At 43.5% G+C, this 102477-nt stretch overlaps 1 protein-coding gene across 1 annotated transcript; it reads left to right on the top strand.

Moving 5' to 3' along the window:
* The first annotated feature begins 19578 nt into the window (after positions 1-19578).
* Positions 19579-70595, top strand: NUCKS1 (nuclear casein kinase and cyclin dependent kinase substrate 1). Its single transcript, XM_068269555.1, has 8 exons — positions 19579-20068; positions 37850-37893; positions 42539-42641; positions 47272-47330; positions 53680-53826; positions 56445-56597; positions 66494-66640; positions 69262-70595. The coding sequence occupies exons 1-8, from the start codon at positions 20052-20054 to the stop codon at positions 69495-69497; spliced, it is 906 nt and encodes a 301-aa protein (XP_068125656.1). The 5' UTR covers positions 19579-20051; the 3' UTR covers positions 69498-70595.
* The last annotated feature ends 31882 nt before the right edge of the window (positions 70596-102477 follow it).

Consider the following 102477-nt stretch of genomic DNA (forward strand, 5'->3'; position numbering starts at 1 on the left):
ATCAATTGTTACAGATAGTGTTTGGGGGGGCCTAATGTAAAACTTGTTATAGTTAGTTTTTTTATCTCGGATCCGCTTGATCATTGCTAACCCTCCATCTTCATAGCTCCATCCTCCTCCCTTGGACATACACTCCCCCTTATGTGTCCTTCTCCCCCACCTCTTAGTTTGTAAGCCTATTTAGCAGTGCACTCCCCCCTCCGTATGCTCTTCTCCGATTTGGACTCTGACTCATCTGCTATATTTATGCACACATTACAGGAAAATGTGCAATTGCACCAAAAATTGCATCGCAAAAGCAGAGAAAATAACATTGCATATTTTCCTGAGCATTTGCAGTGGAAATGAGCCATAACTGCTTCATGTACATTTGTTTTAACCCTCCTGGCGGTGGGGTAAGCCGCGCAGGAGGATTTTTCAGGCCCTGCTGGGCCGATTTGCATAATTTTTTTTTTTTTGCTACACGCAGCTAGCTCTTTGCTAGCTGCGTGTGCACACCGATCGCCGCCCTCCCCCCCCCCCCCAGACCCCTTGCGCAGCCTGGCCTATCAGCGCCAGGCAGCACTGAGGGGTGGATCGGGACTCCCGATGACATCACGTCGATGACGTCATCACGACCGTCGCCATGGTGACGGGAAAAGCCCTTCAGCGGCTATCATGTAGCGAGCCCTAGGCTTGCTACATGATTTAAAAAAAAGAAAAAGAAAACTGCTGCGCTGCCCCCTGGCGGTTTTTAATAGACTGCCAGGAGGCTTAATAAGCAAATGGTCTTTTGCTGCTTTTTCAAAACTGAGATACGAGTCTTTCACTGATTATGGCAGAGTGAAATACAGAGAGTGAAAGGAATGCCCTTGTTTAGTACTCCACTTTGAGCATTGAGAGACTCACTGTTCATGTCAACGGGTAATAAATTTACTTGTCCATATGATAAGAAAAAAGGGAAGCTGGCACTTAAAAGATATGAGGCGTAGTTCTTTTTGCAAATCGAAGCTACAGGCATGTAAGAGAGTCCTCATCCCCCCCCCCCCCATTCATGTCCATCCCCCTCTGTTATGGTGTAATAGCCCCTGTAAGTCTCAGCCAGGTCGCGCACTACAGCACAAGCGCTGGCCTGACTGTGTGCGTCCTTGATCGCGCTCACGTGGCCAGGAGTGCTTTGCACATACGCAATACACACGACTAGCAGTGAGCAAGTGCAAAGCACTCCCGCATTGGCGTGACATAGTGCATGACCTGACCAGTATTTACAGGGGCTATTACATCAGAATGGAGGGGGATGGATGTGGATGGGGTGAGCGGTCGGCATGAGGACTCATTTCCATACATGCCTGGAGCCTCCATTTGCAAAAAGGAGTTCACCTCGGGTATCCTTTTAAAGTAAACGTAAGACAGTTGGGAGGAAAGGACTTTTCTTTACCTGGGGCTTCCTCCAGTCCCTTGTAGTCCCATATGCTCCACTCCATTGTGCTACTGTGAAGTCTGTGATCCAGCTGTGTTCTGTGCAACTGTGAATGCATGGTTCTGGCCACACCCAGCATCCCATCACAATCCCATGGATGGGAACATTCTGCCCAAGCTCAGTTACAGTCCTAATGAAATTACCTTACCTTGGGAGGGGGAAACCTTTGGATTCTAATGAGGCTTTCCTCATCCTCCTTTGCAGCCCCATTCCAGCGCTAGGACCCTCAAGAAGTACAAATTTCCACACAAACCTACCACCAAAAACCATGTTCATCTTTCAGTGCTGCTCCCATCCATTCGACATTAACCTTATTACTACTTATCACACCTAAACGATCTATATATTGTTTCTTGATGGAAAGGGGGGGGTGGGGGGGGGGGGGCAGCAAATAAGGCTTTTTGTGGGTGATATTTGTTTTTAGTAATTACTTTATTTTGTATGCTGTTTGTAGGATAAAATGCACTATTTCTCCATTTCCATCACCTAAAGTTTTAAAATAAGCAATGGTACTGTTGGTGAAACACACACATTTTATTTGTCTTGGCTATTGCAACATTTAATTTATGTTCCTAGTATAATGTATAGGAACAATAAATTATTTGTACATAAAGGTATATTTTTTCTGTGTTGTGTTTCTTTGTTTTCATATTGTACTCTATCAATAATTAGAAGCCCGTATTTGTAAAAATAACAGTAGCATACCCTCATAACATACATACAAGTAGCGTTGCTAAGGTAACAAATTGTGTATTCTGTCACAGTGTGTTTTTTTTTTTTTTTTTTAATTTTGGTAAAGAATATATGAAAATAACAAATGTATTGCTTTTGTCACTGAATTCATAAGTCATGGCTGTCAACCCTAAAAACGTGTCACAGTTAAAATATCACATATGTCTCAGTTAACCTCCCTGGTGGTAAGCCCGACACAGTGTCGGGCTACCTGCCGCAGGGGATCACATGGCCCCGGGAGGATTTTTTAAAATAAAAACTTTTATATTGTTAAGCTAGCACTTCGCTAGCTAACTATGTGTGGCAAGTCCCTCCGGTCTCCACCGATCGCTGCCGGTATACGTACCCCCCAGGGTTCCTGCAATGGCGCAGCCTCCCAATCAGCTCCAGGCTTCGCTATAGGGAGGATCGGGACTGCGCATGATGTCATGACGTCGATGACGTTATGTCTGATCATCGCCATAGCGACAGTGAAGCTCATTGCTGAAGCTGCGGCTCTCGCGGGATCGCGGTCGGGTAAATATTGCCGTGGGGGCGGGGGGGGGGGGGGGGTGCTGGAGAATGTCAGAGAGGTGACGGGGGACTTGCCAAACATAGTTAGCTAGCCTAGTGCTAGCTGACAAATAGAAAACATTTTTTATGAAAAAAAAATTCCTCCCGTGGACGCAGCCACTGCATTTGCATACCGCCGGGGAGATTAATAGCTAGCTGGACTTCCCTATTAAAGGGAATGCAAGGTGAGAGCGATCTGGAGCCTGCCATATTTATTTCCTTGTAAACAATGTTAGTTGCCTGGCAGTCCTGTTGATTTTCTGGCATACATAGGGCTTGATTCACAAAGCGGTGCTAACCTACTTAGCACGTCTAAAGTCTTTAGACGTGCTAACGAGGGTGCTAAGTAGGTTAGCACCGGATTTCTCAATTGAGAAAACCGGTGCTAACCTACTTAGCACCCTGGTTAGCACGTCTAAAGACTTTAGACGTGCTAAGTAGGTTAGCACCGCTTTGTGAATCAAGCCCATAGTGTCTTGAGTCAAAACCCTGGAACAAGCATATGGCTAATCCAGTAAAAGCTGAGTCAGAGTAACTGATCTGCATGCATGCATCTTCACCTAAATAATCTATATATTGATATATATACAGGATCTTCTCAAAAAATTTGCATATTGTGATAAAGTTCATTATTTTCTGTAATGTACTGATAAACATTAGACTTTCATATATTTTAGATTCAAATACACACAACTGAAGTAGTTCAAGCCTTTTATTGTTTTAATATTGATGATTTTGGCATACAGCTCATGAAAACCCAAATTTCCGATCTCAAAAAATTAACATATTTCATCCGACCAATAAAAGAAAAGTGTTTTTAAAACAAAAAAAAGTCAACCTTCAAATAATTATGTTCAGTTATGCACTCAATACTTGGTCATGAATCCTTTTGCAGAAATGACTGCTTCAATGCGGCGTAGCATGCAGGCAATCAGCCTGTGGCACTGCTTGGGTGTTATGGAGGCCCAGGATGCTTCAATAGCGGCCTTAAAGAGAGATTTATTCTCGCTTCAGACCTCATAGCTAGCAGGGGCATGCGTGCCCCTGCTAAAACGCCGCTATAGCGCGGCTTAACGGGGGTCCCTGTCCCCCCAAACCCCCTCCGTGCAGCGGGGGAGCGCTTCCTGGTTGGGGCAGGGCTAACCGCCGCAGCCCTGCCCCATGCGCGTCTGTCAGACGCGTATCTCCGCCTCTCCCCCGCCCCTCTCAGTCTTCCTTCACTGAGAGGGGCGGGGGAGAGGCGGCGATGCGCGTCTGATAGACGCGCTGGGAGGCAGGGCTGCAGCCGTTAGCCCTGCCTCCAGAAAGAGACAGCCAGCGACCATTTTACGACCAAGTATTGCGGGGGGTGGGTTGGGGGTGAAGGGACCCCGTTAAGCCGCGGGATAGTGGCGTTTTAGCAGGGGCACACGTGCCCCTGCTATATATGAGAGCTGAAGCGAGATTTAGTCTCGCTTCAGTGTCTCTTTAAGAGTATGTTAATGTGCTAGGCATATGAGGAAGAGATTTTAATAGTTCTGCTCATCCAGAGTGTTGGGTCTTGCGTCTCTCAACTTTCTCTTCACAATATCCCACAGATTCTCTATGGGGTTCAGGTCAGGAGAGTTGGCAGGCCAATTGAGCACAGTAATACCATGGTCAGTTAACCATTTACCAGTGGTTTTGGCACTGTGAGCAGGTGCCAGGTTGTGCTGAAAAATGAAATCTTCAACTCCATAAAGCTTTTCAGCAGATGGAAGCATGAACCCACTTTTGAACCAGAAACAGCGGCAGAAGCGCCTGACCTGGGCTACAGAGAAGCAGCACTGGACTGTTGCTCAGTGGTCCAAAGTACTTTTTTTCGGATGAAAGCAACTTTTACATATCATTCGGAAATCAAGGTGCCAGAGTCTGGAGGAAGACTGGGGAGAGGGAAATGCCAAAATGCCTGAAGTCCAGTGTCAAGTACCCACAGTCAGTGATGGTCTGGGGTGCCATGTCAGCTGCTGGTGTTGGTCCACTGTGTTTTATCAAGGGCAGGGTCAATGCAGCTAGCTATCAGGAGATTTTGGAGCACTTCATGCTTCCATCTGCTGAAAAGCTTTATGGAGATGAAGATTTCGTTTTTCAGCACGACCTGGCACCTGCTCACAGTGCCAAAACCACTGGTAAATGGTTTACTGACCATGGTATTACTGTGCTCAATTGGCCTGGCAACTCTCCTGACCTGAACCCCATGGAGAATCTGTGGGATATTGTGAAGAGAAAGTTGAGAAGCAAGACCCAACACTCTGGATGAGCTTAAGGCCGCTATCGAAGCATCCTGGGCCTACATAACACCAGAGCAGTGCCACAGGCTGATTGCCTCCATGCCACGCCACATTGAAGCAGTCATTTCTGCAAAAGGATTCCCGACCAAGTATTGAGTGCATAACTGAACATAATTATTTGAAGGTTGACTTTTTTTTGTTTTAAAAACACTTTATTTATTTATTGGTCGGATTAAATATGCTAATTTTTTGAGATAGGAATTTTGGGTTTTCATGAGTTGTATGCTAAAATCATCAATATCAAAACAATAAAAGGCTTGAACTACTTCAGTTGTGTGTATTTGAATCTAAAATATATGAAAGTCTAATGTTTATCAGTACATTACAGAAAATAATGAACTTTATCACAATATGCTAATTTTTTTAGAAGATCCTGTAGTTCAGGGTCTATGGCTAAAAGTATTAGAGACACAGGATCAGAACTACCAGGCAACTGGTATTGCTTAAAGAGACTCCGTAACAAAAATTGCATCCTGTTTTTTATCATCCTACAAGTTCCAAAAGCTATTCTAATGTGTTCTGGCTTACTGCAGCACTTTGTACTATCACAGTCTCTGTAATAAATCAACTTATCTCTCTCTTGTCAGACTTGTCAGGCCTGTGTCTGGAAGGCTGCCAAGTTCTTCAGTGTTGTGGTTCTGCTATGAACTCCCCCTTCCAGGCCCCTCTATGCACACTGCCTGTGTGTTATTTAGATTAGAGCAGCTTCTCTCTTCTCTCTTATCTTTTACAAGCTGGATAAATCGTCCTCTGAGCTGGCTGGGCTTTCACATAGTGAGGAATTACAGACAAGGGCAAAGCTGTTCGCCGGAAGAAAAGAGCAGCCTGAAACTTCAGTGCATGAGAGATGCAGGGGGAAAGAAACACACAAATGATCTCTTGAGATTCAAAAGGAAGGGTGTATACAGCCTGCTTGTGTATGGATGTATTTTCTATGTGTGGACATACTGTACATCAACCTACTTCCTGTTTTGGTGGCCATTTTGTTTGTTTATAAACAAACTTTTTAAAACTGTTTTTAACCACTTTTAATGCGGCGAGGAGCGGCGAAATTGTGACAGAGGGTAATAGAAGATGTCCCTTAACGCACTGGTATGTTTACTTTTGTGTGATTTTAACAATACAGATTCTCTTTAAAAGGAAATACATATGGCAGAGTCCATATCCCGCTCACCTCAGGTTCCCTTTAAAGGGGCATTCACAAATTCTGATTTCATAGAAAATATTTACACAATTATTGACCCTTGCAATTTGAGAAGATGTGTACATTTAAAACATAACTTTTAACGTTTTCAGCATGACTCTGCCAGATATGCAGAACTATATAGGTTGAACACATAAACCACGACTGATAAACTGATTACTCTCTAAATCATAATTAAACCCCCCACCAAACCCAACATGTTTCAAGAGTAACTGTCAGGCTGCAGAAGCTAATTTAAACCTCTATTCTCCTGTGTTAAACAGTTTAGAAGGAAGCTCAAAAGCCATTAGTGAAGATAAACATTTCAGTTACCTTTGATGTGTTCTTATCTTAACCTCTGTTATAGACCCATAAAGACGCAAGCCGCAGCTAAACTGCAAAGCATTCTGGGGCCCTCCCCTCGGCTGCTAATGAGACGGTACAGCAGCTTGTGTAATCAGTCCAGAGCGTAGCACTGATAAATCTCGGGGCAGAGTTTCACTGCAGGAGTCAGCTATTGTTCCTAGCCACATGGCTCATTAATATTCACTGCACACCGTGTTGTTCAAGAACGAGTGTATCTGTGATCAGAAGCAGGCAGGACATGACGACACATTTGGCTTCACAAACATGGAGCCTGCCATGAGCTGTCAGGAGGATCTATCTCTGCATATACTATATACAAATTCTGTGAAATCCAAACGTGGACAGTGAAATGCATATGTAATGTGAGTACAGCCAATCTTTAGCTACTGATATATGTGTTTATTTTCTCTGAGACCCTATACCTAACAGCTCCTCTTTCAACCCCTACAATGGGGCCGTCATCAGGGAAAAGTGCTAAGTGCAAAATATAATATTAGCAATCACATCATACAGAAAACAAAAAATGTGAGAGCATCTGCTCTCCAGCAACTGACCTCTTTTCTGAACAGCCCTTATATACTATCTAGGTAGGGCGGGACTGATTGGTCCTGTACCGCCCACCTTTCCATTTTTACCATTGGTCAATAATCCTTTAAATCACCAAATTCAGATAGTCATTGGCTGTTATATCTTACTCCATATTGTTTAAAACATACTTACTGGGCCTTTGCCCGTTACTGTGGTCGATTCATATGGTGCCTCGAACCTCTATTTATCTTAACCTTTAGATATAGAGCATAGAATAAGATGGAACATATAAAACGCCATAAGGATGCTATTTCCCCATAGGGAAGCATTGATCGCTTCCCATTGGTGGGTTAACTAAAATTAACCCACCCCTTCATTTGCCCCACCAATCCGTATTGCGGATCTAATAGGTTTCTGCCCTTTTCCAGACATTTCCGCATCCCATGCGTATTACACACCGCGTTCTCCATAGAAGCCACATCCCCTGCCGCTCATCCAATTAGAATGCTCGTATTCCAACTACATAGGCAGACTTGACTGCCGTCATAGAGATAAGGGGGGCAGGGAGGCCGGCGCTCGTTACCACGGCGTTGCCCATTGTCATGGGGATATATGGGGCAGGTAGTTGATGGTGCTCATCTCCATTGCCATTGGGGGCATTGGCTATCATTCATGAACAGGCTGTCGGTAAACAGAATCAGTGCGGGAAAACACTGCTGGCGGATTTTTAGACTTCTGGGTGGGCATTCATGAAGATGTATCCATGTGCGGAAGCAGTGCGGAGATTCCCCGAACTAAGCTGGCGGTAGGCAGGCTTTAGGCTTGCGGAGACACGGAAGCTGCCGAGTTGATACATTTTTCCGTGTTCCGCTCTGCTGCAGCTGCCTGGGAGGTCTGTGTGTCTCCATTCACTTACATTGGTATCGCCACATCAGAGTGAGCGGTACTTCCCGACCTCACACCGCTTGCGGTGATCTTCATGAATGAACATTTTGCTACATTTGTACCGATAATCACCGCACAAGGCGGTGATTTATCACTCTGCTCGGTAGTGTCATTTTTCCATGCGGAAAGAGGCTTTATGAATGCTGACTTTGCCGAGTGGTCGGTAAAGTCAGCTGTTTTAAGCATTTCCGCATGCGGAAATGCTTTATGAATGATAGCCATTGTCAGTTATGGGGATGAGTGGGGCGGGGAGATATCGGCGCTCATCTCCGTTGCCTTTGAAACCAAATCCTTGGCAGAATGGAAAACTGAGTAACTGTTTGACAGTTTCACAGAGGCGCTATTCGTGACCTTGAGACTATACTGTGTACTCCTATCTGTTTATTGCCTGAGGAAGCGGGAACATACCCGTGAAACGCGTTGCACTGTTTGTTTTGGAGTATATTAATAAACCTGTTGTCATAAAACTGACGGTATCTTGTCTGCCTCGGGGAGGAGAGTCCACCACCACCTCCTGAGGGATTTTAAGCCTTTTAGAACCTTTTATCCTGCTGGCGCCTCTGTTCACTCTTACATTAAGTATCTGTTTATTCACTGTGTCTGCCCATCTCAGCTATATATTATTACTTACGATGGAGTAAATACGTACACAGGAAAGTTTAATATCACACTCTGCTCGATATACTGTCATTGGTATCAATGGATGATCATAGATCTAAACATAGACAGTCCATCAATTTCTCCACAGGATAATCATTCTAAAAGGGCACAAGAGGGGAGGAGGGGAGAGAAGGGAATTATAGATATGGAAATTCACCACAATGCTGGGTAAGCAGCTAATCCTGTAACAAGTTACCTGGAACACTTTGCCGGTGCCTTGTCTCAGCTGGACTGCTCCTACAGCTGGCTTCGCATCAAAAGTGAAAAAAGAGACGGCACACCACTGGCTGCAATCAAGGTGCTGTGTATTGGCGAACAAGTCACACTACATGTTACGGAGGAACCACCTGCAGCCAGTGGTGTACCGTCTCTTTTTTCACTTTTGAAGGGAATTATAGATGCCTGGTAGTGTATATAATTGTCCGGATGATTTATCATTATTACACTCATAACTAATATACTGTATAGTTGGGGATGTGGGTCCTATGGAGAACGCGGCGTGTAATATGCTTGGGATGCGGAAATGTCTGGAAAAGGGCGGACACCTATTAGATCCGCAATACGGATTGGTGGGGCAAATTAAGGGGTGGGTTAATTTTAGTTAACCCACCAATGGGAAGCGATCAATGCTTCCCTATGGGGAAATAGCATCCTTCTGGCGATTTATATGTTCCATCTTATTCTATGCTCTATATCTAAAGGTTAAGATAAATAGAGGTTAGAGGCACCATATGAATCGACCACAGTAACGGGCAAAGGCCCAGTAAGTATGTTTTAAACAATATGGAGTAAGATATAACAGCCAATGACTATCTGAATTTGGTGATTGAAAGGATTATTGACCAATGGTAAGAATGGAAAGGTGGGCAGTACAGGACCAATCAGTCCCGCCCTACCTAGATAGTATATAAGGGCTGTTCAGAAAAGGTCAGTTGATAGCAGACTTTGCTGGAGAACAGATGCTCTCACATTTTTTGTTTTCTATATGATATGACTGCCAATATTATATTTTGCACTTAGTACTTTTCCCCGATGAAGGCCCCACTTTAGGGGTTGAAACATGTTGGTTTGGTGGGGGGTTTAATTATGATCTAGAAAGTAATCAGTTTATTAGTCAAGGTTTATGTGTTCAACCTATATAGTTCTGCATATCTTAGCAGAGTCATATACTTACCAAATAATGAGACCAATCCTTGTCTGTTTTTTTTTTTATAAATGAGTCATGATCAAAACAAGTTTTTATTAGAAACATTAAAAGTGATGTTTTAAACGTACATATCGTCTTCTCAAATTGCAAGGATCAATAATTGTGTATATATTTAGTTTAAAGGGACTCTGAGCACCTCTTATGGGTATGCCTTTAAGCCAGACGACTTCCAACAAAGTCGTGCTATGACTCCTCTGGAGGAGCCTCTTGCAATGGCCATGCGTGTCACTTCCTCTTCCTGCTTCATTCAGTGATGCACTTCTCTAACAGAGAAGACAGGGGTGACCCGGATGTTATAACGGCGATTCAGGCATCAAATGAAAGAGGAGAGCACAAGCTACAGAAAGGTATGCATCTTTAAGTACTTTGCAGTACTGGTCGGAGTCTCTAGGCATACCCATGAGAGGTGCTCGGAGTCCCTTGAACTCCAAAGTGTGCATGTGGCTTTCTACATGCCATTTTCTCACACAAAGTATTTAAGAGCCATTCTTTAATTGCATATCCCCAGAAGAGTCTGAGCAGCAGAAAAAGGCCACAAATGTCACCATTATAGAAAGCTGACAAGTAGGGCTATTTAAAAGTGGGTGTTTTGTAAGTTACCGACTTGTGTAGCTTTGCTGAAACTTTCCCAAGTTTAATTTTGAAAATTATTATTTTTTGAATGTTTGATTGAGTTTGTCCCAGCCTATTTTTTATGTGATATGGGTCCAAGCTTTAAGAGACATCGAGATTTATTCTACAGCTTGTCACAGTTAAAATGACACCACATATACCACACTTGGTAACAAACTAATAGTGTAGCAATCCATTATACTAAAAGGTACAGTTATGGCTTTTTGCATTTCATATTTTGCACTAACTGTTACAGTGCCATTCTTTATTTGCATAGCTCAGAAGAATCCGGAGTTTAGAAAAAGGCCACAAATGTCACCTTTATAAAAAGAGAAAATCTAAGGCTTTTCAAATATGGGTAGTGTGTAAGGTTCCCAAATTTGATCATAATTTTGAAAATGACTTTTTTTAAATAGGGGATTGAGTTTGTCCTTACCTATTTTTTATGTGACATGGGTCCAAGCTATAAGACACATTAAAAAGTATTCTATAACTCATTTTGATTAAAATGAGGTCACATATACCTAATTTGAAAACAAACTGGATGCACAGCAATCTGTTATACTTAAAGCGGAATGAAACCCAGCATTTCTTCTTTGCGCTTAAAAATTATTTACAGCATATTATATACTACCACCATTTTTTTTTTTTACTAGAACAGCATTCAATTAGTTAAACACAGGCCTTGAAAGTTCAGTGCAGAGAAACCTGGATGCATCCGAAGTGAAGATAATGTTATCTTGTGTTTACTTAATTGTATCAAGTGAGGAATGTGACACATTCTTTGACTGTGCAGAAGCTCTTGGACACAGACAGAAACTCAAAGCATTTCTGCCTTCAATCCAAGATGAATAAAACCAGTCATGAATAAAATGCAAAGGCAGCTCTCAAAGCAAAAAAATGTACTTTTGGGAACTTGTAATTTGTAAATGAAAAAAAAATACTTATACACAAATGCAAATATGATAACTGTATGGCATATAAAAAGTAGGAAAACATGTTTTTATTGAATATCATGTCAGGGTTTTATACCACTTTAAGGTACCCCTATAGTTTTTTTCTGCAGTCTATATTTTTTTTGTTTGTTACAGCACCATTCTTTGTCTGTATATCCATTTCAATGAGTCCATCCATTTAAGAACATAGCAGGCACAAGTGCATGGCTTTATGCTACTGCACAGGCATGACCACGCCCATACATGGACAGGAGTGTGGCCGCAAAGAAGAGAATCTCGGTGAGCAGCAGCGGGATGGAGGAGGATCAGAGAAGCCTCTGAATCATCCAGAGACTTGAGTATACAGTATATTGACTCATCCAGAGGTGAGTACATACAGTAGCAATAAAAAGTATGTGGACCCTTTGGAATTATATCGATTTCTGCACAAATTGGTCATAAAATGTGAACTGATCTTCATCACAACAATAGACAATCGCTGTCTGCTTAAACTAATACCACACAAATAATGAAATGTTTCCATGGTTTTATTGAACACACGCACATTCTGAAGTCCATGACACATTATATTTATACACACACACACACTATATCTATCTATCTATCTATCTATATATGGATACAGTCATAATCCTGAAATTAATGTTGAGGTGAGGATGCTGGCTGGGATGAGAATAGGTGAGGGTGTTGGGTAGGGAGAGGCAGGTGTGGATGCTAGCTGGGGTGGGACTAGGTGAGTGTGCTGAGTAGGGAGAGGCAGGTGAGGCTGGCTTAGTATGCTAACTGGAGAAGCCAAAGAGGGAACACAGCAGCGGCACAGTGCGATATGCAGTCACCCAGCAACAGAAACTTCCAACAGCATAGACTTTCAGCCCTGCCTCCCGTGAGCTTGTATGAAATCGCTGAAAAGGATTTCCGGAAAGAGGCGGGACAGCATGTCCCAGGGGACAAATAGGGAAGTACAGGGGGAAGAGGAAGACGCTCCAGTGGAGAAATAGGGCGGCACTTCATGGGTGAAGAGGCGGTCTAAAATGGCCTGCCTGTACTTCTCTGATTTTCCGTGACACATACCCAGAGCTGCTGAATGAATGTGTCGCAACACACTGCCCTAGACTAATGACATCTCCAAGAGCAAGTTGGTGTGAGGTGTTAGCCAGCTGGAGTCCAATCAATGAGATGAGATTGGAAGTGTTGGTTACAGCTGCCCTGCCCTATAAAAAACACATGCCAGTTTTATAATTAAGAATTGTCTTGCATAAAGCTGGAAAGGGTTATAAAAGTATCTCCAAAAGCCTTGCTGTTCATCAGCCCACGGTAGGACAAATTATCTATTAATGGAGAAAGTTCAGCACTGCTGCTACTCTCCTTAGGAGTGGCCATCCTGTAAAGATGACTGCAAGAGCACAGCGCAGAATGCTCAATGAGGTGAAGAAGTATCCTAGTGTGTCAGCTAAACACTTACAAAAGTCTCTGGCATATGCTAACATACATATTAGCGAATCTTTGATATGTAAAACACTAAACAAGAATGGAGTTCTTGGGAGGAAGCCACTGTGGTAAAAACAAAACAAAACATTGCTACATGTTTAAAGTTTGCAAAAGAGCACCTGGATGTTCCACAACAGTACTGGCAAAATATTCTGTGGACACATGAAAGTTGAGTTTTTTGGAAGAAACACACAACACTATGAGTGGAGAAAAAGAGGCACAGCACACCAACATCAAAACGTCATCCCAACTGTGAAGTATGATGGTGGGGGTATCATGGTTTGGGGCTGCTTTGCTGCGTCAGGGCCTGGACGGATTGCTATCATCGAAGGAAAATTAATTCCCAAGTTTAGCAAGACATTTTGCAGGAGAGCTTGAGGCCATCTGTCCACCAGCTAAAGCTCAGCACACGATGGGTGTTGCAACAGGACTACGACTAGGGCTGCAACGGTATGAAAGTCCACGGTATGATAACAGTCTAAAAAAAAAAAATACCACGGTATCATACAATTATTTGGACCTGCCCCTCCTTACATTAAATAATGCTTCCCCCACCCCAGTATGGCGCCCAAATTACTCACTGAGCGCCACTATAGCCGTAATTCCTATTACAGCTTATGGTGGCACTGGCTGCGCCCAAATCTCCAGTGCTGTTTTCACAGAGCTCCACTCCCACACCCCTCCCCCATGTATGGTAGCCAGGTATAGGTGCCTCCAATATAGCTAGTTAGGTATAGGTGCCCTCAGTATAAGTAGCCAGGAATAGGTGTAGTCAGTAATAGGTGGCCAGGATGAGTGCAGCCAGTAGTAGGTGGCCGCAGCATAGGTAGCCGGGAACATGTGACCAGTAATAGGTGGCCGCAGCAAGTGTAGCCAGTAATAGATGACGCAGCATAGGTAGCCAGGGATAGGTGTAGTCAGCAATAGGTGGCCGCAGAATAGGTAGCCAGGGATAGGTGTAGCCAGTAAAAGGTGGCCGCAGCATAGGTAGCCAGGATAGGTACAGCCACTAAAAGGTGGCTGCAGCATAGGTAGCCAGGATAGGTGCAGCCAGTATAGAGAGCCAGGTGAGGGGGGGACACAGCGGCTGGATAAACAAATACTCACTTGCTGGGGATCCTGTACGCATGTATACTTGCTTCTTTCTTCTTCCTGTCCTTGCGTTTCATCTTCTTGTAATATCGCCCAGGGGGCTCTGTTACAGGGAGATGGAATGCAAGAACAGGAAGGAGGAAGGCGTTATTAATACGCGCGCGCAGGCCCCACCGCCAACTGAGTATTTATTTCACCCCGCCACTGTTTGTGCGCTCGCCGCTGTGTCACATTCCCACCACTTCGTCGTCCCTCCTCTGGAAACCAGTAAAACGAGATTGTGCATGGTATGATTACAATGCACAATCAAATTGCAGTATACCGTCATACAGCGGCATCCCTAACTATGACCCAAAGCATAGAAATAAATCAACAGAATGGCTTAAACAGAACAAAATATGCCTCTGGAGTGCCCCAGCCAGAGTCCTGACCTCAACCCGGTTGAGATGATGTGGCATGACCTCAAGAAAGCTATTTACCTCAGACATCCCAAGAATATTGCTGAACTAAAACGGTTCTGTAAAGAGGAATGGTCAAAAATGACTCCTGACCGTTGCGCACGTCTAATCTGCAAATACGGGAAACATTTAGTTGAAGTTATTGCTGCCAAAGGAGGCTCAACCAGTTAATAAATCCAAGGGTTCACATACCTTTTCCACCTGCACTGTCAATGCTCAGATGGTGTGTTCAATAAAAACATGGAAACCATGATTTTTGTAGAATTCGTTTTTAAGCAAAATAAGGGAAAGAGGCGCCCTGATTTGAATAAAAGCTTTTAAAACCAGTTTAAAAAAGAAAAATGAGGTATCTTACCTCAATGACGAAATCTCTGTAAACTTACAAAAGATTTTTATTTGAGCACAGGCAACGCGTTTCGTGGGTCTGAGCCCGCTTCCTCAGGCCAATACAGTGCCAAATGACAGAAATCATGTAGCATAGATAGATAGATGCTACATGATTTCTGTCATTTGGCACTGTATTGGCCTGAGGAAGCGGGCTCAGACCCACGAAACGCGTTGCCTGTGCTCAAATAAAAATCTTTTGTAAGTTTACAGAGATTTCGTCATTGAGGTAAGATACCTCATTTTTCTTTTTTAACCACTTTGAATCCCTTGCTACGCTTATCTACTCCCCACAAAACTTCATCTGAAGCTCAGGGGAGTAGATAGGCGTACTTGTGGTAAACAGTATGCTGTATGCCCAATAAGCTATCTGATTATGTATATAGGGTATCATTTTAACCGTGACAAGTGAGAGAATAGATTTTGTGGTGTTTGACAACTGAGGGCTAAGTCATGTGATTTTTTTTTTACCGGAAAACTGAATGAAAAGCAATAAAACTGTTATTTTCATGTACTCTATACCCCTAAATAAATACTTGCAAAAAAACAAAAGTGACAGCATTGAGAATACATAAATAGTTACCCTAGGGACTTAGCTTTTAAAATATGTATGCCATGAGAGTGTATTACTGTTAATCATGAAGATAAGGGCTTTTAATTACTGATAGAGTACAATGAGAAAACAAAAAACACAAACCAGAAACTAATATATTATCGCCATACCTTGTACTAGGAACATTATTTAAATGTTGAGATAACCAGGACAAATTAGCAAATACAATGTGTGGGTTTTACCTATGGTAACATTGTTTATTTGAAAACTATAGTGGATGGAAATGGAGAAATAGTGTATTTTTTCTTTTTTTTTCTCATTTTTCCCTTTAAAATGCACAGATAATAACATAATTACTAAACGCAAATATCACCCTCACAAAGTATAATTTGTGGCAAAAAAAACAAGATATAGATCATTTACATCTGATAAATAGCAATAAAGTTATTGGTGAATGAATGGGAGGAGCGCTGAAATGTGAAAATTGCTCTGGTTTTTAAGCAAAAAACCCTGTGGTGCTGAAGTGGTTAAACTGGTTTTAAAAGCTTTTATTCAAATCAGGGTGCCCCTTTCCCTTATTGTGCATAGTTATAGCCTCGTACATATTTGTTCGAGGGGTGGTGACAGAACACCCGTTGTTTTACCACAGTTGATGTTTTGTCCATCCTTTTTCATCCAAGAGAGCGACCGCAACCAGGTCCGTCCAGGACCACCCTGAGTGGAGTCGGGTTTATGGTCTCCATCTGCTTCCTGTGGTCGGTTGCCAATTGCAACCCTCCTTTGTGAGTAGCCCTTTCAATCAATTAATTTCTCCACACACCTATTATTGACATACTGCACTATCGGGCTCCCTTTTTTGTCTCCTGTATTTTTTTCCATAGGGTGCCAAGACACCCCAACTACAATAGTTTTTAAGCGGACTGTGATTGTCTATTGTTGTGACTAAAGGTGCATACACACATCAGACCATAGTCTTTGGAAAATAAAAGATCACAGACCAATTTTACCCCCTTCCATGTAGTATGAGAGCCATACCTACAGTCTATTCTATTGAGCTGAACTCCCCATCAGATAGAAATCTTTGCAAGATGCTGTACACATTCAAAAGATCAATATCTGCAAAGATCCGTTCCTGCAAAATGCATTCATAGTGTATGATATCTGCAGATCCTCATACACACCTTGTTTAACAGACATTCATCTGCAGATCAGACAATCATCTGCAGATCTGAAGATCCATCCTGGTGGATCTTATCTGCAGATCAATGTCTGTTAAACAAAGTGTGTATGAGGATCTGCAAATATCATAGACTATGAATGCATTTTGCGGGAATGGATCTTTTGCAGGAACAGATCTTTTGCAGATACTGATCTTTTGAATGTGTACAGCATCTTGCAAAGATTTCTATCTGATGGGGAGTTCAGCTCAATAGAATAGACTGTGTAGGTATGGCTCTCATACTACATGGAAGGGGGTAAAATTGGTCTGTGATCTTTCATTTTCCAAAGACTATGGTCTGATGTGTGTATGCACCCTAATGCCGGGCATACATGGCTCGTTTTATGCGCCGGATCGATTGCCGCTCGTCCCTGCCGGCGCTTACTTATCACCGCTCGATTCCCTGCCATTGTCCGCTGGCGGGAATCGAGCGTGCGCGGGTCGAGCGGCATGATCGGGCCAGCTGAATATTATCAGCTGGTTGATACACGGTACAGAAACATACCGTGTATCCCCAGCATTAAACAGCATGAGAGATAGAGTGAGTGTGTGTTTCTTATGGCACCCTTTTCAACAAACTGGTAGTTAATTGAACATGGTGGACAAAACACCACAGGGTACAGCGGTGCAATGATAATCACTAAAGATACAGCATTTTATCAAATCTTTAGTGATGCCTGACACCCTCAGATTACACTGCTGCATTGTTCTCATCGTTTCCCCAACCCTCCTTCGGTTGTTGTACATGCATGATGTCCCTCTGTCCTCCCATAACAAAATTGTCAATCAGAGGCTGATTACGCATATGTACAACATCTTTAGTGCTCTGTATCCTGCAGTACCCAATCCCTTGGGTGACAGAGATCCAGCAGACAATAGCCAGATATGTAGCTTTTGGTTGCTGTTCTGAACGTTGGAAAATCTATGTGCAGGTTGAAGCTGAAAAGATTATCGTCTCAGTTCTATGGTTCATATTTGGAATTTTCACTTAAAAGTGTTTAGCAAAACAAAAGGTTGCCTTAATCCATGCCATGCACTGATGAGGATCAAACAATCCGAAACCGTCTGTATGCATGTTGGATTATTATGGCTCTGTACATATTAACAAGCTGACACATCATTGCATTCCAGCGGTTCTGGAGGTGTGTTTAGCTTCTAAGGGTACAATGGTTAATTTGCATATATTCAGCAGTGGTGCCTGGGAGATATCTCGAGCTCACTCCAACCTGAATTATCGCAAATTCTTTCTGTTTTAGGAAAGCAAACTTTTGTTGTTCTTCTAAAAATATAAGGTATTTGAAATAATTCAGGTTGAAGTGAGCATATGATGTTTCCCATGATGCATCACTGCTGAATATGCTAATCAATTGTTGTCCCTGTAAACACACCTCCAGAACCGCTGGAATGCAATGATGTAACCAGTGGCGTAACTAAGGGGCTTGGGGCCCCAGTTTTACATGGAGCCCAAAAACCTATCAAAGACAGCTGCAGAGTCAGAGAGGTGTATTTTGAGTAAGGAAACAGCTTGTTAATTACCACTATGGGCTCTATTCATAAAAGGTTACCGCAAGTTTTCCGCTCAAAACAGCGTATTTTCCCGTCCATTTAGCAAAGTGGGCATTCATAAAAGCTGTTCCTGCATGAAAGTCTACAATCCCCCAGCAGAGCGAGAAATTTCCGCCCTCTTCAGTGTTCTTCTAGATTTATCTAGAAAAAAGTAACAAAATGGCCATTCATAAAGTTTAGAGGAAGCGGTATGTGGACGGGAAATACCGCTTCCTCTGATTTTGCGGATTACATACAAGTGAATGGGACAGACCTCCCAGAGAGAGCAGTGCACGGAGGGACTCTGCCGGCTGAAGTGTTACCGCATGCCTTCCGACAGCTTACCGCCAGCCTTCAGCGGGAGATCTCCGCACTTGCATCGCAGCTGGCAACATTTTTTTGAATGACCACCCAGAAGTCTAAAATACCGCTGCGGTATTTTCCCTTCAGGAGTTTTTTCGCCACAACTTTTTTATGAATAGAGCCCTATGCAATGAACATAGGTGTTCATTACCAGCATAGCACCAATGAAAAGATGAATGAAAGAGGGCCCCTCTGGTCCAGGGACCCCAATGCAGTCGCTGCGTCTGCATCCCCTAGTGCTATGCCAAAAGATGTGTCAGCTAGTTAATTGTACAGCTCCACAATAATCTTTCTGACTTTCCATGCAAATTTCCTGTGTTTTTAAAGTGAGCCAATAAAGCCCAGTAAGCTGCTCAGTTAGCAGTTTATTTATAGAGCAGACTGGACCTGATCCCTCGGTGTAAATTTGCATAGAAAGTTGATATTCGAGCTCATCTCTTCATTTTCTTGATGTGCACTTTCTCCCACTATTTGCATCTGTAATCACTGCACACACACATACGATACGCCGAGTAATTTCTCTTTTATTTTACATATTCCTTAGTTATGCTGATAAATGATCATTATCATTTCGTCTCATAAACCGCGTTTGCCTGCCTGTCAGGAAGAAAATCCTGACGAATCTGCATTCAGAACGCTACTATGAACACGACCAGAAAATGTACGTCTGTGTTTACGGCAATCTTCCCTAGATTTTCGAGTCATTACAACACGTCGCCAGCTACATCCATCTCCGTAAAGGCAATAGATTATAATCTTGGCGAATCTGCTGCAGGACCCAGTACAGCTCCGACTCCATCTTCCATTTTCTCTATCACAAGTGACCTCTCACTCGCACTTAGACCTCCCGCAGCCACACCACCTACAGTCCCCCTCGCTGCAAATTATCTCCGAGAGTGATGTTTTGAATAAGCCTATGCGCGTTCAGCACGCTGCACTCTGCCCAATGCGGTGGCAAGGCGTAGTTACAGCAGGTTAGGCTGCTCCTTTGGCTCAGGGGCTCGAGGCGGCAGTAGGGGAGGGGGGACTGGTGGATGTTAGTGGCGATCTAGTGTAGGGTACGCCGTACTGGGCATAGAACAGAGAGGGAACCGCGAGGAGAGCGCGCACGTAGCAGGCGCTCTGAGTAGGCCCGGGCGCTAGAAGCCATAGTCTGAGCTCAAAGCTCCGCCTCCCCCCATTTTCCCGCCTCTTTTAGTGAGACGGCCATTAATGTTAGCTTTTCCCGGGTAAGGAGGGAGAGCTGATTTTTTTTTCTTACACATCTGCTGCTGTGATAGAAGAGCCAGGCCTGGGCCTCCCTGCTCCCAACCCCCATCTTATCACATCCCCCACCCACCAAACAGCGGCCTCCCGGGGGGGTCTTTTACAAAGGAAGCCGCTCGCCCCCCAATTCCCTCCTCTTCCGTCGCTAGTGGCTGCTCGGTGACCGAAGGAACCATGTCCAGGCCCGTGAGGTGAGTGATAGTGCGGGGAGCGGAGGCCGTGTGCTGCTTCCCCGCACACGTGTACAGCAGAGAGCGGGGGGGTAGCGGCTGCTCGCCTGTATGTGGGGAGGCTGCATGGAGGAACAATAGTGTGATGCTGCTGCTGTGTGTGAGGCCGGGCTCTGTCTCCCCGCCGCTATAGCAGGAGAGCGGGAATCCTGTCCTACACGTGCGCTGCTGACCTCTCATCTTCAGTCTCTCCCAGAGGCCGCCCGTGGCTCGGAAGTGTTTCCTCTGCAGCTTCTGCACTAGCTGAACTATGTGTGCTGGTTTATTCATGTATGAATGTATATGTTTTACGTTTCCGCGCGCCTTGTGCATGCTGGAGAGCGCAGCGTGTGTAGGGTTACAGGGGCCGGGTCAGGGCTGCTGCTGGGGATGGGCAAAACGTGTGTACACACTGTCCGCCAAGCATACACACACATATACAAAGCTCCGTGTATGCCTAGGCGCTGAACAAAGGCTGAATGGGGAGCATTACACGGACGGCACTAGGTTTTCTGTGGAAATTCGGGGTCACCCCCATCATTGCGAGTTGCGGCTTTCTTTCATACAAAGCGAAACCTACCAAATTATTGAATTAAAATGAAAATCTACTTGGGTCGCAATTGCCACACACAGAGATGGGTACTGCACAGTCTTTGTATATAGTTGAAAACTGTATGTAAATGACTATTCTTTGTTGCGCTTACTTAGTGTTTTTAGTCTGATGACTCTTGGCTACCACCAACAGGTTTTGAATCAGTTCTTCTCTTCATTGGGTGGTGGGATTTTCTGACAGATTTAATGCCAGATCGATTGTTTCCAACATAACCGATCAATTTTTCCATAGAAGTGAATGGAAAATCGATTGGAAATCAGATCGAACATGTTGCAAATAATCGATCTGGCAGTAAATCTGCCCCCAAAAAATCATCTTGTGTACCAGGCATAAAGGTAGCCATACACTGGTCGATTTGCCATCAGATTCGACCAACAGATAGATCCCTCTCTGATCGAATCCGATCAGAGAGGGATCGTATGGCTAGCTTTGCTGCAAACAGATTGTGAACCGATTTCAGCCTGAAACCGTTCACAATCTGTTGTGGTGGTGCTGCTGCTCCCCCCCCCCGCATATATTACCTGCTCCGTCGGCGCGAGTCCTCCCGGTCACCGCTGCTCTGTCTCCGCTCTGGTCTTCAGGTCCGGCATGCTTTGCTTCTTCCTGCCCGGTAGGAAGTTTACACAGTACAGCGCCCTCTACTGTTTAAACTTCCTGCCGGGCAGGAGGAACTGAAGCATGCCGGAGACCAGCGCGGACACGGAGCAGCGGTGATGGGGGTAGTCGCGCCGGCGGAGCAGGTAATGTATGCGGCTCTATTGCGTCGGTCGCCGGGCAATCGAACGCCGCTAGCGACGCGCTCCCTACCCGCGGGCGATCAACGGTAATTTTCCGCACGGAGCGATCGACGGGATCGGACGAAATGGATTTATATTCGGCGTGTAGCGAGAACGATTGGCAGCAGATTCGATCCCAGTGATCGAATCTGCTGTCGAAACGGCGGCAAATTGGGCCAGTGTATGGTCAGCTTAAAGCGGACCCAAACCAAACATTTTTTTTAATTAAAACTATTTAGTTGCACCACTCTTACACATACAAAGATAAATAAACACTCCTTCAAGCCTGTGAGCATTTCAGTGCATGCTTTTCACCCTTCTCTTTCCATTACTAGGGTTATACTGGGGGCAGCCATTAGCAATTCCTCCATTGCCAGACACCACCTACTCCATCAGTTTGCCGGATTTTGTCCCGGCAATTTGAAAGGAAGGGAGGGGTTCCTCCAATAAATGTAAAATATTTTATATTTGTCATCGTGCAACTAAAAAAAGGCTGCTATTTATTATTATAATTTCGAAAATAGATTTTATTTCTGAAATATTGTATTTTTAATTTGGGTCCACTTTAAGGGCTGGTTCACACGAGTCACTGCAGGTGGCTGTGCAAGTCATTTACTGCAGGGATCTAATGCATCCCACTTTGAGATGAACTGCTGCATTAGAGGGGATCTAATTTAACATGTATAAATACATCAGAGGGCAATATAAAAGCTTGGTGGATGAGCTTTTTGTCCCTAGGCCTTCTCAAAGGACTGGAGGACATGATCTGCGCATGGAGGAAAAAACGTTTTAGCCATTTATTTAGGAAAGGGTTCTTTACAGTAATTAGAGTGATTACAGTGGATCCGAGATGAACTTTTACTGATTGCATAGTTGTGTTCTTTTTCTATTGTTTGTAGGTCATTCCTCAAGTTAAATACTTTTTTTGTTTTAATTCTCTTAATTCCCTATAAACTAAAAGAGCCTCTCCCACAGCTTTTCAGAGAGCCTTGGCATTTTCAGACAGTAGTAAGGGCTCATGGGAGCTCAGTCTGGGCAGGAGGAGGGGGAGGTATTACTAGTCAGAGATTTCGGAGGGGGAGGGGGGTTAGGTTTTTTTTCACAGGCTGAAGATGCATGTAAGCTTGCCTGTTTGCAATGTTTACAAACATGGCTGCTGTCATACTCGTATCACAGGAAAAAATCATATTCTATTGAAGCTGTTTCCAACTACATTTCCTGTGTAAACTATCTAAACCTTCGATAAGATATATAGACAAGTGGTAATAGTTTTTCATCTTGGATCTGCTTTAACCACTTAAGCCCTTGGTCGGTTTTACTTTATGCATCCGAACAATGTTCACCTCCCATTCATTAGCCTATAACTTTATCACAATGAACTGATCTATATCTTGTTTTTTCCGCCACCAATTAGGCTTTCTTTGGGGGGTACATTTTGCTAAGAGCCACTTTACTGTAAATACATTTTAACAATAAGAATAAAAACTGAAAAATTCATTATTTCTCAGTTTACGGCCATTATAGTTTTAAAATACATGCCTCCATAATTAAAACCCACGTATTGTATTTTCCCATTTGTCACGGTTATTTCACCGTTTAAATTATGTTCCTATCACAATGTATGGTGACAATATTTTATTTGGAAATAAAAGAGCATTTTTCCGTTTTGCATCCATCACGATTTACAAGCTTATAAAAAAAAATAGAAATATTTCATCTTTACATAGATATTTAGAAAGTTTAAACCCTTGGGTAAATATTTTTTTTTTTTTATTAACCACTTCCGGGTTTCGGGTGGTTTTGTTGATCTGTGCTGCGGGGGCTCTTCAGCCCGCAGCACAGATCAGATAGCAGGCAGGGCAATCAGACTCCCCCCCCCCCCCCCCCCCCCCCCTTTTTTTCCCCACTAGGGGGATGTCCTGCTGGGGGGGGGTCTGATCGCCGCCGTGCTGCTGTGCCTAGCGGGGAAGGGGCTCCTCAAAGCCCCCCTCCGCAGCGCTATTCCTCCCTCTGCCTCCTTCCCTCCCTCCCCTCTTCATTCTGGGCTGCGCAGGACGGAAATCCGTCCTGCGCCGCCTCAGGCTTCAGCCTATCAGATGCTGGCGATCCCCGGCCAATCAGAGGCCGGGGATCGCCGATCTCCTCTACGGCCGTATGTATGTAAACAGCGGGGAAGATCTTCCCCGCATGTTTACATTTACCCTGCGAGCCGCGATCGGAGGCTCGCAGGGTGTTCACGGAGACACCCTCCGTGAACTGACATGGAACGACCGCTCCCATGGAAACCGCTTCAGGATTCAGGGGCGTACTTAAGCGTACGCAGAATCCTGAAGTGGTTAAACATTTTATGTGAGTATTTTTTGGAGGGTGTGATGTAAATAGTATTTGGGGTAAATATGTTTATTTTATTTTTTTTTTACATTTAGATGTAGTTTTACTTTTGTTTAACCTTGAGTTTGTTTACATGACGTCACTCTAAGCGAACAATATCCGCTTAGAGGGACATAGGAGTCAGAAAAAGCGAAAGCGAGAGAAGCTGTTGCTATTTCTGCGGGGAAGAGGAATCAGTGATCGGGCACCATGGCCCGATTCATTAATTCCTGGGCTATCGATCCGCGGACTGGGAGCATGCGTGCACGCGCGCGATCGGCCGCAGGAGCGCACATGTCCTCCTTGACGTAGTTCTACGTCAAGGAGGGCAAAGTGGTTAAGGTGTGGAATGCAGCTGAAGGCAAATGGAGTGAAACCGGATTTGATCGACCGGTAATCTGAGCCATTTGCCACTTAACGCAAGTGTGAACTGGGCCTAAAGGCTGTACACCAGCAAATCTTGGCTCTACAATTTCTTGAAGCGTCTAAAAGCATCTGTTCTAAGTGTATTCAGTTACTTTATCCTTGTGCTTTCCTGATCTGTCCAGCTGACCGTTTTGGTATCTTTAACCAAAGTAAAAATATATAATATTTACAGTATATATCTGACATGGCAGAGCCCTATAGCAGTGGTTCCCAACCTTTTTGAAGTCGTGACACATCACGCCAAACACTCAAATCTCCATGACACATCAGAGGTGTGGTGCCCTCAGTGTAGGTAGCCAAGCATAAGTGCCCCCAGTATAGGAAGTCAGGTGTAGATGCATCAGTATAGTTAGTTGTAGGGGCCTCAGTATATAATGTGCTCCCAGTATAGGAAGTCAGGTGTAGGGGCATCAGCATAGGTAGCCAAGCATAGTTGCCCTCAGTATAGGAAGTCAGGTGTAGGTGTGTGTATAGGTAGCCAAGCATAAGTGCTCCCACGATAGGAAGTTAGGTGTAGGAGGTGGACCCTGTATAGTAGCCAGGCATAGGTGCCTCAAGTATAGGTAGTCAGGTTTAGGAGCCCTCAGCATGTGCTGGCGGTGGCTGACTCGCCAGCTCCAGAACAGAGCTACACGAAAATGGCTGCCGATGTCCGCATTTGTGGACATTGACGGCCATTTCCTTGTAGTCCTCTAATTATTATTATTATTTAGTATTTATATAGCGCCGATATATCACGCAGCGCTGTACTATATATATATATATATATATATATATATATATATATATATATATATATATATATATATATATATATATATATATATATATCTATATCTATCTCTATATCTATCTCTATCTCTATCTATATATCTATCTCTATCTATATATCTATCTCTATCTATATATCTATCTATATATCTATCTCTATCTATCTATCTCTATCTATATATCTATCTATCTCTATCTATATATCTATCTATCTCTATCTATATATCTATCTATCTCTATCTATATATCTATCTATCTCTATCTATATATCTATCTCTATCTATATATCTATCTCTATCTATATATCTATCTCTATCTATATATCTATCTCTATATATATCTATCTCTATATCTATCTCTATATCTATCTCTATATCTATCTCTATCTCTATCTCTATCTATATATCTATCTCTATCTCTATCTATATATCTATCTCTATCTATATATCTATCTCTATCTCTATCTATATATCTATCTATCCTGTCACTAACTGTCCCTCAAAGGAGCTCACAATCTAATTCCTGCCATTGCCATATGTCTATATTATGTAGTGTAAGTACTGTAGTCTAGGGCCAATTTTTATTTAGTGGGAGCCAATTAACTTATCTGTAAGTTTCTTGGAATGTGGGAGGAAACCGGAGTGCCCGGAGGAAACCCACGCAGACACGGGGAGAACATACAAACTTTGCAGATAGTGCCCTGGATGGGATTCGAACCAGGGACCCAGCGCTGCAAGGCGAGAGAGCTAACCACTACGCCACCGTGCTGCCCAATTACAGTCAGAGCAGACACGGGGGAAGCGGGGAGAGACAGAGCGAGTTGCGACACATACCCAATGCTGCCACAAAACACGGGTTGGGAATAGTTGCCCTATTGGATGCCAGGGGACACCTGTCTTGATTTGCGCAAGGTCACTATCCCTTGGGCAGCAGAAAATGTTATCTGTACATACTGTAGTTTGTCTGTGTAAAGGCTCATACACACGTCCAACTTCATGCCCAACTAAACATAAAAGTTGTTTACATGACAAACTCTTACACACCAATCAACTCACTTAAATACTGTGCGCGCAAGCTAAATGCTGAACTGCACAAATGTCTGCATTTAAAAACTGAGTAGTTCAAAAGACTTAGACACACGTTCCAACCTGCATGATCGTTGGGCAGATTTACCCACCGGTTGGATCTGGCAAACAACCTGTTATCAATTGGCCATCTGGTTGTTTGTCGTACGCACCCCAACTAGTGGCTAGATAGTGTACTGGTTAAGGGCGCTGCCTTTGACATGGGAGACCAGGATTTAAATCCTGACTAGCGTCAGTACCTCTTTAGTAAGGAGTCATCAGGCAAAACTCCCTAACACTGCAGGGTGGCCTCTTGAGCACACACATAGTGGCTGCAGCTATTGAGCTATTTAAAGGATACCCCAACTGACATGTGACATAATGAGATAGACGTGTATGTACAGTGCCTAGCACACAAATAACTAGGCTGTGTTCCTTTTTTTTCTTTCTCTGCCTGAAAGAGTTAAATATTAGGTATGGAAGTGGCTGACTCAGTCCTGACTCAGACAGGAAGTGACTAAAGTATGACCCCCACTGATAAGAAATGCCAACTATAAAACACTTTCCTAGCAGAAAATGGCTTCTGAGAGCAGGAAAGAGATAAAAAATGGGAATTTCTTATCAGTGAGGGTCACGCTGTAGTCACTTCCTGTCTGAGTCAGGACTGAGTCAGCCACTTCCATACCTAATATTTAACTCTTTCAGGCAGAGAAAGAAAAAAAGGAACACAGCCTACTTATTTGTGTGCTAGGCACTGTACATATATATGTCTATCTCATTATGTCACATGTCAGTTGAGGTATCCTTTAAAGGGGTTCTGTGGGGGTTTCTGAAGAGAAAAACTGCCACTTACCTTGGGCTTCTATGAGCCCCATGCAGCGGTAATGTCCCACGACGTCCTGCTCCCATCTGCCGTTCCCCGCAGCCGGCACCGGGCTATTATTCGTCTGACATACAGACGAATAATGCGCGTTGCCGTACCTCCGCTCGCGTCATCTGAGGCTTACTGCGCAGGCGCAGTACAACGGAGCCTTGTACTGCGCTTGCGCAGTAAGCTTCCGATGACGCAGGCGGAAACGAGCGGGTGCGCGGCCACTCTAGCGCAGCCGCAGTTGGATCCCATGCCGCTTAGACCGGGGCCGGCGGCGGAGAACGGCAGATGGGAGGAGGACGGCGTGGGACATTACCGCTGCACGGGGCTGATAGAAGCCCAAGGTAAGTGTCCGTTTTTCTCTTCCACAACCCCCCACAGAACTCCTTTAAGTCCAACAGGAGAAAGGCACTATGCAAATATTAGGATTAACTTACCTTACCACAGACCAAGTTTGAAGATAGTTGTGCAGATTGTCTGTACGTGTGTATTAGTCTTTGGAGGTGCATACACCTGCACAGTGGTTGTCGCCCAAAGGAATCAGGACTGGATCGGGGATTGAGTGCTTATCAGATGGCTCTTCCTGCCATAGAGCAATTACATATATATTGTATATTTATATCTTATTATCCTAGCATTTATCTATGGACCATAGGGTTTACTCTATTTTCCTTGCTTGATACATTGTTGATCTCAGTAGAGGCAGTGGGTGTTTTTCACCCAATAGATACATATATACTTCTTGTTTACATCTTGCACCATTGAGATATATATATATATATATATATATATATATATATATATATATATATATATATATATATATATATGCATTATTATTAGTGCAGGTGTATTATCCAATTATTGTATTTGGGACCCCAGACTTACTTTGTGGTTGTTTTTGGGTTTTTATATATTAGATTGTTAATAAAGATGAATTTATTACCTACTGGTTTATATATTAGTCCTGAATGGTGCTTTTATGGCCGGCCTTCCCCTTTTCTAGTTTGCCATAGAGCAATGCATCTGTTTTTGTAGGGAGGGTGGGGGGAGGAGGGACAATTCAGCAACTTGTAGTTGGAATGGTAAGGAGAAGAGCGCACTCGGGACCTGGTAGGTATGCGTTTACAATTGCTAAAACTCCATTCCACATGTGTAGGAAAATATGGGGGTGTTGACTCGCCTTTGTCACCGCCTTAGGCCACTGTGCTCCACATCGCATTTTATCACTTAAGTAGTTCCTTCCAGCTATGGAGGAGGAAATACCAGAGCACAGTGGGCAAAGGCGGCTACAAGGGTGAGTTAATCCCTTACCACTGCCTGCATGTATAAAGCCCCTGTTTCTGTTCCGTTGCATTCGTCAGCTCATTCCTGGTTTTTGGCACTCCAGGTCTTTAAAGTCAATGTTACCCGACCTATAAAAACAAGTTAGATACTTACCTAAGGAGAGGGAAGGCTCTGAGTCCTAATGGCTCTCCTCTCCCGGTGCACGGTCCCGCTCAGGATCCCCCGTAGCAGTCTTCGACTAGTTCGGTCAAATACTGCCACTTCCGCCGCCGAAGGGAGGTTTCGGGAGCACTCAGGCTCCCGAAGACGAGCCGCTCCGTACTGCGTATGCGTGAGCGCCCTCTGACGCACTCGCGCGTGCGCAGTATGGAGCCGTCTGTCTTCGGGAGGATTCGGCTCCTGAAGACTTCGAAGTCCCATGCGGCTGGCGATGTGAACAGAGGATCCTGAGGGCAGGTGAGAATGGGGCAAGCTGGATAGAAGATGGACATTGCCGATCATTGCAGCGGCTGCTGCTATGCGTCTGGGGAGCTATTAACACTTTTCATGCTGCTGATGCTACAGGCACAAGATGGACACAGACACTATAGATCATTTCAGCGGCTGTTGCTATACTGCACAGGATCACGCTGCTGCAGCCTCATCATGATGGGTGAGACCTTAATTTAATTGCAGTGGTTAGTGTAGCTAGGTTGGGGGGAGGGAAGCAGGGGCTTGTGTAGTGTAATGAAGCTGGGTGAGGGGGGCATCAGGGGTTAGTGGAATTGGTGGGGGCAGCAGAGGTAAGCATAGTTGGGTAGTGTAACTTAGAGACATCTTGGGGGTCTATAAGACACTCCTGGATCATGGATGCACCTAGATTAAGTTTTTTTTCCTGGTTTTTGCCCTCTAAAACTAGGTGCGTCTTATAGTCCGGAGTGTCTTATAGTTCCCAAAATACGGGTAAGTTTTTATAATAGCAATTTGCATATACTCCAGAATGTTATGAAGAGTGTTCAGATGAATTGCATAGTCCTTCTTTGCCATGAAAATTAACTAAATCCCCCCCCCCCCCCCCCCTAAAAAAAAACCCTTTCCACTGCATTTCATTGCTGTCATTAACCAGCCTGGCGGTATGGACGAGCTCAGCTCGTCCATTACCGCCGGAGGCTGCCGCTCAGGCCCTGCTGGGCTGATTTTTATCAAATAAAAAGGTGCAAGAGGGCCCCCCCAGCCGCCCGAGCCCAGCGCAGCCGGACCAAACAGTTCCGGCCAGCGCTAAGGGCTGGTTCGGAGGCAGCTGACGTCAGGACGTCGGCTGACGTCCATGACGTCACTCCGCTCGTCGCCATGGCTATGAGGAAAGGAAAACAAGAAAGGCTGCTCATCGCGTACGCAACAGTACGCCTTCTAGTGGGCTTTCATGCAGCCAACTTTTAGTTGGCTGCATGCAATAGTTTTTAGTTTTTTTTTAATTAAAAAAAAACGTCCGGTCGCCAGCCTGGCGATCTTAATAGAACGCCAGGCTGGTTAAAGGACCTGCTGAGATAATTTCAGTAATCGTCTTGTTAACTCAGGTGAGAATGTTGATGAGCACAAGGCTGGAGATCATTGTCAGGCTGATTGGGTTAGAGTGGCAGACTTAACCTTCCTGGCGGTAAGCCCGAGCTGAGCTCGGGCTATGCCGCCGGAAGGCACCGCTCAGGCCCCGCTGGGCCGATTTGCATAATTTTTTTTTTTTGCTGCACGCAGCTAGCACTTTGCTAGCTGCGTGCAGTGCCCGATCGCCGCCGATCCGTCGCGCCGCAGCCGCCCCCCGCCCCCCCCCCCCCCCCCAGACCCCGTGCGCTGCCTGGCCAATCAGTGCCAGGCAGCTCTATGGGGTGGATAGGAATCCCCTTTGACGACGGGGGAAGCCCTCCAGGAGATCCCGTTCTTTGAACGGGATCTCCTGATCGCCGGAGGCGATCGGAGGGGCTGGGCGGATGCCGCTGAGCAGCGGCTATCATGTAGCGAGACTTTGTCTCGCTACATGAAAAAAAAAATAAAAAAAAATTTGCTGCCCCCTGGCGATTTTTTTTTTTTTTTTTTTTTTTTTTTTTTTTTTTTTTTTTTTAGCAAACCGCCAGGAGGGTTAACATGTTAAAAGGAGGGTGATGCTTGAAATCATTGATCTTACATTAACCATGGTGACCGCAAAGAAATGCGTGTAGCCATCATTGCGTTGCATAAAAATCGCTTCACAGACAAGGATATTGTGGCCACTTAGATTGCACCTAAATCTACAATTTATAGGATCATCAAGAACTTCAATTCTTGTTAACCTCCTTAGCAGTAACCCCGTGCTGGACACGGGGTAAGCCGCCTCGGAGACTATCTCAGCCCCTGGTGGGGCGATTTAAATTCTGTAAAGTGCTGTACGCGCAGCTAGCAGTTTGCTAGCCACGCGTACAGCTTGATCGGCGCCGCTGCGCGGCAATCGGCCGCACGCAGCGGCGGAAGAGTCCCACGCCAGAGCCCTGCGCAGCCCGGAACAATCACTCCCAGGCAGCGCAAAAGGGCTGGATCGGGTGCGACTGACGTCAGGACTCCATGACGTCATTCCGATCGTCGCCATGGCAACAGAAGCCAAACAGGAGATCACGTTCTATACGCAAACTCCTGTTTGCTGTTGTTGCCGGTGGCGATCGGACTAGAGGGACACATGCACCCTCTAGTGGCGTTTCATGTAGCTACCACTCTGGTAGCTACATGAAACAAAAAAAAAATTACAAAAAAAGTGTAATACAGCCACCTTGGCTAAAAAAATGAACTGCCAAGGAGGTTAAGAAGGCTTCGGGCGTCCAAGAAAGTCCAGCAAGCGCCAGGATCGTCTCCTAAAGAGGATTCAGCTGCGGGATTTGAGTGCAACCAGTGCAGAGGTTGCTCAGGCATGGCAGCAGGCAGGTGTGAGTGCATCTGCACACACAGTGAGGCGAAGACTTTTGTAAGATAGCCTGGTGTCAAGAAGGGCAGCAAAGAAGCCACTTCTCTCCCAAAAAAACATGAGGGACAGATTGATCTTCTGCAGAAAGTATGGTGAATGGACTGCTGCGGACTGGGGCAAAGTCATATTCTCCGATGAGGCCCCTTCCGATTGTTTGGGGCATGTGGAAAAAGGCTTGTCAGAAGAAAAGGTGAGCGCTACCATCAGTCCTGTCATGCCAACAGTAAAGCATCCTGAGACCATTCATGTGTGGGGTTGCTTCTTATCCAAAGGAGTGGGCGCACTCACAATTTTGCCAAAAAACACTGCCATGAATAAAGAATGGTACCAAAACACCCTCCAACAGCAACTTCTTCCAACAATCCAACAACAGTTTGGTGAAAAACAATGAATTTTCCAGCACGATGGAGCACTCGGTTATAAGGCAAAAGTGATAAGTGGTTGAAATTTTGGGTCCATGGCCTGGAAACTCCCCAGATCTTAATCCGATTGAGAACTTGTGGTCATTCCTCAAGAGGCGGGTGAACAAACAAAAAACCAACTAATTCTGAGAAACTCAAAGAAGTGATTATGAAAGAATGGGTTGCTATCAGTCAGGATTTGGCCCAGAAGTTGAGAGCATGCCCAGTCGAATTGTGGAGGTTCTGAAAAAGAAGGGCCAACACTGCAAATACTGACTCTTTGCATAGATCTCATGTAATTGTCAATAAAAGCCTTTGAAACGTATGAAGTGCTTTTAATCATATTTCAGTACATCACATAAACAACTGAAACCAAGATCTAAAAGCAGTTTAGCAGCAAACTTTGTGAAAACCGGTTTTGACAGTCTCAAAACTTTTGGCCAGGACTGTATACAACAAAAAATGTTTTTTGCAAAATCCAGCAAACACACCTCCAAAAGACTAAAAAGATCAAAAATTGGTAATCTCCCTGGTGGGTTATTTCAAGATTTCTATTTCAAGAGTAAAAGCGATGCACAGGTTTTTTTTTTCATTTTGTTTTTTTCTCACAACTGAGGGGTTTTACCCCTTGAGCACCAGAGCAATTTTTACCTTTCAGCGCTCCTTCCATTCATTCATCTATAACTTTATCATTACTTATCACAATTGAACTATATCTTGTTTTTTTTTCTGCCACCAATTGGGCTTTCTTTAGCCACTTAAGCCCGAAGGGTTGAAATTTTTTTACATCCGAGCAACTTTCACCCCCCATTCATTTGCCAATAACTTTATCACTACTCATCACAATTAATTGATCTATATCTTGTTTTTTCCGCCACCAATTAGGCTTTCTGTGGGTGGTATATTTTGCTAAGAGCCACTTTACTGTAAATGCATTTTAACAGGAAGAATAAGAAAAAAATGGAAAAAATTCATTATTTCTCAGTTTTCAGCCATTATAGTTTTAAAATGATACATGCCTCCATAATTAAAACTCACGTATTGTATTTGCCCATATGCCCCGGGTATTTCACCATTAAAATTATGTCCCTATCACAATGTATGGCGACAATATTTTATTTGGAAATAAAGGTGCATTTTTTCCGTTTTGCGTCCATCACTGTTTAGAAGCCCATAATTTATTAAATCATATTGATATACTCCTTTGACATGCATATTTAAAAAGTTCAGACCCTTAGGTAACTATTTATGTTTTTTTTTTTTTTTATTATTGTAATTTTTTATTTTTTTTTTACTTTAAACTTGTATGTGGGTATTTTTTGGTGTGGGAGGTAAACAGGGTTTTTTTTTAATATATTTATATGTTTATTTGTAAAAATTTTTTCTTTTTAGGTGCAATTTGCTATTTGGCCACAAGATGGCCAGAATCAAAAAGTCCTGGGAGCGATCGATCTCGCTCCCAGGCAGAAGAAAGGAGCCCAGAAAAGCTGCAGCGTCTGAAGAGACGCTGTCGGCTTTTCTCCGGGGGGGTCCGATCAGCGAAAGGGATTTATAATCCCTTTCACTGATCGGTGGGCTAACTGGCAGCAGCGGGGGCGCGCACGGGGGCGCAGCCCAACTGGACGAGAAATCTCGTCCAGTTGGGCTTAAGTGGTTAGGTGGGACATTATGCCAAGAATTATTTTATTCTAAATATGTTTTAATGGGAAAATAGGAAAAATGTGGGAAAAAATTCATTATTTTTCAGTTTTCGGCCATTATAGTTTTTAAAGAGACACTGAAGCGAAAAAAAAATATGATATAATGAATTGGTTGTGTACTATGAATAATTACTAGAAGATTATCAGCAAAGAAAATATTCTCATATTTTTATTTTCAGGTATATAGTGTGTTTTCTAACATTGCATCATTCTCTAATATGTGCAGATTACACAACACTCTGCATTCAAAATGATTCTTTCAGAGCACTCTGTGAACTAATGACCTCTCCTCTGGCAGATAAAAAGAAAACTGTTCACTTACAGTTGAGATAATAAGTCAGAAGACAGCCCTCTCCACGACTTTGAAAGTCGTAGAGATTAATGGCTTTTTTGCATAGAGAGAACTGGAGTTTCTTAACTCTTCCTGTACTGGAAACAATTACACTGATGTATCTGATCTTAAAGGGGAACTGAAGAGAGAGGTATATGGAGGCTGTCCTGTTTATTTCCTTTTAATCAATACCAGTTGCCTGGCAGCCCTGTTGGTCTATTTCTCTGCAGTAGTATCTGATTAAAACCAGAAACAAGCATGCAGCTAGTCTTGTCAGATCAGACTTATAAGTCTGAACCACTGAAACACCTGATCTGCTGCATGCTTGTTCAGGGGCTATGGCTAATAGTATTAGAGGCAGAGGATCAGCAGGGCTGCCAGGCAACTGGTATTGTCTAAAAGGAAATAAACATGACAGCCTCCATATACCTCTCTCTTCAGTTCCCCTTTAATGTTTTATTTCTTAGCTGTGCTACACATACAAATCATAATATCATAAACATTTTTTCGCTTCAGTGTCTCTTTAAATAATGCATGCTACTGTAATTAAAACCCATGAAATGTCCTATTTGTCCCTGTTATAAAACCGTTTAAATTATGTCCCTATCACAATGTTTGGCGCTAATATTTTATTTGGAAATAAAGGTGCATTTTTTTTTCAGTTTTGCATCCATCCCTAATTACAAGCCCATAGTTTATAAAGTAACAGTGTTGTACCCTCCTGACATAAATATTTAAAAAGTTAAGTCCCTAAGGTAACTATTTATGAATTTTTTTTAATTGTAAATTTTTTAATTTTTTTTAATTACAAAAAAAATGGGGAGTGTGGGAGGTAATTAATTTTTTTATGTATAAGTAATGTATTTGAATGTGAAAGAATGCTTTAGGGTGTAGTTTTACTATTTGGCCACAAGATGGCAACAGTAACTTTTTGTTTAAAGAGACACTGAAGCGGGAAAAAAATTTATATTATGATTTGTATGTGTAGTACAGCTAAGAAATAAAACATTAAGATCAGATACATCAGTCTAATTGTTTCCAGTACAGGAAGAGTTGAGAAACTCCAGTTGTTATCTCTATGCAAACAAGCCATTAAGCTCTCCGACTAAGTTAGTCGGTGGAGAGGGCTGTTATCTGACTTTTATTATCTCAACTGTAAGTGAACTGTGAACTGTTTTTCTCTGCTAGAGGAGAGGTCATTACTTCAGACTGCTCTGAAAGACTCATTTTGAATGCTGAGTGTTGTGTAATCTGCACATATTATAGAATAATGCAATGTTAGGAAAAACACTATACCTGAAAATAAAAGTATGAGAATGTTTTCTTTGCTGCTAATCTTCTAGAAATTATTCATAGTACACAACCAATTCATTATATCATAATTTTTTTTTCGCTTCAGTGTGTCTTTAATGCCACCTCCAAGCGTCCTTCCGGACGCTTGGAGGAAGTACTAGGAGGCTGGTAATGTGTGTTTTTTTTTTTTTTTTTCTTCACAATGATCGTGCTGCTTATCGGACAAGCAGCGGATCATTGCGGGGCTTAGATCAACGAACGGGAATGGATTTTCCCGTTCATTGATCGGCGGCGTGTTTACGAGCGGGAGTGCGCGCTAGAGCGCGGAAAGTACGGATTTCTCCGTCCTTGGGGGTGAGAGGGTGGAAAAAGGGACTGAGAAATTCGTACGGGCGGGGGTAAAGTGGTTAAGCATGCTTTTAGACCCTAAGCAGTGATGGCTAACCTTGGCACTCCAGCTGTGGTGGAACTACAAGTCCCATGAGGCATTGCAATACTCTGACAGCTCTAAGCATAACTCAGGGAGGCAAAGGCATGATGGGATTTGTAGTTTTGTCACAGCTGGAGTGCCAAGGTTAGCCATCACTGTCCTAAAGCCTTGTTCACATTAAATCGCAAGTGCTGAGCAATTTTATACTGATTTTTACACCGCTTTTCTCTTAGAAAAGTGCTTTTATAAGCACTTTAGCTTAGCCAGGATTTTTTTTTCACTACCTCACATCAGTCAGGAAGTGAACTCTTTAACTCGGACATTAATAAATACAATGTATTCATAAAAGCGCTCGGAAAATCACTATACATAGCGTTTTTGAAGCGCTTTGCAATTTCCCCCTATATCTTCCATTGAGCCAAAGCGTTAAGAAAATGGTACATGTAGCTCGTTTGCATTTTCAATAAAATCGAAACGTTTACATGTGAACATAAGAAATCATTATGCGAGCGCTTTTTAATATAATTTGCAAAATCGCAAGTGCTTAAAAAAAAAAAGCAAATGCTTATATTGTGAATAAGCCCTCAATTCAGGAAAAAAAAATCACACCACGAGAGACCCGTGGCAGCCCCTGCACTTATGGTACTCACCTTCCTGGGATCCAACACTGCAATTCTCTCCGTCCTCTGGGTGGCCTTTAGCGAGATCACTGTCATGTCAGATGGCAATCTCACCAGAGGGATGCAGTCTTTGAAGACAGGAAGGAGAATGACTGCCAGCGTCTGTATCCCAGGGGAGGGGAGTTAAAACTCATGCTGCGCATAAGGCTCTCCACAACCCTCCCAGCTGCTACCCCACGTCAGGCTCCGAATTACTGCTCCTGGTTGCTTTTTGTATTTCCACCCCAAAAGTGCGTACACACGCCACTCTGCGGATCTGTCAAAATCAGCCTGGCGACAGACTGTACACACTGACAAACTGTCAGCAGAACGGCCACCCCGCAGTCTGACGACCCGTCGTTTACAGGAATCCAGCGTATGCACGCGCCGCAAGCCTGACTTAGGTATACCGCCATCGAGGTTAATGATAAAATGCACTGTTTAATTCCTTTATAGTAAACTCCAAGGGATCTGGCAAAGCAGTTTACGGTTTTAAGAAGTTTACTATATCAGAAATTGTCACTCAAGCACATACAGTACACTATTGCACTATATCTTAATTGAGTATTTTTATTTTCAGTGCTTCAATGAGCGAGCCCAGTGTCTAATGTAGATTCAAATGCACAGTGCTCAATATACAGGGATTTGCATGCAATAACCGTGTAACAGCTTGCAAAGGATGAATATGTCTCACCAGTTAAAGTGGACCTGAAGTCCTGCACGGGGCAGAAGGAATACTTAGAGAAATGCACCCAGTATGTTTTGAGTTTGGCCTGTCTAATTCCCCCTCATCTGCTACTAATCACAAGTTGTAATTTGATCCCTCAGCTCTGTCAGCTGACTGCCATAGCAGAGAGGCTAATTTGAAAGCCCAGGATGTTAACAGTATGTCTGCTTCATTGGAAGTAGATGCACTGCATATTTATTGCAGGATTTTTATCAGCTGTAACAAAAATGGTTTTTATTTAAAGGTAAAGTAAATAAAAAGATCCACTTACCTGGGGCTTCCTCCAGCCTCTTGCAGCCGTCCTGTGCCCTCGCCGCAGCTCCAGTGGCTCCTGGTCTCCTGTGCTGGCAAAGCTGACCTCGCCAGGTCGGGTTCCGGGTCGACTGCTGCTGCGTTCCACGGCGCGGGTCACGTGGTCTCGCTGACATCAATAGGACGGTACTGCGCAATCCTATTGACGTCAGCGAGACCACGTGACCCGTGCCGTGGAATGCAGCAGCGGATCCGGTCTTCACTTCACCGGATCCGGATGGCTCAGTCCGTGATCCGTTCTCACTCAACAAATGCATAACTTATCTTCATAGGCTTCCTCTTCTTTTGCTGTGACTACACAGCGCGTCATGTGACTAGTCACATGACACGGAAGAAGGAAGCCTCTACCGCCGGCTGCCTATGACGATAAAGTATGTATAAACCCTCCCTAGCCCACCTGCCCGGCTGCTGCACTCTCCCCTCCCGTCGCTAGATCATACCTGTACCGCACCGCCCTGGCTGTTTTCATATGGTCGCTGCATACGGTGGGGGTGTGGATGTTTTTGAGCTACCCCCCCAGCATATGCGGCAACCGTAGATTCTCCAGTCCAGCTCGAAAGTTTCAGCACCTGGCATATAAGACGACCCTCTGAAAAGATTTTCCTGGGTTAAAAAGTAGTCTTATATGCCAGAATATACAGTAGATGCGTTCAGTGGAATTGTGACAGTTGTTTTAATGGTCTCTAATGTTCCTCAAGTGTGTGTTTTTGTAATGATCAATTAATATGTTCAGTGCATGCAATGACTGTCATTTTTCGGTTTTACAGGAACAGAAAAGTGGTTGATTACTCACAATTCCAAGATTCTGATGGTATGTTTTTTTTCTAGTGATGGAATTCTACTTTTTAGAATGCAGCATAGAAATGTGCTAAGGGTGTTTTTATCCTATAAGACTTCTGTTCAGACTTATTATTATTATTATTATTATTATTATTATTATTATTATTATTATTTTTTAGTATTTATATTGTGTCTTCCCCATCTGTCATGTGTACCAGTTTGTCTCAAAGAGAGCTGACAAATTAAAAAGATTTTATACATACCTGGGGCTTCCTCCAGCCCCATCCGCTCCGATCGCCCCCACGCCGCTGTCCTCCACTGCCTGCAGCTTCGGGAACCGGGTCCCGCCACTGACGTCAGTCATGGCCAGCTACGGAGAAGTGCGCCCTCTACATATCTGCTGGAGAGATATGCAAACAGCGCACTTCTTACGTTAGACTGGCTCCGAGTGACGGAAGTGCGGGGACCTGGTTCCTGAAGTAGCGGGTGGGGGCGATCGGAGCGGATGGGGCTGGAGAAAGCCCCAGGTATGTAAAAAAATCTTTTTAATTTGTCAGCTGTGGTACACTTAAACTGTTCCTCTGAGGGGCTCAGTGTAATCCCTACTATAGTCCTATGTCTCTGTATTAGTCAAGGGACAATTTTTAGGGGAAGCCAATTAACTAACTTGTATGTTTTTGGGATGTGGGGGAGGAAATTTGAGTGCCTGGAGGAAACCCACGCAGACACAGGTAGAACATACAAATTCTGTGTAGGGGCTCAGCGCTGCAAGTCAACAATACTAGCAATGAGACTCTCAACCTGTTCACAGAATTATATGGATGTACCACGTGACCAACAATGCAAACCCTTTGTACTCCTGTTTTGTGTTCATTTATGTACAGCAGGTGTGTAAAACTCACATACAAAGTGGGCCGACATTGAACACTGTGACCAAATCGTGGACCAATCTCAATGTCTAGTGGCTATTAGACACCAGGGCACCTTACAAAGTTCCTAATAATTCCCTTCCATCCCTTTATAGAGTTCCCTGGTGTTTTACGCCTCTTTCCCCCATGTACAGATTCCTGTTGTCTAGTGACACCTGGGGCCATATGCAATTCACTTTTTCTCAGTTTTCTCCTAGGAGATAATTTTTCAACCTCCTTTTAAACTAACTTTTCAGCACTTTACAATTGAAAAAGTACCAAAAAGTTGTTGAAAAAGTATTATCAAATGTATTTTGAGTATTTTCTTGCTTGCTGGTGGCTTAAAAGCCATTTTATGACCAGTTGTGAAAATTTCACCCAGGAGAAAACTATAGGCCCTGGTGTTTACTGGTCCTCCTTCCCCCTATACAGCGCCCTAGTGTCTTGTTACCCCCCACCTCCCATATACAGTTCTCTTGTCTAGTGCTTTCCCCCTCCCTCCCCCGTATGCCATTCTTGGTGATCCAGGGCATCACCTCCAGTATAGCTTTTCTGGTGGACTAGGGTGGGTCAATTATAATGCAAAGTGAAGAAAACACCTGAGGGCCAAATTTGGCACACGAGCCGGAGTTTGACATGTATGATTTACAGGGTAGCAACAATGGCTGGTTGGAAAGCCAGTAGCAACTGCCATCTTTCCTCCAGCTACTGCATCTATCTCCCTCTCTCTCGTTGGAAAGGCAGTAGCAACTGCCATCTTTCTTCCAGCTACTCTCTCGCGCTCTCTCTCTCTCTCTCTATATATCTCTATCTCTATATCTATATATCTATATCTCTATATATATCTATCTATATATCTCTATATATCTCTATATCTCTATATATATCTCTATATATATCTATATATATATCTATATATAGAGAGAGAGAGAGAGATTCATCAATATTAACTCATTGTACTAACAAATCACATGCAATCATAGAAACACATATACAAACTTCTAAAGGTGTTGGGCATGGAGGACAATAGTTAACAAAGCACTACAGTATATTACATCACGCCAGCTCACCGAACGTTTCAGGTTTCCTCTTTGGAACAGGTCCCTACACTAACCAAAACCACCTAGCATGCAAGTAGACATTTTTGGCATCATACCCCTATTGGGTGCATACTTGTAAGTTCTTAAAGTGAACCTCCGGACTAAAAATCGACTCAGCAGCACTGAAAATGCCTGGTGTTTTTTTTAAGTTTCACAGCATCAGAACTTTGTTTCTCTTATCCAAGCCTCATTTTTAGCTGCACAGAAGAAAACTGCCCGGGCTTTTTTCCCCTGATGCTGTGCAAAGCATGATGGGATTTCTGATGATGTTGCTCTCGTTCTGCTGTTTTGGTGAGGTTTTTTTTTTTTTTTTTTTTTTTTTTTGACATTTGAAGCCTAGCGTGTGCAGCTGGGAGGGGTTATCAGGACACAGGACAGTTGGAACTGTGTCTCCTGCTCCTTGTCACCTCCTTTCAACCACAAAGATGGCTGCCCCCATGACAAAGATGGCAGCCCCCATGAATCACACATTTGCCTGTTCTTTTAAAACAGGGTGGGTAAAAAATTATATTACCCATCTATTCTAATTAACATAACTAATGTAACTTAATGACAGTATGTTAGTTTAGGCTGAAGTTCCCCTTTAACCTTTTACATGAAAAGAGCTTACATTTCATACACCTACCAATTCAACAAGGTAGCAACAGTCTGACACTCATACCATTAATTACAAATGATCTGTAATGGCATCAGGGCATTGGAGTCAGTACAAAAATCATCTGACTCTGACTCCAGGTATCCAAAAATTGCTTTGACTCTGACCCCACAGCCCTGAATGGCATAGATGCAGAAAATCTGCAACTTTGTGTCCTGGAAGCAGCGGTTAACGTCCAGAAACACAGATATACTCATCCCTGCAGAGACCTTATATGGCCAAAGGCAGGTGCTGGTGGGAGTGGCCAAATCAAGCACATATCAATATAAAGTTGACTCTGTAGCCGAAAGTGTCCCTGGGGTACTTGCCTCAGGGGGGGGGAAGCCTTCTCAATCCTAAAGAGGCTTCCCCGATCTCCTCAGCAGAGAAGATCCAGTCCATTTGACTTCACTGCGTGCCGTGCATGCACAGTGGCAGCTTTCCGCTCTAGGGGAATTAGCTGAGCCTGATCGTGCCTACTGCACTGCGCAGGTGTGAGCCAGGGAAATGGATATAAAAACTTCTGAGGCTGGGTTCACATATGCCCTAGCGTGAAACAGGAGCATTTTATGCAGGTGCATGTGCAATTTTGTAATGCATTTTTGATGTGTTTACGATTTAACGCAGATGTGTTTTTCGTGCGTATTAATACGTTTGCGGTTCGCATATGTAAAGCGCATATGCGTTTATATTTACATTTATGCAAATCACAAAAACAGGAAGCTTTTAAAGAGAACCTGAACTGAAAATAAAATGTCAAAATACAGGTCATACTTCCCGTATAGTCTACTGCTCAATCTTTCTCCTCTCCTTTATCCCATTTGTCCATTGTGATCAATGGAATCCTCCTTCCTCCATTTAAAAAATGGCCATTACCCCATAACAGCTTCCTGCTCAGCGCTTTGTTAAACTGTAATATCGGCCCCTTGCGCCATAGGGAAACATGGACATTACCTTGCACATTCAGTTATAACTGACAGCTGCTGATCTATAACTGACAGCAACTGGTATATTTCAGTTCTGACAAAACATTCTCCGAACTGGAAGGGATCACTGTAAGAAGAAAATGGCGAGCTTCTGAGAGGAACAGACGGTGAGGTTAGTATGTAATCATTTGCAGCTACGTCATGTGTGTCTTTTTTTTTTTTTTTTTTTTTTTTTTTTTTTTTTAATTTAACTCACTTCAGGTTCCCTTTTAACACAACAAAAATCTTTATTAAAAACAAAAACAAAACGCATTAAAATGCTATGCATATGCGTCACCATAGACTTTCAGTATGTGCGTTTTGGCACCCATCCAAAACCAGTGTTCGCTAAACACATACTGTAAATCGCAGTTCAACGCATCTTTTTCTGCATCCCATTGCCTAACATTGCTGCATAAAATGCAGCATTTTACGCAACGCTAGCATTTCTGCTGTGTGCATCCAGCCTTAAGGTGTTTGGTATAAAGGACATTAACAAACCACTGCAGTAATTTGCAGGAAACCTTGATGTTTAGAGAGTCACCATGACGCAGAATACCCCTTGAGACAAAATTGATAAAGCATTTATACTTAACCTGGAGCTTCTTTCAGCCCTCTTTAGGCCGTTGGCTCCCTTGCTCTGATAGTTTGCTGTCTGGTCTGTTATCTTCTGCCATTCGGCGCAGTCGTGCTGTACTGCACATGCATGGACCATCGCACTCCCGTTGCCTGGAGAGTTGCACTGAGCAGATGCAGAGCACCCCCGTCACCGATGGGCGAGCAGCCAGGCTGCACACGTGCAGTACAGCATGACTGAGCTGACTGGAAGAAAAGACCGGGCCAGCCAGCAGACAATTGGAGCGGCCCGGGAAGACTGGGAGGGAGCAAACGTCCTGAAGGGGGCTGAAGGAAGTCTCAGGTAAGTATAAATGCTTTTATCAGTTTCGTCTCTGGTCCACTTTAAAGCAAAATAAAATATTCTATCGAATGTCTCATTTTCAAATGCTTAACTAATTCTTACGGTATGAAAAAATGTGTTTTAATATTTTAACTTTTTTTTCCATTGTAGATGAAGACTATGGAAAAGTTTCTGCTCCACCCAAGAAATCTCGATCTTCAACAAGAGAAACTAAGGAGAAAAGGCGATCTGGGAAAAATTCACAGGAAGACAGGTAAGCAAAAAATACCTGGTTCTCCTATGTGGAGAGAGAAGGGGCTACGAGGCACTGAGCTGCACAAAAGTATTACAATAGCAGCTGCAGTATTACCCAACTTTTTTATAGCACTTTTCTCCCTAGAAAAAGGACCTTGTGACCACGATATTAAGCCCTAGTGTGTCTTCTTCTAGAGGATGCCAGTGTAATGCAAAAGAGAACAGCTGAAACCAGATGTAAGATTTCATCCATGTAGCAGCCCTTATTTTTTTTTTTTTTTCTTGGTAAAGGGTCTGCACGCTTTTGCAAAGTAATCTTTTTACATGTAGGCTGTCTGGACACCGACTGTGTTTGAATAAAGTGTCTACATTTTATTCTGCTTTAAAAAGACTGTTCATAGAAAAGGACATTCCCTAAAAATAAGCCTCAGCTCATCTTTTGGAGCAAAAATTGAGACCCGGTCTTGTTGCCTGGTAAATAGTATGTAGCTTTGTTCAGGTAACAGATTAAGAGGATGCTGCACAACATGCTGAAAGAGATCTGAATTTTCCTGTTCTGTGCATTGTGTTGACAGTACGGAGGCCCCAGGCTGACCAAAAGCTGGATGAGAAGTCTACCATTGGAAAGACTGATTACTTATATGGATCAGTATTCTCTTTTGATATAAAGGAAAACTGTAACAAGCATATGGAGGCTGCCATTTTTTTCTTTTTAAACAATAGAAGTTGCCTGGCTATCCTGATGATCCTCTGCCTCTAATACTTTAAGCGATAGACCCTGAACAAGCATGCAGCAGATCAGGTGTTTCTGATATTGTCAAATCTGACAAGATTAGCTGCATGCTTGCTTCTGGTGGTATTCAGATACTACTGCAGCCAAATACAGTATATCAGCAGGACTGTCAGGCAACTGGTATTGTTTAAAAGGAAATAAATATGGCAGCCTCCATATCCCTCTCCCTTCAGGTGTCCGTTAAATTTACAGCTGATCTGTAGCCCCAACATGCCTGATCATTGTAACTTTCAATTTGATTTTGAGCAATTAGTTGAAAGGGTAATTGTCCAACATATTTTGCAGATGATACAAAGTTGGCATCTCGTTGACCAATATAATCCTAATACAAGTCTGAAATAAAGGGCCCAATAAAGCTGGGCGGAAGTGCTTGTTACTGTAACTCACTCCTCTGGTGTTATTAAACTCAAACACATGTTGTTTTGTGTTCATTTTAATTAGCAAATGAGACCTCGTTGTGGTTTTTAACTAAAAAAAAAAAAAAAAAACTTTATTATACTGACCAGGCGACATTTCTGTCTGTAGCCCTGCCCCTAATGGATGAGGTCATAGGTGCTTCTCTATGACCAATCAGAGAAGTGCCTGTGACCTCTTCCTTTAGGGGACAGGGCTACGGATGGAATCAGGAAATACAGAGACCCGGTAAGTATAATAAAGTTTTATTAAACAGCGTCATAATCGCTTTTATAAGCGATTTATGCAGCGCTTATATACTTTGCATTGAATGCTGAAAATGTTGAATGTCCTGCCACTGTGATTTCCCCTAATCGCAATCACACTAATGGGTTCTCCTCCACTCACTTTCATTGGAAAAGTATTTTTGGAATTGCTGGTGATCCCAAACCATTGCCTAAAACGCCCTAGTGGGTTCCTACCATTAGTTGGGCTACAATGGCTCCTGGATTTGCTACAATGGTGTCAAGTGTGCTGTTGCTGCTCTGCAAAGCAAGATGGGAGCTACGGTAAGTGTCTAGAGAGCACTGGCTTGTGCACCAGCAACTCCACTCACAGACCAATTCTGATTGTGTGCAGCAGTGTGAAAACTCCTCCCCATTGGCAGCACACTGCTTTCTAGCAGGGTTGAGGGGTCGGAGCAATTTTTGGGTACCTGGAGTCGGGGAAAAAATTGTTATGTAAACTGTGATTTAAAATAGAAAATATGATCAAATGTTTTATTTATTAGATAAGTCATCATAAATTTATATATGCATTTATAGCTCTGTTTAGTTCACAAAAATGAAATAAACTAATAAAAAAATAGTTAGTAGTGCTGCTTCAATAAAGCAGTCCCTGTATTTTTAGTCATATATATATATACACTGCTGCACACAATCATTCCATTTTTCACATTGGCCGCAGCGCAGCGGCCACTTCGCACATTGGCCGTCCAGAACCCGAAGTGGCCAGCCAGAACACGAAGTGGCCAAACTTCGGGTTCTGGCCGTAACATATATAAGATTCCTGTGTACACATCATATACACAGTCACAATCAGATGTGTGTGTGTGTATATATATATATATATATATATAAATATATATATATATATATATACACACACACACATCTGATTGTGACTGTGTATATGATGTGTACACAGGAATCTTATATATGTTACGGCCAGAACCCGAAGTTTGGCCACTTCGTGTTCTGGCTGGCCACTTCGGGTTCTGGACGGCCAATGTGCGAAGTGGCCGCTGCGCTGCGGCCAATGTGAAAAATGGAATGATTTCTGTAACATTAATGCATTTTCTGGCCGTCACGCTGCGGCCAAATTTATCACAAGTAAATTATTGAAATGAAGCCGACGGCAATGTAGCAGATGAAGCCACCAGCTTTTGCTCTGGCTCTCTCTCCTATGGGCAGCCGGCGGGGACACGCGTGTCCCTGAGTCATTCGTCGCGGCAGGGAAGCAGAGCGGGGAGGCTGCAGACATTGCTTCTGCCAGCACCCGCTCTGCAAGAACGGCAGGATTCCCTGCCGCGACGAACGACTCTGGGGGGACACACATGTCCCCGCCGGCTGCCCATAGGAGAGAGGCGGGGGGAGGAGAGAATGGCAGAGCAAAAGCCGGCAGCTTCATCTGTTACATTGCCGCTGGCTTCATTTTGTTAAATTAACTAAGTTGTGATAAATTTGGCCGCAGCGAGACGGCCAGAAGATACATTAATGTTACAGAAATCATTCCATTTCTCACATTGGCCGCAGAGCAGCAAACTTCGGGTTCTGGCCGTAACATATATACTATATAACATCTATGCTGTAAGAATAAAGCCTGATGTGTAGCCGTGTCACTAATAGAGATGGTCAATGAGATGGAAATAATTCTGCATTGATGCTGGTTTATGCAAAATTATGCACTCCTTTTGCTAACGAAATCAAATCATTTGATATGTTGTTAAAATTTGGTTTGATGACTACGAATTAAAGGGTACCTGAGACGGGTACCTGAGACGGATGAAAAGAAAAGTTTTATACGTACCTGGGGCTTCCTTTAGCCCCCTTGAGGCTAATCGGTCCCTCACTGTCCTCCTCCGCCACCTGCATCTTCTGCTACGAGTTCCGGTAATTCAGCTAGTCAGTAACAGTCCGGCTGTGTGCCGCTCCCACAGCCAGGAGTGTTCTGCACCTACACAATAGTGCTGCGCAGGTGTAGTATGCTCCCGGCAGCGGAGTGTGTGCAGGCACATTACGCCCGACTGGCTCAAGTACCTGGACTCCTAGCAGAAGATCCAGGTGGTGGAGGAGCACAGCAAGGGACTGATTAGCCTGAAGGGGGCTGAAGGAAGCCCCCAGGTATGTATACAACTTTAATTTCATCTGTCTCTGGTTTACTTAGTTACACAGTAGTACTATACTCTACATATGCACTCCCCACAGACGCTGCAGGGAATCCACTGAGGTTGTGCACATTGAACAGAGGTGTTGTCCATCTCCCATAAACCTGGTTCAGATTGTACCTGAAGAATGTGTAATAGAGGAATCTCCTCATTCTCCTGCAGAGTACCTGCACATCATTCTTACATGTACCCACAGTTACATTGCCTAGGGCCTGATACATGTTTTGTTCCTGTCTTCTACAAGTACTCTTACCAAGGACTAATTTTAGTCTGACTAAAAGTATTAGAGGCAGAAGATCCGTCTGATATCCATGTAACTGGTATTGTTTAAAAGGGAATAAATATGGCAGCCTCCATATCCCTCTCACTTCAGTTGTCTTAAAATCCTTAAGCGTTGGCAGTTAAGAGATGCATTTGATGTTACATGCTTTCAATCAACAAGATTGTAATATGCAAATTAGGAGTCTCAGTTGGTGGAATCCTAGCCTGAGGAGTCTGGGTCGGTGGATTTTTATACCGACTCCACAGCCCTGCTTTATAGGTGGGATCATTCTGATTAACAGGGCTGTACTCGTGTCACCACGATCAATCGCTGATTAGCAAATGTACTTAGCTGCTTATTACCACTGCTGAGTTCTGTAATGGTGTCTCTATGAGTAAGGATATTTCAGTTATTTAATGGGCTACGTAGCTTTTAGGGCTCTTTTCCACTATGAAATGCGATTGCAATCGCGTTTCAGATTCCACCATGCGATTGAGCTACTGTACTCAGTATAGTAGAGCTTAGTTGCATCCAAAACGCGGCAAAACGTCGGTTGCGCTTAGACCAAAATCGGGTCACACTAATGAAAATTGCTGCTGCAGTTTCCATTAATTTAATAAACCTTGCGTTTTGCAATCGTAATCCAATCGCAAATAACAGGGTAGTGGAAAAAGGACCTTTATACAGCTGTAGTTGTAGCCTTGTATAATACCTCTACATTTGGAATAATTTGTATATTTTAATTTGTGTTTCAGTGATGAGCCTGAGGAAAAACCAGTGAAAAAAGCCAAAAAAGAAGAACCTGCATCTGGAGGTAAGAGCTTCTTTTTTTTTTTTTTTTTTTTTTTCTTCTGTCCTAGATGGGACATATGAGGATTAGTTTTTATTGCAGGCTTTTTGTGCTAGGTGTGTTGGGGAATGCATTATTGCCTTTGGCGAATATGCTCTCTTTTTCTAGGTGGTGGGACACTTTGGCCTCAATTCACTAAGATCATGCTAGAGATAAGGCAAGAGAAAACTTACCTCCACACGTGAGAGAGTTATCTTACCTCTTCATTCCTTAAGTTACCTCTCCTGTAGTTCATTTACCTCCTCTGTAGTTAATTTACCTCCTCTGTAGTTATTTTCACATGCAGCTAATTAACAGCTTGTCTTTAACTCTGGAGTTATTTTAAGGATTGGAGAGTTAATTTAAAGACAGAAGAGTTAACTTTTGGTTTGCCTGAGGTAAAATGTTTCCTGAATACTACATGCCTTATCACCATGGTAACAACTCTAGAAGAGTTATTAAAGACAGGAGATAAGTTTAGTGAATTGAGGCCAATGAAAAACATCCTCTGCTTCTACAATTTTTTTTTTTTTCCTCCGATACCATGTTCAGTATTTTCAAATTACTCTGATCGAATTTTTTTTCTGATGTATCTCACTTAAAAAAAGAATTCCTGAACAACCCAAGGGAGTTGGGAATTAAAGGTAATCTGAGATGGTTGGAGAGACAATTATGCATACTTGGGGCTTCCTCCTGGCTGATCGCACACTCGCCGTAGTCCTGCTCCGCTTGGATCCTCCACGATTCGCCCCTTTGGTCTGGAATATGATTTGCATGTGTGGCCTGGTGCAGAACACTCCTGGCTATGGGAGCTCAACGGGGAGCACATGGCTGGTCTAGCTGAAGGACTTTCTGGGGGAATTGCTAAGGCTTCAGTCAGCGCAGGTGGATGGCGAGGGGGGGGCGATCAGCCTGGAGGAAGCCCCAGGTATGTATACACAACCACAACCCATATTAATTTAACCACTTCAACTCGACGGGTTTTTCCGCTTGAAAAAAAAAACCAGAGCAATTTTCACCTGTCAGCACGCCTTCCATTCATTTGCCTATAACTTTATTACTTCTTATTACAACAAAACCATCTAGATCTTGTTTTTTTTGCCACTAATTAGGCTTTCTTTGGGGGTACTTTTTGCTAAGAATTATTTTTATTCTAACTGCGTTTTAACGGGAATTATAAAATAAAAAAAGAAATGTATTGCTCAGTTTTCTGCCATTATAGTTTTAAAATACATGCTACCATTAAAAACCACTCATTTTATTTGCCCATTTGTCCCGGGTTATTGCAAAGTTTAAAATTTTTCCCTAGTACAATGTATGGTGCCAATATTTTATTTGGAAATAAAGGTGCATTTTTTTTCAGTTTTGCATCCATCCCTAATTACAAGCCCATAATTTATAAAGTAATAGTAATATACCCCCTTTACATACATATTAAAAAAGTTCAGTCCCTAAGGTAACTATGTATTTTTTTTTATTTGTACATTTTTATTTTTTAATTTAAAAAAATGTAGCTAATGGGGTAGTGTGGGAGGTCAGGGGTCAATTTTACATGTAAAAATAAGGTTAAAACATGTCCTTTATTGAAAAATAGATGTGATTTTACTTTTTGGCCACAAGATGTCCTCGCTGCTCACTTTCTCATGCGTAGTATTAACGGCATACAGGAAGTGATGCGTGTACAGTCTTTGTGAATGAGTGAGCCGTTCAATAGGCTGCTGCGGTCATTCACACGGGGACTTAGATCAATTATTGGAAACTGCATTCCCATTCATTGATCTAGCGGCTACCGATCGACGGTAACAAGCATGGTGGGGCTAGCAGGAATGTGCAGCGGGGAGGGACATAGTACCTACGTCCCTGCACATAGAGATGGCATTTTGCAGGGAGGTTGTTACTGTCCCGGGGGAGGGGAAGTGGTTAATCCACTTTGCTTGTGTTTAGTGTATAGGCTGTCTCAGGTGCAAGTGATCAAATTTGAGCTCTCAGCTGTCTGCACAGGAATCTCGGCAGCCTAGGCTAATTTGTAAACACAGGATGTTAACCCTTTCCCTGCTTCCATGAAAGCAGGGAGGGGAAACACTGCAGCTTTATTGCAGGAGTTCTGTGGGCTGTAACAAATGTTTGTTTCTTTAAGGCTGTGTGCACACACAACCTAACGTGAAAAGATGCGTTTTATGTAATGTTTTGTCAATGTGTGCGTTTTGTATGCGTTTTTCGTGCATTCTTATAATTTCCATTTATGCAAATCGCTAGGAAGACGACAGGAAGCATAAACACAGCATAAAAAATTATTTTTGAGGAAAAACTCATACCATTGCGTTTCCATTGACTTTCATTATGTGCGGTTTTTTTTTATGAATATGCAACAAAACCAGCATTTTTGAAAGCGCTGGTTTGAAAACGCATATGCGTTTTTCCTGCGCCCCATAGACTTCCATTAGCGGCAAAAACGCAGCATTTTACGCTTGCGTTTCTGCTGTGTGTGCACACAGCCTGCAGGTTATGTTGTTGCTTATCTTTAGAGCAGAGAGGAAGTTCTGAGTTCAGGTCCACTTTAGCCGCAAGTGTTTTCACCTTCAGGCGGAAGCAATTTTCCCCCGTCAGCGCTCCTCCCATTCATTCGCCAATAGCTTAATCACTACTCCTCAAACGTAAATGATCTATTTTATTTTTTTTGTCTGCCACAAATTAAGCTTTTCGTGGGCGATACTTGTTTTCAGTAATTACTTTTTCTATGCATATTATAGGTAAATACAAAAAAAATACACTTTCTCCTATAGTTTTAAAATAAGCAATTTTATTTTTGGTTTTTAAATAAACTGTAATTTAACTTTCTGCCACTAAATGGTGCTAGAAACCAGTTTATACACAGTCTTTATGAATGGACATTATTATTATTATTATTTAGTATTTATATAGCGCCGACATATTACGCAGCGCTGTACAGTGTATATATATATATATATATATATATATATATATATATATATATATATATATATCTTGTCACTAACTGTCCCTCAAAGGAGCTCACAATCTAATCCCTACCATTGCCATATATCTATATTATGTAGTGTAAGTACTATAGTCTAGGGCCAATTTTAGGGGGAGCCAATTAACTTATCCGTATGTTTTTGGAATGTGGGAGGAAACCGGAGTGCCCGGAGAAAACCCACGCAGACACGGAGAGAACATACAAACTCTTTGCAGATAGTGCCCTGGCTGGGATTCGAACCAGGGACCCAGCGCTGCAAGGCGAGAGAGCTAGCCACTACGCCACCGTGCTGCCCATGGACATGGATCCTGATTTGGGTAATGTCCATTTATAGGCACTGCATTGGTTCGGGGAAACCTTGCTTCGCTTCCCCCTACTGCCGACATGGAAATACCACGGAGTCCGCGCGGTGGTCAGGTGCACGCACCCAAAGCTTAAACCCTGGACAAGAATACCTGTCCAGTTTGCTTTTAGCGGCGCCTATCTGGAAGAGAATACTCGTCCAGATAGGCTTAAGTGGTTAACTGTGATTGGGGATGCTGGCTTTTCACAGCTCCACTGTCCAGGCTGTTGCAGCTATGCATTATGAAATGCTTGTGAACACAAGTCTTCAGGGGCTCTGAGGGAACATCCATAGTGCCAGCCCCAATACAGATGGGAATAGGGTTTTGTTTTTATTTTTGTTTTTTGTCATAGTGCGTTTGCTGATCTGTGCCTGAAAAATGTTAGTGGCCATACTCTTAGCAGTATTTACTTGGGTAAATCAGTAATTCCACCACTTAAAGAGAATCTGTATTGTTAAAATCGCACAAAAGTAAACATACCAGTGCGTTAAGGGACATCTCCTATTACCCTCTGTCACAATTTCGCCGCTCCCCGCCGTATTAAAAGTGGTTAAAAACAGTTTTAAAAAGTTTGTTTATAAACAAACAAAATGGCCACCAAAACAGGAAGTAGGTTGATGTACAGTATGTCCACACATAGAAAATACACCCATACACAAGCAGGCTGTATACAGCATTCCTTTTGAGATCATTTGTGTGTTTCTTTCCCCCCTGAGGGGGGAGTGCATAGCAGAACCACAACACTGAAGAACTTGGCAGCCTTCCAGACACAGGCTGACAAGTCTGACAAGGGAAAGATACATTGATTTATTACAGAGACTGTGATAGTACAAAGTGCTGCAGTAAGCCAGAACACATTAGAATAGCTTTTGGAACTTGTAGGATGATAAAAAACAGGATGCAATTTTTGTTACGGAGTCTCTTTAAGCCCTCGGTGGTTTTCACTTTATGCATCCGAGCAATGTTCACCTCCCATTCATTAGCCTATAACTTTCACTACTTATCACAATGAACTGCTCTATATCTTGTTTTTTCCGCCACCAATTAGGCTTTCTTTGTGTGGTACATTTTGCTAAGAGCTACCTTACTGTAAATGCATTTTAAACGTAAGAATAAGAAAAAAACTGAGAATTCATTATTTCTCAGTTTTCGGCCATTATAGTTAACATATAATACAATAATACATGCCTCCATACTTAAAACCCATGTATTGTATTTGCCCATTTGTCCCGGTTATTATACAGTTTAAATTATGTCCCTATCACAATGTATGGCGACAATATTTTGTTTGGAGAAAAAAAAAAAGCATTTTTCCGTTTTGCATCCATCAGAGTGCAGACAGCTCTGCCCGTATGTAATTACTCAGTATGTGAAAGCCCAGCCAGCTCAAAGGACGATTAATCCAGCTTGTAAAAGATAAGAGAGAAGCTGCCCTAATCTAAATAACACACAGGCAGTGTGCAGAGAGGGGCCTGGAGGGGGGAGATGCATCACAGAACCACAACACTGAAGAACTTTGCAGCCTTCCAGACACAGGGCGACAAGTCCGACAGGGGAGAGATAAGCTGATTTATTACAGAGATGGTAATAGTAGAAAGTGCTGCAGTAAGCCAGAGCACATTAGAATAGGTATAGGAACTTGTAGGATGGTAGAAAACAGGATTACATTTTTGTTACGGAGTCTCTTTAAAAAGTTTAGACCCTTAGGTAATTTTTTTTCTTAAACATTTTATGTGGGTATTTGGGGGGGGGGGGGGGTGGTGGTATGTAAATTAGTATTTGTTTTAGGTAAATATATGTGTTTTTTGTTTTTTTTAACATTTAGATGTAGTTTTACTTTTTGGCCACAAGATGGCAACCTTGAGTTTGTTTATATGACGTCACTCTAAGCGTAACGTGTAGGCTTAGAGGGACATAGGAGGCAGAAAAAGCAAAGCTTCCGAGAGAAGCTGTCGCTTCTTCTGCGGGGGAGAGGAGTCATTGATTCCTGGGCTAATGATCCTCGGCCGGGAGCACGCTTGCACGCGCACGATCGGCCGTGGGACCGCACATGGCCTCCTTGACGTAGTTCTGTCAAGGAGGACAAAGTGGTTAAAGGACATGTCCAAGTACAAAAAAAAGCAACTGGGGCTTTATGTACAGTAGCTTTAGATTGCTTCTGTGCTTGGCTTATTTATATGATTAATATTAACCACTTCCATACCATGAAATTGTGTGCTGATCTGTGCTGCGTGGGCTCTCCAGCCCACAGCACAGATCAGATAGCAGCCAGGCCGATCAGACGGATTTCCGTCCTGCGCCTGATGGGATAGGCTTTAGATCAGAGGCCGGGGATCACCGATCTCCTCTACGGCGCTGCTGCGCAGCAGCGCCGTATACATGTAAACACCGGGGAAGGTCTTCCCCGTGTGTTTACATTTACCCTGCGAGCCACCGATCGGCTCGCAGGGTGTTCACGGAGACACCCTCCGTGAACTGACATGGAACGTTTCCATGGTATACACTTCAGGATTCAGGGGCGTATATATACGCACCGAGAATCCGGAAGTGGTTAATTACTAGTGATGAGCAAAAAGTCGCGTGATGACTCGATCAGCAGCAGTTGTCTTCATTTGGCTATTTTCTTCCTGGATTAACACTGTGGAGATTGCATAATGCATGAGTAATTTCAAAGCCTGGAAAGTGCAGAAAGTCGTAAAGGCTATCCAGAAACTTGTTGCATACGGAGAGTTAGAATAATGCAATCCGTTGCAATGGAGAGATGGCCACAGAATTATTCTGCAGTGCCACAGATAAAGTGCATATGCACCCGAAGTGGGAATTATTTGAATGTTTTGCGTATCCCTCCCAATTCATCACTCATAAATTGTTGGATATTGCTGGTCTTGTAGGTAGGACCCCCCCCCCCCCCCCCCCCCCCCCCAAATGTATTCTCTGAAGCTTGCAATCAAGTCAATATTAAAACACAATCGTACATAAAACTTTGTTTCAGGAGAAGACCTTGGCAGCGACGACGACTTGGCAGCTGGTGATGGAAAAGCAGACAGTGACTATGAAAGCCCCAAAAAGAACAAAAAGGGCAAAAAACCTACATCGGAAAAAAAGCGGTCTTCCAAACCAAGAAAAAGATCTGCTCCAGGTAAATACGACTCATCTTGTGGGGTGTATAGTATATTGGTAGCCATTTTGTCATTTGAGGAAAAAGTTGGCTTCACTTTCACCCCCCCCCCCTTACTGTACAGTACTGTAATTCTCTATTTTTTTGTTTTGTTACTGTTGTACTTTTCTACCACTTTTATACAGTTAAAGGGACACTTAAGTCAAACAAAAAAAATGAGTTTTACTCACCTGGGGCCTCCAATAGCCCCCTGCAGCTGTCCGGTGCCCTCGCCGTCTCCCTCCGATCCTCCTGGCCCCGCCGGCAGCCACTTCCTGTTTCGGTGACAGGAGCTGACAGGCTGGGGACGCGAGTGATTCTTCGCGTTCCCAGACACATTAGCACCCTCTATGCTGCTATATGATATATGCTATAGCAGCATAGATGGCGCTATTGTGGCCAGGAACGCGAAGAATCACTCGCGTCCCCAGCCTGTCAGCTCCTGTCACCGAAACAGGAAGTGGCTGCCGGCGGGGCCAGGAGGATCAGAGGGAGACAGCGAGGGCACCGGACAGCTGCAGGGGGCTATTGGAAGCCCCAGGTGAGTAAAACTCAATTTTTTTTGTTTGACTTAAGTGTCCCTTTAACACCCATTATCTGGCACCAACGGGGATCGGCTGATGCTGGATAAATGTACTATCTGGTTGCTTGAGTCAATGTTAAAAATGGGCCTAGCTAAAAAAAAAAAAGTACTATACCCCACACTGTATACTTGCCATAAACTAGTAAAGTTGTCAATTTGTTTTTAATTACATTATTTCAAAACCAGGGCTGTGGAGTTGGTTACAAAAATCTTCCGACTCCTCAGTTTATGAAACTCCGACTCTGGGTACCCAAAATGGCTCCGACTCCTCGACTCTGACTCCTTAGTCTAATACTTCAGTGCTGTGGATTTTGTACAAAAACCATCCAACTCAGACTCCTCAGTTTATGAAATCAACAACCCCGACTCCGGGTGCCCAAAATTGCCTCGACTCCGACTCCACAGCCCTGTTCAAAACAGACAATTAACCTCTTGAGGACTGCAGGGCTAAACCCGCCCTAGTGACCAGGCCATTGTTAGTGAAATTGGCCACTGCAGCTTTAAGGCCAAGCTGCAGGGCCGCATAACACAGCACACAAGCGATTTTCTCCCCACAAACAGAGCTCTCTGGTTTTTTTTTTTTTTGGTTTTTTTTTAAATCAATATTTTTGTTGCAGCTTTTTAAAAAAAAAAAAAAACGTTTCTGTAAATCCCCTCCCTCCCTCCCCACAGCCGGCCAATTACGGCAATCGGCTGTCATAGGCCTCTGTCTATGAGAGCCGATCGCTCTCTTGTCCCCCAGGAGGATAGCCGTGTCACACGGCTGTCCCCAGTGCAGCGCTGCCGCCCCCCAAGCAGGAGATGCGCGCGATCTGCAAAACAGAGCCCCAGGACTTTACGCCAATCTGCGGTAGGCGGTCCTGGGGCTGCCGCCGCGGCTACGCCCATCGGCGTGACGCGGTCGAAAAGTGGTTATTACAAAACAGACTTAATGTAATGTAACAGAGGTTTTACTGTATAACTGGTTCAGCACCGCAGTGGCGAAAATCTCATGCATCCGAGCAACGTTCACCTCCCATTCATTCGCCAATAACTTTATTGCTACTTATCACAATGATTTGATCTATATCTTGTTTTTTCCGCCACTAATTAGGCTTTCTTTGGGTAGTACATTTTGCTAAGAATACTTCTTTTCTAAATCCATTTTAACAGGAAGATTAAGAAAGAAATAATAAATTTGTTTTTTGCCAGTATAGTTTGAAATTAATATACGCTACCGTAATTAAAACTCATGTATTTTATTTGCCCATCTGTCCCAGTTATTACACAGTTTAAATTATGTCCCTATCACAATTTATGGCGCCGATATTTTATTTAGAAATAAAGGTACATTTTTTTCAATTTGCGTCCATCACTACTTATAAGCTTATAATATAATAAAACATTCTCTGGACATGCATATTTAAAAAGTTCAGACCCTTGGGTAACTATTTATGTTTTTGTTTTGTTTTTTGTTGTTGTTGTTGTTGTCCTTAATAAAAAATGTATGTGAGTCATTTTTGGTGTGGGAGGGAAACAACCAATTTTAAATGTAAAAATAAGACAATGATTTATTGAAAAATGTGGGTGCAGTTTACTATTTGACCACAAGATGGCCACAGTCAAAGTCCTGGATGCGAACGATCTCGCATCCAGGAACTAAAAGAACACGAAGTTTCCTGGGGGGCAGAAATACTGCGCTCTCTCAATAGAACATGTCGGTTTTTCTGCGGGGAAGTTAGATCGGTGAATGGGAATTATATTCCCATTCACTGATCGGGGGGCGGGTGCGCGCCGATCGCGCACACCACGTGGCGGCAGCAGAGCCTATCTGGACAAACTTACTCGTCCAGATAGGCCGAACTGGCTAAAGAAGTGTAAAAGTAGATTTTTGCATCCTGCACGGCCAGGATTTTTTTTTCTGGTTGCTTGAGACTTCTAGTCAATTGAGTTCTGGAGTAACTGGGAATTTACTGTAATTTTTTTATGGCTAATGTTAGCAATTCTTTTCTACATATTACATATTGTTTTTATTTAGATGACAGCGATGATGAAAAGGAGCACAAATCTGTACGTCAGCAAAGACAAGCTGCATCCAAGGCTGTCTCTAAGCAGAGAGAGATGCTGATGGGTGATGGTGGAAGCGAAGATGAGGAACAAGAGGAGGAGGAAGAAACACAATTTGTGGAAAGTGAGTTTGGTTGCAGTGATATGTATGAATATATAGTTATCAGAAGAGAAAAGGTGTGGTGTGTGCACGCCCCTTAGATGACAAATGTTCCTAGCAATTAGACGCACACTGTCTAGATGGTTCGCTGTACTATGGGAGTGGTATTACCCCACTATGACTGTAAGAATGTAGAAACTAGTATAGCGCTCAACACCTATCAGCAATCAGTAAAGATATCAAAAACAGTGACAAAGCTATAAGAGAAATAAAATTTAAATCGAATAGTCCAACATAAAGTCCACAACACCTAATGCTTCTCCTTCTCCGGATTCAATCCTGCTTGATAGTATAAGGTACGCTCACCAGATCCAATTGCTGATTGGTTACGATCAGCAAAAACTGCTTGATACCACATAGAATCCTCACAATGGCTTGTGCTTCTTCCTAATAGTTGCTCAAAAAACACATACAAAGGGGTACACACAGCGTAATCCAGTTACTTCCTGACGAAACTTATACCCTTCACCAGTGCGACCAACACCATGCACTCACTGTGTGATGGATTGTTCAGTGTGCAGTAATAAGATTGCACGCTCACCAAATTTACTTGCTGACCCAGCAACAGACCAGCCACAATCACTTGTATGACAGTAGTCTTGAGTTTTTCCTCTAACACGATGATGCTCCTTTAAAACTCAGACATGCGACCATAGCGGAATACCGTTTAATATATAAAACAAGATACAGTAGTGCACTCACATTCCATAAAACTTAATGCGCATATATAAAAGTTCATAGGACGTCCTCACCGCCGCAGCTCCGAGATTAGCTTCTCCATCAACGCTCTGAGGTTACGCCCTACCGGTTACGTCGTAAATGACTCATCAGGGCTTGCCTGTAGTCGCGTGGAGAAGCTTTGAATCTCTGCTTATGCAACTTACTTCCTGGTGGCGGCGGCCATTCTAGGCGGCTAAAACTGATAGACGCAGCACTATCTGACATTGGCTCCTTCATTTCTACACCGGCAGGGGAGACAGTGTAGCTCCTCCTGCTGGTGCTAACAGGTACAACACTCTGCAATATAAATACTTTAACATAACCTACTCCTATAATATTAACCTTTGAGAGGTTCACATTCAAAACATCCCATATTGTATAGGTGCTATGTGCATGCCAGCGCCCACACCCAACAGCTGTTGGGCGTGGGCGCTGGCATGCACATAGCACCTATACAATTCTTTATTGATCTTTTGATTTTTGTAGATTTTTGAGTGTTTTCCTGACCCATACTTGTATGCACAGTAGCACTTTATCCTTGGCGAGGATGGTTATTTGCACAATTATGCACAGCTGGTGGCACCCAGCCCTATGAACTGTAGACTATACTATTATAGTGTGATTTGGCTAAAATTGCGTTCCTGAGGTGGATAGTGTCAATAACGTTTGACACGCACCAAGAGATTGATTTTAATTGTTTTTATAAATATTGTTTGTTTGCTAATAAAGATTACGAATTTGAACCATTGAGATTCAGATTGTCCTGAATATATTATTTTTGGCTCAAATAGGTTTTCCCTTTTCTTTTTGGTAGTACTGTTACAACTAGTAGGAGAGAAAGTATGTATCCGGGCACCAGCCAGCAGTAATGCTTAGATCACACCTTTATTGCATCCACCTGGAATTCCAAACAAACGCTATGTACAGTCGGCCTAACAGCCGTTTCGCAGGAGCACCTGCTTCTTCAGAGGCAACAAATTTGTTGCCTCTGAAGGAGGTGCTCCTGCGAAACGGCTGTTAGGCCGACTGTACATATCGTTTGTTTGGAATTCCAGGTGGATGCAATAAAGGTGTGATCTAAGAATTATTGCTGGCTGGTGCCCGGATACATAATTTCTCTCCTACTAGTTGTATCATTATCTTCTTGTCCGGAGGCACGGAGTATCCACCTGCTACCCCCTGGATCTGACTCTGTGCATCTAGTGCCAACATATCGTACTCTCTTGCCTTGGAATAGCTTTGTCACTGTTTTTGATACCTTTGCTCATAGGTGTTGAGCGCTATACTAGTTTCTACATATATAGTTATCAGCTGCTAGAGAAGAGGAGAAAAAGTAACTGCATTCTTGTACAGTTATACATTCAGCTAAAGGTTAGGTAGGTGTTTCCAAATATACCTCTTAATTTGAGAAATTTGTATTGGGAGTCATAAAATGTCTTTCAGTATTAGTGCAATTAGAAGAGGCAGGCACGATGTAAAGCTCTGGCCTGAGCCTCACTCCATACACATTTGGGCACAGGTTCACTGCACAGAATTTTGCCTCACCCTTCCTCTCTCCCTAAGCTACCTACAGTTACCAACTGTCGCCATCTCTAGTTTTGTGATATTTGTTGATTAGCAGGCACCACTTATCTGTGAGTCTAGTCTAGTTCTTCTAGCTTAGAGTGGACCTGAGCTCAGAACTTCCTCTTTGCTCTAAAAAAACCAAAAATACGAAACAGCATAACCTTTTTGAAAAAAAGTCCCTTAAAACACGATAGTTACCTTAGGGACTATTTAAATATATATGTTGAGGGTATATTACTGTTGCTTTTGTAAATAAAAGCTTACTTTTATAGTATAACTGAAAAAAATACACCTTTATTTCCAAATAAAATATTATCGCCATACATTGTACTAGGGACGCAATTTAAACGTTGTAATAACTGGGACAAATGGGCAAATGTCTGTATCTACAATAGCACATTTTTATTTTGTTTAACTACAATGGCTGAAAGCTGAGAAATTATGAATTTTTGCAGGTTTTTTTTTTCTTCTTCCCTGTAAAATTCATATCTTACCAAAAAGTACTGCCCAAAGAGAGCCTAGTTTGTACCACGCAAAAAAAAATAAAATATTGTTTCGGTGTGATAAGTAGTCATAAAGTTATTGCCAAATGAATGGGAGGAGTGTTATGTGAAAATTGCTCTGGTCTTAAGTGGAAAAAACCTGTGGTAGGGAAGTGGTTAAACGCTAGAAATTTTAAATAGAAAATAGGTGGGGATCTTAGAAAGCAATCTATACACAGAGGCTGGGTCTGGCTATAGTGCCCAGCCTCTGTTGCTAGTTGAATCCCCCCTAATTGCCCCCTGTGCTTCGCTGTAGCCCATAAATTATGGCAGCGCTCTCGGGCATTGTTTACCTCCCTAATGTCACTCACGCCCCCCCCCCCCTCCTGCAGAGCTCCAGTCCCTGCCCACGTCCCTTCCCTCCAATCAGCGGCGAGGGAAGGGACGCGGGCGGGGACCGGCGCTCTGCAGGAGGCGGGGGAGTGACACTAGTGAGGTAAATACAGCCCGCTACGACCTGCTGCGTGTCGCCAGCGTGGCTGTAATTTATGGGGGAGAGCGGAGCACAGGGGGGACTTATCGGGGATTCAACTAGCAACAGAAGCTGGGCACTATAGCCAGACCCAGCCTCTGTGTATAGATTGCTTTCTAAGATCCCCACCTCGGGTTCTCTTTAAAAGCTCTTGCTGATGCAATGCTATGGGGGATTTTTACAAACCCGCATTGCTCCATTGTGCACACTCCCATAGGATAACATTAGCAAGAGCTTTTAAAATCACAAAGCGCTTAGAAAGATCTTGTAGTGTGAACGAGCCCTTAAAGCCTCATATTAGGCTTGCTTTCGGTTTTCTAATTATACACCCTTTGCAAAATATATCATTTATGGTGCACAACATGGTGGACATGGCTGGCTAACCATTTTGCAATCACATTTTTTTCATTATCTGGTTGGCAAAGCTTGACTTCTGTGGCACTGACCATAAACATTTAAACTCTCCCCCCAAACCCCCCCCCCTCCCCCCTCCAGTTATCACCCACATGAGGCAGTCAGAGATGGTGGGAAAGAGCACAGACAGAATTTGTGGTGTTGTTCCTTTGTAATCATAGGGCCGGTCGCATTACCCTAATTGTACCATTCAGTTTGACATGAATTGCCCTGTCCAGATTCTGCTTAGTATGTAATAGTATTTAATGCATTCCTTAAAGAGGAACTGAACTCAGAATATGAAAACAGAGCATTGCAATCCATGTTAAAAATTGTAGGCAAAAACAGTACAATATATGTACAAAAATATGTGAATAAACTATAATATACAATTGATAAGCCACACCCTCTGTGACTTACTCTGCCATGGCAAGGCTCCCAGAGATCAATGGGAGACTTTCTCTTGCTTATGCAAATCTCCTGCAGCTTTGTTTGACACAGTGAGTCATCAGGAGGCACTGTGAAAATAGAATCCTGACAGCCAGCTGAGGGACTGTAGAAACTTAACTTTGTTGTAAGGCAATGGGAAACACTGGGCTAGCTGATAAAAGTGCAATTAGAGGGCAGCATGATGCAGAGCTGTGCATGGAGGGTCCATGGGCAAAAATCTGTCTGGTGTCTCCCCATTGTTATGACTGCATGTTTGGATAAGGTGTTCAACAAATTGAAAAGTTTTTGACAGTCCCTAGACTCCAGGAGGACTGCTTTCTGACTTGTGTGAGTGACTGGCAGGGAGTCACATTACAGGCAAGTAGCCTATGTGTGATGTGGGTCTGCAATACAGATAAGATCTCTGCTCCATCTCAGGCTATTCTCAATTTCTCCCTATATCTCTTCTTTCTGGACTAGAGCACGACAAAATCACAATAGCAATCGCTAGCAATTTGTGAGTGTGATTTTTAGAGCGATTTTTTTTTTTTTTTTTTTTTTTTTTTTTTTTTTTGAATGAATCGCTCCAAAAAAATGCTACATGCAGTGTGTTTGTGTTTTTTTTTTTAAATCACTACGCTACTGTGAGAACACACAAAACCGCTCAGAAGTACTCTTGGTTTAAAAACTGGCTCTAGGTCTGTTTTTCACCGCCGCCCGCTCACCCGCCGTACATCCGGCCGTCAGCTCACACGCTGCCCGCTCGGCTCCCTGTCCGCCTGTGTGAGAGGCTGGGTCCGTGCTGCGCACATGCGCAGTAGCAAAAAGCACGGACCCAGCTACAGACAACTGTCCATGCTGTACGCAGGGACAGTTGCCTATTATATAGGATTTATATAGCGCCATCTTTCGCAGTGCTATACAGAGCATATTGTCTTATCACTTAACTATCTTTTTCCTTCTCTTTCAGCGTTTCTCTCCTCACCATTTCTCCCCTTCTCTGCATAAGGGCTCAGACACACTATAAGCGCTTTTCTGAGCGATTTTTTTTTTTTTTTTTTTTTTTTTAATTTTACCGCAATTGCGATTTTAGTGTAAGTCAATGGGAGCTCTTTTTAAAAAGCTTTCAGAAAGTTCTGATGGCTAAAAAGTGCTCATAAAAGCGCTTATAGTGCTTCACGGTGTAAAAAGGACTGAACAAGTTTTTCCCTGGAAAAAAAAAAGAATACATTTATATGCTTCACTGTTAATGCTTCACTCTATATAAAACTAAACAAATGTCCACTAAAAACATATAACAGTCATCCTTACACTGTGAAGCACCAAACCTCACTTAGTGTGTATGTGAACTGATAACGAGAGGGGGACATTGGGCTTGATTCACAAAGCCGTGCTAACTGTTTAGCACGGGTGTGCTAAACAGTTAGCACGTGAAGTGCTGTGATCGCGGACATTTGCGCGCAATAATGCGGACTTTTGTCTGCAATCACGGCACTTTGCACGCGCAAAAATCCCGTGAGTGGCAATTCACGTGCTAACTGTTTAGCACGGCTTTGTTTATCAAGCCGATTGTGTATCTAAAAGGGTTGCTTTTTGGCAAAAAAAAAATGTTTTTACTGAAATTGGCAAGAGTGAAGTAATATCAGTGAAGCGCTTCAGTGTAAAAAGGACTGTACAAGTTTTTCCCAGAAAAAACATGACTACATACCGTATTTTTCGGACTGTAAGATGCTCCGGACCATACGACGCACCTAGGTTTAGAGGACAAAAATCAGGGGAAAATAAAAAAAAAATACTAAACCTGGTGGTCTATGGTGTAGGGGGGTGTCTTATGGACTTTTTCCTCCAACTGTCAAAACAGGAAAGCTGAGAACTCTGCAGCTGTTCAGATGGGCTCCAGCAGAGTCCTGAAAAGAGTTATGGACAGGCAGGCAACGGTATGTGTGGCACAGCTGACCCAGAATGACCCCCAAGACCTCCAGATGCACAAAGCATTATAGTGCCCATTGCAACCACCAGATGCCATCATCTTGTCATATCAGATTCTTAGCTGCCACTCACTTTTGTTGGTGTTATGCAAAGGAGTTTGCAAAGTGAGGCCTAGTCAAGTGCGAGCTAGGAGCCAGGGGCTAAATTTATACTTATGGCAAAGTTGCAGGGGGTGTCTGTCACAGTGCACCTCATATATATACTTCAGCGCCAATCGCCGCTAAACTCGGGACTGGTTGCGGGTGGTCTCCTCTCCTGGTCCCGTAGTTGCTGGTTAGTACAACTGCACAGAGAAACCACACCGAGCTGCAGGGGTCTATTGTGGGCGGTCTTTTCTTCTGGAGGTCTGTCGGGGTCCCCGAGCCGCCAGTGAGTTCCAGCTGTGCAGAGAGGCTTAGCGCTCTGCAAGGAAGCTACACCGAGCTGCAGGGGACTGGTAGTGGGTGGTCTCGTCTCCTCTGCAGGTCTGTTGGGGTCCCCGAGCCGCCAGTGAGTTCCAGCTGTGCGCAGAGGCTTAGCGCTCTGCAAGGAAGCTACACTGAGCTGCAGGGGTCTATTGTGGGCGGCCTTCTCTCTTCCGGAGGTCAGTCGGGGTCCCAGAGCCGCCGGTGAGTACCGGCTATGCAGAGAGGCTTAGCGTTCTGCAGTGAAGTCCCACCGAGCTGCAGGGGACTGGTAGTGGGTGGTCTCTCCTCTGGAGGTTAGTTGGGGTCCAAGAGCCGCTGGTGAGTACCGGCTGTGCAGAGAGGCATAGCGCAGACTGAGGCAGAAGAGAGCAGCGCAGACTGGTCTTCAGCATGTGTTATGCCCGTGGATGGATGGCTTCCTGCACATACCGCCCCTCCCTGACTCGTACTGCCACAAGCTCTTGGATCGCTGATTGCCGGCTGGATAAGTAAGTGCTTCGCTGCGCAGCCTGCAACCGTATATTCGCACTATAAGACGCACCCACTTTTTTCCCCCAGTTTTGGGGAAGAATAAGTGCGTCCTATAGTCCGAAAAATATGGTATATATGCTTCACTGTTAACCTCCTTAGCGGTAACCCCGTGTGTGACACTGGGTAAGCCGCCGGAGGGTGCCGCTCAGGCCCTGCTGGGCCGATTTACAATTTTTTTTTTTTTTTTTGCTGGACGCAGCTAGCACTTTGCTAGCTGCGCCAGCACACTGATCGCCGCCACCCCACGCCCGATCGCCGCTATCCGTTGCGGCCCGCGCCCCCCCCAGACCCCGTGCGCTGCCTGGCCAATCAGTCGAGGGGTGGATCAGGACTCCCAATGACGTCGCTGATGTCATCCCGCCCCGTCGCCATGGAGACGGGGGAAGCCCTCCAGGAAATCTCGTTCTTTGAACGGGATTTCCTGATCGGAGATCGCCGAAGGCGATCGAAGCGGGCGGGGGGATGCCGCTGAGCAGCGGCTATCATGTAGCGAGCCCTGGGCTCGCTACATGATTTACCAAAAAAAAAAACTGCTGTGCTGCCTCCTGGCGGAATGTTTCATACCGCCAGGAGGGTTAATGCTTCACTCTATAAAACTAAACAAATATCCAATAAAAAATATAACACTCCTTTTTACACTGAAGTGCCAAACCTATATTAGTGTGTAAGTGAACTAATAGCGAGAGGGTGATATTGTGGGTTGCTTTTTGGCAAAAAAAAGTTTCTGAAATTAACAAGAGTGAAATAACAGTGAAGCATATGCATGCCTGTCATATTTTATTTAGTGGACATTTGGTCAGTTTTATAAAGAGTGAAGCATATATATTTATGATTTTGGGGAAAAAACCTGTTCAGTCTTTTTTACACTGTGAAGTGCCAAACCTCTTAGGGTGTACGTATGTGAATTGATAACGAGAGGGGGCGATTGTGTATTTAAAAGGGTTGTTTTTTGGCAAAAAAAATTGTTTTCCTAAAATTAGCAAGAGTGAAGTAATAACAGTGAAGCATACGCGTGCCTGTCATTTTTTTAGTGGACATTTGGTCAGTTTTATAAAGATAGATAGATACAGGATGACAAGCAGACGATCTTACACTGCAGGAGGCATAGTTGGAAAAAAATAATACTTTATCAAGGCATGTGCCAGTATAGTGCAGGGCAGCAGCCACAGCTGTCACTTTCCTGTAACAGGGCGATTGATGATGACCTCGTGACACTGGGCTGCAAATCTCATTCTGTGGGCGCGAATGGGCATGTCTAACTCCAACTGTAACACCGCCCACAGAATCAGACTCTGCACCTCCCATGGAGGGAGAGAGTTGCAAGATGGAGCCTGCCATTCTCTTTTATTCATAGTTGTATTGCACAAATATATCTACTTTTATATTGCCCTTCACAAGTGTTTTGTGTCTAATCATTCATTTCAAAGGGATAAGGAGGCTCAATTTAGTGACTGTTTTTTGGTTCAGTCCCTCTTTAAAGGTGGTGAGAGATTCTTATTATGGACAGGGTGATGGACTTTTATAAACACACTGGAAGGGTGTTTCCAGTGTGCTACATGTTTTATTGGTCACTGAGCAAGGAGGCACTGGATATGACTGCTTAGCTGCAGTGCTGGCCAAAATGCTGTCATCAGTAGTAGAATGTGGTGGGGTTGACTCTGGTGATGGCTTAGTTCTAGGAAGGAAGTGCAGCTCACTAGCAGGGAACAAAATGCACATTCTCGTGGCAATTGCCAGTATCCAAAGGGATTTTGGGGTCATAAAGTGAATCCAAGGTGAGTTATATGGAAGTTGCCGTATTTCCTTTTAAGCAATACCAGTTGCCTGGCTGTCCTGCTGATCCTCTGCCTCTAATACTTTTAGCCATAGACCCTAAACAAGCATACAGCAGATCAGGTGTTTGACATTGTCAGAACTGACAAGACTAGCTGCGTGCTTGTTTCTGGTAATATTCAGACCCTACTGCAGCCAAATAGATCAGCAGGGCTGCCAGGCAACTGGTGTTTTTAAAAGGAAACATTTGGCAGCCTTCATATACCTCTCACCTCGGGTTCACTGTAACTGACTTTTCCTGAACCAGTTTAATCAAATATGAAATCTGTGCCAGTAAAAGCATAGTCCTCTACACTTGTTTGTTTATAATACACAAATCTGGAAGGTTCTACTAAGGCTTTAAAAGGTACCTGCAATTTACATGAAATGAACCAGTAAACACATCCAAATCCAACTTAGAACTAGCGATTGTATGCAGCTTGAAAATGAATTAAATGGATGCACTTCATGACTGATGTGCCAATTCCAAGCTTGCATACAATTAGTACCATGCTTACTGTATGCAGTCTGGAATTCTCATCTAACTGACCATATCTACGTAGAACGAGTGCTCCTTTATTCTTTTATCGCTAAGGGAAATCTGTGGTGACACCGCATATTAAGCTTCACTTACCTGGGGTTACTTCCAGCCCCTAGAAGTCTATGTGGTCCCCTCACTGCAGTTCCCGCACTAGTTGTCTGTGTCGCCTCTGTAATGATCGGTGGGATCTGCGTGCGGGTGCCTGAGCTGATCGCGCTCTAATGGTCTGTGAGATGAAACTAATTGTGACCTGCATGCAGATTGTATGAAGCTTGGAATTCAAGTTTTTAAATCCCAGCAGGAAGTGCCTCTGATTGAAATCATTGACTATCTCTAGTGAACACCAAATATTCAGTTTAAGTAGGAAAGGGTACTCGCTGATATTCCTGGATAAATTTGCTCCTCCAGTAATGCAGATATAGCTTGTATTAATCGCAGAAAATCTGCCTTCTCTTTAGAAGATTCTGGGAGTGATGAGGATTTCATGGTGGAAGATGACGATGACAGTGATTATGGTCGATCAAAGAAGAAGAAAAAGGTGGTAAAGAAAACTAAACCGGAGAAGAGGGAGAAAAAAGTGCCGAAGCCCCGGCTAAAAGCTACAGGTGAGTTAAAAACCATGCTTAGTCTGAAATGAGTGTCTAAGCGGCATCTTCTTGCTCCCTTTCGTGGTCCGCTGGGGGCTCCTGTAATCCCGCATGCCCGCCACGTCATCACGCCAGTTGCCTTATGCATTCTGTGCATGCACGGTTCTCGAAAGACTGAACCATGCAAGATGCTTACGGCAACCGGCGTGATAGCACGCACGCGCGACTTCAGCCAAAGTTGCCAGATTACCAGAGCCACCAGCTTGGACCACAGAAAGGTAGCAAGAGAATGCCGGGGGACCTCCTGGGATATTGGGGGGTGGGGGAGAGACCAGCAGAATAACCTTGGAAGAAAAACCTTTCCTCTTCACAGCTTACAGAACTCCTACTGAGATTTTGCAGAGTGGTTACTTCCTGGGAGCAAAGAAAGGGTTAACCTGTTTACATATTGGCTGAGAATTTGGCAGTTGTCTGACAGCTCATGTTAGACTAGTTCATTACTTGCTGAGAAGTGAGAACTAGGGCTGGTTCACACTACAAGGTTTTTTTTTCTAAGTGCTTGTGATTTTAAAATCTCTTGCTAATGAAATACTGTGTGTCCTCACTTGAGCAATAGGATTTTGTAAAAATCACTCCTAGCATTACATTAGCAAGAGCTTTTCATATCGCTAGTGCTTTAAAAAAAAACTTTGTCTCCTGTGCAGGTCCGCTTTAACAAGACCTAACTTAGGGCTGAGACACGCTGCAGAGCGCTTTACTGACCGTCAGCACATTATTTTAAACAATGCTGCTTGACTTGAATTAAAATCACAAAAAATTGCGATTGCAGCAATTTTGCTGTGATTTTACTGCGATTTAAATGCAAATCAATGGGAGCAGTTTTTAAAACGGCACAGTCCTACATTTTTGGTGTAGGCCTTGACAAAGGGGACCAGATAGGCCCCGAAACTATCTGCACTGTTAGATGCTTGTACGTGTGTGATGGAACACTAAAGGTACACTGTTTCTTACAAGTCTGTTTGCGGATCCCCTTTGACTTTGGATTACAATTGCTGTAGGATCCTGCACCCACTATACACAGGTGTGAACAATTCTTCTTCACATTTTAAAAGATGCAGTGCTCACTGTCGGCAAAGTGCTCTGCAATGTCTCTCAGCCCTTAAAGAGAACCTAAACTGAGGATATGGATTTTTCCTTTTTAAAGAATACCAGTTGCCTGACTCTCCTGCTGTTCCTGTCTCTAATACTTTTAGCCACAGCCCCTCAACAAGCATGCAGTTCAGGTCCTCGGACTGAAGTCAGGCTGGATTAGCTGCATGCTTGTTTCAGGTGAGTGATTCGGCCACTACTGCAGCCAGAGATCAGCAGGACTGACAAGCAACTGGTATTGTTTAAAAGGAAACATTCATATCCCTCTGTTTAGGTTCCCTTTAAAGGGAAGGTCCAAGCAAAATAAAAAAAAATGTTTCACTTACCTGGGGCTGCTACCAGCCCCATGCAGCCATCCTGTGCCCTCGTAGTCACTCACTGCTGCTCCAGTCCCCCGCTGGCAGCTTGCCGACCTCGGAGGTCGGGGGCCGCATTGCATACATTTTTACGCATTCCCGCTAGTGCAGGAACATCAACACATACATTTTTACGCATTACTGGTTCAATGCGTACATTTTTACGCATTGAACCAGTAATGCGTAAAAATGTATGTTAATGTTCCTGCACTAGCGGTAATGCGTAAAAATGTACGCAATGCGGCCCGCCGACCTTCGAGGTCGGCAAGCTGCCAGTGGAGGACTGGAGCAGCAGTGAGTGACTACGAGAGCACAGGATGGCTGCATGGGACTGGTAGAAGCCCCAGGTAAGTGAAACTCCATTTTTTTGTTTTTGCTTGAACCTTCCCTTTAACCTCCCTGGCATTATGATTATTTCCGGATTTATGGTCTAAAAACAAGAAGAAAAAAACACTGCAGAGAGATCTGCAGCTGCTCCTGCATATAACTCTTAGGTACAGGATTACTGTTCTGAGCTGTGGCTTTCCTTCCCGAGCCTGACTTGGGATTACCACTAAGGTTAGTGTTTTCACAAATAAACTATTCTCAAAGAGAACCTGTACTGAGTAAAAATATTTAAAATAAACACGAGGTAACTTCAAATGAAATTACATAGTTATCTTGCCATTAGTTCCTCTCAGAAGCTCACCATTTTCTTCTGACAATTATCCCTTCCAGTTCTGACAATATTTTGTCAGATCTGAAATCTATCAGTTGCTGTCAGTAAAATATCAGTTGCTGTCAGTTATAGCTGAGAGGAAAACTGGTGTACCAGGTAATGTCCATGTTTCCCTATGGCTCAAGTGGGCGATGTTACAGTTTAGCTGTGTGCTGACCAGAAAGCTGTTATGGGTAATGGCAATTTTCAAAATGGAGGACGGAAAATTCCCTTGATCACAGTGAACAGGACGCGGGAAAGGAGAAAGAGATTGAGTAGACTACCTGGGAGGTAAGTATGACTTGTGTATGCTTATTTTGACTTTTAATTTTCAGTTCAGGTTTTCTTTAATGTTTGGTCTTCTTGCTTTGATGCACAAGATAACCACTGCCAGATTATATTTGTAAACCAATAAAGTAAATATATTGTATCTACAGTAACGCCTAGTCCAGCAAAGGCCAAAGGAAAGAGTCGACCTGCTGCCTCAAAGGCATCCAAGGAGTCTAAGAAGGAGTCAAAGTCTCCATCTCCTAAACCTGAGGAAGATGATGATGATGATGATGAGCCGGAGTCGCCACCACCACCAGAGAAAAAAGCTAAACCTGCAAGCCCTCAGCAAGAGAAGTCTGGTGAAGAAGCATCAGATGAAGAAGCTCAGTCCACAGAAGACTAAATGTTGTGTTCTGGGGTGGGTTGGGGAAAAGGCTGTGAGGGTTAGTGGGGAGATTTTATTAAAAAAAATAAAAACAAAACAAAAAAAAAAGACAGATTGGTATAGAACATGAGGCTTTGCTTGACTTGTTCACCTCCAACTCTCTTGGTTTCAGTTTTAAGAGCATCATAAGCGCTTATTTTCTTTTATCCAGCTTAAGGTGATGCTTCTTGCCATTTTATGGGGTGGTTATTGGTGGCTCCATCACCTGTTTGAAATAAAGCCATGCACATTTTTACTATGTTTGCATTGCTAAGATGTTTGTCTTGTTTTGTTATATGTGTGTGTTTTCCCTCCTTTGTCTCTTGCTTTTTTACATTGCAAGCAAAAAATAATCTTTTTGTCTTTTGAAAATTGGAAGGCTTTTTGCTGTTTAATACTAGCTTAACATTTGATTACATTTCCTCCCTTCATTAATAGGAAGTTGAATTTTTTTCACCCTTACCCTGAGTTTTCTTATGTAGCTGGAAGCTTCAGTCATGCTTCTGACCATTCATATAGTAAGGAGTGGTGTGCATGCCCCCATGGTCTTCTACACAACAGTGTGACCTTTTTAATTTTTTTAACATTTGTCTGGCATAGGTAATTGGACTCCCTAGATTGTTGCTACACAGGGTTAGGAGCCTAATATAAAAAGTCAGTTATCCTCGAAAGCTCTTTACATTTTGGTGTAAAACACTAATTTCTCCTTCACTGACATGTTCTTTCCTGTTTGGTAAAAAAACTGCAATAGAACTATAGATCATTTTGTCACACAATACTGTACTGCATTCATATAAGCATTGATACATTAAGTGGATTTTACCTTAACAGCCATGAGCTGTGCAGTGCTGTGCCACTAAATTTGTTGCAGGCCTTTACACGGGGGTTAAAAGACATGACCTGCTCTACACACCTGGAAATTCTCTAGTCACATGCTTTAGCAACGTCATACTTTGAAGGTGTTGACTGACGATATGTATATAAAGTCTGATTGTCACAATATCTAATGTAAGCAAACTTGTAACTTTGATTGTTGGAAGCCATCTGATAAAAGCTGAAAGTTAACTGTTAATCAAAGTCTCTTTCTATTTATTGAAATCCAATATCTGCCATGTCAGTTCTTAAAGGAAACACATTTTGTTTTAGTTCAATCTGTGGAGTTTATTAAAGGTCAACATCACCAACAGGCCTTGTTCTCACGTGGATCCAAAATCAGACTGTTGACACTTCAAGGGAACTTGGAGTGAGAGGGATATGGAGGCGGACCTATTATTTCCCCTGAAATTATGCAAATTGCCTGGCTGTCCTGCTGGTTCTCTGCCTCCCATTTACTTATCCCTATAGTCCCTGAACAAGCATGCAGATCAGGTGCTCTGAAAGAAACGTGGCTAATCTAGTCAGATTTCAGTCAGGGCTCGTTTCCACTGTAGCGAATCCGCATGCGGGCACTGCATGCGGATTCGCATACTTAATGTTACTGTATGGGGTTGTTTCCACGTGTGCGGCGGCGGCGGCGTTTTTCTGTGCGGGGAAAATCTGCACGACAGGGTCGTGCAGATTCGCGTGCCTCAGGAATGCGGGCGAATCGCCGCTAATGTATTTAATAGTAAAAACGCATGCGTTTTTACATGCGTTTTTACCCGCGAATTCGCGGGCGATTTCGCACCTTTTCAATGTTATTTTGCCCTGGCAGTGTCATGGTTAATTTCGCATGGCACCCTGCCATGCGAAATCGCACGCGAAATCGCGGGTAAAAACGCATGCGGAAACGCATCCGCATGCGTTTTTACAAGCGTCGGAATGCGGCCGAAATCGCGTCGCAACAGTGGAAACGAGCCCTCAGAGGTGTGATTCAGACACATGCCAGAAAGATCAGCAGGGTTGCCAGACTACTGTTGTTCAGTTTAACCCTTGGACCTAATGGGCTCCATTTCCCACTAAAAAGAAAATTAATATGGCAACCTCTATCTCATTTCAGTCTTTTTTTTTTTTTTCAGCTGACCAAACATTGATAATTTAGAGCTCTGTAGTAGAGGGACCCACTGCCCAAAGGCTCTGCCTGAGAGATGTGCCACTGTAACACACAAACTGCACAGGGTGGGTAATTCTAGTTGCTTTTATACACACTTATAAAATTTAGCATTTTGTTTTAACCAAATTTAATTTGCAAGTACTGTTGCTACTTTTATGTAATGCTATGTAGCCAATATAAGGGCCTCCTTGGCTTCCAGATCTCCAAGCATTTGCCTGATCTTTTGTGTATGGCTTTAGTTGCATCCTTGACCAAAGTTGGGATGGTCGGTGAGATGCTGATAACTTAGTTAATGTACCTTTTTTTTTTTTTTTTCTTTTTTTTTTTTTTTGGGAAATGTAATCTTGAAAATCAATCAAATGCAGTAGCTGGTAATTTTGACTGATCCAAATTAGGGATATTGTGATAGATGCTAACTAGTATTTTATTAACCAACCCCTTTACAAACTGGGGCTGGCCAATGAGATGTAAATTAGTTTGAAATTTTGTATGGAAATTGATACAGCTTGAAAATGGACCAATCCATTCACCCATGGCAAGATTAGATTGGTCCATTTTCAAGCTGCATGACTTTTCATACAGAATTTGCATTATCCTGCTTCAACTCAGAATTATTTGTATCTTAAGGCTCATACACACAACAGACTATAGTCTTTGGAAAATGAAAGATCACAGACCAATTTTACCCCCTTCCATGTAGTATATAAGAGCCATACTCTACACAGTCTATTCTATGGAGCTGAACTCCCCATCAGAAAAAAATCTTTGCAAGATGCTGCACACACAGATGCTGTACAGACACAAAAGATCAGTATCTGCAAAAGATCTGTTCCTGCCAAAAATCCATTCCTGCAAATTGCAATGATAGTCTATGAGATCTGCAGATCAGCATACACACATGATTTAACCGACATTCATCTGCAGATCAAGCAATCATCCGCAGATCTGAAAATCCATCCTGGTGGATCTGTTCTGCAGATGAATGTCAGTTAAATCATGTGTGTATGATGATCTGCAGATCTCATAGACTATCATTGCAATTTGCAGGAATGGATTTTTGGCAGGAACAGATCTTTTGCAGCTACAGATCTTTTGAGTGTGCAGCATCTTTGTGTGCAGCATCTTGCAAAGATTTTTTTTTTTCTGATGGGGAGTTCAGCTCCATAGAATAGACTGTGTAGGTATGGCTCCCATACTACATGAAGGGTGGTAAGATTGGTCTGTGATCTTTAATTTTCCATAGACTATAGTCTGTGTGTATGCACCTTTAGTCCTAGTGCAAATCAAAGTTGCTGTTTTATTTGCATAAAGTTAATAAAATGTGTATCGAATGATTAACATATCATTGACAATTTCAAGATTAGGGAGGTGCTTACTTCGAGCTGATGTAAATCTAGGCAGCTTAGAAATGAACCAGCTAAGTATTGCAGTAAACCAACCCAGCTTATAGCAGTAGTAGTAGTCATGTTTAAAGTGAACCTGAATTCTGGACGTCTTCAATAAAAATGTTTTTGTATCTTGAGTCAGGATCCTATTCCTATGTTTAGTTTGCATCTGTCTCATTCTTCAGATTCCTCCTTGCTTTTTGTTTTGCCGATTCTGTTTCAATTGTCATTAGTAGCTGCCTCCATGCAATGCTCTACTCCAGTGTTTCCCAACCCTGTCCTCAAGGCCCACCAACAGTGCATGTTTTGTAGAAATCCACACAGGTAGTTATTCAGCTCTGCTGAGACACTAATTACCCCATCTGCATGTTTGTGGTTTTCTGCAAAACATGCACTGTTGGTGGGCCTTGAGGACAGGGTTGGGGAGCTCTGCTCTACTCTTTTTAGAAATAGTTCTCAGACACAGTTAGAAAAAGACTGAGGCTGATAATCAGGTGCTGCTAGGATCCTGGAAGATCCAGAACATCTTGAGACAAGCGGAATAAATTTGCTGAAAACTGGGCTTGGCCATGCAACAAAGTAGCTGTAGTCATGTGAGGAGCCTAAATGTCCATGAACCTAGTAGTGGGGTAGTTCAAAAGACTTATTTAAATAAAAAAAATGAATGTCCAAGTTACCATGCAAACAGCCACATGAGTTAATACATTTTAAAGTGTACCTTTTTAAGGGGGGAAAAAAAGTGCCCTAAATTGTGTTTTTACCTCAGTAGAGGGAAGTCCCTGGATAATTTTGATGTGTGCACCTTGCTGTTCCTGTGCTGGGACACCCCACTTCCGGAAGCTTCTTCGACAACAGCTTGATGCAGAGGTATGCATGGCTGCACTGCAAAGGTGCAGGATGGTGAGCATGAGCAGCTCCATGCTATTGTGAATCTTGTTCATGCATGGGAGAGACGCTGCAAACTTTCAGAAGGCCCTTGTGAGAAGCAGTGATCAGGGGGAGGGGGACATTTGAAGCATTGAATGCAGCCTAAAGTGAATATATGGGGGGGGGGAGGGGGGAGTATAGCTACCAAGTTACTGGCTGCTTGGTTACTCTGTTGTACTGCTCCAAGCCCTATCCCATACAGCCATATCAATCCCTGCCATGTACTATATAACTACTTAAATGGATAAATGTACTGTGGAGGACCAAAAGTCCAAAACAGGCTGTCTACATGTGGGGTTGATGTGGCTGTGTAAAATTTAAAGCTATAGACTTGCTATATACCAGCACTTCTGGATACTAGCCTGGCTACAGGGGCATAAAGAGATCATTTACATATTCAGTTAAGGGTGAATTGTGGGTAACCACACATTTTCACTTAGCTGAATGATTGCAAGTTTCCTTTTGTTTGAAGAAGGCAAATCACACCAAGTTACTGGTAGGGTTAATAATTCAAGCTTGTACTTCACTTAGAAGCTAATTGATAAGATTATCTAACCAGCCAGCTGCTGTATCCAGGGAGGGAAGGCAGCAGAAAACCTTTTTTCTTTGTTTGCACAGCAATTAAAGCAAGCCTTTAACCTCCCTGCCGGTCTATTAAAACCTCCAGGATGGCGGTGCAATTTTTTTTTTTTTAAATCATGTAGCTAGCTACATGATTGCCGCTGTGCAGTGGCATCCTCCCACCCCTTCTGATCGCCTCTGGCGATCAGAGCAAACAGGAAATCCTGGCTTCCCCGTTGCCATGGTGACGATCGGGATGACGTCATTGGCGTTTGGGGGAGTCCCGATCTACCCCTTAGTGCAGCCTGGCGGTGAATGGCCAGGCTGCGCAAGGGGGGGGGGCATCTAACGCGGCGAATTGGCTTGTACACGCAGCTAGCAAAGTGCTAGCTTTGTGTAACAAAGCAAAAAGTGTGCAAATCCGCACACCAGGGGCTGAGAAATCCTCTGAGGCGGCGTAGCCCGAGCTCAGCTCGGGCTTGCTGCTGAGGAGGTTAAAGATTAATTCCAGCGAAAATATAATAAAGTGCTTCATTTTTACAATAATTATGTATTTGCCCATTGTAAAATCTTTCCTCTGCCTGGTTTACATTCTGACATTTATACTTGCTGGCAGGTGACGTCAGTGGAAGGAGATGCTGCTTTTTTTTGACAGTTGGAAACTGCTGTATACAGCTATTTCCCACAATGCAATGAGGTTCACAGACTGGAAACGGTCCTGACATCACTCTGTGGGAGGGGTTTCACCACAATATTAGCCATACAGACCTCCCTGATGATCCGTTTGAGATAAGGAAAAGATTTCTCATGGGAAAGGGTATATCAGCTACTGATTGGGATGAAGTTTAATTTTTGGTTATGGTTTCTCTAACATTAGAAATAAAAATAACTTGTAGAGGGAAGCTTCTGAATAATCCAGAGGCTTCCCATGTCCTCTTCAACCCCACTGCCTCTGGGAACCTCTTCTAGTTTGTTTGCACAGGTGAGTACAGCCATGCTCTTACACACAGTAGAGTGCTGCTAAGTGAATATATGACATGCTCTTGTTGGATATCTTCAGAGGGACTGTGCTGCAGCAATGGGCTCCTGAATGGAACAGCTTCCCTCTACTTAGGTAAGTATCTAAATTGTATTTTTTTTTTCCCGTTAATTTGTCCTGCAAACTGGCAATGTTATTAGCTTGTAAATATGCCTTCAAGTAGCATTATCGGGTGCATACCTATGAAGTAGCCGCTGGGAAATTTGGGCGCAGGATAAAGCCGATGTTTGGCTTATCCTGCTCCTGCACATGTCCCGGCAGCGTTAATTACTATTCACCCTCCAGGTCATCGTGAATGTTGGGGAATTACAGTATGTAATTCGGCTTCCAGATATTGCTGGCAGACGAATCGCAGTGTTATAAAAGTAATTTAGCTCTGTCTTTTGACAGCGCCAAAATTACTCACTGAGCGCTGCTTCAGTCTGGTAATTCCTAATACGGCCTATGGTGGTGCCGGCTGTGCCCAAATCTCCTGCGCTGTTCTAACAGCGCATGCCCGGTTATGTATTTGGTTGTTCGCTCTGTCCACCTTTTCTAACTTCACTTTTTCTAAAAGTCACTCAATGACCAAGTTTGTGAGCTTTGGAGTCATTGGCAACAATAATTTAAATTGTGCCATTGAAATAAATCTTATTGTGGCTGTGCCGCTTTTTGTGAATTTTAACCCCAGTCACGCAATGGCTAACTATCAGATTTGAGGCCTCTGCCATTAAGTGTAAGAATGACCGGGTGAATTCTGATTGGCTGCTGTAGGCTCCACCCACTTGCTTGAGTATTAATCCCAGGGATCAATTGTGGCAAGTTTGAGAACCCTGCAATTAACAGTGTAAGAATGGCTGCAGTTTACACTTTCCCGGTGAAAAATAAGGATTATTTGGCTCTGCCTGCTTTTAGTAAATAACTGAGTGTGTGAGCTCTGGCGTTCCTGGTATCAATAATGTGAGAATGGAAGCAGTTAATTGAGCAAAGAAACCTCCTTGGCTGCTTTATTGAACAGTCATCCAATGACTGACTGTAGCAGGTTTGAGGCTTCTTCCAGTAACAGTGTAAGAATGGCAGCAGTTTATTATATTGCTCTTGAAAATCAATTGGTGAATTCTGATTGGTTGTTGTAGGCTCCTCCTAATTTCCTGAATATGAATCTCAGTGACTAAGTGTGCTAAGTTTGAAATCAGGCCCAATGTATTTATTCATTAATGAAAAAACGAAGGGTCCGCACAGTGCTCCTAAGATCCTTTAATCTTTATTATGGACGTATCCAAATAGGTCAACACACAAATCTAGCTGACATGTTTCGGACCTTCTGGTCCTTAATCATGGGCTATGATTAAGGACCAGAAGGTCCGAAACATGTCAGCTAGATTTGTGTGTTGACCTATTTGGATACGTCCATAACAAAGATTAACCACCCTGGCGTTCTGATTAAATCGCCAGGGTGGCTGCGGGAGGGTTTTTTTTAAATAAAAAAAAAACTATTTCATGCAGCCAACTGAAAGTTGGCTGCATGAAAGCCCACTAGAGGGCGCTCCGGAGGCGATCTTCCGATCGCCTCCGGCGCCCAGAATAAACAAGGAAGGCCGCAATGAGCGGCCTTCCTTGTTTTGCTTATATCGTCGCCATAGCGACGAGCGGAGTGACGTCATCGACGTCCTGACGTCAGCCGCCTCCGATCCAGCCCTTAGCGCTGGCCGGAACTTTTTGTTCCGGCTACGCTGGGCTCAGGCGGCTGGGGGGACCCTCTTTCGCCGCTGCTCGCGGCGAATCGCCGCAGAGCGGCGGCGATCAGGCAGCACACGCGGCTGGCAAAGTGCCGGCTGCGTGTGCTGCTTTTTATTTCATTAAAATCGGCCCAGCAGGGCCTGAGCGGCAGCCGCTGGCGGTGTTGGACGAGCTGAGCTCGTCCAGACCGCTCAGCTGGTTAAAGGATCTTAGGAGCACTGTGCGGACCCTTCGTTTTTTCAAGATTGTATGGGACTGGCTATCCTGGTCTGGCACTGCTCTATCTGGGGTGAGCGGTTTCCACCTTTTCTCTATTTATTCATTAAAGCGCTCAGCAAAACGTTTTTTCAAGAGCTTAGCGATTTTGGCTCACTTTCTATTGAATCGCAAAAGCTCCGGAAATGGTGCAGGAGCCACATTTGCGATTGGATAGAAAGCTCATTGCTTATGTGCGAATACACACATAAGCTAACATTGCACAATCGCTTTTAACCCTCCTGGCGGTTTGCAAAAAAATCGCCAGGGGGCAGCAAATCTTTTTTTTTAAATTTTTTTTTTTTTTTTTCATGTAGCGAGACAAAGTCTCGCTACATGATAGCCGCTGCTCAGCGGCATCCCCCCAGCCCCTCCGATCGCCGCCGGCGATCGGAGATCCGGAGATCCCGTTCAAAGAACGGGATCTCCTGGAGGGCTTCCCCCGTCGCCATGGCGACGGGCGGGATGACGTCACCGACGTCATCGACGTCGTGACGTCAGAGGGGACTCCGATCTGCCCCATAGCGCTGCCTGGCACTGATTGGCCAGGCAGCGCACGGGGTCTGGGGGGGGGGGGCGGCCGCGGCGAGAGGAATTGCGGCGGATCGGCGGGTAGCGGCGGCGATCGGGCACTGCACGCAGCTAGCAAAGTGCTAGCTGCGTGCAGCAAAAAAAAAATTATGCAAATCGGCCCAGCGGGGCCTGAGCGGTGCCTTCCGGCGGCTTACCCCGAACTCAGTTCGGGCTTACCGCCAGGAAGGTTAAGGCCATTTTTAAAATCGTCAGCGTTTTAAAATAAGTGAAATCGCTTATAATGTGAACAAGTTCTCACTGATTATCCTTAAAGCAGTAGGATTAGCCATAGTATGCCAGGGAAAAAACACATAAATACTTGATCTACTCGCATGACACATGCATTGTACTGTCCACGTTTTGATTTTAGTGAATTTTATATAGTAAATGAAGAGAATTCTGTTCCTGGTGGGAACCATGTCTTTTGCCCAAAGTTTGAGGCTAAATTCTGATGTCATTTCTGCCGTTAACTTTTTTTTCTTTTCTCCTCCAATTGCTGAGTCACCTCAGCCTTGCTTGTAAACACAAGTGAGCAAAGGATCGTGTTTCAGATAAGCAGCTAGGCAGGGAATTAAATGGAAGAGGAGGAATATATTCTAGATAAAAAGAACCCCCAGCATTCCACTGTTTGGCACTGACTATTAAAGGGCCAGTGCTCCTAAAGTATGTGATAACTTCAAACCTTAACCGCAGAAAAAGTTTTGAATGCAGGATTAGCACCATTATCACTTAATACACTCAGACCAGTTGCTGTTGAAATTTGATTTTTATGGTGACAATCCCGCTTTAAGCAGCATGTCCTTAGCAGATAGTTCTGCGTCTTACAACTCTATAAGCCAGTGGTCCTCAAACTAAGTTCGGCCCCCTGAGACTTTTTTTTTTTTTACCGGCCCACACAAAATGTATTACATATAGATGTGGCCTGCTGCATCTTTAAATATTGGTGGCTGCATATAGAATAGCAGTTCTGGCACCAACCTTCCACATGGAAGCCAGAAAGCAGTCATTCGCTGGCTTCCAATCCTAGGTATGTTTCACTGTCTGTTGTAGAAAAACGTCTTTGGGAACCGCATGAATGTGTGTGCCCATGTGTAGGGATGGATAATTTGCAGTTCATGTAATTACTGGAGACGTGTAGTTTTGGGGGAGGGGGGATGACATTAGGGCACACATATGACTTGCTATGCTAGGGTCACAATACCTGCACTTGCTGTGTTGGTGGCCTAATAACTGCACTTGCTGAGTTGGGGGGACATACTATCTGAACATGCTGACATGCTGAGACATGAGGCTGCACTTGTTAATAGGCGCTGTCTGCAATATTTAGGATCAATGTAATGATTTTCTACATCATTTTATGTATATTCTGACCCCCCAGCAGTCTGAAGTATTTTGACCCGGCCCTTGACCAAAAAAGTTTGGGGACCCCTGCTATAGCCTATCAACCATACTTGATTTGTGCACCAGCCAACTTGGGTGAAGTTTTCACATGTCAATCATCCAAGAAAACCGTGAAGTCAGTATAAGAAGCCTGGTTTAAGAGATCCCAAGCCATATATCCTTTATTTTTTTTTTATTGTAAAATTGTGTTAAATGCAACAGAATACTTTTAAATACAAATGTACAAAAATCAGTTATTCTAGGTTCTGTGTCAGTTTTCCATGCAGAGGTATTTGTTCCAAACATTTCTAATAAGGTAAATTTTTAAAATATAAATTTTCTTTAGCATATACATAAGTACCTAGTACCGCTGTATACAATAAAATCTAGGATTTTTTGGCATGGAATATAGATATATTGGGGGGCAGCAGGGTTCCATGTTAATGTTTGCCCAGGGCACCCCATTGTATCTGGAAATGGCCTGGCCCACAAAAGGTGGAAGTGTGCTGAGCTGAGTTTACTGCAACTGTGCAGCAGCAGGAGGAGGAACTTGCTTGAGACATTTGAAAATGTGTGCATCATTTCACTATTCCGTTTTCCAGCTATTTTTGCAAAGTAGCAGGATTTCACTAACCATTTAAGACCAAAAATATAGTGTAAGCTTAACACCCTAAAATACTTTACAAGATAAACAGCTAGCAGGGAGGATGCTTTTTTATTGGAAACAATTATGTGTAATGGTTTCATAAAATCTAACTTTTATTGTAATTAAACCTCAGAAACCCAGAAAGCATCATAAAACCAATGGTAACAATAATTATTCACAGGATATAATAATAGCATTTGCATGCTATTATTTGCAGTGATTTGCTTTTTTTAATCAATATTTTAACAATCCTTTCCCAGTTTTTGATGCTCAATTATGATACTGTTAAACATAACTGTCTCTTAAAAAAATGTCCTCCATGCTAGTTGTCGTCCCTGAATGGAGGTATTGTACTTATGTCCCTGATGCAATAAGACAAACCCAAATAGGAAAAATAGTTGCACATTGGTATAACAAGCCAATAAAACAAATAAACATAGCACGGGGCTAAAGAAATGCATGCCTCCAATAATCCTAGGTTGTCAGGGCCCTGAACTGCCCTTGTACAGTGGCCATTTTGTGTTTCCCAGCCACACTGTATTTCACCTGATTGTCGGCAGGCTAGGATTGTAACCAGATGTGATGTATGCAAGATGTGGTTGCATATATGCCACCGGGTGGCATCCTTACCCCAGGGACATGCACTACAGCAGCCACAACATTTACCAACCTGGTTTCACAAACTTGCAATACACAATAAATAAATAAAAAATCTGATATGGCCCAGGAAAGGATAATAAATACTACATAATCACAAACTATGTTTACTTACCGAGTCCAGGGTAGCTTGATTACTCACGAAATCCCCACTGGACAGATCTCTCACGTTACTTTATTGGAAACAATTATGCGTAATGCCAACTGAGTCGGCTAAAAATTGCCTTACTGATTTTTTCACGCTTCTGCAATGCATTAACTTTGAACCACAGACATTAACAGAAATGAGAATCCTGGGAAGTTTTGTGTACCAAACTCAACCGTAGTTTGAATAATTTACCACTACCATAAATTAAAAGCAACTGCAGCCTGAAATTACAACTGAATTAAAAAAAAAAATCACATGGAAGAATAAAATGAATGAAAGATAGGGATGTCCTTTCTGCTTAAACTAGAAGGATACAGGAGGAGCCCAAAGGTGGAAAAAAGTGTAACGTCCTTAGCCAAAAGAAAGGTAATGTGCATAATAAATTTGAATCATTTTTGAACATCCTACTCTCTTACCTTTCCTTTGGCTAAGTATGCTACACTTTTTTCCACCCTTGGGCATCTCCTATCTTCTTCTCGTTTGTATCAGTGACCCCCTTCTGAGGTATCCCCTTCCACAGCCTCACATAGAGTAAGTGGGCAGAGACCCGAGAGATATTTATTTTTGGGCGCCTCCACCCATTTACATTGCCCACTACATCTTCTTTGGAGGTGTCCTTCCCACTAGTGTGGGGCCATCCACAGCTAGTAAGGACCCCAAGAGAGCAACCAGCCGTTTCCGGCAGGGCCTGGAGTACCGAGCGGGGACAGTGTTTTCCCAGTAGGCGATATACGGTGGTTGCAGATTCTGCAACCCACCTTTGTGAGTATAATTAATCTTGTAATATTGAGCTAATTTTATCCTATGATATTGCACCATTTGGCTCCTGGTCTCATCTTTGTCACACAGGCTACCATGGTTCCCTCACAGTGACCGTCCCTATTTCGCCTAGAGTGATACCACCTCCCCCCCTTTTTGGAGCAGTGACAACCACAACTCTACCACAAAGGTCGAGTAGGGAGGGTACTTCCCTACATATGCTTATAAGTGGTTGCTTCCTCAACAACCCAGCTTTGTGAGTATAACCTTATAGTCTTCATTTATATCTCCCCAATATCGTACCTTATTGCGTAAAATTGGGCTCCCGGTGTCCATTCCAGTGCATCCCTACTTAGAGATTATGCTAACTCCAGAATGATAAAATGCGGTTTTGGACAATGGGATCAAGTATCAATGAGGCTTCTCTTCCAGCTCCTTTTCTCTTGTCAAGAGAGGTTACAAGTAGTCACATCAGTAGATAAAGCCCACCACAACTCTTAGGCCAAGTTCACAGTGGGATGCTGCACTATGTGCCTTGTATAACGGGAACACAACGCAATGGAACAAAAAAGTCATACCAAATGTTATGACCGCATTGTACTGCATACAGTGAAGCATGCTTCACTGTACCTGTTAATGCACACATTTGCAGTAACACACTGCTCTCAGTAATTTACCATACTACATGCCTTTGTACCAAAACGCACCGGGCACACTGTGAATGTCGCTATAGGTTGTGTATTGCCGTGCAAAGGGCCGTTATGCTGGACTAGGGCACTTAGGGCATTAAACCTATCTATTCCTGCAGGGAGCAAGGCCTGATTCCTATGTGGCATCCATCAGCTAAGTTCTCAATCCTTCCAGGAGCCAGCATGCTACTGACAATATACATGCATATGCTTTCCCACTATTTGTAGTGTCCATGGTTTTCCGCTTTTTATTTTTTTACCATAACACTATTGTTTGGTGCATTAGTGATGTGGAAGCATGACTTTACATCTTAACCTAAGTTGACCCAATGGAACCTTGGGAGCTGCCTTTGGGATTATGGGGGCCAGCTCTTTCTCCCTCTTCAGCAGATTAGTGCACTGGAGCAGTTTAAAATTTGCCTTCTCCAATGCTGCTTCGGGACTCCTGACCTTCCTGACAACCACACACTCTATGCTGCATACTTCTGACTGCATGTCACATGATCGGGAGATAGAGGTGTGCAAGCATAAAGTGTGTGGCTGCCAGGAAGAACAGAAAAGACCTGACACAGTGCTGGAGTAGGAAAATATTACAGTAGTCCACTGTGCTATTCTGCAACATGGGGAGAGGGTGCCGGGGAAGGGGGTTAAGGTGTGTAGGTGTGCATGTGATTTATTAGCCCAGTGTTTCTCAAACCTGTTCTCGTGACTCCCTAACAGTGCGTGTTTTGCAGGCAACCTCACCCATGAACGGGTGGGGCAATTAGTGTCTCAGCTACATGGAATCCACCTTGCTGAGACACTAATTACCCCACCTGTGCATAGGTGAGGTTGCCTGCAAAACATGCGTCTTTGGGGAGTCATGAGTATAGGTTTGAGAAACACTGTACTAGTCGCATTGGGAAGGGGTGGTGGATCCAAGGAGGAGACCCCATGCTAATTTCACTGGGTAGTCTTGTGGATTGGTGCTATGCCCCTGCACCAACTGGCAATGCTTCAACTAAAACCATTTTTGAGAGGAAGGCAGCGTGCGCTCGAGGGCCACATAAAATGGCAAGGAGGGCCAGATTCGGCCTGCGGGCCTTGAGTTTGATACCTGTACTGTAAAGGTTTGGAAATGAGAGAAGTCATATAAGCAGGTCTCTTGTAAAATGCAAGTGATCATCTCAAGGTACAATATTGCCATCTAGTGGAAGAACTAGAATTATGCATCCCCTGGATGCACCACAAAGTGAATTCAAATAAGACAAAATAAAACAAATGAGAAATGTACCTGAAATGCCATGTTATTTGTCTTGAATTTATAACTGTCAGAAAAATGAATTTAATTTTCTTCTTGCACAAGAGATGATGTAACAGATGCGCCAAAAATAGGATAAAATGTTAAAAAACCTTTAAAAAGGTAGGTATTGGTGGAATTACCTTCCACAGTAGACTCACACAAGTCAATAAACAGAAAACATTTCTTTAGTCACAGCTCCAAAAATTGCTAATTTTCTTTTTAAAGAGGTCACCACAGATCTGGGTGAATGCCAGTCTTTTTCTTATACCTGTGTTGAGAAGTCATTGAATAGTGGCAGTTTAGTGTTGTTCAGTAGCGAATCTTGTGCGTGGGGCCGATAAGCAGCCATAAGTTGCATTTTGTCTGCATAATCAAGGTATTTGACAATGCGTGGAGGTGCGCCCTCATGCTTTTTGCACTGCGGACCAACTGTGCGCAATCTCAACTTTAAAGGGAACCTGAAGTGAGAAAAAATATTTAAAATAAACACATCATGTAGCTGCAAATGACTCATCCATACTAACCAACCTCCCCCTTCCCCGCTGTGCCCACAGCTTCCTCTTCTCTCTCTGCTTCTCTCTTCCCTGCCACCCCTGTTTGAGGGGGCAGAGTAATTATTTAAGGGGGCGATGCCCCCTCTTGCCCCACACTACAGCCGGCCCTGCTGACTTGCCACCCACCATCTTTGTTCTATCGGCTCCTCATGGCTGCTGCTGTTTACTCTCCGAGCGGGTGAGAAACTGCTCCGTCCACTCCGCCGAGATGTAGCCTGCTGTCCCTACTTTCACAGGGACAGTTTATGCAATTGGCCAGAAGTTTAGCTGGACTTAAGAGCTGGTTTTACTGGAAGTCAGCCGGAGCTCTCATCTCCCCCTCTAACTTACATGGGTGTTGGCCCCAGAAGTTCTATCATGATCTGATTTTGACAACAACCAAGCCACTTATTGAGAAACCTACAGATCTCAGCTCACTCAACCAGCATTATCAGACACTGCAGACACTTCGATTGTGCAGTCTATCCCTGACAAAATTCAGGGTACTCTCTAAACAACAATGCCCAAGAAGTGTTAAGCGCAACCTTTTGAATAGTGCACAAGGCCGTCCTTAGGTGTTAATTCATTAGAACAGCCATAAACCAGATGAAAGAGGGGAAGCGGATGCTAGAGTCTCTACAGAAAAAATATGCAGGGATATATAGAACATTTAAAGAAGCACCTTACTTAAAATAAATAGGCTCACGGTTTTCAAATTGAGGAAAGTCAGTTATTCTTAAACATCAAAGAAATGGGAGCCATGAGATCAAAAATAGCCTTAGCAGGCTAGCAGCCCTTCTCAATTGCAAGATATAGTATGGTTACTGCAAATCCTGAAGCAAGTTCTAAGTTCCACTCATTCTATTACCAAAGATTCTTTAAAAGCAAGGTTTAGACTTAGATATAAATATAAACGGTGTTCGGAACCCTCTATATTATTATAAATAATTGGGAACCCAGACTTCAAACCGGGTTTATCTTCCAAACAGTTTTCTTGGTGGAGATCTAATATTTTGAAATGGGCAGATATATTTATAGATGGAAGATTGAAATCCTTCATGTATCTTAAATACACTATAAACATCCCTAATTGTGAATTTCCCAGGTGCACATATATTCAAAACTTCATCAAAACATTTGACTTATCCCCGCTCTCTCCTAAACTTGGCATCCTGGAAAGGGTTTATTTGTCACACTCACCCCTCTCCAGGATATTCTCTTTGATATATAATTCAATGATCTCAGCTGATCATTTGTCACTGGCTAAAGCGCAATCACAATGGGAAACAGACCTAAGCTTCTCTATTTCTTTTGATCCTTGGAAGGACGTCTGGGTGAATACAGCTAAATGTTCGAGTAATGTTAACCTCATAGAAACTTCAATTAAGGTGCTACGCCGTACATACTTGACCCGGGTTATAAAATCTAAATTCACCAACGGTTGTGATCCAAATTGTTCCAGAGGTTGTCAGACACTTGGAACTTTTAAACATCTCTGGTGGATTGTCCAAAAGTTAAGAATATTTGGGCCAGAATCTACAGAATGGCCAGTATTCTATTACAGAAACATATACACCCTGATCCTAAGAACGTCTTGTTAAATTTAAATATCGCCCATCTAGGCTATTTGGAAAATAAGTTACTCAGGAAATTTCTGGCAGCCTCCAGAATTTCCACAGCTGATAAATGGTTATCTGAAGATATTAAATGGAATATAATCATCTCAAAAATAAATTACATATGTCTAAATGAATACCTGACTAGATACCTGCTAGATGATATCGACTCCTTTATGGAAATCTGGTAGGGTTGGTTAAACTCTCCCCTGGGTCCCCACTTATGATTTCAGTTTCCTCAGAAAGTCAGACACTAACATCTCGTCCCTTCAGCATGTGTAGATTACCTAATTATTTTCTTTCAACATGGTTACCTCTGCTGCCCAAATTTTCTATAAAACTGTCAGAATCCACTCTGCTGGACTTGATTCCCTGGACTGCCTTGTTTCCTATGCAGCTTGCATGGTTCAGTCCAGGGAAAAGAGTCCTTTCTGTCAATTTGCAAGGCTGACTGATTTGCATCCACTTGTCATGCAGATTGCTTGTCTGCTTCCTTTGAAGGTTTCTAGTATAAATGTCACTTCCTCCCAGAATTCCTCGCTCGACATAGTTTCTGATTATTACCTTGGAGCCTCAGCCTCTTTTGTACCTTGCTGCGAATATTCTAGTGTAGTTAATTATTGGGGAGTGCATCTTGCATTCCCTATAGTGCAGTCAGGCTCTGTATTATTTGTACTGTTTATTCCTGTGCTGTCTTGTCTTGTCCTTGCGATTGTACTGTCACCTGCGGTGGCTGACAGTGAATCGTTTGGTCTCGTTCCTAGATCGCATTCGCCCTAGCGGTAGAGGCGGTGGATCTCCTTTGTCTGACTCTTGGAGTATAACCTTAGCTGCGGTTGCTACTGGTTACTCCTTCAGTCTGTCTTGTCTAGCACGAACTTGCTGTTGTCTGGGGTGAGGCAACCGATTAGCGAGTGTTCACATTATTTGTCTGTCGTCATTCTCTGTGTTTGTTCGTTAGTTAGGGTTGGTACGTTTTGTCACTGTTGCGCATATCGTGCGGGGACCGCGTTTAGCTAGTTCATTTGTTATTTTTTTTGACGTTCAGATTTGGTTTTCTGCTTTGTCTTTCTTACTCAGTTCACGCTCTGTCTTCACTCAGTCTTGTGTTGCTGATAGCAATCGCTTATCTTGCGATTAGCTTTCTCTCTGGTCTGCTCTGATGTGATATGTCTACCGTCGCGGGGTGGCGACTAGATTGGTGGACATTCATGTTGTCTGTCTCTGTCTTTGCTTTCTTCTGAATTGTTGCTTTGTTGTTCAGTCGGGCAATTTCAATCTGGCATCTGTGGTTGTACAGGGGACTTGTTCCTCTGTACTCCACAGTTCCATCTGCTGGTTGGAATTCTCCTCTGTTGTCCTATCTTGCTTAATCGTGCAATTTCTATCTGGCATCTGTGGCTGTGCAGAGGGTTTATTCCTCTGCACTCCACAGCTCCATCTGCTGGTTGGAATTCCCCTCTACAAATCTATACTGGGTACTTTGCTTCTGTGACTGTGGCGATTTCCTTCTGCTTCAGCGCACGTGGTGTGCGCTGGCTGGAAATCGCCCGCAGATCGTTACATTATGTCGAGCCTAACCAAAATTCCCAGTGTGAGGGAATTTCTAAATTGTACGATTTTGCACATTATGGTTCTTGCGTCTTTAAGAGATTTAAGACACTGAAGTCTGAAACCAGAGATGAGTTTATTTCAGAGTGTTTAAGATTCCTGGCGAATCCCGAATTTCAGGCCACAAGAATTTCCACTTGGGGTGTTCAGATTGCTTGCAATCTTCTTCAAGGGGATCTGTTTGTGTGGGCTGATAAATGGGCAAGACACTGGAATTTGATACATAACCCTCGCAGATTTCTTGCTCATTTATTTTCTTGTAAACTTAAAATGCCTATGCCATGTTATTTCAATGAGTTTTTCCCTACTGTGCAAACTGTTGATCTAATTGGTTCATGCAGTACCACTCAGTCATTACCATATCCTAATGAGTTGGTAGCTCAATCTGCTGATTCAGTAATTTCCTGCATAATTATTCAGTTTGCAAAAGAAAGTTCCAAAGGTTCTTTCTCTTTTTGTCAGCAGCAATTTAAAGCTGTAAAAATTAAAAAGAAAAAGTCTAGGAGACGTACTCACCGGAAAGAGACATTTCCTGCAGCGGTTACAAGTGAAAAGTTTACTCCAGTGAAATCTTGTGGAATTTTTCAGCCTGAATTTACCAACACATCTGAATGTGATATAAGCATTTATGTTCCTGACCCCAATCCGTATCAGTACTATGTAGATATAGGTTTGTGGGATCCTCCATTTGCTCCTTGGGAAATCGGGGTGTTGTCAAACAACACTGATTGGAAGTCCCTTTGCGACTTTTATATCGGTCAGGATAAAATATTCTTGGATGCCTGTATTAATTCTATGTGCACCTTGATTGAGTCTGGTGAGGGTGAGGAGTATTTGGTGTATCCGGTGATTTGTGTGTGGCAAACGATCTTGTCTGAGTTACATACACACCAATCAGTTAATCCCTGTGCAAACACTTTGTAAGCAGGCGATTGTTCCAATTTCCCTGAGGTGAAGCAAGTAAGTTCTGAGTCTGTTTAATTCCCCAAAACAACAGAATGTGTGAATTATGAAAGTCTGTTTCCCATGGCAACTGCTTGTGTGGAGTTTGAATCTGTGCGATCTGATGCTTTTATCTCAGGTGTTCCTGCAAAATATGATCAAAATAAAAACAGATCTTTTCCTCCCAGTAATCTTTTAAGATCCTCCATTTATGAACTTGCTATGGGGAAAATTCCTAAACGATGCAACTTTAAGAACAATGTTAATGTGTCAAATAAAATTTCGTGTGTTTCTGTCTCAACTTTTTCTGCAAAGAAATCTATGCCTCATTCTGTGGACACCTGTGTAAACACACTGCCAGATGAAAATTGTTCCAATTTTCTGTCTTTGACATTCCACAACCGAAGGCGATGTGGGATCCGCAAATTTTGCGTTCTGTCTCCTCTGATTCGACATTGTTGGCCGAGTTTAAGGGTGATACAGAGCTTTGGTTGTGCGAACCTGATACTGAGGAAACTTTGTTTTGTCCAGAAAATATTTCTATGAGCTTGCCCTGTACCATGAATGAAACAATGTTGTCCAGCTAAAGTGACATTTGTGAATCCCTTTCTTGCTCTACAGAAAGTACTGACTTTACTCCCTGTACTCTGTATGACTCAATAGTGCCTGGTATACAATCTCCAGCAGAGAGTTCAGAAGCTCTTTTTGGTGTTGCAGTTATACTCACCTGTTTTTCTGCTATTCTGGAATTGCAGTCAAGTTTGACTGCTATGCAGGATTCAGTGTTTGATGAAACCAAAGTCAGGGAGTCAGGGTCGGTTCTAGCAGATATTCCTGTGCAGCCTGTTCATGTGAATAAGATCCAGTGTGTAGTAGAACCATTTCTAAAACATCAGCCCTGTCCTCTGAATGTGTTTGATGTTTTGCCCTGTAACATGGATAGTTCAGAATCATTGGTGAGTTTACCAGAAAACTCAGAAATGTGTGCCCCTGAACTTTTATGTGATGTTTTGGAGACCTCTGAGTTCTTGTCTGAGGGTGCAGAGCTTTTAAGTTATGCTTCATGTCCCCTAAGTCCCACTGAAGTAATGCCCACTTCAGTGGGCATCGATATTATGCTAACTACTTTTGCAGCTCTTTTAGAGCTTCGGTCATGTGTAGTCAATAGTGAGTTTTTGTTGGATACAGTTGTAGTCGCAGAGACTTCTAAGTTTGATTTCGAGTTCCCTTTTGAAAGTCCAGTACCTGTGACCACTGGTCACGATGATTTTTTGTCTTGCTCTGAATCTGGTCTGGCTGTGTCGGTTTCTGAAGTCTACAGTTCCTCAGCATGTCCACTGATTGCTCCTGTTCCAGTGTGCTCAGATGTTCTCCGTGATCCAGCTTTCCCGGAGGTGGCCTCTGTGTTTATGTGCCCTGATGTTCCCCAGGTGGTGTCTTGTCCAGAAGGCGTCGGAAGCGCCACATGCCTCAATATGGTTCTGATTCCTGAAAACTCTGTTACAGTTGTCCTGGTGATTTTGGCTTGGGGGTTTCCCTGAGTCATGTGGGGGGTCCTGTTGGATCACCATGTGGTTCTCTGGGATCTTCCAATCTCTTGGGGACTCTTTGGAATTGTGAGTCATTCTGGGAGATTCCTGGGGGTTCTTGCCTTGGTGCTGTGGACTGGTCCAATAATGAGTATTATGTTGGAGAAGACCGTTGTAGTGGGCACAACTCTTAAGGTCTCAGGTTCTTTGGACTTGACCTGGGGGACTATGTGTATCATGCCAAGGCTCTCGGTGGGCATTGTTCTGGTAGTTGCGGTACTCATGGGTATCACTTTGGAGCTGGTTGTACTGGTGGGCATGGCTTTTGGGGTTCTGGGGCTGATTGTTTCCATCATGGTTTGGTCAGTTCAAGAAGCATGCCCGGTTGGTCTACCCCGGCCGCTTTGAATTATTTTTTTTGTTGTGATTCTGCAGCAAGGAGAATCTTCCGTTTTGAGAGACGTCTGGAAGCCATCTTTAAAGGGGAAGGGGGGGGGGGGGGGGTAATGTCAGAATCCGCTCTGCTGAACTTGATTCCCTGGACTGCCTTGTTTCCTATGCAGCTTGCATGGTTCAGTCCAGGGAAAAGAGTCCTTTTTGTCAGTTTGCAAAGCTGACTGATTTGCATCCACTTGTCATGCAGATTGCTTGTCTGCTTCCTTTGAAGGTTTCTAGTATAAATGTCACTTCCTCCCAGAATTCCTCCCTGGACATAGTTTCTGATTAGGGAGACTTACCTTGGAGCCTCAGCCTCTTTTGTACCTTGTTGCGAATATTCTAGTGTAGTTAATTATTGGGGAGTGCATCTTGCATTCCCTATAGTGCAGTCAGGCTCTGTATTATTTGTACTGTTTATTCTTGTGCTGTCTTGTACTTGCGATTGTACTGTCACCTGCGGTGGCTGACAGTGTATCGTTTGGTCTCGTTCCTAGATCGCATTCGCCCTAGCGGTAGAGGCGGTGGATCTCTTTTGTCTGACTCTTGGAGTATAACCTTAGCTGCGGTTGCTACTGGTTACTCCTTCAGTCTGTCTTGTCTAGCACAAATGCTTGCTGTTGTCTGGGGTGAGGCAACCGATTAGCGAGCATTCGCGTTATTTGTCTGTCGTCATTTTCTGTGTTTATTCGTTAGTTAGGGTTGGTACGTTTTGTCACTGTTGCGCTTATCATGCGGTGGCCGTACCGTTAACGCACTTGTCTCTGTTGCGCATATCATGCAGGGACCGTGTTTAGCTAGTTCATTTGTTATTTTCTTTGACGTTCAGATTGGTTTTCTGCTGTGTCTTTCTTACTCAGTTCACGCTCTGTCTTCACTCAGTCTTGTGTTGCTGATAGCAATCGCTTCTCTTGCGATTAGCTTTCTCTCTGGTCTGCTCTGATGTGATATGTCTACCGTCGCGGGGCGTAGATTGGTGGACATTCATGTTGTCTGTCTCTGTCTTTGCTTTCTTCTGAATTGTTGCTTTGTTGTTCAGTCGGGCAAATTCAACCTGGCATCTGTGGTTGTACAGGGGACTTGTTCCTCTGTACTCCACAGTTCCATCTGCTGGTTGGAATTCTCCTCTGTTGTCCTATCTTGCTTAATCGTGCAATTTCTATCTGGCATCTGTGGCTGTGCAGAGGGTTTATTCCTCTGCACTCCACAGCTCCATCTGCTGGTTGGAATTCCCCTCTACAAATCTATACTGGGTACTTTGCTTCTGTGACTGTGGCGATTTCCTTCTGCTTCAGCGCACGTGGTGTGCGCTGGCTGGAAATCGCCCGTAGATCGTTACAAAAACCTATTTAGAATTCTATTGCATAACCTCTAAACCTCTCTAATGGTGCCCATACACGGTACAATAAAAATGTTTGATTTTCCCGTTTATTCGACCAAAATGATCAAATTGAATGAAAGTTGAAATGAATCCTTTCTTCGATCAAGAAAAACGAACGATTATCCCATTTTTTGATAATCGGATATGTTGGAAAAAAATTTATAGTCAATGTAACGAAATAATCGAACAAAATTATCTAATATAAATAAATTGTACCATGTATGGGCACCATAACACAGTACTCTATTGGTACCAAATACATTGTTTTATCTTATTATATTTGTTAATTCAGTCCACTGTTTGTTATTTTGTCTTACGTTATATCCCATTGTGCTGGAAGTATTCTTTCAATGTTGTTTTTTTATTTCTTCTTTTAATAAAACCTTTGAAAGCAAAAAAAATAAAAAAGGAGCCAAAACAATCCCTTCCATGCACTGATGAGGACTAGAAAGTCTGAAACAGGTTGTCTGCAGCAGGCTTGCTATACGCCAGCAATTCTGAATGCGAGCCTGGCTTTCAGGGGCGTATGGAGATCATTTGCATATTCAGGAGTGATGCATCATGAGAAACCATAGTTGCTCACTTTAAAGGAATACTTAAGTCAAAAAAAAAAAATGACATTTACTCACCTGGGGCATCCCTCAGCACCCCGAAGCTGGATGGTGCCCTCGCAGCCCCGCTCCGATCGCCCTGTCCCCGTCGGCGGCTACTTCCGGTTCGGCGACAGCCGCCGACAGGCTGGGAACGCGGCTGATTTTCCGCGTTCCCAGCCGCTGCTATCACCCTCTATGCTGCTATAGCGTATATATATACGCTATAGCAGCATAGAGGGTGATAGCAGCGGCTGGGAACGCGGAAAATCAGCCGCGTTCCCAGCCTGTCGGCGGCTGTCGCCGAACCGGAAGTAGCCGCCGGCGGGGACAGGACGATCGAAGCGGGGCTGCGAGGGCACCATCCAGCTTCGGGGTGCTGAGGGATGCCCCAGGTGAGTAAATGTCATTTTTTTTTTTTGACTTAAGTATTCCTTTAAGCTGAATTATCACAACTATCTTCTGTTTTAAGAAGGCAAAATGACACTAATCAAACCAACAAATTTAGGAGCTAGGAAAAAAAAAGGGAACAGGAGCAAGGTAACACAATAACAAACTGAAACCAAAGTCCTGACGAAGTTCCAGAAAGGATGGATTCATTAAATGACGAGATGCAGATGCAGACCAGTCAATGTCTAAACAAATCACACCTGCAGGGGAACAGTGGAAATATGGCAGTCCAGGCACACAATATAATATATAATAGCCATTAAATGCCCTGTGCCTATGCTGTTGCTGTCTTTGGAAATGAGGCCCTTTTTTTTACCCAATTTTTTAGGCATATAGCTTATACATACTCAGGAGGCCAAGAGCTAACGATAATATGTGGAATTTATGTCTTAACAGTTTCTGATTTTCCAAAGAATGAGGCAAGACTGTCCTCTCTCGCCAGTACTATTTACATTGGCAGTGGAACCACTGGCTCCATTGATTCAATAACATTACAGCATCCATGATGTGGACACTGCAGAGTACCAGCAGAAATTATGCATGCTTGACAATTATATAATTTTATATATTTTTCTATTGAAGGAAAACTGAAGTGAGAGGGATATGGAGGCTGCCATATGTATTTCCTTTTAAGCAATACCAGTTGCCTGGCTGTCCATCTGATCCTCTGCCTCTAATACTTTTAGCCAGAGATCATGAACAAGCATATGCAGATCAGGTGTTTCTGACAAGATTAGCTGTATGCTTGTTTCCGATGTTATTCAGACACTACTGTGGCCAAATAGACTAGTAGGACTGCCAGGCAACTGGTATTGTTTATAAGGAATACATATGGCAGCCTCCATATTCTTCTCATTTCACTTGACCTTTAAAGAGGGCTCTGCACATGGTATGGGAGGGGGGCGGCTGCACATGGAACGAGAGCCACTAAAAAATTGGCCTGGGTGGGAAAGTATAAATCCAGCCTTAGAAATCAATTCAAATTGCTTCAGTGAGATTTGTATGCAACTAGTAAAATGTCTTATTTACATATAGTTGTCACAATCGTTCTTCAGTGAGGCTGTTGAGCCATTCCTCCACTCATCTGAGAGACAGATTGCTTGTGCTCTTTGTGCTACAAGTGTTATTGGGTTCCTAATGCTTCTTTCCTGTCCTCAGTTCTGCTGAATCTTTTCCTCTTAGAGAGACGCTGCTGACCATCTGCCATAACACATGAGAACCTCTGTGAATTAATCACCTTGCATGTGTACCTATAAATGGCTTTCCTGTAGTGTTAGGTTGGAAACCGTTAAGATTCTGTATGTGGACTTTGCCCTGAGTTGTAAGCTTATGTGGCTTTTATTGCTATTTTGTCAGCTACAACAGTAAAAATTAAGCTTAGTCATCATAGGTGAGCACGGGCCTTTAATGGACAGCTGTTGTGAAATACACCGTTATTTTTATGATGGACAGTTTTACAGTCATAGCCAGTATTAAATGTATGCTTTTTTTTATTATTATTATTCTGACCTTGTGGCCTAAAATCAGGCCATTCCAAAAAAAACCCTACTGGAAACAGGATTGTTCCATGTCCATCAGAGGTGTGGTTTAGCTTCTCTGTTTTTTAGGTTTTTAGAGTCGTTAAAGCTGCTGTTATAATCTAGGGCAACAGTGCTAGACAGATCACAGTGGATGGGGTGTCGGGACACCCTGGAAAGCAGAGACAAAACAAAAATCGGAAGCCCAAATAGTGTAGTATGTCAGTAACACTGAAAATAATATGATGATAAAAGGGCTACTCACAAAGGAGGGTTGCTGGGGGCAACAGACCACAGGATAGGAGGTCACAAAAGTTTTATCAGTTTTAAGCTTTTAAAAACAAAAATATTAGCAACAGGTAACTACTAACCGTCTCTCTCCTGTTGCTAGGGTTACCAACCTATTCCTATGTTTTTAAGTTAAGAAACCAAAAAAATTGAGCACCCCCAAATTTTTAGACACCCCTCAGCAGCTAGTCTTCAATGCATGGCTATGGTTTTCACTTTTTAACTACACGTCAATAGGTGCCGCCATCCAGTTGAGTACCTGAGAGGTAGAACCTACCTCCCAACCTTATGAGATGAGAAAGAGGTGTCTAACAGACCCAAATTTGTAGAACAAAACAACTTCCACAACATTCCTCCAGCCACACCTTTTGTCATGCATATCATGAATAAACCATGAGTAAAAACACATTTTATATTTGTAAAATCACACTGGTCCTTTCTGTTATTATCATCACACTACCATTCTCAAGAAGGGACTGTCCTTAGTAAAGAAATACATTTGGGAGCTATGGATAGAAGATGCAAAAAGAGTGAGAGCAAGTAAAAAATTAGAGGTGAGGTTACTCTTCTAAACCTAAGGCTCATAGTGTGCAGTCCTCTGGATTAGTTCTGCCATGATCACCTTAGTGGCAAGCTATGTGAACTTGGAGCATGCCCAGCTGCTGCTGCAGCCGCACGTGGCTCCATGGACATAAATATGGAAACGGAAGATTTAGGAAGGCTTTCCAGTGCCTTCACTAGTGTATTCCAGCATACCAGGATGACAATGGGGCACTAATGTGATGGAAATGAAGTGAAGTGAGTCTTTGTAAAATATGCGTAGCATGAAGAGAAGAAAAATTATTGTCAAACTGTTTTCCATTTGTAAAACGATCCTCTAAGCCTCTAAACTTACATTACAAATATTTCTGTGCTGGTTTAAAGGACAACTGCAGAAAGAGGGCTATGGAGGCTGCTATATTTATTTCCTTTTAAAGAACATGCGGCACTCATGCTAACCTAGAAATAGAAAACACATATAGAAGTAGATAAATACTACTTCTACTTACATAACAGATGTATTGTGCTATCGAAGTAATGATTCCTGTAAATTTTATAAAGGAAAAGCAGAAAATCCTATTCTAGGCAGCGGACATCTTGCCAAGCTAATGCTGACATCATATCCTCCCTGACTCTTGTTTCCCCCCTACCTTCTCTTGCTCATTGTGTATTCATTAGCTGCCCTCCTCCCAGAGTCTTCAGACACTCCCACTGAGGTGTATACTAACAACTGCACTGTCTATTTTTTATTTACACATCCAATCACTGAGTCACCTCAGCCTTGCTTGTAAACACAAGTAATCAGAAGGTGTTTCTGATAAGCAGCTAGATAGGGAAATAAATGGAAGAGGAGGAATATATTATAGATAAAAAGAACTCCCAGCATTCAACTCTTTGGCACTGTTTGGCACTAGGGCCAGAGCTCCTAAAGTGTATGTGATAACTACAAACCATAACAGCAGAAAAAGTTTTGCAAGTTTTGAATGCAGGATTAGCATCTTTATCACTTAATACACTCAGACCCAGGGCCGGGCCGAGGCATAGGCTGGAGAGGCTCCAGCCTCAGGGCACAGTGTAAGAGGGGGCGCAGAATTCATTCAGCTGCCATTCCTAATTGTGTTTGAGGCAGAAAGAAATAAGAAAATTGGATACATGGCAGTGACTGCAAGCCAGATAACTACATATTAAGGTGTTGGGGAGGTTGTGGGCCCTGTGGCGCCTCTTAGTCTAATAGCAATCAGAGTGTGATGGCTGGGGTGGCAGGATTGGAGGGGCACACTTTGGGGTCTCAGCCTTGGGTGCTGGAGGACCTTGTCCCGGCTCTGCTCAGACCAGTTGCTGTTGAAATTTGATTTTTATGGTGACAATACCGTTTTAAGCAAAACCAGTTGCCTGGTTATGCTGCGGATCCCCTTGCCTGTGGCTGGATAGTGTACTGGTTACAGGCTCCCCCTCTGACACAGGAGACCTGGGCTGGAATCTTGGCTCTTCCTGTTCAGTAAGCCAAAACCTGTTCAGTAGGATATTGGTGTAGGGGTGGTCAAATGACCCCCTGGGGGGGAAAAACTAACACAGAGACAAAGGGAGCCCCTATAGTGCAGTAAGTCAGGACAGGAAAAGGAAAGCAAAAGACAAAATGTGTACTCATAAGGGAAGGTTGCAGAAGGGCAACCAACCGCTGTAGACAGGTGGAGGTATATAACCCGACTCCACTCGGGTGTCCAGGCAAGCTGGGTGTGGTCATGCTCTAGGTGAAAAACCAAGGCTACATAAGACCGTATTTCCCTTCAAAGGTGGGTGAACAGCACAAGGGGAAAAGAGGCACCCAGAGTATGATAAAACTAAGTTAAAACCTCTTGTTGACAAGAGGTGTCTAAACTTGGCTCTAAGCGCTGTCTGAGTACTTTTATTTGGCCTGAGGAAATGGGCGCAGTCCCATGAAACAAGTTACCAGTGCACATAAAAGTCATTAATCATATGTCTTCATTTGAGGTAAGCCACCTCACCTTTTTTTCCTTTTAAACTGGTTTTAACTTACAGTAGTTTTATCATTCCCTGGGTTCTTCTTTTTCCCTTGAACTATTCAGTAGAAGACTTTGGGCAAGTCTTCCTAACATTGCTACTGCTTATAAAGCGCAACCTAGTGGCTGCAGCTCTGGCGCTTTGATTCCGCCAGGAGAAAAGCATGATATAATTGTTATTTGTTTTATCTTGCCTGTAATACTTTTAGCCACAGAGCTTGAACAATCATATGCAGATCAGGTGTTTCTGACATTACTGATTATTGTCAGATGTGACAAGATTAGCTGCATGCTTGTTTCCGGTGTTATTCAGACACCACTGCAGCCAAATAGATCAACTGGGCTGCCAGGCAACTGGTATTGTTTTAAAGGAAATAAAAATGGTAGCCTCCATATTCTTCTCACTTCAGCTGTCCTTTAACATTGTTTAACCAACAGAAAGTGCTGAAATCAATTCACTTTACTATCATTTTTGCTTTGCCTTTCTAATCTGCACCCTACACCACAGGAGCTACTGATCATCCTGAAATGTTTCACTAGAACCAACCTCTAACAGCGTCTTTTTTGCAATTATGGTTATAACATACTTAATGGGACTCTGACCAGTAAATAAAAACAAAATCTGAACTTACCTGGGGCTTTCTGCAGCCCACCGTAGGTCGGGAGGTCCTTCTGGCCCATGTCCCAGGCCCTGCTCCGAAATGGCTCCCGGCGACACCGGGACCGAGTGTCGGGCTCCCTCTTCCGGAAAGATGACGTCAGTCTTCACCACGCTGTCCGCCTCGTGTCATCACGGCGGCTGGCGTGACAGTACTGCACATGCGCGGTTTAATCACGCATGCGCAGTGCTGTCACGCCGGCCACCATGAAGACGCGAGGCGGCCAGCGTGGTGACGAGGGAGCTCGACACTCGGTCCCGGTGTCTCCGGGAGCCATTTCGAAGCAGGGCCTGGGAGATGGGCCAAAAGGACGCCGAGGGATCTCCCGACCTACGGTGGGCTGCAGAAAGCCCCAGGTAAGTTCAGATTTTGTTTTTACTTACTGCTCGGAGTCCCCTTAAAAACGCTCACACATTTATTCAGTTATTAGAGACTGCAATCAATGCTGCCATCATTTGACTGAGTGAGAAAAACTGGACATTTTTGACATACTTTCATGTTGCTAAAGTGCTTTAAAGGGAGCCTGAAGCGAGAGTTATATGGAGGCTACCATATTTATTTAATTTTTAAACAATACCAGTTGCCTGGCAGCCCTGGTGATCCTCTGCTTCTAAAACCTTTAGCCATAGACCGTAAGCAAGCATGCAGATCAGATGCTTCTGACAAGACTGCATGCTTTTTTCAGGTGTGTGATTCAGACAATACTGATGCCAGAAAGCTCAGCAGGGCTGTCAGGAAACTAGCATTGTTTAAAATTTACAACATCCATATCCCTCTCAGTTCAGGTCCCCTTTAAAGAACAAATTACACCCATACTAACCTAGAAATAAAAAAACACATATATAAGTAGATAAATACTAGTTCTACTTACATAACAGATGTATTGCACAGTCCACGTTATGATTCCTGTGAATTATATAAAGGAAAAGCAGAGAATCCTATTCTAAACCGTTTACATCTTGGTTACCTTTGAATGAAGCTAATCCTGACATCATTTCCTCCCTCACTCTTTTTTTCTCCTCTTGCTAATTGTGTCTTCATTACCTGCCCTCCTTCCAGAGTCTTCATACACTCCCACTGAGGTCTATACTATGATGTGCACTGTCTTATGTCATTAGAAGTAGGAGTGTGAGAGAACGCGGAAAAGCCGCCGCGTGTGCTGACAGCAAGGCGGCTGATTCCGCGTCCAGCGCGGCAGTTTGCACGCGGAAGCGTGCGTCTGGTAATCTGAAGGAACACGGAAAAGCCGCCGCATGTACTGACAGCAAGGCGGCTGGTTCCGCGTCCAGCGCGGCGGTTTGCACGTAGCAGCTTGCATCTGGTGTGGCTGAGTCTGTTAGTTCACACAGGTTCAGGAATACGCGCACGCGCGCTGAGAGGCAGAACTTTTATGATGGCCAAGGGGGGATCAGCTGACCACGCTGGTCAGCTGACCTCAGAGCTGGTAACCATTGCTTTATCACTTAGGGGTGGCGCCTGAGAGCGCTGCTCTATATATAGTTACTGCTGGCCCCTCACAAGTTGTCTGCTGTTGCGAACACTACGTGGAAGCACTCAGACCTTAGTCAGATCCAACAGTGTGTTTGAACCAGGAGGACCTGGGAATTCACACTGAGCCAGATTACTTGTGTTATCATTCTGTTATTCTTCAGACTTGTTCCAGGGTGTAGAGACCACGGACCTCACACCCAAGACTAGGGAACTTGTGTTATCATTCTGTTATTCTTCAGACTAGTTCCAGGGTGTAGAGACCACGGACCTCACACCCAAGACTAGGGAACTTGTGTTATCATTCTGTTATACTTCAGACTAGTTCCAGGGTGTAGAGACCACGGACCTCACACCCAAGACTAGGGAACTTGTGTTATCATTCTGTTATACATCAGACTAGTTCCAGGGTGTAGAGACCACAGACCTCACACCCAAGACTAGGCATTGTTTGATATCTGTTATGACCTATTGCTTTCCTGACTATCCCTCTGCTTTCTGATTCGGTACCACGCATATCTGATATTCCGTTGCCAAACCCTGCCTGCCTTGGATACCGAATCAGCTCACTGTCTTTGTACTTTGTCTGTCCGTGTGTTGCCGACCTGGCTTGCTCGACCTCGAGAGCTATCTCTCCCCTTTAAGAGATAGTCTCCAGATCAGTCAGTGACATCTACCTTCAGGTGTCACTCACTTACTGGTCCTTCCTACTTTCAGCCTGACTCCTCCCTTTGGAGAGTCTCAGGCTGCTGGAAGGTTTCTGTACTCTCTAAGAGCAGTATTGCCCATACTGCCTAGGATCACCTGCTCATCAGGTGGTTCACTCAAAGTCATACTGTTACACCAAACACTCACGATATATATATGTTACGGCCAGAACCCGTAGTGTGGCCACTTCGCGTTCTGGCCAGCCACTTCGGGTTCTGGCCAGCCAATGTGCGAAGTGGCCGCAGCGGAGCGGCCAATGTCAGAAATGTAATTACTACACTAAGCTACAATGTATTTTACGGCCGTTTCGCTGCGGCCAAATGTATAACAACTTGCTTAATTTCATTAAATATAGCCGGCGGCAATGTAATAGATGAAGCCGCCGGCTTTCGCACTGCCTCCTCTCCTCCTCCCCTGCCTCCTATACGATACGGAGCAGCCGGCGGGGACACGCGTGTCCCCGAGAGTCGTTCGTCGCGGCAGGGGAAGCAGAGCACTCGCTCGTTTGTCGCGGCGGGGGAAGCAGAGCACCCGCTCTGCAGGAATGGCAGGATTCCCCTGCTGCGACGAACGACTCTCGGGGACGCCGGCTGCTCCGTATCGTATAGGAGGCAGGAAGAGGCGGGGGGGAGGGGAGGAGGAGAGGAGGCAGTGCGAAAGCCGGCGGCTTCATCTATTACATTGCCGCCGGCTATATTTAATGAAATTAAGCAAGTTGTTATACATTTGGCCGCAGCGAGACGGCCGTAAAATACATTGTAGCTCAGTGTAGTAATTACATTTCTGACATTGGCCGCTCCGCACATTGGCCGGCCAGAACCCGAAGTGGCTGGCCAGAACGCGAAGTGGCCACACTTAGGGTTCTGGCCGTAACATATATATAGGTGTCCAGAGGTTAGTACTATATCTGTATTATTGGTGATTCTGCAGATCATCAATAATCAAGTATATATCTGTATTCTTGGTGATACTGCAGATCACCAATAATCAGATTCTCTCTGTGTGCTGACACTGATCGTTACAAGGAGGAAATAAAGGGAAGAGGAGGACTATATTATAGATAAAAAGACCCCCCAGCATGCAACTGTTTTGCCAGCCGATGTCAATTGCAATTAAAGGGCCTAAGGAATGTGTGATAACTCCAAACCATAACAGCAGAAAAAGTTTTGAAAGTTTTGAAGGGAGGATTAGCATCTTTATCACTTAATACACTTAGACCACTGGCTGCTGAAATTTAATCTTTGTGCTGACAATCCCGCCTTATTGGAGACTTCATCTCTCCAGATACCCTGATTTTTAACATGCAGTATTAAGAGTAGCTCGCACAGAAAACATAACGGCTGTATTAATCTGTTAGTTTAATCTGTGTCTGCTAATCTGCACATAAACACTGGGCAGATATAGTTTATCTAAAACAATATAAGAATTAGTAACATACAGCTGGTTTTGGCAGTTTGATTTAATGCCGTGATACTGACTTCTAACCTAACAAGCATTTTATGAAACTCTATTACTAGAGATGCCCATACAAAGTAGGAATATTTTGTTCTGGCCTAGTAGTTTATCCTTTTGTATCTTTAGTTTTTTAAGCTTCTTCTTTTACTTCCCAAGTTACAGTACTGGGTATGATGCTGTATAATTGTTCAATGAGTAGGAAACTATATTTACATAGTTATCTAGGTAGAAAAAAGAAGACATGTTTTTCTTGGTTGGAAAAAAATATATATAATGGGATGATTCTGCCACATTAATAACCTAGTGGCGTCACTCTGCTGCATCATCCTATTTGTAAATATAGGTGGAACTGGTGGCATTACATCAGCTGTGCACTAGGGATGAGTGAAATCCTCTCTGACAAGTATGCAAGATTTTCGGTACATTCGATTACACAGAACAAGCATACATTTTTTTTTAACCAACATTGTGTATGAAAGAATCATTAAGGATAAACTGGAGGAGGAGTACACTCCAAAAAACACAAGTATGCTAACTAGATTATAAACATATAAATTTTATTATTACATACCACAGTTAAAAAGGAAATGAATTCCACTAAAAGGTACTATGCCTGCAATGAGGTCGGCCGACCTTCAAACCCACCGCACACACCACACATCCTATCACACGCACCAGGGGTAATGAGTTGGAGTGATCACTCGATTGAAAGAACAGGAATTCCTGTGTCAAAGCTCACTACACCTTCAGTTCCTCTCAACAAAAATCAAAACAGTGTTCCTCATGGATAAGCACAGCCCCAGCAGTGATTAGTCGAGCAATGGCAATCCAAGCGATATAGCAGAAACAGGAGAGAGAGAGCAGGCTCCACTCGCAAGCCAGTTCAGAGTAACAGCATAAGCAGCATAATGCATGCATAGGAGTTGTGAACATACTCTACCGACTCCACGGTGTCGGCGTCATGTAAATGTTCCAGCTTGACACACACGTGTATACTCCGGATAAACCAGGTAGAGCCGCTGTGGAACTGCCGGTGAAATGCCTCCTGGCCGATGGTACTGAGTTCGGGATTCGCCGTGCTGTGGCTTGAGATTGTATGAGTCCGACTGGTGCAGGTCCAAATATGCACGGTAAGGGGTCCACA

The sequence above is a fragment of the Hyperolius riggenbachi genome, chromosome 2 (assembly GCF_040937935.1).
Source record: "Hyperolius riggenbachi isolate aHypRig1 chromosome 2, aHypRig1.pri, whole genome shotgun sequence".
Classification (NCBI taxonomy): Eukaryota; Metazoa; Chordata; class Amphibia; order Anura; family Hyperoliidae; genus Hyperolius; species Hyperolius riggenbachi.

What these genes read in the sequence shown, in the direction of transcription:
- NUCKS1 (XM_068269555.1), top strand. An exon ending in AAAAATTCACAGGAAGACAG is followed by an intron (nt 42,642 to 47,271) that starts GTAAGCAAAAAA and finishes TTTGTGTTTCAG; the next exon opens with TGATGAGCCTGAGGAAAAAC. An exon ending in GCCCCGGCTAAAAGCTACAG is followed by an intron (nt 66,641 to 69,261) that starts GTGAGTTAAAAA and finishes TTGTATCTACAG; the next exon opens with TAACGCCTAGTCCAGCAAAG.